Genomic DNA, 144,179 nt, shown 5'->3' with positions numbered 1-144,179 from the left:
ATATGGCAGTTAAGTGATATCTGTACTTAATAATGTTGTGTGCCACATGACTTGCTCTCACATATTTTGTTTAATTGTCTTCCAGGGCTATGGCTCATCAATGCATCTGTCCTATACAGCTGTGGAGGAACAGGAAATACATAATAGCCTGGTGCAGCACTATATACTGCTGTTTTCCAGGGCCAGCCAACACCAGCATGAGAGTACTGCACTGTGGAAAGATCTTGTTCTTTGGGTAAATGACATAGGCATGCATAACCGGACATATGAGCAGGTACGCCATCACTGTAGTGATTTAATTAGACATGTCTGGTGGCGTGCGTCTGATATCCATAGACAACAGCTTGCCACAGGTGGTGGGGTGGCCATACATCCCCCCTAACCAGAGTTGAGGAGCTGCTCCTAAGCGTGGTGGCTCCTGGCCTACAGCAGCAACAGCATCACACATGTGTCATCATGGAGGCCGGAGCCACCCAGCATGATGACATGGATCATGCAGGTAATATGCCCTAGCTGTAGACTACTGTTACCTGTATTGTTAGGATATGCATATGTTAGATGTGTATTGTGTGTTCAGCAGTTGTGCTGCCTATTGTGTGCAATACTGATATTTGGAATAGTATCTGTACACCTGTGACTGTTGACTGTTGTTCTACTGTAGTTTAGCACACTCACAGTAGCAATGCCACAGTTGTGGCCACTGACAAACTGTGTCATATTCTTGTAGGTCCCTCTGGTGTGACAGCAGGGCAGACGATACATGCTGGTGAGTGTGTTAACACTTTAATATTGGTAATGACATGTGCATGTCATAGGTGAGGTGTAGGCCATGTACACGTAACACAGCTACTCATAATGCCTGCTGTGCATGTTTGCTGTGAGACATTAAACATCTCAGTAAAGTCAGTAGCTGCCTCAATCACATGCAATGCACAGAGCAGCAGACACATTTGTGGCAACACTGTACTGCACATTGGATATGCATAGTTGCTACAGCTGTAGACAACAGAACACGTTTATCATATGCAGGACATGAAAACATGCTGCATGACACTGTACTCAGACATGGAAATCTATGTGTCACACAGATAACACATGCAGCCATGGCATGTATACTTGTGAGTGATGGTGCACAGAGCATTACAGAGCTGATAATACTGTTACAGCAATATTGTGTCCAGGTACACATTGTGTTCCAGGGTGTAGCCAATCACTGAACAGTTACACAGTTGCATCAAAGCCATGTACACTGCCATGAAATAGGGGTGCCTACACTTGCACTGCATGGTCTTGTGCAACACATATTCTGCATGCTGACATGTGTGTGGTGACTGTTTGCCTTGTGATACTGGCACCCACCTTCACCCACTATAGATTATGTGTTGGATTGCTGGTGTGTGTGTGTATGTGCTGTAGTGAGGAGTGTATATGTGTGCATGTGTGCATGTGTTCATGTGTGCATGTGTTCATGTGTTCATGTGGCATGTGTGCATGTGTGCATGTGTGCATGTGTGCATGTGTGCATGTGTTCATGTGTTCATGTGGCATGTGTGCATGTGTGCATGTGTGCATGTGTTCATGTGTGCATGTGTGCATGCATCATGTGCAGACTGTAAAGTGTGTTTCCTGTCTTGCTCTCACAGGTGCTGAGTTAGGGGTGGCCGAAAGCAGCAGGGAACCTGAAGCCACTGCCACGAATAGTGGTGATGATGAGACATGTATTCTGGCACAGGAAGGTTTGACAGGGTCTGTCGTTGGTCCGTCAATCGAGAGTACACAGTGTTCAACCCCATCTATGCGCACACTCATACTGCCAATACATCCCTCATCACCAATGGCCATAGACGAGGGACAGCATACAGTTGGCATTGACCAGGAGAGTGTGGTACCCATGGCACTTGCATCCCCTCACAGCAGCCATAGCTGGATTCCTGGAATGGTACCACATCGGCGGAGGTCCAGGGGTTCTCAGGGGTGCACTGCTGGTCGTATTGCCCCTGGAAGATGTGCCCTCACATGTCTTACAACATCCAGTATGTTCCGGGCTGTAATGCTGGCTCAGGCACGTATGGAACGGTGCACCAGACAGGGACGTAGGGCACAGAGGGCCCATTACGTTGCTATCAATGACAGCATCCGTGACCTTGCCGGTGCCATCCACAATTACACCAAGGTCATTGATAGATGTTGAGGGGAGACAGTAGATGACCTCCACAATATGTCTTCCATGAGCCAGGACCGTGCGGGATGGTTGCGATGTCGAAGCGGACACATGACAGCAACAGCAACAGCTGGCAGTGGTCACGGATGGCCCACAGTTCACAGCCACTCCCATAGTGGCAGTTCCAATCCCAGCCATGCTGGGGCTGGCCTGTCCATTGACCATCCCAGTAGACCACATGCACGTGGCTCTGGCCAGTCCCAGCAGGGACTTGGGTCCAGTCATCATACCTCTGCCTCTGATGACAGTACCCAGTCGGGGTTGGTACCCGATACTGTCTGTAGCACCCCTGCCAGGCAAAGGTACTGTGTCCATGGCCGGAGACAGTGATCTGTACAGCCTAGCAGGTACAGTCTGTGGCTGTCCCACAAACTACCGTATATGGCAGTCACATGGTGGAGCTGTGTGCATGCAGACACACACACATTAACCAAACAACTAGGGCTCACACATACACACACACATTACATCAACATTGGACCATGCTGTACTGCTGTCCCACACACACACACACACACACACACACACACACACACACACACACACACACACACACACACACACACACACAGACATGTCGATTGAATGGGTCAATGTCAGGCTCTGGCAAACAACAACACACACTGTGCATATGATGATACCTGTGTTGCCTCCTGTCATCTGTAACATTGATGCAGGAACAGGCTAACATGGTGCTGATGCACAGGGTGACATTATAGCAGTGTAGCAATATTAGCAAGTTGTCAACAGGAAAATGTAATGACATCCTTGTTGGTATGTCTGAGCAGGCATTATGCATCAAAGCTCTGATTGTCAGTGTAGCATTATTTACACCACTGTTAGGTCTGAGTATGCATTGTCCACTCATGTGCCACTTGGCTGAAGTGTAATGTATTGCCAGCATGTGTTAGTGAGTGGACAGTATGTGTGATGTGTGCAGTACAGATTAGCAGGTGTACATCTGTGAACATGGTGGGTGCATTGTGGACACATGGGATGTGTGGCATACCCTGTTGTACACATTGTTAACATCTCATAGTAACTTTCAATGGCCAATATGCATTCTACTACAGTTATGAACTAACATGGGTCCACATGTGTGTATGTCATGGGTGACACTATGTTGTGGGTGATACTGTTAATATCTGTCAATGATTTGCGGTCTGGTAGTATACAATACCTCAACAGCATGACTATAAGCAATCATTGGATGATGTCTTGACAAATGACACACAGTTGCAGGGAACTCAGCAACAGTTGGATTCTTCCAGTACTATACTCTAATACTAACCAGTGGTATTGACCGCCACCCATTCCTGGGACCACACCTGTTTGGCATATAGCCCCCCTAGTTACATGCAAACACACTAGGGATGTGTCCATCCACATCTGGAAATGCATACATTGGCCTAAAATGCATTCCCTGGATGAGACGCATATCCTACACAAGGGTATCATACAGACAGACACCTGTTGTCTGATACATGCTGTATAGCAGTAAGCCAGCTATGGCATAGTTATCCACATTTACTATGCATACTATCCCGTCAGTACCACATTGATGGTAGACCTCAACATGTATGTTGGGTACCAATGTGTACATACAGCCTCTTGTTATGTCATGTGTCCTTTGGTATCCACATATCCATAGGTATTGTGGAGTCCCTAGGTGTATCACATAAGACATTAGAGGCCTGAATGCATATCCATAAGGCAGTTGTACACCTATACAGACTGTCCATTATTGCCAGTCATTGTTGTGTATGAACATGTCTGACATATACCTCAGGCATATACCCTCACCCACACTACTCTTTAGTAACTGTCATGGGTGTGTGTGGCACAGATGACTTTGGCCACAGATCACAACAGTGGACGGCCATGTCACATACATACATATATGACCTACGATCTAAGAAGCAGCGGCACAGCCTGTCAATGGAAACAGATGTATTTATGTAGTATGCAGGCTTCACACCTATGTACTGATTGAGGGGACATGTACTGATATATATTTGCCATGCAGATACCTGATGTGTGCAATGCACTTACTGTTTTAATCATAATATGTCCTACCATAGTAAAACCAAAACCCACACCACATTGACCAATAGTGACACACACACTGTCAGTGTTTGTAGGATTCAAACCCCTACTTAACTAGGTTATGAAACTAGTGAGAAAAACATTAACACGGTGCGCTATTTACTTGACTGGCTGGCTTCCCTTCTCCGTCTGTATTTGTAGGATGGTGACATCATCAGACTTTCCAAAGAGGAATGTACCTCTTTTAGTGAGTTTCCCCAGTCTCCAAAAAGGGCACTCCTCTCAAAGGAAACTGCATACATACAGTCAGTGTTTGCAGGATTCAAACCCCTACCTAACTATGTTATGATAGTAAATAGAGAGACACATTAACACAGCGTGCTATTTGCTTTACTGGCTGGTTTCCCTTCTCCTGCTGTAGTTGTAGGATGGTGACATCATCAGACTTTCAAAAGAGGAATGTACCTCTTTTAGTGAGTCTTCCCAGTCTCCAAAAAGGGCACTCCCTTCAAAAGGGTCTGCCTACATACACCTTTCCCACACACAGTCAGTGTTTGCAGGATTCAAACCCCTACTTAACTATGCTATGAAACTAGAGAAAGATGCATTAACACGGTGCGTTATTTGCTTTACTAGCTGGTTTCCCTTCTCCTGCAGTATTTGTAGAATGGTGACATCATCAGACTTTCCAAAGAGGAATGTACCTCTTTTAGTGAGTCTTCCCAGTCTCCAAAAAGGGCACTTCTCTCAAAGAAAACTGCATACATACACACCCCCCCCCACACACAGTCAGTGTTTGCAAAATTCAAACCCCTATCTAACAATGCTATGATACCTGAAAGAGACGCATTAACATGGTGTGCTATTTGCTGTACTGGCTGATTTTTCTTCTTCTGCTGTATTTGTAGGATGGTGACATCATAAGACTTTACAAAGAGGAATGTACCTCTTTTAGTATGTCTTCCCAGTCTCCAAACAGGGCACTCCTCTCAAAGGAAACTGCATACATACACACAGCCCCACCACACACACACACAGTCAGCATTTGAAGGATTCAAACCCCTACCTACCTATGCTATGATATCAGAGATAGACACATTAACACGGCACACTATTTGCGTTATTGGCTGGTTTCCTTTCTCCTGCTGTATTTGTAGGATGGTGACATCATCAGACTTTCCAAAGAGGAATGTACCTCTTTTAGTGAGTCTTCCCAGTCTCCAAAAAGGGCACTCCTCTCAAAGGAAACTGCACACATGCATACACACGCAGTCAGTGTTTGCAGGATTCAAACTCCTACCTAACTACGTTATGATACTAGAGAGCGACACATTAACACGGCACGCTATTTTGCTTTTCTGGCTGATTTCCCTTCTCCTGCTGTATTTGTAGGATGGTGACATCATTAGACTTTCCAAAGAGGAATATACCTCTTTTAGTGAGTCTTCCCAGTCTCCAAAAAGGGCACTCCTCCCAAAGGAAACGGCACCCCCCCCCACGCACAGAATGCTTGCAGAATTCAAACCCCTACCTAACTATGTTATGATACTAGAGAGAGATGCATTAACACAGCACGCTATTTGCTTTACTGGCTGGTTTTCCTTCTCCTGCTGTATGTATAGGATGGTGACATCATCAGACTGGACATGGTGATGTGTGTACACTTTGTTTTATGCCATTCCAGGAATGGTCCATGTGGGTCAGCAGGTGTCAACAGCTTGAACAGGACCTCATAATTCTTACCTTGTGTGATCTATCTGTGGACACATTGACATTCCTTCATATGTCAACACATATTTATGCACAGCGTATTGGTTTTGTGGATACTACATGTGTCTGGGATGTTGATAAAGGGCTATTCAAAGTCTATGTGAGACATGTGTAGATGTGTTCAGTGATGTATGTCCTGGTTGGCTGCCTTGCAAACAGTCCAGCATGTTTGGGAACCATGATCTGCACATGAACATACCACAGTTGGTAGGGTTGTGTGTATGTCAGCTTCCATTAGCTCTATTTATGACTTCAAACATGATGGACTCCATGACCTTGCAGATCAGACTTCATAGGCATACTGGACTGTACTTCCCATGGTGTTTTGTGCACCAACACTTGTGGGGAGTGCCATATGTTGCTGTAACACATTCAATGGTTCCACATCCTGTGTAGGGGGTGAGGCTCAGCTGACTGTTCAGGTGCAGGATCTGTTTTTTCTGTAGTTTATGCATGACACATATTGGGAATCAATGTATTCCACTTGCTGCCATGCTTTTGGCATTGGGGGTAGCTTCTCATCCATTCTACATGTGATATCTCCTGGTATGATGATATAGACTATCGTCAGTGGGAGGTGGGTATGTATATATGGGCCTGTCTTTCAGGATGTCGGCATTGTCAGTTTGGTACAGTTGGCCCTGACTCAGGTCATATATGGGTGTACATTGCTATTTATGACATAGCTGAAGGTGGTGTCATGATTCAGTCTGGACTCCTTCTCAGCTACTCTTTACAAAACACCAACAAACCTGAGCACTAATCCCTGTTATACTATTTTACACACTTAACACCCTACTGATCATTTGTGATCAGGCTACAGAGTATCCCCCAAAGGAGAGATATCTATACCAAGCGATTGCAGCCCCCCAAACATCTCCAACGCCCAAGTGAGAACTGCTCTCTCCAAAGCAAAAAACACAGCATCCATGGGACCTGATGGTGTCCCCGGCTGTGTGCTCCACGAACTCAACGAGGAATTAAATCCACAGCTAGGACAGCTGTTTAATCATAGTCTTGCCTCTGGATACGTACCCAGGGAGTGGCGCACTGCAACTGTGGTCCCACTTCACAAAGGCGGTGCCTCCACCGACCCTGGAAATTACCGGCCCATTAGCTTGACAAGCCTTATCTGCAAAGCCATGGAGAGGATCATAATGGACCTCATAAATAAAGACATAGGGAATTTGCAGACTTTGGATCCATCCCAGTTTGGCTTTGTCAAAGGCAGATCATGCCTTCTAAACTTGGTTGACTTTTTCGAAACAGTCACCAAAGCCATTGATGAGGGAAAGGCAGTCCATACAGCCTACCTCGATCTGGCGAAGGCCTTCGATACAATACCCCACTCGGGTATCATTGAAAACTCATCAGCTTAAATGTTAACCCATACATCACAAGATGGGTTGCAAACTGGCTGAGTGACAGAACCCAGAGGGTCAGAGTTGCTGGCGCCATGTCAGACTCAAAGCCTGTCACAAGTGGTGTACCACAGGGCTCAGTCCTGGGCCCACTCTTGTTTGGCATCTACTTTTCCGAAGTACAAGCAAACACAGGAGGGTTATGGCTGACAAAGTTTGCAGATGACTGCAAACTGGGCGCCATAGTAGAAAACACATCTGACACAGATATCCTTCAGAAGGGTCTCACAGAAACGGATAACTGGTGCCAGAGCCATGGCCTAAAGTTAAATGCCAAAAAATCCATAGTCATACCCTTTCGGAAAAACAAGGTTACCCCTAGCTACCAAATAGGTGGAAATCCACTGAGCACAGAAGAAGTTATCAGGGACCTGGGGACCCAGGTTGATAGTAGTCTGTCATTCGACACCCATGTAGCTAAAGTAGTTAGGAAGACCTTCTACATTGCCCACCTTATCATGAAGGGATTCTCATCTAGATCAAGGGAGGTCATAGTCTCCTATACTCATCACTCATCAGACCAATGATTGAGTACAATGCCCCATTCGAATGTATCTGACCCGACACTTGCAGCAGCTGGAGAGGCCACAAAGTTCCTCACCAAAAGGATAAAGGGTCTCAAACATCTGTCCTATGCTGCCCGACTGAAAGAACTCCAGCTCTATTCAGTCGCCACGCTTGCTCAGAGGTGACCTTTGCCTAACATACAAGGCCATGTCAAACCCAGATTTGATGAATATGCTTCACCTCAAAAAATCTAGATCCGTCAGAGCCACAAGGGCGGGAGACTTAAACCTCGACACGGCTATTAATAGGACGTGCTGGAGGGATAGATTCGTCACCCAAAGACTCCCTATGCTGTGGAATAAAATCCCGGTATATGTGAGGCAGAGCACCTCGCTGGCCTTGTTCAAGAGAAATCTTGACCAATGGATGGGAGATCGCAGATATACCCCAGGGATTACCTCAGTGTCACTGCTCAACAGAGGCACAGCAAAATAATGGGTATAGTTCCCCATACTAAAGGGGTGGCGTAAGCCACAAAACTATGGGCTAGGCTTGTAAATGCCCTCGGGCAGATAGCCTAGTATGAACCTATGAACCTATGAACCTATGTCATCATAATATCCTGACATGTCCAGGGGTCAGTTTCGTGTGTACTCTCCAGTCCAGCTGGTGAATATTGTGATGTTGACACAATGTCACATCTGCCTGATGTACACAGACAACCCTCTCCACCTCCCGACAAACTCAGATATATGTGTGAGATGCAGCTATATAGACATACAGGGTGCTGAACTCTCTAGACCCATGACTGGCACAGTCTATCAGGTGGTGAAGGTAACCACACACACCACATATCAGTCTCACATATCCTCTAGCGACAGCATTCAAACCACATTATCACACATAGACATACTCGGATGCTGTAAATGAACTCTGCCTAAGCAGCAGAGACCTCCAAAGCAGACACACACAACTGCTACCCCATTACAATACCCACATATGACATAGTTCACAATGTCAGTGTGCCACACAGTCACTGCCCTTCGGGCTAAACAACACACCTAATACACTTGTAATAGGTGACACTTATTGTCAGACACACTAATGTACCACTCACCAGCCCAAACAAGGGAATAGTCACTTTGGGCTGTCTGTCGGGTGCCAGAATCTGCCACATAACACATGCAGTCAGGTCACGCCAAAGCAAGTACAGGACTGGCACCATCATTGCCCATGCTGGTGCGTAAATCCTCAGACGTTACTCCCTGGACCACATGACATGATACATGGAGGACAACTCTGACCATGTAGCCCAGGCCAGTATGACCCTGACCTTGTCTAGCATCTTGCACCCACCAATTATGATGTCACAGTATACAGACAAACATATCACATTTAACAGTTGGCTAACAAACTGGTGTCATTCATAGGGGATACAGTGTCTGTCAGCCTGTGGTGACATGCTCGACATACCACGTAGCTTCACTATGGACAGCTTGCACCTGTCACCCTTGGACTTTCAAATGCTGGCTAAGACTCTTGCTACCACCATAGTGCTTTTCTTAAGCAAGGCTCAAAAGACAAACCCACCTCCATAGACATTACAGGTTAAATGAAACTAAGGGTAATGCTGCTCAACACCAGATGTGTTACCCTCATATTGCGGACACTCAGGACTCTCCTCAGTATGGAGGATAGCGATATCTGTGCACTAACAGATGCCTGGTTCGGGCTTACTTATGCACAACAGCACTACCAGGTTATGTTTCATACCATGCTTTCTGACCACAAGACTTGGAACAGACAACACAACTAGGGGGAGTATCCATATACATCACAGATACACACACCTCTGGGTTAGTAGCACTGCACAAAGCATCACAGACCATACATATACAACTACCATTGTGCAAAACTGCCTTTCAGTTTGTTGTCTGCTACAGACCACCCTCCCAAACTCAGGAACCACACTCGGCTTTCATGGGAACTATGGAGAATATGAAGGTCTCCACAAACACCATTATATTGGGTGACTTCAAATACACAAATATTGACTGGGGATACTACTCAAGCCCCAACAGCCTCGCCCACCAGTCGCTACAATTTGTAGACTCATATTTTATGGCACAACCAGTCAGCACAGCCACAAGGGGGAATACATATTGGACCTGATCATCACCAACATGGGGACTCTATGTTCCACACCAGCGATATACCCCTCATTGGTAAGGTCAGAACATACATGTATCTCACTGGACATACATATACCCTCCACACACCCATCCCGGGTAATCTTGGTGAACTTCTCATGAGCCAACGTCTCACTTCACCAAAGCAAGGTGGTATCCTTCAGAGACACTGATACAGTAGCAAATATGGCTCAGACTGCTGAATCCTTTACATACACATTCTATGGACACCTAGTGGACTGCATGGATTGTGCTAACCCAAATAACAACAGGACTCACTCCTCCAATGGCAGGGGACCTGTCTGGTAGACCCCAGCCATTAATAAGCTGTACAACGTCAGGAGGAAGATACTACATGATAGAGCACAATCCCAGATAGGGAAGGCATCTGTGATCTGTACTAGCAGACAGCTATGATCACTTATGAACTCTTCTAAGGGCCGCTTCTACCAGACAATTGCACCAGACACATAGGACTATCACACGGCCTTCTTCAGTTATGTCAGGAACCTGGGTGGGCACTCACTGATATGCTGTGAGTTACTGCATACTGACTAAACTTACCCTGAACCCACTGGCATTGCCAACATCCTGGCAAACAGGTTCAGTGCAGATGTCTCCCCCCATCCCCTCTATGGAGCAACTATCCATCCCAACAGAGTGTAAACTCCCTGACATCACACAGTAATGGGTGAGTGCTGCCCTCCCCAAAGCGTACATCACAGCATCAATGGGACCAGATAGTGTCCCGTCCTGCATCTTACACGAGCTTCATGACAGACGTAACCCTTACATTACAGCACTGTTCAATATCGGAGTTACTACAGGATATGTACCTAAGGAATGGCGTACAGTGACAGTGGTCCCACTCCACAGAGTTGGTGCCACAACAGACCACAGACAATATTGCCCTATAAGCCTAACTAGCCTGTTCTGCAAAGCAATGGAGCGTATTGTCATGGGACTCATACACATAGACATCGGGAACCTACAGACACTGTGTCCTACACATTTCAGCATTGTTGTGGGCAGATCTTGCCTCTTAAACCTGTTTGTATTCTTTAAACGGTTAACAGGTCCATCGACATAGGGACAGTTGTCCACACAGCCTACCTGAACCTTGCAAGACCCTTCTACACAATAACCCACTGGACCATTATGCATAGGCTCACCAACGTCAATATGGACACATATCTCACACGATGGATTGCTACCTGGATCAGGGATAACACACACATGGTCAGAATTGCAGGTGCCATGTCTGACTATACACCAGTTACACATGGCATCCCACACGGCTCAGTCCTGGGACCTCTCTTGTTCAGTATATATTTGTCTGACATACAGGCTACCACAGGGGGACTATGGCTGACCATGTTCACACTTGACTGCAAACTGGGTGCCATAATCAACTCTCCAGCTGCCACATGCATACTCAAACAGGGTATCACAGAGATGGATGACTTGTGCCTGAGTCATGGCCTACAGATAAATGCCATTAGTTGCATAGTCATCCTCTTTGGGAATAACAACATGCCCACACATTACCACATATGTAGTACTCCATTACATACGGTAGGAGTTGTTAGGGGTTTGGGGACATGACTTGTTCGTACTGTCACCTTTGACAATCATGTTGCCAAAGTGGTTGGACAGACCTTCTATATAGGCCACCTTATCCCATATGGTTTCACATCTAGATCGAGTGAGGTCATTGTGCCCATATACTCATCACAACCATGCTTGGTTACAATGCCACATTTGGGGTGTACCTTACCCAACACCTGCAGCAACTGTACTGGCTACAGAAGTTCCTCACCAAGCAGATCTAGGGACTCACACGGATGCCCTGCACAGTTCGGATGCAGTAACTCCAGCACTACTCAGTCGCTTACCACCTACTCGGATATGATGTGTGCCTGTTGTTTACAGATATACCCAACCCAGAATTACTGGACATGCTCCACCTCAGGATATCCGACTCCCTGGGAGCTACACACTCCAGGGACATATACCTCAGCACAGATGTTAATAGGACATGCTGGAGGGACAGATTCTTATCCCAGAGGCTCCACCCACTCCAGATTGTAATCCCAGTTTCACATAGGCAGAGCCACCCACTGACCACCTACAGGAGACATCTTGATGACTGTATGGGTGATCGTATGTTTACCCATGGGATATCTTCTGTGTCCCTGCTAGACACAGGCACACCAGCCTAAATGTACATGGGCTATCTTGTGTTACCTACTATTCACACGCACAGTGTAGTAATCTGACAGGGTTGCGAATGGCAAACACACTCTGGCTAGGCTTGTACATGCCCTAGGGCAGATAGCCTAGTATTGACCTCTGAACCTATGCTAATGTTCTGGATGCACAATGTTTATTGCTGATACTGTTTGCAGGTCTTTATCGTCTTTGCTTTACCAGTTTCTATGAACAACTTAGGTATCTGCAGAACATATTTGATTATGACAGGGTTCCACTATATTATATATGTGTCTGTTGTCATATAACTGTGTACACAGGGCAGATTGCTGGATAGTGAGAGGTTCCTGGGTTAACACATGCAACTGCCAGATATGTGTGACCCACTGCTGTACTCAGACATGGCCAAAGTGTGTGAGCATGCCCAGTTCAGGCTTTCTGTGTTTTGTTGCCTGACATTTGTCTCATTTATTCAAGTGTGTGAGCATGCCCAGTGTGACCTTTCAGTATGTTGCAATCTGAGGTCCACTACATTTGTTGATGTGTGTGAACATGACCAATATTAACATTTATACTGTGTGTGTTGGAAGTCGGGTTCTATTCTTACTGCAGGACTCATCTTTGTGTCATAACTCGACAGGGATTATGCTGTGCCTGCAGGGTTTCCATGAGATACTTTGCATAGACTTATCAACATTCCTTCATGAAGGCTAACCACCACAATACTGGCATGGTTTAGTGATTCAGTACTTTACCTGTAGTGCACAGTATCCTGGGTTCGAGTCCCATTTCTGCTTTATATTTTCATACTGAGCAGACCCGGCTGCTTAAGGGCCAGTTAAGCAAATATGGGCATGTTGGCTTTTGTTCAGCTATGCCCTACTTAGACCAGGCTTGTCCAACATTGCTCAATATTCACCAACATTGCTGTTCGTTGCCCAATATTACTCAACATTGTCCACAGTTGTGCTAGTTGGTGTATGCAATTTTGTTTGCATATACTACATGGTGTTAAATGCTGTTTAGCACTGCTTTATATTGCTTAACACATGGCAATCATGCCTCAGGTGGTGCTGCAGGGCTGCCTATGTCGGATGCACATACTACACTCCCTGTACATGTTTGAAAGCAGGTAGTGTCAACTTAGGCATCCCTTTTACTATATGTGCAAGTCAGAGAGAGGTATAATTTCCAGAGTTCCTACTGAGCCAGTGTACGTGCTATGCGTTGCCTCTTTGCCAAGGCCAAAACATACTGGGCATGCCTCCTTCTGCTTACTGGGCCAGGCTCAGGTTGTACCTTCTCCAAGTCACGCTCTGCTGTGATGGCCTTGGCAATGGTGGGGGGCTGTTTGGCCCAGGCCTATGCTGGTCCTGCTGCAGCTGTTTTTGCAGGATCATATTATGTAGCATAGCACATGCCATGACAATTTGGGTACATGTAGTTGGTGAGTACCGCAAGGCTCTACTAGATGTGTCCAGGCACCGGAACCATGACTTGAGCAGCCCAAACACATGCTTGATTACATTACATGTTTGTGCGTGTGCCTCATTATGGCGCTCCTGTTCAGGTGTGTGTGCGTTTCTGATGGTTGTCATCAGCCACGGCTCCAGTGCATAGCCACATCCCCCACTAGGTGACCATGTGAGATGTCCCCATTGGCAAATGTCTGGTACAGCTGCATCAGATGCCAGATATGGGAATCATGGTAGCTTCCAGGGCAGCCAGCACACACATTTAGTATTATGCCCTGGGCATTACAAACGACCTGGCAGTTGATGGAGGGGAAGCCCTTGCAGTTGAAGTAGACCCTACCCCACTCACCAGCTGGTGCTTTGATGCGTATGTGCGTGCAGTCTATTGCACCCACTACCACAGGTTATTCCGCTATTTTCTGGAAGAGACGCATATTGCTGGCCAATACCTCATGGGAATTGGGGAAATATACATGATCACGGACATGTGCTGACATGGCATCCAGGAACTGGTGCAGTACCCTGGATGCTGATGCCTGTGGTATTCCCATCATATCACCGGTTGGTCTCTGGAAGGAACCTGTTGCTAATATTCTTAGGCAAACACATACCTTGGTTTCCACTGGGATGGGTTCCCCTCTGTTGGTTCTGTGTGTGATGTGTGGCCTGCACAGCTCAACAATTTGCTGCAGGAGGTTTCTGACCACTCTATAGCTCTCCACTATCTCCAGCTCATGTAGCCCCTGGTAGGTTACCCTGGGCCTGTACACTGTTCTCCGACTCCTCACTGTGGGTTGTCCAGCAGCATTTCCATTGTCACCACCCTCAGCATGTTGCATATGTCACCTTATAACAGCAATGGCAGCCCCTAACATTTCTTTGTCTCAGTAAATCTTTTTCAGTTTTCACTTCTATTAGCTTACTGCAGTGTCTGTTGTGAGAAACATAATGGACTGTTGTTTGCAGAGTTTTAAGTGCTAGGCTGGGCTGGGCTAGTGTACTGCCTGTGTAATTGCCTGATTCTGATTGTTTTCACCTGCTAGCTCTGCTAGTACTCCCTGGTAGCTTCCTACTATTTGTTGTGCTTCCTTTTTCCTTTCTGTTTCCTCGGGGGGGGGGGCGGCAGCACCGCACACACAAGCGCAAACATGCTCACAGTAGCTCATGTGCGCACACATGCTTACACGGACTAAAACTTGCTTATTCAGGTTAAAACGCGCGCATACCAGCGCAAATGCACTTACATCTCTTTAAACAGCCTTATACATGCTTACTCCGGCTTAAACACGCACACTCATGCTTACACGCGTGCACTCTGTCTTACTCGGGTTTACAGGCATGCACATGCACGCATACCCACTCAGCAAGAAACTTTGGTGTTATCCACGACATACACCTTCCATTTCTTGCCTTTACCTAGCCTACCTGTTGACACACCTCTTTCCATGATGTGTCAATGACAGCTAACATATGCCACTCTGCTCCAATGAGCTTCACTTCTTTCATACATACCCCACTCGTGATGTCACTTGTCTTCTACTCTGTTACTCCCCTTATCCTACTCCTACACTCCATTGACTGTGCTCATTTGCTATGTAAACTTGCGATTCACTATCCTAACCCTCCTTTGCATAGGATTGCCTACTAATGCTTGGTTACATCTCTTAGACTGAGCTTCCCCCCTTAGCAACCTCTAGCTGGTGGCCATTTTGTCTTCAGCCTGCCATTCTCTTGCATTGTACATTAACAATTTAAATAAGATCCACATTTGTGGGTTTTAATTTTTAGTTTTCTGTTTTTTTAGAGCGCAGCCCGTTTACGCTGCGCTGTGTTATGCTTAAACATCGGAAATCGGAGAAAAAAAATAATTATTTTTTTTCATATTGCATCAAGAAACATTGCCAATGGCCGTATATTTGGCCATTGGCATGCTTCCTCCACTGGATGCAACCTTTAGTTGGAGCTGTCATGGCTCCGTTTTGCTATTTGCAGAAGGGTACTCAGTTGTCAACTGAGTACATTTCTGAAAATAACACTGCTCTTACTCGGACAGGTTCGGGTTTGCTGAATCACAAATCTACCTTATTTGCATGTGTTTTGCATGCAATTGAGGTAATTTGCATATCCCAGACCTGTCCGTGTAAGAGACGTTTTAGCAGCTCTCTTGCACGCCCCTCCAGGCTGTTCCTGGATCGCGCGTTGGACATGATGGCTGCATGGAGTCTTACTCTACTCTTAGACTTCGTGCAAGCCATTGTGAATCTGGCCCATTATGTTTCATAATTGGTTAGTTTATGTTTGAGTCATAATATTTTTGAATTTAATGAAGAGTTATATAAACAATTAAAGGGAACTGCTATGGGGGCTTGTTTTGCCCCTACGTATGCTCACCACTTTATGGGGATGTTCAAAAATAAATGTAACTATAATATATTTTTTTAAAAAAGTATGTTTGACAATATTGTAGATACATTGATGATTTGATTTTTATATGAGAAGGGGGGGTGGGATGAGGTGGAGACTTTTATTCAAGAATAGAAAGCAATCATTATAATATTAAATGTGATGGAATTCAAAGAGGAATGAAAGTCCACTTCTTGGATATAACATTAAAAGTTACCATAAATAATAAAATTCAAATGGCTATATATAGAAAGTTTAAGGAAAGTGGTCATATGTAACATGGTGATAGTTGTCACCCCCCCCCATACAATCAAATCTATCCCCTATGGAGAGTTTTTAAGAACTAAGAGGTTATGCAGTGAAAAGCAGGACAGTGATTGGGAAATAAGTAAAGCAGTAAAATTGTTTATAGTCAGGGGTTATGATGTAAAGTTAGTGGAAGAAAGTAAAGAAAAAGTAAAAATGGGCAAAAAGGTTTGGAAGAACCCAAATAGATTTGGTAAAAAATTGTGAAATACGATAATTAATTTTTGTGATGAAATACACAGTCTGTTCTGAAAAAATATTCAGTTGATGAAATACCACTGGGAAATTTTGGAAAGAAGTTAACATCTTAATATAAAAGAAAATGGGTTCCCTATGTTTTCATATACCAAAGGAAGGAGAATAAAAGATTTGATAGTCCATGGAAGGTTCCAGTTCCCTACAATGAATATAGTTTTAGAGGTATCAATGCAGGGCACCTTCCCTTGTGAAAGGTGCTGTTGCTGTAAGTACATTGCACAAGGTTTTGATAAAATCAATGGGAAAAAAATGTTAGTAAGGGTGTATATTCCTGTGATAGTACAGGAATAGTATACGGACTTAGATGTCCTTGTGATAAAGTGTATACAGGGGAGAGTAAAAGAAGTTTTGAGGATAGATTAAAGGAGCATTTAAGAGATATTAGAAAAAATAGGGAGGAAAGCCCAGTGGCATCACGTTTTAAGGAGTTCCACAATGTTGAAACAGGTTTAGAAGCAACAATTTTAGGACAAGTTAAGCCAATTCATGGTATAAATATAAAGAGAAATTTGTGGCGAATAGAGTCTGTTATGATTTTAAAATTTAATACTTTATTTCCAATTGTGTTAAATAGGAAATGCCACTGGAAATGCCTTCTTTCATAAAGGGTGGGATTAATTATATTTAATTGAATACTTGTTTGTTAAATTTAGTATATAAGGTAAAGAATGGTGAACAGAAGTATACTTTGTAAAGGCTGCAAAGCTGAGGCACTAGAGAGGACTATTTATTGTGTGCTGCTATAAGGTGTCTTTTTTTATTTTTAATGTTACACTACTTGTGTTTTAATAACGTGGCAGAGAATATTGGTGAATTTCATCATTTTTTATTGGAGTACAGGTTGTGTCTTTTTGGACATGATTTTCATTAAATACAACAAAAGGTAATCACTGGCACTTCGTTTTTGATTGTGGTTATACATCTGTGTTTCTTGGTGAACTGGGGGTTGAAAAAATAGCTGTTTGTACTTCAGTATTCCTTTTAGCAATGATTTTTTTTCTTTCTATTAGCATACAAAGCAGAAGCATCTCTTCAGCTGAGGCAAATTCTGAATCTGTCATCTAGCTCCTCATATCTAATAAAAGGTACTGAGATCTTGATGTCTTATCATAATGACTCCCAACATTTCAAAAATAGCAACCTGACAGTCACCCCTTATTAATGTACTTTCTTATTTCTGCAATTACATAACTAGCATTGTTTCTGGTTTGCTTTAACGCTGCTTAAACTTTTTCTGTAAATATTAAGTTTGCCCTTAAAGTAATTTAAAGTACATTTTTAACATTTTAGTACTCTAGATAATCTTACAGATATCTTACTTTATGCATGCACAACTTTGACCAAAAGCAGAAGAGCTAAATTCCTCAGCCATTTTCCCAGTGATGATTGAACACCTGTCAAATGTGCAAGTAAAACTGTTAATTCCATCTCCATAAGAACCAAAAACTGAATAACCAACTGAAAAAAAACAAAGACGAATGGACGCTAACCACAGTAATCAACACTTAAGTTACAAGTTAAGTGTTTTCGTTCCAAAATTACTAAGGACTTCTTAAGATCTGTTACATCAAACCAAACCACCACTTAAATACCATTTGACAAACCAATATAAATAAAACAATTAAAACTTTAATAAATTGACTGTCATTAGCTATTTATTAAAACCTTCCTATAGCATATATACTAAATAATATAAAAACATTTATTTCACAACCCCACCAAATTTTTCATTTTTAACACACAGTTAATACTAACATTCTCATTAATACCTGGGTACTTAGTGGCACTCAACTGTAGCTGCTATTTTAATTCACATATATCCAAATGTTCAGCTACCATTCTACTCTGTAGATCATTAGTGATTTGTGGTATAACTAAGTAACCAAATGTACGCTCATTATATGATTGCATGTTCCTGTTTAAAGCATTAGTCATTTTTCCATTTTTGATATCTTGTAAATGCGCATTCATTCTCTCTTCATCTACAAGTCTTTCCGATATAAAACATGGAGCATTTCAAACATTTTGCAATATAAACCACATTTTTAGTTATTAATTATAATGCCCATTAATGAATATATCTTGACCATTTAACTTAAAATTTTCACATGTAGTTATCACACAGGGGCATCGGTGACACATTCCACACTTGTAATTACCCCTATTCCTATTTATTACACCTACATCAGTCCTACTACCAGACTCTAAAATCTCCTTAAAAGACTGATCTCTTCTAAAGACAAATTTAGGTTCTTCCCCCAATTTATCAACTACATTCTAATCCATACACAATAAATTCCAATTCTTTTTTACAATCTGACATAACCTAGCAGAATTTTGTTGCATGTCAATATAAAACTCAAATGTCTGCCAACGTTTTCCTGATTGGCTATGGGAACCTGCTTTACTATTATTTCCGAATCCCAAGATGGGTTGATAAACCACTTCTCTTTTTTGCAGCACTTCTTCCTTTATACTACTTAGCAACCCCATCGAGTAACCCCTCCTTTTAAATATTTCCAAAATGTTATTAATTTCTTCTAAAAACTCATTCTCATATATCGTCATCTTTGCTGCCCTTTAACTATTGATCTTTTTTTATGGGAGGGGTGCAACTAGCATAATCCAAATATGAATTTGAAAAAGTTGGCTTTCTGTATATCTTGAATGCCAATTTTTTTTTATTTTCCTTGTCCACCCTTAAATCTACATTCAAATATGTAATCTTATCATGGCTATACTCATGGGTGAACTTAAAAAATTCCACTGTCGCACTTATATACACCAAAATTTCTTCCATTTTTTCCACTGTACCAGTCTCTATCAAAAACATAACACTCAGGTATCTCATAAAGTATTTTATGCTGTTTTTTAGATACTTTTAAAAATATATTCATTTTCCCAAAAGGACATTACATAATATGCAAATATGGGGGCACATGCATCCCTCATGGGCACACCTGTTACTTGTTTAAAATATTGTCCCTCAAAAAATACATAATTATTTTTTAGTACTCTTTCCATTAAGGTCACTATTACATTAATTTGGTCATGGTCCTATTCACCAGAAACAAACAATTGTTTTCTAAACATACCAATCCTTCTTCTTGTGGTATGACTGAAAATAAATACATCTATGGTGACCAATATCATACTGTCTGTATATTCTATCTGATTCAAGTTGGCCAAAAATTGTCAAGAGTCCTTGCATATATACTGAAAGGACCTCAAACCTTTTTTCATATGAAAATCCAAATATTTTGCAATGAAACAAATTTTAACTCTTTTTCCATCAACAATAGGCTTGAATGAAGGACTATTTAGACCCTTATGTATCTTAGGGATTTCAAAAATATTAGATATAACTAGGTGTTCATTTTCCCTATATGTATGGTCACTTTCATTAATCTGTCCTTGATATAACATATTATCTAATAACATATCCAACTTCTTATAAGAATTAGTTATTTAATTCCTTGAATGCTCTTGGTATGTGCCATCCATAAATAGCATATTTATATTATTGGAATAATCTGTTGTATCCATTACAACAACTCCATTACCCGTATCGGGTTTCATGACACATATATTTTTATCTGTAGATATATCAAGTATTATCTTTTTTTCTATACTAGTAAGATTGTCTTTTTTAATAAAACAAGTCGTTTTTAAAGTTTCCCTAAAATCCAATTTGCATGCCTTTTCAAACGTGCAGTCAATTAATTAAAGTTTTAATTGTTTTATTGATATCAGTTTATCAAATGGTATTTAAGTGCTGGGTTGGTTTGATGTAACAGTTCTGAAGATGCCCTAGTAATTTTGTGACAAAAACACTTAACTTGTGAATAAACTGTGGATTACTGTGGCTTGTGTCCGTCCATCTTAATCCCCCCCCCTGGTTATACTGAGAGAAAAATTTTGTACTGACTTTGGCTTCTAGGGCTGGGTTTTCACTTATACAAATCTGCATTTGGTAAAGGTTGAATATCTTTTCTAATGTTGATGCTGCTTTTATGTCTTCACCACTTTTCCATTTTTTGCACCAAGACTAATGTTTCCTTTCCTTTTCTGTGGTTTCACACTATTTCAATATCTCTGTTTATTTTTTTACAAGCATTTCATCTTTAGTTGCTGTTTCTATAGTTCATGTTACTATTTAAGACACTTTTGTGAGGTATGACCTCACCCAGCTGCCATATGCTTCACACCTACAGCTCCTTCCAGGCTGTCCATACTTTTATTGGACTAACCTTTGACCACAGAAAAGGTAACTGTCAACTCATTTTTGGTAAGACCAGTATTTGAAAGTTCTTTTGATATACCCTCCTTAAGAATTTTTACTACTGACACATTAGTACATTTTCCAGATCTTGTTTCATTTTGTTCTTTACTATGCTATTTAAAAAATAAAAAATATTGCTGTGCAATGTTTATTGTACTATAGATGCATTGTGAATGTAGGGGGATGCATACATATCTACTTTTTGTTGAAAAAAATTATGCAGGCTATTTAAGTCCAGATAACAGTATATGCATAGAACTCCAGCTGAATATATCACAAAATGGGCCTAAAATCATAGCAAATGCAGCAATTAATATGCCATGATGCAGGTTTTAACAATTTCTACTGCTGACACCAATTGCTGTGTGACAGTCAGGAGCTCTAGTACCTTAGCTGCACCACTAATTAGCAGATCATATTAGAGGTAATTGACCTTAACATTTTATGACCAATACCACCTTGCACACCTAGCCTGACACCCCAGGGGAATACAGTGGCTCACAGCCTAGGACTGTAAGAGTGACAGAATGGACTGGCCTGTTACAGATGGGCTGCATCACTACCAAATGCCCTACAGTCCTCTGTCAAAGGCCTGTGTCTTACCTCTACTGCTTTTTTTTCTCCAAGTCTTTTTGGTTTCTAATATCATGACGGGAATGGACCTCATTCCTAAGTCAAAGTACGATTAAAGTTCATAAAATTAGTATTGTCTTACTCTTTGATGTTAGCCAAAAGTGCTCTTCACAGCACCCGCAATGTTCCCAGTAATGACTCCTTCTGTAATTCGTATGGTGTTACATGAATTGGTAACATATCTAAATACGACTGTAAATTATTTTTTATTAGACCAGTTGCTCCTACTACTATTGGAACTGTCTGGATATCTTTCTTCCACATGGCTCTCATTTCTGCCTGCAGATCTAGGTATTTTATGACTTTGTGTCTCTCTGTACGCAAGACACTATAGTCACTAGGTGTGGCGATTTCAATGATCAATGCTACTTTTGTCTTCTTTTCTTGGGCCACTATATCTGGTTTTCTAGCATCTGTCTTTTGGACTGTTGCTATTTGGTGATCCCATGTGATGTAAACTTTATCATTTTCTATGACTCTCTGTGGCTCATGTTTCCAGTGTTTTTCAACCACTTTGAAACCATAATGTTTGCACAATCTCCAGTGTAACAATCTCTCCACATTATTATGCCTTTCAGTATACAGTCCCTCTGCCATTAGAGAGTCACAACCAGCAATAAGGTGTGTGACTGTTTCCAATTTGGTTCCACAAAACCTACATATGTCTGTTTCTCCCACATGTTTAATGGACTTAGTAAACCAATGTGCATGTAACTCACTATCTTGGGCTGCCAATATTAACCTTTCATTTCTTGATGTAAATTTACCTCTCTTTAACCATTCCTGCATTCATTCTTGATCAACATGAGACTCTTCCAGAAGTTTTCTATACTTGCAACTATATGTTTTTTTCCTCATTTCTTGCCTTCACTCCTAGTCCTTGACCTTATATTCTTTCTTTTCTTTTTTAGCACATTCAGTTGCTGCCTGTTTTTTATCCACTTCTGGTTTGATTTCCATTCCTGCTTGAAGTCAATATGCTTCTGCTAAATTAAGCTGAGATGTCATCTTTGATTTATTCTCATGTTTCAAAACTTTCACCACATTTGGATCTTGTGAGGTCAGTAGATATGGGTGGAGTCCCACGATTGCATATCTATACATGTAATTAATTTCAAGGAGGCCCATCCCTCCTTCAGAACGGGGAATATATAATCTTGCTATACAGTGATTTTTGTAAATCATTTGGTGAGCATGAAACACCCTTCTTGTTTTAATATCCAATCTATCCAACACTTTTTGGGGCCAGTCAGTCACTCCAAAACTAAAAGTTAGGACTGGAAGAGCAAACTGATTTATAGCTTGGATCTTATTCCTAGGTGTCAATACTGTTTTCAGGATTAATTTAAGTCTTCTAAAGTACTCCTTACTAAGCTTTATTCACATTTGTTCATGTTGTATTGCTGATCCTTCATCAATTCCTAAGTATTTATACACCCCCCTCTTGCTCAAGTTCTTTTATATCATATTCTTGCCCCAAACTGATATTTTCCTGGTGCTGCAATTTTCATTTTTTAAAGGTTGCTTTCGCACATTTATCAAGACCATATGACATTCCAATATCTTCTGAAAAAGTTTTGACAACCTGCAACTGTGCTTTCAGTTCCTCATCTGATGAGCTATACAATTTTAAATCATTGACAAAGAGAAGATAAGAAGACATTAGACTTTTTTGTTTTCTAGAAGTCATATTATAGCCATGACCTAAGCTGTTAAGTAAACAGCTTAATGGATTAATGGCAAGGCAAAATAGCAACGGTGACAGGGAGTCACCCTGGAATATCCCCCTTTGGATTTTTATCCCTGGGATAATAATCTGTCCTTTATCATGGCTTAATTGCAAAATGGTCTGACACTGTTTCATGGTTACTGTAATGTAATCAATCAGTGTAAGATGTACCTTATACATTTTTAAGCACTCTTTTATCCACAAATGTGGGATGCTATCAAATCCTTTTTTATAGTCAATCCATGCCATACTTAGATTCTTCCCTTTCTTACAGTTCTCCACTATAACTTTATTTAACAACAAATGATCCTTTGTTCCATATGACTTTCTTTTATTGCCCTTTTGTTCTACTGCCATAATTGAGTTTTCTTCTAAATGACTATAAACTCTGTCGGTGTCAATCCCAGTGTATAGTTTATACGTTGTCGGAAGACAAGTTATTGGTCTATAGATTTTAGGGTAGCTTGCAGGTTCACTCTTGAGTAAGAGCATTGTTTTTCCTGTTGTTAACCAGTGTGGTGTTTGTTTCAGTGTGTGCATATAAATAGTTCTTACTCATGGCTAGATCCTCATATAAAGAAATTAATACTTTAAGCCAAAGGTTAGGTACTGCATCTGGGCCTGGGGTTTGCCAATTAGAGGCTTTTCTCAACTTTGTTTCAATCTCTCTGGCTGTTATTTCATACCATTTCATGTCCTGTACCTTTAAACTTCTTATTCTTTCTTTCACTTCTTCTATCCATTTAGCATATTTGGTATGTTCTGCAGGATCTTCATAGATACTTCTCCAAAATGTATCTACTTCCTCTTTTTTCGACGGTCTATCAATTCCTTTTACCTTATTTCCCAATTCTCTATTAAACATTTTTGGGTCATTAGTAAATTGCTTATTTTTTGCTTTTCCCTTATATTTATCTTCATATCTTCTGAGTTTTTCCGCTTGTTTTGAGATATTTAGTTTGTTATCCCCAATAGTGCATAATAGATCCTGGTCTGTTCTAATACTGTGCATTGCTTTTATCACATCTATCTTTCTTAATATTTTTGTTGATCTGTTCCCTTTTCTATAATCTTCTAACAATAACACTTCTTGTCTTAGCTGCTTTATAGTTTTCTCTATTCGATATTTCCATTATGGTATTCGCTTGCACCCCCCCCCCTTTCCACTTGCTACCCTATGTTCCTGTGGTAGAATTTTATCAGTTATTAATTTAGCAGCACAGTAATATATTCTGTTTACTTCTGTTATATCACATGGATCTCTACGGACAGTCCTAATTACTGTGTTCATTTGTTTTATCAAGCTTCTGACTTTTGGGGTTTTATTAACCTTCTGCAGTCCATTTCTTTCAATGATCTTGATATATCTGTCTTTGTCTATTAAATCAAGCAACTCTTCTCTTAACTCCTTTTCTTCCATACTGAGGGCACATCCCTTGTTTTCCATTTCCTGCGGGCATTCTATAGAAAGTTCTATAACATCTTCTTGTGGCAAATTCTCTTCAATTTCAACCTGTGTCATCTGTTGTTTTGTCATATGGAAATTCACTGGCCTATCACTCCTCAACATTGACTGCATCAGAATTTCCACAGTTTCCTGTTCCTTTCTTTCTTGTCTAACTTCAAGTGAACTTTTATACTGGTTTCCTATGGAAGGCTCCAAAATATCTTGATATGGCACCTGACCTATTCCACTAGTTTCCCCTTAATTTGGATATCGTTTGCTCTATCCTGTTGTGGTGCTTTCTGCATTTGATTTTCTACTCTGAATCCTTCTCTTTGCAGCTGTTCCATTACTTCAATTTCTATTTCTTTGACTTCTCCATTACTAATCTATTTTTCTACTTTTCTTCTTAGTCTTCTTATTTTTTGTATTGTAAAGTTTTCCATATCCAGATTCCTTTGCCTATATTTTTCTTCAAATATCTTTGGTGCTGCTCTTTTTGTATTAGTTAGTTTTGCTTTCTCCTTTGCATAACTATTACACCATATTAAATCTCTTTTCCTTTCCCATGTCCATATTTCTTCTTCACATGTCTCCTGATCTTCTTGCTTTTCCTTATTCTGGGGACTCACTCCATCATGCTGTGATATAGTCTGTTTTAGACCTTCTACATTAAATCCTTCACTTTGCAGGCACTCCATAACTTCTACTTCTATTTCTTTAACTTCTACTTTACTAATTGTCTTTTCTACATTAAATCTTTGTGCTTTTAGTCTTTTTATTGTGAAATGTTCCATATCTGGATGCCTTTGCCTGCATTTTTCTTTGAATATATTTGAAACTGCCTTCTGTATATTAGTTAACTTGGCTTTCTCCTTTGCATAAATATTGCACCATATCAAATCTCTCTTTCTTTCCCATGTTCATATTTCTTTTTTATATTTTTCAAATATCTCTAGGTTTTGTTGTTTATATTTTCTCACTTCCTCAGAGGCTTCTTTTTCCAAAGAGATCAAAGTTTCTTGATCTATATACTGTTTTTCAAAAATCTGTTGTATTAATGAAAGCAATTTTTTATTTGAAGCTTGTGACAATTTTTCCTGCGGAAGTATTTTTCTTTCCTCTAATTTCTCTGTTAATCGTTTTGTATATCTTATGTCTGGAAATTCTGGACTTTTTACATAATAGTAACAATACATAATTTCTTTCTTATCCTCAGTAGTCCACTCTGTCATCTTTATGGCTCTTCTTTGGCCGATCAATTTTTGTCCTTTCTGCGGACTACTACTTCCCTCTACAACAGAGGGGCCATCATCCCCCTGACCCTGGCCTGGCCACATTGTAGGATTGTTTCTGTATTTTCAAGATTTTACACTGTCATTTTTTCCAGTCCTGGCAACAGTGTGCCTACCAGGATTGGGCACTTTTTTATCCTGGGTCTTGTGCACCCAGCTATCTTTTTTATTTTTGATTTACTTCTGTCCATGATATATGCTATATAAATACAGTCTGTATATCAGTGTCGCCTTGGTGAGATTTTGTGAAAAACAGGGTCCACCTCGCGAAGCTACTCACCAAGACTTGAGGATGAATTCAGTTTCAGCACTATTACACTCCTTTGCTTGCTGACTTTTCATCTCTCCATCAGGACCCCTGCCAATGTATGTTATCTTATGGAGTCCCAAATAAAGACTTAACACAGTCCACTGAACACAAATGCAAGGCCATTTTGACAATTTCCAGTAGCATGTTCACCATGTCCTACTGCATGAACGGTGGACCAACCCCTAAATACTGCTGGGATGAAGTGATAACTATAGGGATACTTATCAGATATCCCTTGCATAATGTTAGAAAGAGGATAGAATAATGGGGGGGGGGGTAGAAACATGGACGCCATGGAGTGTGGGAAGTCTGAAACTCTGATGTGCGTCCATACTATTCCTGCCTCCAAATCCAGGAATGGGTGGCTACAAACCTGCTCATAAACCATAATGTAAAGGGGAAATGACCAGATATATGAGGCCTGCCTCTGGGTAACCTTTGTGAATCTGTACAGCTGAGAGGTATGGCCCACAGCAGGATATGGACATTCTGTCACATTGATAGATGTACAAGCATAGGATCCTCAGGCACCACAGTACCAAGGTGATGGATCATTTACACAGACCCATCAGCAAGTGTCTCAGCTCCCCCTCTAGAATGGCATGATTGTGCAATAATATGTAGTCTGCAGACCACAATAGTGGACACAACTTCATTCATCTTGTATTCCCCAGAAAATTACTGTGAGCAAATACGTATATCTGTCAGTAGTTGATGGCATAATACATCACAGTATAAAACAGTACATATGTCTGAATATCTCTGGTAACACCAAAACGATGTACCAGAAGCAGCACAGACACACTTAGTACAAGTATCCCACTATCCCTTGCCCATTGTGAATTCATATTGTCAGCCTATCTACAGATATCCTGAAGAAGCAGGTTGCTAGCTGTAGGTGTAGAACACAAATGCCTGCACTGGAGTACAACCTACCTGGAATGGATTCACACATTCAGTACAGAAAGTCATACTGGGCATGCTCTAACACTTACAGAAATGAAGCCCATGTCTGGCAACAACAGTGGACTATACAAGTCAGTCGCAGATATCTGTGCACACTCTGCACATTGCACACCAGTCAAGCTTTACACACACATTGGTTAGGAATATACACATATATCCAAGGACAACACATTATAATAGGTCAAACATACACAAACAGAGATGTGGGGAAGAGAGAGACAGACAGTGACAAAGAGCTTCCCATCCTGAGGCCTGTCCCACCCACCACACATCCAATTGGCCAATATACCATGATGTGTCAATGTCTATTGGGATCCTATCAGATAGTCAAATTTCTGCAAGTTCAAACCACATATGGTCGAGAACATAAGTTCAAATTTGCAGAAGTTCGAGCATTTCAGCAGAAATCTCCATAAGGGGAGGTTTCCATTTTGTTCAATGTGGTGCAATCTCGGAGTTGGTATATTTAAGTAGAGGGGGTGTGAGGGGCGCAGCCCCCTAAGGTGGGAATTGTAGGGGTGCTTGCCCCCTTGCTTAAAGCAGTTTATTTTGTTTTCTTTTCTTTTTTTTTTTGTTTTTTATCAATAGTTGAAGATTTTTAACTTCGAACAGGATAGTTCAAACATTCCGTGTTCGAAGTTATTAAACGCTGATTATGTAATATAGACCCTGTCTATCACTGTAGACATTTGAGTTTGGTAGCCCCCGGCACTATAGTGTGTGTGGTGCTTGTGATAACTGTGTAACATGACAGAAAAAGTCATTATTCAGCTAGCAGTCGTATACACAGTCCTGTCAAATGTAAAGTTGTGTGTGACTGAGTGTTGTGGTGTGTTTCCAGAGGAATAGTTTATGGCCCATTCACACACTCTGCACTCCCCACTGCCCTACTTTAGCAAGCCTGCTGATGTCAGTCACCATGAAATACCTCCTTGGACAAACTGCCTCCCTGTAAGCTCTCTGGTGCATACAATAACTGCATAATTCTATAGTGCAATGTATTTGTTAGGTAGGAGTTCGATTCCCAAACATGGTAACTGTGTATAACTGTTTGTGTGTGTAGGGATCAATGAATTTGAGGCCATTCATAGATGCTACACCTTCAATTGCCCTACTTTAGCAAGGCTGCTGATGTCATTCACCTTGAAAGGCACCTTTGGAGAAGGACTAGCCCTATAAGCTCCTTGGCATGTGCGATAACTGCATAATGCTATAGGGTGATGGACTAGTTAGATAGGAGTTCTAATCTCAGATATGGCAACTGTGGAACTTTGTGTGTGTGTGTGTGTGTGTGTGTGTGTGTGTGTGTGTGTGTGTGTGTGTGTGTGTAGAGAGTAATGCTTGTGAGGCCATTCACAGTCACTGGACCTTCCATTGCCCTACTTTAGCAAGCCTGCTGCTGTAATCTACTTTGAAATATATATATTTGGAAAAGGGTTAGCCTTATAAGCTCTGTGGTGCATGTCATAAATGCGGCTCAATGTACTAGTAGTATTTACACAGCTATGGGTTTGAATCTCATCTGTGGCAAGTGTTTGTGTGTGTACCTCAAAATGTTTGTCCCTATTTACAGCCAGCACATATCTTAGATCCTGAACTTAGCAGTCCTGCAGATATCATCCACCTTACAAGTATCTGTTGCAAAGCTTATAGCATGTCAGGTCAGTGGTGCATGTAATAAATGTGTAACATAGTGGTCCATAAAGGTTGTTAGATGGAGGTTTGAACATCCCACCTGGCAAATGTAAATGTGTGATTAGTGTAAAATTATTTTTGGGATCTCTCACTCACTACATCACCCAATGCCAGTATTTACAAGGGCTGGTCATATTCCTCACCTTAGAAGTACCTGGGGACAACATCCATTTAATAATCTCTGTGATGCATGTGATAAATGTGGTACACTGTAGTAGCAATACCATAACTAGGTAGGGGTTTGAATCTCAGTTCTGGCAAGTGCGTGTGTGTTTGTCATCAGTATCCTGTGTGGAAGTTGCTGAGATTGTGTAATGACAGGATTCACTGTGGGGTGGGTTTTGCTAAATTATTATATTGAGGACCTACTATATGTCACAATGTCCACCTTAAAAGGACAACTGACATCAGCCAGCATAGAAGCTGGTGTAGATAATCCATAGCCCTACATGTGATATTATGGATCGATGAACAACTTAGGCAACACTTGTATTACCCAGAGAACACTTTCCACCCATGTCTCACACACAAACACACTTGACTAGGCAACAACCACTATATTGGTAGTTCCCTGCATATTGCCACGCAGATAGTAACCACAGTGTGATTGCAGTGGACTACATGCCTGTTGACCACAACAGTGCCACTGACATCAGAATGCACTGTGATGTGTAACATCTCCTGACTGTGTGTTATCCAGCAAGTAAAAGGACATGGCACCCTGTTCCATCTCTACAATAGGCAAATAATTGGTTACAATGGTCCTTTGCTATGATTCCCAATGGACGCCTACAACAACTGTAGAGTGTTTAAATATAACCCACAAAGGGAAAACCATGCCTTATACACATGCCCTGTATGGACAGATGCCACTATCTCCACTGAATACCTGCATCATGCTGTCAATGTAGGTGCAGGTACAACCTCAGTTACATAGCCAGGTCTCACCACATGAGGTCAAGAATGCAACATCAGATGATAACAATCTGTCCACACAATATGCCCTAGAGACCCAGGTACACTTCCACACATCACAAAACTTGCATGTGGGACATGTACATAACCCAGTCACTGTCCATGTTATGGAATATAGATCACATACATGGCAAGCATTACACAGCACTGGCCACCCACAATAGTAACCCAGATGAGTGGATGGTGAATACAATACCCACCTGTGTGGGCCAATCCAGGGAATACACCCATGAGCCACACTGGAGACCATTGTCATTTGGCCTGATGCCAAGGTATTCCCTTTGCCTAGCCTTGCACAGCCTTCTGGTACAGTCAACTACTACACACCTGTGAAACAATGAACCTATGCATGTCAGTACTGGCAAATGTGTGTGTGCATGTGTGTGTGTGTGTGTGTGTGTGTGTGTGTGTGTGTGTGTGTGTGTGTGTGTGTGTGTGTGTGTGTGTGTGTGTGTGTGTGTGGGTGGAGATTAATGATTTTGAAGTCATTCACACTCACTACACTCTCCATTTCCCTACTGTAGCACACCTTCTGATGTCAGTCACCTTGAAATAACCCGTTGGCCATGTATCAGCCTGATACGTTTTCTGACGCATGTGATAACTGCGTAATACTGTAGTGTAGCAAACTAGTAATTTAGGAGTTCTAATCTTCAGCCTGCCAACTGTGATAATGTGTGTGATTCCCTGAGAGAATGTGGTTGTGTCTTCCTTGACACCTGCCTTTGTAGACAGTCACATGTACTACACTTCCCTTATCCCTCCTTTATCACTGTTGCTGATGTCACACACCTTCAAAAATACCTTTGGACAATTCTCCATGTAAGCTCTGTGGTGTGTGCAATAACTGCATAACAATGTAATAGCAATACAAAGTCAGGTAGGGATTTGAAACTCAGTACTAAGTGTGTGTAATCAGTGTCCTGTTGGTGTGATTGTGGAATGATGGGATCCATTGCAGAGTGGGTTTTTCCACAACATTATATCCAGGAGCTGCATGTCCCATTGTCAACATTACAAGGCCAACATTTTCCAAACACAGTAGAGATACTACTCAACAATCCTCAGCCATAAATGTGTACAGCCATGTGCAATTAGCATGTGACAGCATGGATTAGTACACAATATTAGCAACCATCATAATGCCCAGATACCACTCTCCACCCATGGATCATACACAAACATGCTTGGCTCTTACTCCCTTCCTTTCTTACTTTGTCTCTGCATGTCTCTCTTACCCCCTCTCTGGTGGAGGTGGAAAAGTTCACCTGCTTTTCTCAGGCAGCAGCTTGGGTTTTGTAAGTGATGCACATGATCAGCTGATGGCCTGTGCACGAATTGCAGTCCCCCACTAGCTGGTTGCATGTGGAACAGCTGTGGTATCATTCCTATAGCCAATTGCATGGAAACACACTCCTATAACTAAGCACTTCATGTGGATGTTGGCCCTTTTCCTTCACTGTGAGCAGGACTTCATGTGGGTGTTTGACAAACAGCATCACAGAGGATAGTTGGATATACCTCTTGCAACATACTCTGTGGAGACAGGCCGACAAACAGGAGGAGGATGTTCCAGACATAAGGACAGAATGTAAGTATTGCTCTTCTACATTTGAAGTAATGTTGGTTTAACAGGGTTTATGTGCATATGGCAGTTCTACATGATTTAATATATGTCATGACTGTGTTATGTGGTTGGGGAAACACTCACCTGTAGGTCTATCTGCAGACTGGCCAGTGTTTGGAGTCTTACATGTGTTGTGTTACTCACTCATTTCCTATCCTTAGAAATGCAGTAGCATACTCTGAGGATTGCAGTCAGTACATGATGACAGCCATGTGAGTTACTGACTTCATATCTCTCAGTAGACATATGTCACAACAAACCTTGTTACACCAGTAAATGTATGGGTTTATCAGAGCAACATGTCAATATCGGCCCTGTGTTTGTGCCTCCAGCCAGAACTCTGTCAACCTTTGTACATATGTCATGCAGTAAGAGGTGTATATGTTCAGTACATCATTATTTACTGACATCATACCTGAGAACAAGCCAGTGAGATATCAGACTACTAAACATGTTATGTATAGTATGCCTTATATTTGAGGACAAAACCTGGACTTTCTGTTGTAGTGTGTACAGTAGTGAGGTCTGTGTACTTATGCTGATTGTTGACAGAGTGTGTATTGTGACTATGTACCTTGGCCTGTGTACGGATTGTGGTAGATGTCATTGTTCTTGGTCCTGTTCTATGTGATGTTGCATGCTGCTCCAGTGTATGGTACCCTACTGGCATACATGTTTGTAGGACCAGACCGACACATGTCCCATACCACAGACAGGCATTGGAATATACTGTGTATTGTCCCAGTATTTGTAGGATTAGTGTGTGAGTGGCACATACGAGGATGGTGTTGTTCACACAGTCCATATACTGTAATATTAAGTATGGTTACCATATGTGACTGCGACTGTGTTCAGATTGGTTGTGTGTATGCACTTTCATGCAAGTGTCTGTTACTCCATGCTGCTACATGCCTGTAGATTCTGCTATATTTGCAGGTACATGTGTATTCCCCCATAAGAAATGTAGGCCAGTGTTGTGGCAGTTTGCCTGTAGTTTGCTCAGTGCTTTGTGACATGCCTAGTATCTCAGTGTATTTGCCCAGTGTGATGTTATGGCCAGATATTTGTTAGATGTACTGTTGCTGGGCCACCATAACTGTTGTGTATTTCTGATAAAGTAGTAGGAAGCTGTACAGATGTATGTCACTAACTAGTGGGTAGTATGTGGGCTTGTGACCTCTGCTCCTCTGGTTATTATGTGTCAGGACAAACAGGAGTGTGTGAATGCATAAACTCTGTGAGCTTATCTATTTCAGTATTTTTATGATATCCCCATTTACATGGCTGTAAACATCCACTTTGTCTGGCTTGGTCCACAAGTCTTGCACTAAGGGGTGCTGTGTATACCTCTGGACTGACCAGAGTGTGTCAGACTCTCCAAATTTATTGGTTATATCTCTGCTGTATTCCACAGGATCATTACTGTGATTTGTGTGGTACTGTACTATGTTGTACATGTCAATATTAGATGTGACTTCCCACACACTATTTCTGTTAAGACAACCCCTGTTACAGTAGCAAAAGTCTATATTTTTACCTGTAATACTTACATGACATCCACTTGCACTAAGAGCTTGTCACTACTGGTGCTGAGGTATGACTCCACTACATGTCATGGACATGTGTTATACATATATGTATATATATATATATATATATAGATATACATATATATATATATATATATATATATATATATATATATATATATATATATATATATATATATATATATATATATATATATATATATATGAGTTGCATATATGTTTCACATACCTGTTGTAGTATTGTTCACTCTTCTCACTCTTCTAGGTACACTTTTATGTGTCCCTTGTGTTATATACTTTTTTTGGTTTGGTTTGTAGTTTTAGTTATTTTGTTCTCTCTCTCTCTCTCTCTCTCTGTCTCTTTCTCTCATCTCTCTCTCTCTCCACTACAGGGATTGAGCTGCATTGAATAGGTTGCAGCGTGGATTTTGTAGGTGATGCTTATGATCAGGTGATGGCCTCTGCACCAATCAGTATTGACCACTTGCTAATTGCATGCAGCCAGCTGTGTAGTACTTCCAATTACCACTGTCACGGTAACCCACTATTATAAATCACTACATCATGTGGGTGTTGTCCCTTTACCTTTCCTGTATGGAAGACATCCTTCCTGTGTGTGGGCAGCTGTGTTACAGACAGCAGGTAGCAATACCTCTTACAACAGGACTTGCAGACACAGGCCAACTACATATCTATATAAGGTTCCAGACCTACGGACAGTGTGAGTATTGTTGTTATATGCATTTTATACTGCTAGTTTTACAGGATTTTGTCTGTTCATCACACAGGTCTTGTCTCTGATATATCAGTGGCATTCTCTCTGTTGAGTGCTATCAGTACATGGCTACATCCATTTGTGTTTCTGACTTCATATTCCTGAGTAAGGGTGTGTTGCAACCAATCCTGTAACACCAACAGCAGCAAGTGTCAGCCAATACAAAGGTTTATTTTAAAAAAAATCACCACAAGGGCTTTCACGCTGACAACAATACAGGGCTTTTTCAAGTGTGAGTAAAAATATAAAATCCAATCAATATATACTCCCATTCATAAAAAAGGCGCTAAAAAAATGTAAAGAGACACTCTAAAAACAAAACAAATATTACACAACAACCCACTAAAGAATGTAATCAAAACCACATTTTACAGTCATGCCTGTACATTACACAGCATATTATGAATTTGTTACAAATATTTAATCATACAGTATTTCAAATGGATGTGTGTTAAGCATAAAAAGCTTTTTTTAAGGAAACCTTTTGGCAGTTGAAACTGAATGCATCCACCCCCCCCCAGGGTTAAATGACCATATTTCCATTAAGCCCTTTTTAAAAAAAGAAAAGTGAAAAACTGTAATTTTTCAAAATAGCATACATTTCCTGTGCTTTGTGTTGGGATTTTTTTAAAAGAGCTGTGATATTGTGGACTCCCACACATATTGTGGGGTAGGGTCCATATATATGAGGGCTTTAGCTGGACAAAACATGTGTGACCTTGTACAGTCCAGAGGTCAGTGTATGTAACACTGTTATATGCCCTTGTAAGTCATTCTATAAAGGAGGGGTATGCATCATTTTTAACCTAGGCTGTTACAGCATGTGAGTGATATCAGTAGTATGACACATGAAGGTATATGGCTGTACATTTTCATAAATTTCACCATGGGAACTGTGGTGGGCTAGTGCTTACTGTCTTACAGACAGTTCTGTTTGTAAGTGTGATAGTGATGGTTTAAGTTAAACGTTGTTATGTAACAGATACATTTTCACTGTGACAACTTAATTATTTCCCCCCTAGGGGTTGTGTACAGAGTGTAATTGGAGGCTACTGAACTACATCTGTAATGAATTAATGTGGATTGATTCTTATCTTTCAGGCCAGTGTTTCTTTACCATTGTACTAATTGAAGGCTTTGGCCTGGACAGCAACATATGTTATGCTTTCAGATTACATTATCAAATGTTTTGTTTGAGAGTTGCATTACTCAGTTATTATGTATTTCAAAGAACTAACTGCTATTATAAATGGCATATACAACTGAAATAGTACACAAATAAGCATTTCTATGTATGCAAACCTGTGTGTGGTGTCATATCCTTTGACTTGTCTGTGTGTATATGTTTCATGCAATAATTGTCTTTTGTATGAAAGAATCAAACACTGGCCATTTTAAGAGATGGCAACTGTAGGAATACCGGCTGTTCGATATGCTGTGCAATATATATCTTCTTTTACATATCTATAAGTTGTAATACATGTATATGTGTATGTATGTGTATATACATATATATCTATATATATGTATATATAGCTATATATATATATATATATATATATATATATATATATATATATATATGTGTGTGTGTGTGTGTGTGTGTGTGTGTGTGTATGTATTATTGGAATGTTTACCGCTTCCACATTATTCATTCCTTATGGTACACAAACTGTTCTGCATGATATGTTATTGCTATCATCCTGACACCATACAGCTGAAATGGATTACTGTTGACTTGTGGTGGCTATGTTGTGTAGGGTCCTGGGTATGAGACTTATAAGTATTGGTTACTGTGTTGCAAGGCAGATCTGTTCCGCTGTGGAGGAGGAGATGATATCAATAATTAAAAGAGGTACTTATTTTGAGCACCCTCACCCCCCATTAATGGTGCCTTTGGTCAGATATGTATTTGTGTTTATATATATATATATATATATATATATATATATATATATATATATATATATATATATATATATCTTTATAACTATCCGTGACATTGTGACACTTAAGGGGCTTGTCTGGGCCAGACTGCAGAGAGTGGATGTCTAGCTTGCATCTGTTTGTAGGAATGGGGCTGATCAAAACAGCAGTTGTACACCTTTCATAGTTATACACATTATACTAGTATTTCTATTCAGATTTCTTTACCTGTGTGCCCTGTATGGAAAATGTATGTATTGCAGTATATTCTTTTTTCTATTCAGATTGCAGTTTACAACTGTAGAACCAGCCTGTGATGTTAGTGGCGGTCCCTGGATTTGAACCGTGCTGTGTGTGCAAAATTGAACTGCAGGCCTAGACTTTATTAGACTGAGCTACTGGGGAGGTGTTTTGTGTTGCTTGTGACATTTCTATCTAGTACAAATTTTTGTGAACAGTACTTTTATTATGACATGTTGCATTATTTGTTTTCCATTTTCAGTGCAAATTATGCATACATGACAGGCACATGTGCACATTAGCTGGATTGCATATTTGACTGTTTTACAACTACATACTGCAATTTAGATTTCCGAGTACACAGTGTAGGTTTTAAATCTGCACCTGTTAGCCTTGTACATTTCTCAGTACATTCACAGCTACATATGTATCAAATTGAAAGGTTAACACAGGACAATGCTGGCAGACCAAGTAAAACACATTCTGATGGAAATATGTACTGTTGCTTTTTTCCAGTTATTTGACATGCCCATTCTAAAGTATGCAGACAAGCAGTGCTAAATCAGTTCACCTCAGTTAATGCATTCTGCAGGACATACACATTTCTATTCATCAGGTACAAGTGAAGATGACACACACCAGTGTTTGGGATCACCTTTATTAGTTTTGGCATACATATCTGTGTATGACTCAGAAATCCACAATTAGTATTCCTGCATGATCTGCACAGGGAAATGCTTTTCATTTCTAACTGTTACAGTAGCCCTGACATGGCACCCTCTTAGCAGGTTCACTCAGACACTCTAAGACATATTCTAATATTCCTCTCCTGCATATTGCACCTTGTTTGCTACTGATATCTGTATTACACAGCAGCTGGGAATACTCCATTGTAATACTGGCAGCATGACACAGGCATTTATTCCTGACTTTTACAGCACAATTATATATACAGGCAGTTCTACCATTACTGTAATTTTGATTTCTTACTGCTAATAGTAGAGGGTATTCTGTACTCATCATACTGCCGATGCAGCTGGGTCAGTCACTGGGCATGAGCCTCCACATTCTGGGATCTCTCCGCAGCAGCTGTATGGGGAGACATCACACATTAATCACAGCTGCACAGTCACAAGTTGAACCTTCTCCATACTTAGAGATACATACGACTGCATACTTACAGACAGGTGGGACATCCTGTGTTTGGGCTTCTTGAATCCACTGTTCCAAGAGTGTACCCCTCCTCCACTTCAGGTCTTTATGGTGATGATGAACTTGCTCATCAGTCTAGGGTATGCCATTGGCACTGGTGATATCACATGCAAGCTAGCCCCAGACCTCCACTTTGTACTGTGAGCCCTGGTACTGGCCCTGCAGCAACCTGCCATCATGGTTTTTAACTAGGAGCCCAACCATGACCCTGAACTCCTGGATGCCCCAACTTTGCTTTTGGAAGTGAACACCTTCAGCAATGTCAGACATTTTGGTCCTGCTGTTTGCAATCCCAAATGTTTATGGCTGTATTCCCACCTGTGCAGTTTAAATACAGCAGTTTTCCCAGACTTTTTCTTGATTAGCCAGTTTTAATATGCTGCACTATGCTTAGCTCCACGCAAATCCACATAGCAATGCTTACACCAGCTAAGCAGAGCTGACAGCAGGTAAGCAATGCTTAAACTACAAAGCATTGCTTAATCTATTTTTTTCATTACATTTATAAATTATTTTTTTACATATTCCCACCCCTACTGTGCTATACGTGAGCCATATGATTGACATCTATCATTCAAATTCCTTAAAAGTTTATTAAGTAATTTGGTCGATGGGGATTCAAACCAAGCATATTTTATATGTTATACCATGGCAGTACTACTATGCTACAGCAGCTTGCTGATGTTTTCTATTACAGTAGCACTTGTCTATCATTTTCAGGATTTTAGCCAGGCTAAGGATAATGGCGTGCCACGCAAACAAGCTGCGTAGCACTTAAACGTAGCATTTATTTCATGAAAAAAAATATTATTACTTTTTTTATTTTCTATTCCTTTCCTCTTGCCCGACTGCTTCCATGCATGTAGGGCAAGAATGCATACATTTGTGGGTGTGCGCTTGAAGGCTGCTGCCTTCTAGGTGTTTGTGTTTTTTTATTTTTTTTTCAGTGTCCATGGATACTGAAATGTTTGATATTTACATTTCAGTGTCTGCAGACACTTGTTTACCATATAATATTAAAGCCAGGCTCTAATATTATATGATTTGACACTCATCTGTGTCAGAAAGTGCTGTATGGCACTTTCAGAGTGAAGGGGGCATCTTTCAGGTGCAGGCACTGCTGACACACCCCCCCTGTGCTCGTTCCTGGTTCGTGTCCATTTAGATAGCAACAAGCCTTCATGCATATGCAAGGTGCACTGCTATCCTAAATGGAAATGAACCACTCCATGCAAGAATAGACTTATTCTTGCATGGATCATAGTGAATCCAGGGGTATATTTTGCAAAACATTTAATTTATTTTTTTCTGATGAGAAATAATTTCAGTTATTTTTGCTTAGTGAAGCTTTTCTACATTTCACTTTTTTGCAGCAACTTTACTAAGAGAAAGCTTGTAAGTTTCGCTTAGCTTGTTACAAGGGGATCAGATTAATTTAATGTCATAAACATTTTCAATAGCTGTGTGTGATTATCCCTGTCAAATGTACTCAAGTAGTCTATATAAATAACATGTGCCTTCAGACCTTGATCAATTACTATAACAATGTCACAATAAAACTTTACATTGCAAGGATTATTATAGCTGCATTTTATCTGTGTTGAAATATGTTAAGAAAATGATTTAATTTTTTTCATCCTTTTAACAGTTATGTTAGGCCTAACCATTCTACAAACTTTACCATACTGGAGTAGACTTTATTTTTTTACATCATACCAGTTGTCATCATTCAGAAATACTGGTATGACAATTGATAATTTCCAGTAATTTGGAGGTTCATAGTTCTCATAGTCTGTTTCAAGGATCTTAGTTAGGGATCCCCAAAAAGTATATGTATTTATTTATGTAAGTATGCATGTATATGTACATATATAGATATAGATATATTATAGATACAGATATTGTGTTTGTTTTTGTTTGTCTGCATACTTTCTTTTTTATATTTCTTATTTCTCATGATGATAGAGCATTAGACCAGAAAGACCATTTTGGCAGGGATCACTGTCAGATGTTTTAAATCTGCTTTATTTATTTTGTCCTGCCCAAATTCTTAATTCGACCTCAGTGATATACGTAACTTCTTTAAATCATGTCAAGATTTATGTTATTTGAATGGGATATGCAGCCTGACATTGCTTTCGATGGGCTTTACCTCTCTCCACAAAGAATACAAGTGTTGAACATGACATTTTCACATCCCAATAGTATATATTTTAGATTGATTCAAATTACAAGATGAAAAGAAATAAAAAATATGCAAGATTAAAAAATGGAGGTGAAGATAGGTTTGATACTTTTGGGAACCCTCAGTAATAAAATTAGAAATGTAGAAGCTGTTCTCTACTTGAAGAACTTTTGTATATGTTTGATTACTGAAACACAATAACATGATCTAAAAGATGTAGTCCAAATTCTATTGTATACATCTTTTCAGTGCTTGAGATCTAAGGGGCTACATGACTATTTCTTGATCTCTGTAAAAAACACTTAAAAGCCAAAAAACAAAAATAATCTCAGCAGGGGGATTCAAAGCTTACACAATATTTTTTTACTTTGTGTGCATTGCGGCAAAATGTTTTAGATTCAGTAAAGTCTTCATAGTGGTGCACAGCGGAGTTCATTCATGCGCAAATACAAAAACTTTCATGGCACACAAATTTCAGCACAAATAACTTAATTATATGCTAATGAAGCAGATCAATGCAGTGGAGTGATTCAACAATCTGTAAAGCAGCTGTGTATATTATGTCTGTGTTGACCATGTATTTCAAAACTTTCTAATACAGCCGTGCAAAAGAGTTTACATGGAAACAAGAGCAAGTAAAAGTTCTTACATTTGTACAGAATGCCCTTAACATGTAACACCATACTTATTCGGACCTAATTAAACAGGATGGATGCTAGAATGATCAGTATAACAATCATAATAATGTCATTTTTAGTGCCATGACATAAATGTAGCTTTGATCCCCTGCCACCAAATGAAGAATATACTTGTAAGTAATGCAGGCTGTTAAATGTATAAACCTACATGAAACAGAGTATTATACTGCAATGTAAGCATATGCAGGCTGTAGCTGATGGATTAAAGTATTCCTCTGTTACAGCATTGGGCTCCTGTGCAGTTTTCCTGCCTACACAGTTACTGACCATGTAGATTCCAGACTGTCAGCATGGTGAAGATGTAAATAAGGTCAAAACTCATTATAATTGTTGAATCTCAAAAAATAGTCACTGCATAGGGCTGTTCACTTCATTTAAGCACTTCTACAGTGTTCATGTTAAATGCATGGCAACAGTGAATGCTGACAACAGGGGGGTGTCAGGTTACTCTTGCAGAGGTGAACATTCAGGCCTGCAAAGGGTAAAAGTGCATGTAAGCAGTGCACAATTCTTAGGTTCTGTGTCATCCTCATTATTGGTTTGTTAAAATGTATGGTATTTGTCTGTTTTACCCTTTTTTCCACTTTTGCCATTGTTTCTGCAATGTGTCACTTAGCAAAACCACAAGAAACAGAGGAATGAATGGCAGGTTTCTCTGTGTTGTTATATAACTAGTCCTGTGGTAACACATGCATGTGTTAGGGCTGGAATACAGAATGTCCAGGGTGTGCAACCTGTCTTCCACTTTTTATGGTCCATGTTTGCGTGATATCCCAAAAACGGAGGAAATATCAGTTTTGCCTGTACTTACCTTATTTATACAAAGATGAGCAGAGATGCATGAAAGTACACATAGCTGCACAAAGGGCACTAATGAGCAAGTACCAGGTGTGTTTAATAGATGCAAGTTATAGCATAAACAGGTGAATTGTATGTTAATCAACCAAGCCAACATGGTGGAGCTATTCAACAACGTATTAAGTATCCGTGTAGTCTACATTCTGTTTATCCCTTTATCCCTCAATACCATTGGAGTAGAGACAATGAAATTTTAACTGACACAATGCTAGGGGCTGCTGCAGCTATTCTACATTTTAACTGACACAATGCTGCTGACTCTGCTGACAATAGGCCTTGGCCGAGAAGGTGAAGAGTGTTCAGACCCAGAGTAACTTTCCAGGTGGTACATGAGCTGAAGATTGTAAAGTGCTACAAGATCGACAGGGACACGCTGCAAGAACTCTGTGAGTTCTGCCATCCTCAACTTAGAGCCAGAGCCAACAGAGGGGACCCCATTCCAGTGGAAACTAAGGTATGCGTAGCACTTAGAATGAAAGTTACTGATACCTTTCAAAGACCATCTGGGGATATGATTGGTGTGTCACAAGCATCAGCCTCCAGGATCCTCCACCAATTTCTGGATGCTATGCTCATACATGCCAGTGAGCATCTATGTATCCCCCTTACTTCTGAAGAGAAAACCAGCAATATGGAACTGTTTTACTGTGTAGCACAATATCCTGAAGTACTGGGTGCCATATATTGTACATATGCACAAATTAAGGCACCAATTGGGGAGCAGGGTAGAATCTACATTAACCTAAAGGGATACCTCTCTTTCAACTGCCAAGTCATATGTAATGCTCAGGGAATTATCTGGAATGCGTGTGCTGACAATCCTGGCAGTTATCAGCACTTCCCTGTCTGACACATATCACACCTGTACCAGATGTTTGCTAGGGGACACACCCACAAGGCCATTTAATGGGGATGCTGGCTATGCTCTGGAACTATGGCTGATGACACCTATCACAAGTGCACCCACACCGATGGAAGAATGTCGTAATGAGGTACACACTAAAACTAGAAACATCATAGAGTATGCATTTAGGCTTCTGAAGTCACGGTTCCGGTGCTTAGATAAATCTGATGGAGACCTGCAGTATAATCCACACAAATGTACAAAAATATTCACAGTATGTGCTATGTTCCACAATCTGATCCTGCAGAAACAGATGCAGCAGGATCAGCATGGGGAAGGGGCATGCATCCCCTCACCAATGCCTAAGTCACCACAGCAATAGACTGAGGAGGACTTAGAGGAGGAACCCCCAGCTGCTGTCCCTGAAGGCAGACATAGGCATGCTCAGTTTGCCATTGCTTTGGCTAAGAGACAAGACATAGCACATTTACTGACCACCTATGGACCTAATAGCTTTCTCCTACTCACATACATATAGTAAAATTGATGCCAGGTAACTGGTACAACCTCTATTTACCCATGTTTTGGCTGTGTATTGCTTGCATCAGACAAAGCCAGCTCTGAACTAAAGGTGTGTCAATTGTTGCATTTGCAAAGTATGTCCTGAACCTAGAGTGTATTCTTTAATAATATTATGACATATCCTTGTATTTCCTAACATGGTAAGTAAGCAAGTAAACAGTGGTAGATCTGTACAGGGAGTACCTTAACATGTTAAACCAGACACTTATTTTACTTATATTTATCCATTAGTAATTAGTAGGCCTCTGAAGAATTCTGATGTTCCCTGCATGGTCTCAGTTTAGTACCATACCTTTGTACTGATAAATCATTAAATACAGAAGTTACAAAGTGATGATACACATTGCAGTTTCAGACTTCAGACTTGTTTGTGTCATAACAGTAACTGAGCTGCCCCCCCCAAAAAAAGAAGAGGAGTGTACCCTTGTTCCTGCCATAACAGTAACTCAGCTATGCTACCCCCAAAAGAACAGTACATGTGTGTTTGTGCATCCAACCAGGACTTTGTTGGCAAATGGACATCATATTTTCCCAGTTAATATCCTCTCAGATGTTAAGGCCAATGATATAAAATGGTTTACACACTGCATGTGTTAGCTAACTGATGAATGATCAAGAAAGACAGAAAGTTAACACAGAGCTATACATTTGTAAGCATAATTATGACAGGTTGCTTGATCACTAACTGCTCTATGTCCAAATATAGTAAAGGGAATTAAATATACAAATCACAACTGCTGGTTTGATAGCAGTGTACATTCTGATGCAGTTGGTTATGTGAAGAATGACTTTTCATTTCACTGATGCAAAGCTGTTTGTGTGGGTAAGAGGACTAATGTGTCCCTCCTGTTTTCTGAAGCTGTATTGGTGTGAGTTCAATTCCTGACATATATAGAAATCTGTGATGTGTACTATCAGGTTTTACTGTGCTTTTACAGATGTTGAGCATGTGTTCCTTAGTGCTTGTTCATTTTCCTATTTGTCTGCTTTTAATTCCAGTTTTGCGTGATGCCCCACATCCCAATAAAACATTTGGCTAAGCTTATCTTATTTGTGTGATGCGCAACATTGCAGAAATAGGAGAAAAACAGATTTCCTAGAAAGCAGACACCCAAAAATTGAAAATGGATACATTCAATTAATGCTCTTAGCCATCATGAAAAGCTGGCCTGGAGTACAGATGGGGCCGGGAAATAGTAGCAAACATTAGTAATGCACTTCACGTTTGTGCACTGTCGCTCATCTGGTCAGGATAAAACAGACAGACTTCTGTGGGTTCTGTTCAAGCAGCTTTATGTACGAACACATCGGAATTGAGGCTTAAATAACTTTAACTTAAATAAACTTGTAAACAAACTAGCTATTACTCTCATATATGCTCATTCTCTGGCTGCACTCTCAAAATGGCACCGAAGCTAGCAAGTGTTTGCTATTTACAAGCATGTGCTGTCCTTAAAATGCTTCTTAAAGGTGCAACACACACACACTATTCTACATCCTCCCTCTTTGAGAAATGAGTCATGCAATATTGATGAAATTAATTGACATCAATTGATACAAATAATTCTTTGGCATGCAATTATACAGGACTAAATAGATATAGACAATTATGTCCAGGTTGCTGTGTATTTCACACTAGGTCTCAAAATACCAACCAAATTGTGTGACATAAAAATTAGAATTAGGTCTAGCAATGGGGACTGTCTCAACTGAATGTTCAACCTTAGGGATATTAGAAACATCATCCAGAACAGAAGTAGAAGTTAAGACATGTTCTGCAACAAGAAAATTGTCTGGATTGCTCTGAGATCTAGAGTCTCTCACAGGTGCAATGCTGCAAGTTCATTTCTGATACAGGAAGATGTCTCCGATTTCTCCTGTACTCCACACCCTCAGATTCTACAAAGTAAGATCTCAGCTGAGCAAATATATATGTTACTTGACCAATCTGGTCAAAACCTTTCACCGTTTGTATCTTCACTGTCTCTCCTTTCAATGGATGGATAAATCTTCTTGATTTGTCATAGCTGGACTTCTAGAAAGAAAGCTTTCTGGATAGTTGGGCTCTGATTGTTCTGTTGTTCTTTGCTTTAGGCCCTCAGCACTACTGGAAATGATAGGTAATGTTGTTCTGGCTTTCCTAGATAGAAGTCTCTGAGCAGGTGAGCCAAGAATATCATCACAGGGTATGTTTCTGAGATTGAATAAATTCAAAAAGATATCAGTATTATCATGCTTTGACTTCTCTAGTAATTGCTTTGCACTCTGTACTGCATGTTCAGCTAGTTTATATATAATGTGTGCTCACTCAGGGATCGAGTCACTTGGTGGTGCACACAGCCTTGCTCTGCAAAACTCAAACAGCCAAGTATGCTCAGTCGGGGGACTTGTGTTGTTACACAGCTAGGCTTCCAAATAACCTACTGCTATTAGGCTACTAGCTTCAGATGACATTATGAAGCAATGTACACTTGCAGGCCTCCCAACCTCTTGTCTCCCACATGGCCTGTCAATGTCATCTACTATAAATTCACTTTCAGTCCTGTTAAAATCAGACTTTTGTAATGGTGTGCATGATACGTACTGTGTTCTGTAGTCTGTGTCCTTAGGTAAGGGTTCTATTCTCTCTGCAGTCAATTGTGTGTGTGTATGCTTGTGTGAGCGTGTGTGTGTGTGTGTGTGTGTGTGTGTGTGTGTGTGTGTGTGTGTGTGTGTGTGTGTGTGTGTCTACAAAGAAGAGCAGAAGTAGGTGTTCCACAGTTACCTCTCCAATGGCATGACTTGACATTTTTTTGAGACTTGGACAAGCCTACACATCCATTTCATGCAGGCCTCCAAACCTCTTTTCTCCCACATGACCTGTAAATATCATCTACTGTAAGTTCATCTGCAATCCTAAAAAAAATCAGATTTGTACAGTGATGCATACAATGAGTACTGTGTTCTCTAGTCTGTGTCCTTAGATAGTTAAGGGCTCTATTCTCCCTACAGTCAAGTGTGTGTGTGTGTGTGTGTGTGTGTGTGTGTGAGTGTGTGTGTGTGCTGAAGTGCAGAAGTGTGAATTCCACAGCTACCACTCCAATGGCATGGCTTGTCAGTTTTTTGAGACTTGCACAAGCCTACACCTCCATTTCATGCAGGCCTCCCAACCTCTTGTCTCCCACATGGCCTGCCAATGTCATCTACTATATGTTCACCTGCAGTCTTGTTAAAATCAGACTGGTGCCGTGGTGCATGTGATAAGTACTGTGTTCTGTAGTCTGTGTCCTTAAATAGGGAGGGGTTCAATTCTCCCTCCAGCCAACTGGGTGGTTGTGTATCTATACAAAAAAGCAGAAGTGTGCATCCCACAATTACCTCTCCAATGGCATGGTTTACCAGATTTTTGAGAGATGCACAAGCCTAAGCATCCATTTCATGCAGGCCTCCCAAACTCTTGTCTCCCACATGGCATGCCAATGGTGTCTACTATAAGTTCACCTGAAAAATCAGACTTGTGCCATGGCACATGTAATAAGTATTGTGTTCTGTAGTCTGTGTACTCAGGTAGACAGTCTTTTCTCAACGCAGGCAAATGTCAGGAGGGTGGTTTGTGTGTGTGTGTGAGCTGTTGCTGGACTTTACAATGAACCTTTTATAGCAGTCTGTGGAAGACTGTTATCTTGTCCTCAACAGACACTGCTAATGTCATCATCTATAAAGTGTTGCCTGACACACTGCAAGTCAGACTTGAGCTGTGGCCCTTGCATTAAGTACTTTGTTCTGTAGTCTGTGTACTTAGATAGGTAGGAGTTATATTCTCATTGCAGTCAAATGGGGGGGGGTTGTTACATGTGTTTGTGTGTGTGTGTGTGTGTGTGTGTGTGTGTGTGTGTGTGTGTGTGTGTGTGTGTGTGTGCTATTGTTGGACTTTACAGAGAACCTTTTACACCAGCCTGTGGGACACTGTTATCTTGTCCTGGGCAGACACACCTCTGTCATTACTAGGTTATACAATAAACAAAATAAGCTGCTGTCTACAAATACAAAAGTGAGAACCAAGAACTGGAAGATCACCCTCCTTTGCATAAACAAGCAAATAAGACAACTTGTGCAATCTCTAACCCCAACCATTATTTTCTTATTTTAATTGTTTATTTCTCCCACAGCACAGTAGAGTAGGCCTGGCCCAGGGGATCCACCTGCCCCCACTTGACTGGCTATGGCACCAAAGCCCAGCATCTCTGAGCCACAACGTGGTACCATCCCTTGTGCTGCCCCTGCACTACCTGGCCCCTCAGGTACTTTGGCATCAGAGGACAGGTCTGTGGTTCCCACTGGAAGCATTGGCAGAGGGGGAATTTTATCACCCAAAAAGAACTGCCAGGTATGGTGCATAGGATTGTGTGCCACACTGTGGTTGCATGCCTATGCCAGATGAAGACACTGGTTTCCATCATTGTACTGAATAACCAAAGGAGATGCAGATGTCAGAAACTGCAACCATTGGTGTAATGAAGGGACAGTGATGATAGTCCAGTGGGTGAGGACTCAGTTCTCACTGTCACCTAGCTTGACATCCATTGATTGCAGGGTCCACACCCTTACCCCAACCATGGTGTTCACCCACCTCTTGTGTTCTTCACTGTCCCTGTCTCTTGCATTGTAAGTCTTGTCTGTCAGCAATTTCTTCCACACCTTTGCAACTTACCTGCCTCAGGCATACCTATGTATCAATGTGCCTAAGCAGGCATCACAAACTATTGTCGCCCACTTGGCCTGTTGATGTCGTCTGCCATAAGTTCACCTGTAGTGATGTAAAAGACAGATTTGTGCCAAGGTGTTGCATAAAGTACTGTGTTCAATAGTCTGTATACTTAGGTAGGGGTACTGTTCTCACTGCTGTCAACTGGGTGTGTGTCTCTACTTAGCAGAGTCAATATGCTATTCTACAGTTACTTCTCCAATGACATGGCTTGGTAGTCTTTTCATACTTGCAGAAGTCTACACATCCATTTCATCCAACCCTCCCAAACTCTTGTGTCCCACATGGCCTGCTGATGTCATCAACTATAAGTTGACCTGCAGACTTGTAAAAATCAGACATGTGCTGTGGTGCCTGTGTACAGTACTGTGTTCTATAGTAACTGAACATAGATAAATAGGGGTTCTGTTCTCACTGCAGTCAATTCTGTGTATGTAAGACAGATGTTACTTGACATTACAGAGATCCTTTTACACCAGCATGATGGACACTGTTATCATCATATGCTCAACAAACAATACTGATGTAATCAGCAATAGCAGATTATTGCATATAACACCATCCCACCAGGCCACAATCAGACACTGACCTGGAGCCCAGGCAGATGACACCTTTGGTTTATAAGAAACTACTAGATAGAGCAACTGATGAAACTACACAGGATGGAAGGGGTGGCCCTGCGTCACTTTTATTAGAGAGACTAGACTAGAGTTATTAGGGTTCCTATTACCTTATCGAAGTTCTGAAACGTCAAACACCATAACATCGAAACTTTATGTTCAAAGTTGCAGAACCTCGATAATGTAAAAAAATAAAAGAAAAAGAAAAGAAACAAAATAAACTATTGCAAGCAGGGAGGCAAGCCCGCCATGCACCCCCACATCCCCTGCTCTTTAGAAATACTAACTCCGTGATCGCACTACAGTGCGGTAAAGGGAAATCTTCCCTTGCAATAGTTAGATAGCTGTTAGGGTTTTTATTATTTTTTTTTATGTTCGAATTCCTGGAACTTCTAACATCTGAGTTTGATGTTCTCAGCTTCGAAGTTTCAGGAATTCGACAATGTAATAGGAACCCGAGTTATTATGACAACTAAGACTGAACACAGGAGTACACCCGGGTTTTAATGAAATGTCCTCGATTTTGTGTATTTTGAAACTGAAAAGTTAAACTAGATATTTTTCAATTAATATTTTTAATTCCTTGTTAAAAGCTTTTCATATATTACATTTTTATCATATTAGTTAGGTTAGAACAGTCAGTTCTTGTCAGTCATTTTTGTGAGCAATTTTTAAATGAGCAATAGGTTGTGAGTGATGTAAAATAGAGCCTTTTTAGGTATTCAAATGGTTAATATGTCAGTGGAGGAATTAATATTTGTGGAATAATCACATGACATGTTTTTATTGCATTTAAGTGGAGTCAAATGTGTGAATACTTTATCTGATGAAGTTCTAATACCTGATGGAATGAAAAGCACTTAATAAATACTTCTGTTTGTGGATCACTTTGTTGCCTTGGTCTATTTCCTTCTGCATCTGTCATTTTTTGTGGGACATTTTTTACAGTTTGTGCTAGTACAAGTTTGAGTTATTTTATATGCCACCATCCTACCAGGCCAGAATCAGACACTGGCCTAGAGCCCAGGCAGATGACACCTTGGTTTTACAAGAAATTACTATGTAGAGGGGTGGTGACAGGTATGCTTTGGGGTATGTCTGGTGGGGACAGGGTGTGAGGTTTGCCCCAAACTGTCTGATAGCAGGTTGGTGATGTCTTCAGGGTCAGTATGAGTGGTACCATCCACTACTAGCTGGGGACAAAGCTGGGCCTTCACTTTTAGAAGTCTGATGTAGCTAAATAATTCATCCTGATTATCTTTTGCTAGGGATGCTACTTTATGTTTATATGTGGCTTTATAGGACTTTTAAAGATAGCCAATTACAGTGAGGAAGCTGTGGAGGGTGTCCTTCCTCTGTCGAGTCAGTTCCCTCTTGTTCTTAGATATTATTTTCTTCTACTTGTTTTCTAACCTATATGCTTGATGCCCACTAGGATGGCTTGTTTTCTCTGAGGAACCTGTTTTGATCCATTCATGTTTAGTTGACTCTATACATTTGTATAGCTGTTTATACAGGCCATTTGTGTACACCTCTGTATAGCAGTCATTGACAGTGGTAGCAGGGGTTTTTCAACTCTTTAAGGTATCAATTAGGAGCCTATAGTTTGCTTTGGAGAAATGTTTCATCCTTTCTGCTCTTCAGGTGTGTTGGGTTTGATTGTGAATGTGAATGAGACTGAATTGTGAGCTGACCTGACCAGGCGAGCCAACACACAGGGGTTAACGCAGAGAACCACTATGTTATTGAAAATTAAGTCTAGGACATTCAAGCCCCTTGTGGGGGTGGAAACTATCTGTTACATAGCATGTGTATAAACAAAGTCTAGAAACCATAGGGTGAGTGCATTTGTACATATACATGACTCCAATTTGATGGAAGGATAGTTGAAATCACACATCACAAAGGTGTTTGGCTGTCTAGTGAGTGACTCCATTAGGTCTTAGTAGGCAGAGTGGTCCTTGTGGTTCATGGTAGCAGACATGTATCTATCAATGATATAGAATGGGATTTTACATGCAATTAGGTGGACCTGGAGTAGCGCTACATAGTTGTAATCTTTCACCAGTCTTGCCGTGTATTTGTCCTTAATGAAGATGTATACAACTCCACTTTTGGTTCTTTCATCCTTGTTTTGATGTGTGAATGTGTGGAAAGCATTGTACCCCTGCATGGCCAGGGTGCTCTCTGTGACCTTGAACCATGTCTGTGCAATTGCACAGACATGGGCATCTTCCAAGGTAAGGAGATCTTTGAGTGACTGCAGTTTCTTATTTACATTCCTTGAATTAAGCAGCATAACTCAGTTTGTCTGTGGTGGATTATTTTACATTGGGACTTTACTTCTGATATTGCCTGAAAAGGCCACAGAGGGAGAGGCAAGCACCTTCCTATAGTACAGTGAGGTAGGTCTCCTGTCATTCACTGCAACATGGGCTATGACAGAGTCATAATGGTACTTATTTTGAGAGGCTTGAGTGAGTGCATGATCTGATGGACCATGGCACATCCCAGGCAGATGACTGTGATCTTATCCTTGTCCAGCCTGCTGAGGGGAACATCTACATGTCTTACTATGGAGTCACTTATGAACAAGACCTTTGGGTTTGAGCTGTTTTGCCTGAGAGGCTTATTGGCTGAGACACTGGTGTGTGTATTATTTTGTGTAGTGGATTCTGTTGGGTCTGTGCTGTATACTATAGTTTTGTGCTTGGGAGGTCTAGTTAGATTTCTAGTAAGTACTTACATGTATGTGGGTTTAAGTGTTGTGAGCTTATACACAACAGGTGAATTATATGTGCTGACAACATGTTTGATATCTGGTTTGTTGTTATGTGAGAGAATTGATTCCAAATTCATAGCATAGATACCGCTCTCATATGTTGTATTAGTTTGTTTTACAAGTAACTGGTTGCCAATATACATGAGGCAATTGCACCATTGCCTTGGGGTGCCTATGTAAATCAGGCTGCCAGGAGACATGGTGGGAAACTGTCCATCCATTATGGAAAGTATATACTGTAGTTACTAGTGGGGAGTGGGCTAGATGGATTAGTTTCTGATGTAAGACTAACAAACTATATCTATTCTGTAGAAATCTAGGGTTACAAAATTGTGTCAATGTTTCACAATGCACACTTCAGTTGCTTGTAGGACAGCAGTGCAGGCTCTGAGCAGCTATGGTAAACTGAGTGCAAATACTCCAAAACACAATGGTGGAATACAAATGAAGTTAAACTACTTAAAATAAGTAAAACAAAGGAAAGGTCAACAGTGAGCCTTATTCTAGCAATTCTCAAGTCAGATGGGTTCTTGGCTGCACAATTCTGCCACAAGGGTGCAGGGGGGGGGGCTTCTTAATATAAGAGGGCTGGTTTTAGTGCTCTAATGATGCCAAACAGTCTAGATTCAGCGAGCCTGAACTGAAACTATGCTATAAAATACAGAAGTCCTAGAAATCCAAAGTGCAGAAAATTGCAATCATAACAGAAGAACAAACATTTTGAATGAAGCAGCAATCCAATAGAATACTCCAACAAGAGTGTAGAAAACAAACCTTCTTATTGTGAAATAAGTGGTCTGGAGTACAAGTGTTTAAACCAGAACTAAGAGACTTTCAGAATAACAGACACAATAAGCCTTCAACCAGCAATTTCCAGCTTAGAAGAGTGTAGGCTATCCTCCCATGCAACAAGAATCTACACCAAAAACCTTCCTAATGAAAAATAACTGGTTTGCAGACTAGGTGTTTAAACCATAACAAAGAGACTAAGAACAACAGCCACAATAAATGTTCAACCAGAAATTTCCAGATAGCTCAGAAGGGCAGATGCTACTCTCTCCTCCAACCAGAGTGTATACTACAAACCTTTGTAAAGTAAGACAAATGTCCTGAAGCCCAAGTGCTTAAAGCAAAAATAAGATGCTTAGAATAACAGTTACAATGTAATGCATTACCAGACAGATGACAGTGACATGTCTTTCAATCTACCCATATATATCATGTCAGATTAGTAGGCCTTGTGTTATCTTGATGAGAAAGCTCTGTGGTCTGTCCAGCTCCTGCAAGCATCTGATGAGGTTCTCGCAATAGAGATCATTATACTGTATTACTGTTCTGATGAGTTTGACTACAGTGCTGCCATACAATCATGAGATCTGCATGTGATGGTGTATTTTATGATGTGCATCATATGTATTTAATGGAAAACATTTAAGAGAAAGGTTATAAAGTAATGACACACGTTGCATTTCCTGACTTCACAACCCTTACATGAGAATACAGTAGAACGTACTGTCATGCTGATGCTATCCATTATATCATTTGGCAAGGCAAATATAACTGGCAGGTACAAATATCAGTTCAACAACACAAATACAGATATACTAAGCACTAATGTAGCTATGCACCTTTTGCACCAGACAGAAAGCTTTTGTATCCTTGAATCCAAAAGAGAAAAAACAAGGGTATGGCATAGTTATCATCACTTGCACAGGGTGCCCGGGGGGGGGTGCAGGAGCCTGGGCTGACACAAAAGGTCAGTGAGTGTGTATGAAGGAGAAAGGGAAGCAGACAGGCTGTGTGTGTGTCTGTAGGGGTCCTCCATGTGAAAGTGGCGAGCGAGAGTCTGCATGATCACAACCAAGCTCAGTGCTAACTCTACATCTTAGTATGTTGGACAGGAGAGAGCAGTGCATGGTAGAGATGACAGTACATCTTTGTTGCCCCCAACCATGGGAACTGGCACTACCAGGAGTTTCACTGGCACCTTCATGCCCAAGATCAAATGGAGTGTTACTAGCTGAGCATGACCAGTGTCTGCTGGATGTTCTCCCTTCATGGGAACACCTGGGATCATGACCCTATGGCCTGCCAAATCTGGGTGTGGACAGCGGACTCCCTGGTGGACTAGCGATAGTATTGACAGCATGGGAGTGTGATCAGGAATTGCCACATTGGCTCTCAGTATAGGCCGACCTATGCCCATGAGGATGACAGTCCCATCTTAGCAGACATTCCACCACAGACACTGCTCGTTTCAATACAAAGAAGCAGGTCTTCAGTAAATCAAAGGACTTGGATGAAAAGCAGTCAGAACTCCAGGAAAAAACAGTCCAAATCCACCATTTGAAAAATAGTTTAATAGCTGAGGACATAAACAGCATAAATAGCAGAACAAAGCTTTATAAAAATAGGTTTTATACTATTATTCACATTCAAACCTGGCATATGGTCAGCTCTAAAAAAATAATCCATTTATTTTCGGCCAACTCCGTGCATAAATTCCAGTTTAGAATTTTGCAAGTTGTGTTTAAAAATAAAAATGGGGGTGATTTGATAAACAAAATGGAGTTGGCCAAATATAAATGGATTAATTTTTTAGAGCTGACCATATACCAGGTTTGAATGTGAATAATAGTATAAAACCTATTTTAAAAAATAGACATGACAGAATATAAGCCCCAATGAGGCTCAGTTTTAAGGGAACTTTTATAAGATGTGGGGCACTTTAAGGATGCAATTGCTGCTATTATTAAGTTTGTACTTTGATTGGCTGTGTTGTATATATACTTGTGCTATGGTAGGACAATTTTTTAAACACTGAAGAAGAGTCTTTACTCGAAAGCTTTGTTCTGCTATTTATGCTGTTTGTGTTCTGAGCTATTAAACTATTTATTGAATGGTGGATTTGGACTGTTTTTTCCTGGAATTCACACTGCTCTTTCCATGACAAACACCCCTCAGTTCAAGAAAGACATTCTTAATTCCAGTGTGTCATTCATCCAATCCTGGAAATCAGTGACATGTTGGAGGCAATCACGCATGCCAGATTATGCCAGATCCAAAACACTGAGAATTTGTCTAGAGTGCCTTCCTGAAAGTGCTTGTGCCTCCATGACAGTCCTAAACATATGTTGAGTGACACAGGAAGAGAAACCTGCAGCAGGTGAAGGAGAGATAGCAGACCCCCTTCAAGCACCCCTATCAACCATCCTGCATGGTACCTCACCAGCACTTTGGCTGTGGCCAGACTCAACAGGCATCGAAGCTGAAGAAGCCATGCTTCCCAGCTTAGTGTCATCACCCTCCACCTGTCCTATATCTGTGGACTCAGTGGACTGGGTAGGCATAGGCCTACTGGCTGTGTCTCCAGAAAAAGAAGGAGATGGCTGGATCTCAACCTCTGTGTCAGATTCAACCTGTGTACCCTCAACTGTGCCTCAGTTTTGACACCATCATCATCATCATCATCAGTTTCTGATGAGACACTGACATCAGGTGGCACAGGGCCAACAGTCCCACTGTCATGATCTCCTGTGATAAAAATGGAGAAACACAGGCATACATTAATACCTGCCCTACTATGGTGCAATATATGCTAAACAACATGCTACCACTATTGCAGACAGTACAGCAATGCATACAATAGGCCTACAATGACACATTAGATTACTAGAAATTGATCTGCAGTACTAAAATAACTTGATTTGGCTTATCACCTGCAGGATGCCTATGTTGCTGAATTCCTGATGGTCCTGAAAGAAGTTAAGCAAGAAGTAAGTGCAAGATCATCACATTTAGCAGTAAGACAGGAGGTACTACATGTACTTCTCTCAATCAGCATGAAGTGCTACTTTAACAAGAATGTGACTGACAACTGCAAACTGAGCTTGTCACTGTACTAATATTCAACACACAAAACAAAATACATGTGACACAGAAGTAACTTTTATTTCAATTGTTTTACTATACAGCAGTACTGAACCGGTCATATAATAAAAGCCTATCTGGAAGTTCTTCCTTGTACTGCGAAGGAGTTGCACCCACATCAAAGACATATTGTGGGCCACTCTGCTGAGAGTTGTCCTGTGTCAGAAAATTCATCAGGAATTCCTCTTTGGGGGTAAGAGATGGTTCTGCAGCAGACCAACCCCTGGTTCCCCTCTGATATTGGGCAACAGCAGCTGCATACCTCCATGCAGATATGAGCATGTCAGTGGCCTTATGGCACAACTGCTCATAAGTACAGACATGACAGCCCATGGCATTTAGGTATTTAAGAATTTGCTGCCATATCTTCAGCTTTTCTGGCATATTGGGCAACCCTTTCCAAGAAGGAATGTGCCATGTTGACATAGTGAGTCTACTATTATCATGTTGTCTGCCTCACTGAATGGGGGGATTCTGCACCTCAATGACATTTTTGGTCCTAAAACATAACAGAATGATAATACACATAAATAACACATAACTGCAAAGTAACTGTTACCAGATAAAACAGTTAAGGTAGGAAATCAGTATTACACACTGGAAAAATATAACGCATATGACAGATGTGAAATGCTAACAACAGGCAGGATGAAAACCAAGGATAGTAGCAAGGGCAACATATCCTTGTACCATAGCAGTGACTCAACTGAGCCCCCCACCACCACCAAAAGAACAGTCCATTCTAGTTTGTGACATAACATTGACTTTTCTTTTCCTCCCCCACACTCCAAAGAACAGGCACATGAACCATTTTGCTAATCAAACATTGGAAATGCTAAGCATGCATTCAAAGGACCTGCCGCTGAAACACTATTTTCATGTATTGTCAATCATTGCACCTCTGGAATGGCTTGACAAACATGGCCATGCCATCAGTACACTTCTAACTAATGCATACAGATAAAACTGTAGAAGGCTTAGCTTCACATTATTCATTATTATATTCCAGTATATGCATTATGTAGATACAAAAAAGACAGCATACCTGCTGGAGCTCTGTACTCTTCTGTAACGAAAGCCTGGGGAATAGTTTGCTTTGCTGAACATGTAGCAAGTATCCTCACCATCAGTTTGGCTAGCTACACATTTGCCTTTTTATAATGGACTCGATTAGTAATGGACTGCATCTGTTTAGGCTATGTTTCAGAGATGCTAATTGCAGCCTTAGCAGCTGAATTTTAATAAATCAATCTGGTGGAGCTGTTCATGAAGTTATAAAATGACCATTTCTACTCCATGCTAGTTTTTCCTGTGGATTTCAAAAGTAGCGGAGTACAGACACAGAAAGTCTACACAGACAGAATGTTAAGAGTTGCTGCTGCTGCTGAACTCCATTTATATGTGCTACAGGCTACAGCCAGTGGTGGTGCTGCTGCTGCCAATAGGCCTAGGATGAGACAGAGAAGAGTTTTCAGGCCACATTTAGCTTATCAACTGTAAACATTTTCCACAAACCAGATAAAATTACAGTGAAATGGATGTCCAAAAAGTATTTATTAGCAGCAAAGCAAGTAAAACTAATTAAAATAAACTCTGTTAACCCAGGTTTCATCCTTACGTTATGGACTTCTGAACAATGAACAAACCCAACTTGTTAGTTTATAAATGCATCCCTAATTACAATTATTCAATTAATTCACTAAAACCTATTACTAATTCAATTAAAACATACATTTATAAAAAAGACACTAAAATAAAAACCTCTAAAAGGAAGCCACAAAGTAATGTCACAATAAAATGCAATAAATTAATTGTTATCTGGGTATTCCTGATATACCATACAGTGTATAAACAAACTGTTATATTGAAATATTATTGTTGTAAGTTAATTATAAAAGATAAATCCTATCATATAACTATAGATGTCCTAACCATTTCTATAAAATGCATAAAATAAATAAAATACTTTATATAATAAATAACCAATGTTAACCAATGTAAAATATAAAAATAATAATAAATTATCCTAAAATATGTTTTAACTTAAGAATAGGTGCTATACTGATGCTTTCGTTGACGTTACTGAATACTTTTTGGACATCCATTTCACCATAATTTTATAGGGTTTGTGGAAAAAGTTTACAGTTGGTTCGTTCGTGGTGTTTATGGAGGATATGGAGTCCAATGCAAGTATTTTGGAACTTCTGCAACAGATTAATGAACAATTACAGAAGTATACTACCCAAATAAAATCGTTGGCAGACAAGCAACAGCAATCAGGGCAATGGAATGCTATGTATGGTAGTTTGGGTGTACCTCTCACCCAACCTACTCAAAACATTCAAAATTCAGGTAACAACCAAGAAGCCGCAATGAATAATGCAGAATGTAATGTTAGAGTTGGAAGAGATGGAAATTGCACAAGTAATGACAATACATTGCGTTGGAAGCAATTTAATTACAACTTTCAACAGGGTGAAAACAATAACAAACAGCATACAGAAGCAACACATTCATCTTTAAATGATCAATTAAAGGTATTTGAAAACAAATTATATTGCTTAAAGAAAGCACAACTTGAAAACAATTATTTAACAAGGAACATCGAACTAAAAATAGTCCCAAAAGGTTTGCGAGCATGGAGGTACCCAAATGGAGTGGAAAATGAAACAGAAATGTTAAAAGTTCATTCACTGTATGATAAAATGGGGCTTGCTCTGATGGAAATCATGGTAAAATACAACAACTGCAAGATCAAAAAACTTACAGCAGAATTATAAGTAGTGAATGAAAAAATAGTTAATGATCTTCTCTTTGAACATTATATTACAAATTATGGCAACATCCTAGATAAAGTCAAGGAGAACTGTCGGGTGATTTTTTTCATATAAAATGAACAAGATCAAAAGGGATACCAAAATATATGCTACTGACACAGTGTATCCACTATCGGAAGTTAACCGGGATCATCACAGAACTAATGAGGGCTCAACCAATAGGGGAACAGTTGAGTATGACACAACGAACGCACAGGAAGGTACTTCAAAACAATCTTGGCAGGCTGCGAGCCCTTTAGAGGAAGGACCGCAATGGTCAGAAAGAATAAAGAACAAGGAATACATCACTGAAAAGACCATATCAGAAACAAGGAGCTCACCCAAAGGCATGATATACCAACAAGGCTGGCAGTTCAAACCACAAATGGCAACGTTAAGAGTAGGGTCCAACAGCGAACCAGTAAGTTCAAATTTTGTACAAACATTTGAACACCTTGAAATTATACCAACTGACAATTTAAATGCTATGACTGTTGATTTAAACGCAGGTAGTAATGAACACAATGGTATAGGTTTGGCTTATACAAACATACAATATAACAATGTATTTAGTAACAGGTCATCTATGACTGACAATACAGTGAATGGTGATGTTGTACAACGTAAACAAGGGCCAATTTGTTTTACTACAAACAACTTGCACCATCAGGTACCAAAAGGAGTGTTGACCATAGAAACAGAAAATCCGGTAAAAAAAACACACTTATCAGTTTTAGAAATACAAGGTGGAGGAGTTTTAGCGTGTGGTAAAATTGTTCATGGTAATACAAGTAAAGGTGATTGTATTTTAATTGGCAATGACAACAAACAAAACGAACAACAAAAGCAACCAGTAGCTGGGGCTACTGACAGTAGTGCATACAAAGAGCAGTTGGAAGTAGCGAACAATATGGACATGGTGGGTGCCTTTTCAATGGTTGAAACATTTACTGTTTTGGATGTTAACATCATGGATGATGGAGTTGTCAATGATGTGAACAATACGGGGGGGGGGATTGTGGTTGTTTGTCATGTGAGCGTACTGAAGAAACCCAGGTTGTTAACATGGAAAATAGCTGTCATAGTGATATGCAACAGGAAGATACGAAATAATTGACTTTTGATAACAACACGGTTAACACCAGTTTTGAAGGAATGAATATTGAAGTTATAGATGGAAATGCGGGATTGGTTAGTCAAAGTAGTCATCATGAAACAACTGTTTTTAACAATATCCACGATATTTTGATGGATTTAAGCGTGTATTCAACCAATGGTACTAATGATAATATGTTTTTGGATGGTAATAATATACATGCTGTGTTTGAATATAGTAATGGTAACAATTACATTGAGCAATTTACCAACAAAGAAATGCATTTTTTTAATAAAAAAAACGATGTAAACGCAATAGTCGAATTAATGTGTAATCAGTTGGAAGGAATGGTAAATTTAAAGGCACTTACTTGACCCTATAGTTATATCTAATGCATATGATGATTTCAAAGTGTACAATTATTCTAAATATGAATTTAGTATGGAGTATGCTAATTTATTATCCAAAGGGTTCACTTTTGTTCCCTGTAGGAAAGATAACATCATTGACATGATTCAAAAATCTTTACTCGGAAAATGAATTTAAAAATGTGGTTTCCGGATAGGAAGGAAAATACCGGACATGGGGGATTAGTTAAACAGAGCATATTCAACCCCCCCCCCACTAATCAGACAGTTGCATTATTCAAAAAAGCATGTGAAATGGATATTAGAGCATACATGAATAAGTCTGGCAGACAGGGACACAACAACTTGACCAAGAAGGAGAGTGATTTGTTGGGTACACTAATTAGTAACAGAGAAATACGTATAATGAAACCCGACAAAGGGAACTGAGTGGTAATAGTGGAAAGAAACAATTACGTTAATGTTATGTTGGAAATGCTAATGGAAGATAGTTACACTGAGAGTAGTATAAACGAAATCAACATTAATTATAAAAAAAATGATATGCTTTTGGACGATATGTTGTACCAAGGACAGCTTAATGAAAAAGAACATGAGTATATAAAGAATTCCTTCCCAGTAGTTAGTAGTATATTTGGGATTCCAAAAATCCACAAAGGCCTTAATAACATCAAATTTAGGATGATAGTGGATGGAAAAAGAAGTAACATGATTCATCAATCAATATTTAGACTATCAGTTGAAAAGGGGGTTGACTTCCTACAATTACATCATAAGAGATTCATGGAATTTTTTAGAAAAATTAAAAACAGTTAACATTAATGATAATATTATATTTCTTACGATTGATGTTTGTAATTTATTTACTGTTATTCCCCATGACATGGGTCTTAGTTGGTTGGAAACACAACTGTTAAAAACAGGAATTTACGATCAAGATCAAATTAATGTATACATACCACTCATGGAAGCTGTCCTGTACAATAATTACATACATTTTGAAGGCCAATTTTTTAAACAGCTAACAGGACTGACCATGGGGGCAGCATGTGCCCCCATATATGCAAATTATATAATGGCGTTCTGGAAGCAAGAATTTGTGTTTCTGACCATCTATTTTAAACACATAAGGAAATATACAAGTTAATTTGGATGATATTTTTATTATATGGGACGGCAGTAGCTTGGGAAGTTCATTAAATATATAAATAACACTGTCAATTTTTTAATATTTACTCATCAATTTAGTAAGGAAATAATATCTTATTTAGATGTACAATTAACCATAGACAAGATTAATAAATGCATAAAATCAGATATATTTAGAAAAAGTACTTTTTCAAATTCTTATTTGGATTTTAATAGCTGGCATCCTCACCATCAAAAAAGAGCAATAATTAAGGGGCAAATGGTAAGAACAGCAAGAATGGTGAGTGATGATGATGCATTTATACGGGAATTGGATTTCATGATAACCATGTTCCAAAGACGGGGTTATCCCGAGGATTTATGTAATAATGTAAAGAAAGAAGTGGTGCATAAAAGACTAACAGGCTTCTACCTAGCCATAATAAAGATGAATGATAGCACTGATGTAAACAACAGTTTGAGAAAAAATAATCAAGACATCAGTATGAATTTAATTTATATAACCACCTATAACCAGGATATGGAATGGTATATAGAGATGGTCAAGAAAAATTGGGGTTTCCTACAATTAGACAAGCAAGTAATAAGAAAACTAGAGGGGGTCCCGAAGCTTGTGTTTCGGAAAGGCCAATCCTTCAAAGAACTTTTACAGAAGAGTGGTTGTTTAAACAAAAGTAAAATGGGAAGGAGGTGTGGAAACTATAAATGTGGTAGATGTTCCACTTGTAAATATGTTATGACAACATGGGAATGTATTAGGCTTAATCACAATAAAATTCCCATTGTAGGACATTATGACTGTTACACACAGAGCGTAGTTTATATCGCACAATGTCAAAAATGCCCCATTTTTTACGTGGGAAAAACAGCTAGACAATTCAAAGAAAGAATAAGGGAACATATATTGGACATAAAACACAGTAAAACCACCAATGCTTTAGCCAGACATTTAATGGCTAACTCTGATCATGAGTTTAGGTTTTGTGTGATACAGCATATTAAAAAAGATGTACAAGGGAAAATTTTAGACATCCACCTGGATATTAGTGAGTTAAAATGGCAATTATGGTTAGATGCCCATAACTACCCAGGCGTCAACAAAAGCATCAGTATAGCATCTGTTCTTAAGTTAAAACATATTTTAGGATAATTTATTATTATTTTTATATTTTACATTGGTTAACATTGGTTATTTATTATATAAAGTATTTTATTTATTTTATGCATTTTATAGAAACGGTTAGGACATCTATAGTTATATGATAGGATTTCTCTTTTATAATTAACTTACAACAATAATATTTCAATATAAGAGTTTGTTTATACACTGTATAGTATATTAGGAATAACCAGATAACAATTCATGTATTGCATTTTATTGTGACATTACTTTTGACTTCCTTTTAGCGGTTTTTATTTTAGTGTCCTTTTTATAAATGTATGTTTTAATTGAATTAGTAATAGGTTTTAGTGAATTAATTGAATAATTGTAATTAGGGATGCATTTATAAACTAACAAATTGGGTTTGTTCATTGATCCGAAGAAGTCCGTATTGCAAGGACGAAACCTGGGTTAAAAGAGTTTATTGTAATTAGTTTTACTTGCTTTGCTGCTAATAAATACTTTTTGGACATCCATTTCACCACATTTAGCTTATCACAACATTCATGACATGGACATTGTAGACTGTTACAGGGTGGACAGGGATAGAGTACTGGAACTCTGCAACCTCTGCCAGCCTCAACTCTGAGCTATAACCTGTACCTCCCCATATATTGGCTATGTACTGCTTACAGCACAGTCAGCCCTGAACTAAAACTCTGTCAACTGTTGCATTTAGAAGGTAAGTCCTGAATATGTACTGTATTGTATAATAATATTATGACATGCCTTTGTATTTCACCACTTGGTACAGTAAACAACTACAACGTCATAGATTTGTACAGAAATTAATGTCACATGTGACAGCAGAGACTTGTTTGACTTGTATATGTCCATTAGCAAGTAGTAGTCCTCAGGCCTCAAAGATTCACACATTGATACCTCCCTAAAGTATTGATTATCATAGCTTGTCCTCAGTTTAGCAACACACATTTGAAATTGGAAGACATAACAGAGATGTTTGAAAGTAATGAGACACATAGTTTCTGGCTTCACCATCCTCACAAGATCAAACCAGCAGGAAGCAAAATAAGTAGAGTTACAAGAGCAACATAGCCTTGTTTGTACCTTAACAGTAGCTCAGCTTGGCCCTGCCTTGAAAGAATATTATAGCCTTGCATGTTCCATAACAGGAACCCACCTTTGCTCTGCACCCCCAAAACAGCAGTCTATGCTTGTTTGCGACATCTGACCCTCCAAAAATTTGATGGCAAATGCATATCATATTGTTCCTAGTGAATATCCTCACACATTTTAAGGTAAATTATATAGACTGGATTATACACTGCATGTCTCTGAGTACTGGTCAGACAACTGATGAATGACCAAGAAACACAAAAAGGGCAGACATAGCTGTATATTTGCAAGGAATAATCATAGCAGGTTGTGTGATCAGTAAGTGCACTACATACAAATATATAACATAGAATGCATTTACAAATAACAGGATGTGACAAAAGGAGATACTGCCAGTCCAGCTAGGTGGAATTTTGTAAATAATTATATATAAATCACTGGTGAATATCAAAATGTCTTATACAAAATGTTTGTGTTATAGATGTATTAGAACTCTATGTCATGTGTATATCAAACTTTTTGTACAGACGCGTGTGTTGAAAAGGGTATTTGCAGAGTGCTGTTTGAAGTGTAACCACTGTGTGCTCTAGTGGAAGACAACAGAAATGTTCATGCACTATTATAACTTTTTAAATGTACATAGTTTAACAGTGGAAACTGGAATACAGGAGGTTAACTTCAAAACAATAACTGAAATTAAATTGCTTTATGGCTAGGCCATAAACAATGATATCTTTCAGTTTTCAATACAGCAAGATATACAATGTCTGTACTAGGAAACTTTCTATATTGTCTTTAGGTTGAATTAATTACTAGTCTTGAAAAGCATGAAGAAATGCAATTGTTTTATGACTTCCAGCATTTGCCAGAGATCTGACAAGAAGCCCTTGTCTGTATATTTTTACAGGTAGATGCTAAATACTCCTAGCTTCATCAATGGTTGTTTGGCCTGGGAACTAGAAGTCAGATGGCAAGAAATTATGTCATTCTGCAGGTTATCCCAGCAGTAATATTTGAGATATTAATTTGAAAAGTCTTTTAGTGAGACAGAGCATTCTGTATTCCATCTTAGACCTGACAACAGCTAGAAGATCCATTCACCACATCTGCCTTGCTCTATTAGTAAGTTCTTAGATTTTAGTATAATTTTCTTAAATTCAGTCAGGAATATAATAAAGTTTAGTTTAAATATTTTTCTTTATCTATTTGAGACTGTCATGCAATTTTGTTTTATTTATTTATTTATTTATTTATTTATTTATTGCAGTTTGATGACTGGGGAAGTTCACTGGGCCAAGAAGAGCCCATTTTCAGTGATGGCCCAGGGAGAAAAGCTCCGTATAACAATAACAACAAGCATAACAAACAGAGTAAATTACATATGCTGCATTTTGCATTCTGTCTTGGACCTGGCAACAGGTTTTTCCTGTGGTTTTGAACTCTGATGTCACTGTGAATATACATTTAGTATTGTCTTATTCTTTAATTATTTGTTATTAAATATATTTAAACCTTTCATTGTGGCTGATCTGTGCAGAGATCTTTAAGTTTTGAGAGTACTTACATATTTATTTTGTGACACTCTGTAGGCCACTCCTAATAGCCTTGCTCATGGCAAACTACCAGTTAATATTAATATTACACAGTAAGATTGAACACCCTTTGCCAAGGGCCTTAAAGGAGCTGGCAGGAGTGAATGGTGGCAGTAAAAACTACCTTATAGTCTTGGCAGAAGGGGCATAGCTAGTAAACCTGTGCCAGCCTTTCTCAGGTGGTGTGTGTGTGTGTGTGTGTGTGTGTGTGTGTGTGTGTGTGTGTGTGTGTGTGTGTGTGCATGCGTGCATGCGTGTGTGTGTGTGTGTGCGTGTGTGTGTGTGTGTGTGTGTGCGCATGTGTGTGTGTGTGTGTGTGTGTGTGTGTGTGTGTGTGTGTGTGTGTGTGTGTGTGTGTGTGTGTGTGTACAAATCAGTCCTCAAAGAGTGTGTGCGTCACCTACTTGGGCAAGGACATGAAGCAGTGGTTGGACAGAGAGGGTGTTGGAGGTCTTGGAATGGTCACTCAGCTGAGATCGCAACTCTATAATTGTGCCAGTTGGTAGTCTTATTAGGGATCTGTAGAAACAGGGAGAAACCAGCCCCGGACTGATTGTGGTCTCTGTGTGCTCTTAAGGAAAAGTGCAGTTGATGCACAGAGCTGCATCTGGAAATACGGTGTGTGTACTTCTCCTCCCAGTGAACATCCCCCATTGTTGCCAATGATGAGGATTGAGGCTCCTTGATTACTTGTCCAGTGGTGGGGCATCACACAGGTCATACCTCAATATCAGTGTACATTCAGTTGCACTTGCTGGTGTGAGGAATTATGTTATGTATTTGGTTCAAAGATTTTGTGGGGCAAAGATGGATAAGTCCCCTCTCCTGTTTTAAAACAATGTATTGCAGTGAGACTCACAATCCAGGCCTATGTAGTCATATCTCATGTATACTAACAGTTTCTTTACTGTGCGTGTCATAGATTGATTTTTCCACATTTCAATTAATTCTCCATTTTTATACTTTTTTTTTTGGGGGGGGCACTGTTTGCTCAATGCACCCCTTAGCACAAACAGATTTGCCTGTGCACATTTTGTTTGCATGGAGAGCAGCAGTGCACAAACTGGACAAATGGGCCACCCAATTAGCAGACAGAACCTAGACAGCCACACAGATACACTGGATACATTCAATTAATACTATTGCCTATCATGCAAACACATTTCTAGGCAGTGCTTACTCTCGCTCAACATGCTTGCATGATGCTTAGTGATGTGCAACACTTTCAAATGTAGTAAATCCAGAAAGTGTGCACTCCCAGTAAGCGAGATATCTGCAATTGGCAGGAAAACATCATTTGACATTGGTCTTGATCTCTGATAGACATGGCTGTCATTTCTGCAGAATATTTCAGCTTCCTTGCTCAAAGATGGGGTGTCCAGGAGTCCAAAGTGTTTGTCGGACTCCATGTCAATGAACAAGGACCCAGGCTGTTGCTGAGAGACTATCATGTTTGAAATTACAAGGCAGAGTCATGGAATAGTCTGGCCCAGGCTCTGACCAGTGCTATCCACAGCACTGGTAAACAATGTAGAAACAGTGACAGAGACTTCAGGATGAGGAAGAGAGATACCCCTGACCATTGGATTGAAGAATGTAGGACGGGGACACCCCGCAGATGTGTAAGTATCACTTGCAGACACTACTTGTCAGAGTTAAAAGCTGGATATAGTCAGGAGAGGTATTCCTAATGGTATTCTGTTGTGTTCTGCCTTATCCACAGCTGTCACAGACTGAGAACTGAATGTGTAAACACATGTCGCTAGACTGGCATGGATCTGGATGTGAAACACATGTGGTATGTATGCATCCAAACAGTGGGGGTACTTTAGCATTAAAAGTTACAATGCTTTTACTTGTTACATATACAGTTGAATCAAATTGAGGATTAATTTCTTAATTGTACTAGGGAGGTATGTTGTGCCTTTAAAATCCACACTTCCCAAATATATATACATATATATATATATATATATATATATATATATATATATATATATATATATATATATATATATATATATATATTATGTTAATGCTTCATCAGTGTTGCACTGTAACATCAGAGTTGTAAAGCAGTGCCACCACTGGCTTTCTGTAAACTGTGATCAGTATATTTGAACCACACATATGTGCAATGTGTGCATACATTAACGATTGCTTACTGCAATCTGTAGTATATTATGCATCTGTTAGAAGCTGGGTAATCATAACAGCAAATACAGGTATTTGTTAGGTGTTTGTAGTATTAAAAGTAAAGGTAACAGGATAGAGTAAAATTATTGTATCAATGCTTTGTATGTCGCATATGAAGTTACTAATGTTTAACCTTTTTTCTCTCACCCCAACCCTTTTCTCTCTTTTTTGGGAGGGTTATTTTTATTTTTTATGTGTTTACTTTTTATTTATTGTTTTTCTAGAGCACAGTGGGTTAGGGCTGTCTCACAGGATCCACCGTCCCCCATTCCACATGCTACAGCACTGCTGTCCAGCACATCTGGTGCGAAACCTGGTAGCACCCCCTCTGCCACCCCTGTACTACTCAGACCCTCAGGTAGTTCTGTCCTGGAGGATAGGTCTGTGGCTCTCCCTGGAAGCAGTGGCAGAGGGGATAAGTTTATCATCCATGGTGAACTGCCCAAAATGGTGCATATAATTGTGCACTGCACTGTTGGTACATGCTTTTGCCAGCTGGAGACACTGCTCTCCATCTTTGTATTAAATAATATAAGGAAACACAGATGTCAGACTGTAGCCATTGGCACAATGAAGTCACAGTGATGACAGTCCCCTGGGTGAGAACTTGATTCTCACTGTCACCCAACTTGATATCCATGGGTTTGCGATATCCCACTCTAACCCACAATCATGGTGTTCACTTAACTCATGTGTCCTTCACCCTTCCTGTCTCTTGTCTTGTTTGTCTTGTCTATCAGCAATTGTTTCCTCAACTGCCTAATGTACCTCCATGGGCACCACAACCATAGAGCGGGCGGAAGGTGCACTCCCCACTATTGCAGCCGACTTACTTTTACTTACGCAGACTCTAGCGACTCCAAGATTGTGGCCTTTCCATCATCATGTGCTTGATGATTTTCGTTGGTTTGCCCTAAGTGCATCATGCATGACTGTCTCTTAGCTAATCACTTAACCAGGCAGAAGTACATGTCCCTCGGTGTCACTGATCAGTGCTCCTCCCCAGTTGGCAGTTAACAAACACAAATAATAGTAATAAAAATAAAGCAGCAGGGAGAAACTGTTGTGCTCTGCCTCTGCTGCTGTCAGCCTGCTGGCTTCCTTGACTGACTCCACTTGTGTGGGGTCCGGGGTTCCATTCATCTTCAAATTCCGGGACTCTGGGACTGGGGGTGGAAAACTTAAATTTAATAAACTCCGTTGACTCACTCCGAGATCACCTACCCATCATCATATGCTTCGTGCTTGCTCAATGATTTTCCCAGTCTTATTTGCCTAAGTGCATGACTCTAAGAAAATTACTTAAGAGTCATGCAGTTAGGCAAATAAGACTAGGAAAATCATCAAGCAAGCACATGCACAAGGACAAGTAAATCACTAACCAGACAGAAATCCCAACTCAGGCTGAAACAGAACATCCACAGTGATTGCTCTGCGCTCTGCTTCAGCACCTCCTCCTCAGTTAACAAACACAAGTAATTAAGAAAGAAAATAAAAAAAAAAAACATGGAGAAAATAGCATTTTCATAGTGACAAAGTTATGGAGATAGCTAGTACAGAAACTGGAGAAAGTCATGGAAAAGTTATATAAATCAAGATGAGAATGCACATCTCACTACAGTGAAGGAAAGGGTAAATAGGTGCATTGGTCTGCCTCCCCCCTGCCTGACTAACTTAATAGTACATTCTGGTCAAGCCAGGTTCAGTGGCAGGTCACAGGTGTAAAATAAAAAAATGCCATTTAAAAGCTATTGCTGGGCTCCCGCTCTTTTTCTACTGGTATATAATCCAGATCTCCTTCCCTCCCAAATAAGTTGAGACCAAAGTGAGTGAACTGAACTTTGTTGTTTGTTTGTTTTAAAGTCTAGAGTTTGTGAATTGAAGTCCAAGTTCATTCCTGTCAGTCCCCAGGTGGTGGTATGTTAATTAATTATATTAATGTAATGTATTTGTCTTATTGTAGGCAGTTGCAACCAGTATTTTATTTATTAATTTTATCTTCTGTTTTTTTTTTTTTTGGACTTTGGTAACTGGTGGGAAAGGCACTGGGTGAGGGTCTTTGGTCTAAGGCTGCCAATGTGAAGAGGTCATTGGGGATAGGAAACTTTTTTTCATTGCAGTGCTTGTGCATACTTTGAAAAGTACTGAAGGGGTGAAGGGGTCATTGGGGAAAATGTTTAATTTTTGTGCTTGTGCAGACTATACATGGACAAAGTACATAAGGGATCCTTGGGAGAAAGTATTCATTTTGATGTAATTTTGTTTTTACTTATAATGAAAAATACATTGGGGAAAATGCTTTATTTTTGTGCTTGTGTATACATTGAAAATTAATTAAGGGAACCTTGGGGGAAATGTTTCATTTTGATGTAATTTTGTTTTTACTCATACAAACACACTACTGAAGAAGTCATTGGGGAACATGCTTTATTTTTGTGCTTGTGCATACATGGAAAAGCAATTAAGGGAACCTTGGTAAAAATTATTCATTTTGATGTCATTTGCTAGTGTTTGTGCAGACATGGACAGAGGGTTCTTAGGGGAAATGTTTCATTTTTGGTGCTTGTGCATACATGGACAAACCTGACTGAAGGGGTCATTGGAAAAAAATGTTTCATTGTGGTGATTGTGCATACATGGGCAAACCTGACTGAGGGGGCATTGGAGAAAATATTTCATGTTACTACTTGTGCTTACATAAAGTAATTAAGGGGTCATTGGGAAAAATGTTTCATTTTTGTTCTTGTGCATACGTGGACAAAGTACACAAGGGATCCTTGGGGGAAATGGTTCATGTTTATGTTATTTGGTGCTTACTATGCATACAAACACACTACTGATGAAGTCATCGGGGAAAATGCTTTATTTTTGTGCTTGTGCATGCATGAAAAAGTAATTAAGAGAACCTTGTAGGAAATTATTTATTTTGATGTCATTTACTAGTGCTTGTGCATACATGGACAGACTTCTGTGAGGGTTGTTAGGGGGAATGCTTCAGTTTTGGTGCTTGTGCATACATGGACAAACATGACTGAAGGGGTTATTGGAGAAAATATTTCATTATATTGCTTGTGCATGTGTAGACAAAGTAATGAATGTGTCATTGGGGAAAATGCTTTATTTTTGTGTTTGTGGATACATGGAAAAGCAATTAATGGAACCTTGAGGGGAAATTATTCATTTTGATGTAATTTGCTAGCACTTATGTATACATGGACAGACTTCTAAGAGGGTTGTTAGGGAAATGTTTCATTTTTGGTGCTTGTGCATATATGGACAAACCTGACTGAAGGAGTCAATGTTACTGCATGCCATGTAAAATATAAGACGGGACTTTATGTTTGTCTGTTTCTGACCACAGTCCTGGCAACCCACTGTAAACTTTATTATGAAGTAGGAAACACACAAGCTTTAGCAGTACTACAGCTTGCATATTTACAGGTGCACAATATAAAGTGTATGGTATGTTATCAGTACTATGGTCAGAAATAGATCCATTGCATCCTTGCTTAAAAAGCTATTGCAGTTCTCTCTGTGCAGGTCAAGTACTGCATCAAGTACTTTTGTCAGCTAATTCCTGGTCCACTGATAAGTTGCACAGAAAAGAGTAACCTAGTTCAGAATGGCATGCTTGATTTAACAGTACTGCCATTGCTTCTTTAACATACACCAACTCATATCAACATAGGTTGGCTTAATTTCTAATTATGTAAGAAATGTATGTGCAATTATCCTTAATGAACCATAGCTTGCAGTATGATGATGTGACTGTAATGGTAGTAAACACCTTTAAAAAAAACTGCTGTTTTTAAATCACTAAGTGCCCATCTTGCCCTCTGCCCCCCCCCCAGTCTTCAACAGCTTCTGGCACCTATGCATACCTCACCCAGACATTCCTACAGCCCTTCCCCAACATTATTCTCTCTCTCTCTCTCTCTCTCAAAAAAGTGCACCTGTCCCACAAAAAAACGATGCCATACATAGCTCTCCATTTTGCACGTGTGTTCATGACACACATGGTTGTTCCAGATTCTCTATACAGTTCTTTGTACAAAAGACTGTGTTGTGGTCACCCCTCTCTCTGGGGGTGACAGTCCAAATTCAGCCAAATTTGTATGTTTTATTCTGGAAGAAATGGATAGCTATTGTTCTTTCCAATATTTTTCCTGCACATTCCTGCCTTGTTTTCACTTTGTGCATTTACCTGTGTGTTCCCAATCTCACCATGTTTTACAGTTTGCAAATGTATGCCTACTAACAGTTATTGTAATTTAAGTAATCCCAAAAGATCTGTACAAACTTTGCAATAGTTCAGATTTGCACTTTATGCATACAGACAAAGGTGGGGCTAAATATGAAACTGTTACTATGTTACAAATCAAGACTAGATTTTGTTTTATTCATGATGTGTTATGTGATTTACTTATGAATGGATTGATATCTCATGACATTTTTTTCAGTTTCTACATGTAGAGCATCCAAAAGCTGTTTTATTTGGGATGCCCAAGTTACACAGTGGAACATTTCCTATAGCTTTCAAGCCTATTGTTGCTGCAAAAGACAGTAACACAGGGCATATATCTATTTTTTGGATTTTTTTTTCTTAACCCATTAGTTTAAAATTTAAAGAGCTATATCAAAGATTCTTGCCATTTTTAGAATGTCTGAATAAGACATTGTTGGAAACTGAAATAGTGACTGTGTTTACCTTAGATGTAAGAGCTTTATACACTTGTACACCTATAGAACAAGGCTTGGAATTCCTGCAGTTATTCTTAGCTAAGTTCAGTGAATACAATTCCAACACCATCAGTATGATTTGCCAATTAATGGAGCTAATGTTGGAAAATATTTTGATTTATGTTTAATAGATGTTTTTTTTTCATCAAAACAGGGTGTTGCTATGGGTGCTACTGTTGCCCCTTTCTTTGTCAATCTGGTTATGGGATGGTGAGAGACCCAGTGTTTACAAAGTTTTCCTTTTTTATACAGCATGTGAAAATATACAAAAGATTTGTGGATGATCTATTTTTTATAACATACTGTGGAAGAAGATGTGCTGGAATTTATAATAGATGATAATATAATTAGTGATTTTCTAGCTTTCACTTTAGGTAGCATAGGCACTAAAATACATTTTTTAATGTTTCTATTTGTTGGAATAACACAAATAGAACCTTTAGTAGTAAGATTTTCAGGAAATAATGTTTTTTAAGAATTATTTGCATAAGACTAGTGCACATCCATCCTTTATGAAAAAGAACATACCAACAGGGCAAATGATTGGAATGTCTCAACTTACAACTAGTCAGGTAGATTTTCTTGAAGGTCTTGAACACATTGTTAGGTTATTTGCAGATAGAGGCTATGACAAGAGTGAACAGCAAAGATCAGCAGAAGAGATTACATCTAAAAGAGAAACTGTCTTTTCTCCTATATTGTATGCAGGGCTGACTAGCAAGAATGTTTCAGATAAGAATGATAGTATATATTACACAAACAGTTTTTGTTTACGTATGACAGTTGATGACAATGACATCAGGAAAATATTGGTGCTGTGGTAGCAGTGTCGCCTCACAGCAAGACATTGTCCTGTTCGATTTTCAGCTAAAGCGTCTTCTGTGTGGAGACATGCGTGAATGGGCGTACTTTCGTTGAAGGTTGTACATCAGGTCTGGCAACTCAGTACGTAAAAATCTGCTGCCAATCATTAGCGGACCAGAGTTCTGCTGTGGCAACCCCTAACCAGGAAAAGCTGAAAGATACAACAACTGGAATATTCTTAAAGAGAATTTTAAACTAAATCAGAAAATAGGTGAACAACTAAACTTTTATGTTAAGAAAGCTAGTCCATTAAGCAGTTTCTAGAGACAGATTATACATGTGTTTTTTTATTCATACTGATAAAAATCTTGGAATGTTTAAATGTGGGTTTTGAACAAGTTGCAGTTACATTTGGGAAGGTCCTTCCATTATCTTGCCCCATATGGATATTTATTTTTTATTTATTTAACATTTGTTGACTGGGAAAGTTCAACTAAGACATAGCCTATTTTATTTTCTCTATGTACTCTACAAAGCATTAACATGGGACAATAGTATTTAAGATGAGAGGTAAACAAACCTACTCCTGTAGAACCTATGTGATTATTATCAGAGGTAAGATTTGTCTTTTTAGTTTCCACTGCTGGTATATGGATCTTTTCTTTTACAATTATCTTTCAGAGCACTTAGTTGACTTGGAATATACACACATCTCTCTCTCTCTCTCTCTCTCTATATATATATATATATATATATATATATATATATATATATATATATATATATATATATATATAAAGGAATACATTCATTTGATCGAGCTAACATTGCTCGATCAGGTATAACACCGAGTGTTATTATCAAATTTCTCAGTGGCAAACAGTTGGAATGTTGTACAAAACACTGAATGTGACATTTCCAAATGCTCTACCACCTAAACAAGTGCTACCATGGGTAAAAAAAGGGGGATATTTTGCGATTCGCAACAATTTCATTCACATTTTTGAGGTTTTGTCACATTACTTTCGACTGTACTCTGCTCGACCTTCCACCAGCCAATCAAATGAATGTATACCATATATATATATATATATATATATATATATATATATATATATACACACACACACACACACACACACACACACACACACACACACACACACATACACACACACACACACAGACACACACATATGGAATGGAGTATAAAAATGTGTCTTACCTGTTTGATGTACTCACCCATCACTGTAATCACAATCTGCAGAATTCCACGTCTGATTAACTACTACATTAACCTTTGCAATTCCTATCAAAACAGCTCCAAGCTCTTTGAAGCATAGTTCAACCAACTACTAAACCCTGGTAAAATAGGACAATTAGATCCATCGCCAAATGATACACAAGCACAGGTCGCCAATAAATTCAATGAACATTTTGTACAATCCATAGCCTTCCTAATTAAACCAGACTTATCAGATGAACCACAATAATATATACATGGTAATTCTAACATAACCCATTTACACTTAAACCCATCCATATGCATACCTTAAAGAAATATACACTCAAACTGAAACCCACTACCCTGGTTGAGACTGCTCCTCCCACCCAAGCACCGACTGTTTTCTGAAAATATTTCCTGATTAGACTCCAGGATGTACACGTCAATGAAAATAAAAGCCTTATGATGAACTTTAACTACCCAGTCATTGACTGAGTAAACTTAACATCAAATACATAGTACAAAGTATTAATGCCGTATGCTAATCAAAGCACTGCAGTACAACAAGGAATGACAATATCTTGTCAGACTAACAAACATATTATTTCTGTACTTCCAACACATTTTTATCCTCTGTGATTAAGACAGATCATGATACCATTGTGCTTTATCCTAAGGACAAAAATCAGTCATTCACACATAAGTCATCAATTCTAGAATCTACCCCAGTAAATTATGTTACACTAAATTATGTACTTATGAAAAAGGATTGGGTTATTATCTTCAGCAATTAAAATAAGTCTGTTCAGGATGCTGTTTTATGATGTTAATAACTTGCATTGATAAGACAAAAATATGCATATAACAAAAAAACTCTGCCTGAATCATACAATTAATAAGATAAGGCATCAGAAAACTCCAATTCAGAAACTACAATAGTTATTTATTTTATGTATTTATTTTATTTTTATTTTACATTTGTTGACTGGGCTAGTCTAACTGGATACATGTCCATTTTCAGTAGAGGCCCGGGGAGATAAGCTCTACCTTAAACTAAATAAATCAAGACAGAAAAAAGTCCAAAAAATATCTAAATACATATAAGTGAAGATTTTCTTCAAGAACTTAATTATACAGAACTAAATTATACAGAATGTGACTACTGAGTTTAACAAAGCAAATACAGTACTATTTCCATGGGAAAGTGTTTGACATTTACCATAAAGTATGTTGGGTAGGAATGTACATTTACAATGAAGTATACAGGTTATAAAATATTTAAGTAAAGTGCAAAAACTGCTTACATTTATTTTCAAATCTTTCAGAGCTAACTGAATTCTGCTTGGTCTCAAGGGCTGAAAGCAATAACAAAGTATTCTTTAATTGCACCAGAAAATAGTAAGGAAGCTATCATAACTGTAGAATGTTATCTATAAATAATGAAGTGATTAACTTGCCAAAGTACATAACAGGTGTGCTTCCAAATATTTGTGCTAAGTTCACACTAACCATATAAATATTTTATTGTTTAATAGAGGCAAGTAGCTCCATCCATTAGATAACTGCCAACATGATAGCTACTGCTACAACTAAAATTAAAAAGTCAGGTTCCATGGGACCCACTAACTTACCCAGAGGCTTCTTCCAAAGAGTCAGGAAACATCTAAACACCTATTAATCATATTATATGAAATGTTGGCATATATGCACACCCCTGATCTATGATGCTGGTCTGCAATGATACCAATTCATCAAGGGAAGAGGACATATTGGACCCAAATAACACTATACCTACTAGTCTGACCAGTTTTCTGTGTACAGTCAAGGTGCTCATCCAGAATGACATAATGGACTTACTTCTTTTATATATAACTTTGTAGTTTTTTGTTAAAACAAAAAGTCTTCTGAATCTTGTGGCATTTGGGAAGCGGTAACAGTGGCACTTGATGAAGGTATGACAGCGCACACTGTAATTTTCTTAACATAGCTAAGGCCTTCAACACAATCACACATAAAGGAATAATTGATAAATGGTGTTAAATATAATTTCATAGAAAATTCAGAGGGTAAAATATGAAGTAAGCTATTGGATACAAAAATTCAAAGCAAAGGTGTTGTAGGACTGCCCCATTAAACATTAAACATTAAACATTACACATTACCATTAGTATCGTCTAGGGAGCTTTCCTTCAGACATAGAAGTAGGAACTGGACTATAGATCAGCATATATGTCAATGACTGTAAACTGTGTAGTGTGATCACGTCAGAAAAACAAAAGTCCTGCAAGATACTACTACTAGTGCAGTAGGAATAACATCATCTCTAACGTCAGAGCATTATTATGAGACTGGCAGAAAACATAAAGTGTGATTACAAAATAAAAGGCCAAATCTGAAAACTGATGCCAGCATTACAAATCTTCTAAGACCAGTGGTCAACAACAGTTCAAACTTTGACCCGTATGTGTCTACCAAGATTCATACACAATAATGTGAAGCTCATGTAATTTTAAAGGGGGTGTATAGTCACACTAGGAAGTTCATTGTATAACTTTGTACCTCACAGATTGACTCTTTATTAAATATAACAGAAGTCCTTCAACAAACTATTTATAAAACTTGAAATGTACAATGATTCCTTATTAGAAAGGACATTGGGCTAGAAAAGTTTTATTATAAATGAAGACTTCAGGAACTGTCATTATATTCTTTTTTATATTCTACTTGAATGTGATCTGTGACCAGTGTATAAGGTAAAATTTGTTCCACTTCCATTCAAAACATTATGCTAAGAAATCCCTGTTGTTGCACTAATACCTCTCAACTCACCAGATTTTTGAGGGATATCTTTAGCTTTTTCTCAAACATTTTCTCCACTCTTAATAAAATTGGAAGGTATTTTGACATGTTCTCAGTTAATAATACCAGAATTTAAAAAGTGTCCCTAATTCTGGGCATGGTATTGAGTTATTCCCAGAGAAGAGAACTTAACTCTTAAGTTAAATATCAATAATACAAGAAGTGTTATATTACCCATCAATTTTTTGGAATAAGCTAACACTATCAGGAGAAGTCAGTCATTAATTTTCTTTAAAAAAACTGAACCTGTAAATCTGCCCACATTGCTTTCCTCCCACAACTTCTCCCTATTACTGGATATGTCTTTCACATAATACTGCACTGGTTACAGACAGCTAAGTGCCAGTGACTAATTATGCTGTCCCCATTCAGTTGCCTGGCTTTTAGTATTAGCAGCCATTTTTCCTGATTGCAAAAGAAGATACTCAGTGATTTTTTTTTATAACTGAGATGACATTAAACTGAGGTAAGTTGTGAAATAAGGAATACATGACTGTCTCCAGGAATATCACTTTCTTAATACCATCTTAATTTTTGAGCATATGCTAATCACACACACACACACACACACACACACACACACACACACACACACACACACACATACACACACACACACACACACACACACTTAATTCATTTTGCTTATGTTCTTATGTAAGAAACAAGTCTACTTTTCTTTATGGGGGTAACAAGACACAAGGCATACTAAATGATTACTAATGAAATAGGAGCAGTCAGTGAGACATTATAAAAAGATTTACAATTGTTGCATGTTCTATCTCAGTGTTTCTACACCAAATATTTAATTTTAAGCAGATAACCCCAACAGCACAGTGGAACTGAATTCATTTTAAGGCACCGTATAGTCAGTAAAAACAGTCAATCTCATTGTAATATGGAAATGGGCTTGCAAATGGAAAACCAGTGTGTGTGTTACTGGCAGATACTACTATCCATCTGGCTAGTATATCAGTAGTCCATGCATCATTTTGGGAATTGTCAAAATGTATATAACTTTATAGAAAAAGGAGCTTATACTTATATTAAATTATGATCATTTTTTTCTTAAAATAGATGTGCTGTTACAAATAGAATAGATTAGATTTACAACAGGAGCACGTCATGGTGGTGTATTATGTTTGATAAAAGTGCAGCATAAATCTATTAACTCTTTTCAAACATTGTAAATTATGGATACAAAAACTTGTTTGTGTTTTAATGCCATTCTGGGTGCTGTCTAAATGAATGAACAGGTTTAACAAATTAAGATAAATTATAAAGAGGAATACAATGAATACAGATGAGAAAAGTGTTAACTGTCCATCAGTGTAAGGAGGTTTAATATGATTGCTGGAAAATATACTAAGGGAGCAATAAAATGAAATAGCTGTGTGCACTGGACAGGTGGCCGATGTATTTAGAAACCATAAAATTAGCAGAACAGCTGGAAATCACCTTTAAATGTCAATTTAGTTTCCCACTGCTGTCTGTCAAGGTCATTTCAAATCGCCTGCCTACATTAAAATTAGAATATGTAAGTCTTGGTTCACCTTTTTAGATTCTGCACAGTATGATAGACATGATCATTTATTTTCTGCTGTCTGCAGGATATAGCACAGCAGAATGACTAGAGAAGATACATTTTAAAGAACTAGCTTATCTTTAAGGAGTATGCTGCAGACTTAAGGTCCTATGTAATAACTTATCTTACAGGAGGCTGTAGAAAAGCAGAAAAAAGCTGGTTTTACTGATTACATCTGAAATCACTCTGGAGTTAAAATACTTCCAGCTTCTCTTGTCAAGCTGTGCATCTTCATTTGCAGAGTGTATATAAATCTACATACTTATGTTCACTAACGTGGTCTTTGGATGCGTAGTGCTACAGAAAATGTTAACCAGAGCAATGTTTATATGGTAGCACTGAAGTTTGTTGAGGAATAATAATTTATCAGCTGCCTTCAATTCTTCTTTTTCACATGCATGAGGCTTATAGATATTCTTCACTAAATACAAGCTTAGTTAAACAAAGCCTAATTAAAACTCTGATGCAAATATGACTGATGTACCATCTCACTTAAATAATAACGAACACTATAATTTGTTGCAGGGCCAATATACAAAGAGGACACAGTCATTTATGGTAGTTAGTCAAACAGATACAAAGTTTTAAAAAAAGATATTAGCAGCAAAACTGATATTTCTTCATAATTCAGATTTTTACTTTAGGTTGTAATTTCAAACTTGACTTTACTAAAAAACTACAAGCTGCCATGAAAATAAAATGAAATACAGTATTCTGAAATCTAATATACAGCAGAAATTTGCAAATTTACTCTTCTGGCATTTATCAGGCAGTTATGCTAATGTGTTTATACTTACAAGTGTGATTTCTAAAGCCAGTTTTATGACTGTGGCACATACACTCAGTACATATGTAGGTCTACATATTGTTAATGGGAAATAAAAGAAACTGCTTAGCATTCTGTTGTGATAGAAGGCCGAATTTTGCTAAATAATTAGATGCAAGTTTTATTTGCTCTTCTTGTATTATGTTCTAATATCTCATATGCAAATAAAGCATTACCAAATATCATTAAACACAGAAGCTAAGTTTCTCAGAAGAGCTAGTACAGTTTAGTTTTGTTTCTTTAGCCATACATTCGAAGATGGGGAGGGGTTGTCAAAGGGATTTTTACCTGGAATTGCATATTTTCACTTGGAATTTTCCTGCAATGATAACATGAAATTTGTCTGACCAAAAATATGTAAAAATGTCCCACTTAATTTTAACTGATGGGAAGATGAAATGTTTGTGTGTGTGTGTGTGTGTGTGTGTGTGTGTGTGTGTGTGTGTGTGTGTGTGTGTGTGTGTGTGTGTGTGTGTGTGTGTGTGTGTTTGAGATTATCCTTTTTGATTTTTTATTTCTGGATGTCTGTACCTTGAATGATGCTATAGGCAACAACAAACAGGTTAAGAGAACACATCACAAGTGTTTGATCCACATTTGATTGATAAAATCATGTGGTATTTCCTTCACAGGACAAAAGAAAGAGTTTAATTCCTAGAACACCAACACACAGAAACAACAGAATATGCAAAGATAAGATGCACCATGGTTTTTGAATATCTTGATGAAAAGAGCTACTTTCAATAAAATAGAATATGCTTGCAGATATGGGATGTCTGAAATGTGCAACAATGAAATCTGCAAAGTTTAGAGGAAGACAAAGTATGCAATTAAATACCCAACTTGTTAAAATGAAACAATTATCAGTGTTAATTCATTCATGACCTGTAAAATAACTGGATAGTTCTAGAATGTGTGCTAGAAAAGTACAGTTGTGCAATTTGAACATACCATAACAGCAGATGTTCAAATGATCACTGCTGCAGTAGCCTTAGCTATACAGTTTGTAGTCTGGCAAAGATATAATAGCCAGCCAGCTTCCAAAGCTTCAGGTCACCTTCCACATGTCCAAACTGTTGAGTAGCTTGAGATGGGCTGACTAAAAGACGCATTTGGAGGAAAGCCATTCAGAGCTTTCTCTCTCTCTGCATAGAGATGGAGGCTGAGCCTTGAAAGGACAATAGTAGAAAGATAAAAAAAAATAGATGTCAACTCCCAGGCATAAAAAAATGCACCGAGTCAAAATAGGGGAAGCTACCTCAAGCAGTAGACCCATAACAATGGTCTACCATAGGGATCACAGTCTTGGAGCCTCTGCTGCTGGTGATATACTTTTCTGAGGTGCAGGCTAAAAACAGTGGGATATGGCTGACCAAGTTTGTAGATGACTACAAGCTGAGTGCTGTCATCAATTCCCCTAGTGATGTGGACATCCTCCAAGTGGGTCTCACTCAAACAAATGACTGGTGCCAGAAACATGGCCTCAAACTGAATGCCAAAAAATGCATCATTATCCCCTTTGGGGAGAGTGATGTCCCAAAAAATTATCACATTGATAATAAGGTCCTAAGCACATAATCAGGCGTGAGGGATTTGGGTACCCAGGTTGACAGCAAACTGAATTTTGACCACCATATTGCCTCTGTTGTACAGAAAGCTTTCTATATGGCCTACCACATGAGTAACGGTATCTCATTCAGGGACAAGGTGGTCATAACATCTCTGTATTCTTCCCTTATAAGACCCATTATTGAGTACAATGCCCCTTTCAGCATGTACCTCACAAAGCACATGCAGCAGCTAGAGAGACCACAAAGGTTCCTCACCAGGAGAATCCAGGGCTTCAAACATCTACCCTACACAAATAGGGTAAAGGCCTTGTCTGTCTACTCAGTCTTCTACAGACTCCTCAGAGGTGACCTCTGTCTAGCATACAAAGCAATCTCAAACCCTACCCCGATGGGACTGCTGCCTAACCACAAGTCAAGCTCCACTCAAGTAACCCGCACACATGACTTCAACATGGTCTGTGCAATCAGACCTCTGCATGTAGGATTACTGCACAGCTTAAAGGCATCAAGGAATTACAAAAACATGGTAGAGCCAACAAACAGTGGAACAAAATCCATTTATTGAAGGAAGGAGGAAAAAAAACATACCAGTTTCGGCCCTTAGGCCTTCCTCAGTGTTTGTGACTACTACAAAATTCACAACATATATATATAGAGTGGTCCAGTGCCACCTGCAGTCCAAAAGCAGAATTGCATACATTTAAACATTAATTTTTATTTTTATATGTATTCATTCAACCCAGGGGAAAAGAGTGCACCTAATTTAATAATCCATTTATTTTCCATTTTGTTTAATATTGCATGCCAACCAGATTTATTAACTGCATTCCGTCGTATAATATCAATCACAGTAAATCTGAGCTTGGCATTTGGGTGTTTAGTTGTATGTTTGTACAGTGTATTCGTAGGTTTACAAGTCCTAATATCACTAAGATGTTCTGAGATCCTAAATTTGACACAGCATGAAGTTTGTCCTACATAAAATGCTGAACAATTGCATGATGCCAAATAAATCACCCAGTTTGACTGACAATTTGCAAAGAATCTAATAGAAAAAAAACTTCACCCGTGTTCCTACTAGTAAATTCCTTTGTTTTGCTCATATTAATGCAATGTGTACAGTGGCCACATGGGAAACAGCCCAATTGAGGGCCCCCTTGTAAGGTTATTTGTTTAGATGAATTCACATCTAACTCACAAATTAGATTGGTTACTACATATGGGAGAAATACGGACACTCTTATCAACTGTGTGTGGAGACATTGGAATATATTGCTAGCAGATAAACTTAGGGCAATATTGGTTGACAGATGTCAATTTTCATATAGACGGGGTCAGAACAAGGGTTCCTTTTTCAACCACTATAGACATAGCAACAAGAATGCTATTTAATCCTATTTAACACAATACCCCACTTGAGCATTGTTGACAAACTCAAGAGGTTAGTTATAAACCATTATGTCACCTGGTAGATAGACAGCTGGCTCACCAACAGGACCCAGGAAGTTAGAACTGAGGAGTCCACCTTTATAAAGAGGCCAGTCACAAGCAGACTCCCTCTGGGACTGGTCCTGGTACAGCTCCTTTCTGGTATTCACTTCTCTGAAGTCAAGACCGATGTCAAGGGCTTCTGTCTGACTAAATTTGCAGATGATCACAAATTAGCAGCAGTTATAGAATCCCCCACCTTCTCAGTGCTTTCCAGGAATGGCTGATATAGACAAATAAAAAACGAAAACGAAGCTCCGTTCAAACCAACAAAAAGGTCTTTAATGATGCATAAAATCCACCAAGTTGAGCGCTTTCGTCTGCCCTAAGCAGACTTCATCAGAATAATGAATCAACAGTGCCTCACATTTTTATACAATTCTATTACTTCAATAATTATTCAATAATTAACAAATTAATTAATTAAAACAATCAAGTAGGACCATTCAAATAAAACCATTTAATATACAAATTGGGTTCTCAGACTGAGTTAACCCCTTAATATTTTTCTATTACTTAATCCACTAACCAAAGTGCAACTGTGCTAGTAAATACTTAAAAATATATATTGTCTTTGTATATTGTGTATTTTATATGTTTTTGATAGTATGCATTTAAGTATATGTTTAAAAGTTAATCGTTTGAATTACAATATGTGTTTCAATGTGTTTCTTTATAAAAATAGATAGTTTGACTTGGTAAAAAATATATATATGTTGTATATATATATATATGAGAACTATATAGGTGTATTTTTTAAAAAACAAGTAAATGAACATATAAATAAACATGTAAATAAACTATGTTTCAAAAATAGAAATACAACAAGAAAATTTAATAATTATGGTAATAGGACACTTTAGATGTGGTAAAATAAATGTTAAGTGTCTTGAGTTTCAAGACAATGTATACTCTTAGAATAAAATAAAAATCACAATGTTAAAATAATCTTATGTGATTAATAATAATAATGATAGAAAATAAATTTAAATATTAACTTTAAAACCTTTTAAGGTTAAATGTTAACCAGGTTATATATAGTTGTTAGGACATGTTAAAAAGTTTATAACTTTTTATTTTAAAACATCTTTTTTTATTATTGTTATAGAAAAATCTTTTGTTATTGTTAAATATTGTATATTAAATTTTATATATTAAATATAAATGTCTAAAAATTATCTTAAAAGCAATTCTCCCTTGGTCCAATAAAACATGTTATGTTAAGTTTAAACAAGGATCAAACTGAGGCAGCTTTATCAATTAATATAGCCTTTATGTTAATATATTCGTTAAGACCAGGAAAGTAATTTGACTTTAGTCTCAACTGCCACTTAATCTCTCTTTGTAGTAGGATGTTCTTGAAATCACCTCCCCTAGTGTCTGTTTTTATTAATTCTAAAATAGCAAACTTAAAATCCGTAAAACCTTCACAATATACAGAATGTTTATAGAGGGCACTAGTCTCTTTCTTCACCTTAATATCATTTGTATGTTCATAAATTCTCTCTCTAAGTGCCCTCTCGGTTTTACCCACATAGAAGGAGGTGCATTTAGTACATGTAGCTAAATAAACTAACATCCTACTACGACAGTTGCCTTTACAGAACGAAACCTTGCTATTGAGACCATTTTTAAGTGTTATATCTTCAACCTGGTTAATATATGTACATTGTCTGCAACTCCCACACCTAGTTGTTCCTTTCTTTATACTCTTATCAAATGAAATTCTATCTCTTTCAAACACTCTTTTAAAGTTCATGCCAGTCTTGTATGTCAGTACAGGCTTGTTTCCAACAACTTCATAAATTTCTTTGTTGGTCTTCATTATAGACCAATTGTTTTCTAAAATTTTAGTAAAACAATCTGAAAACTTGTTGTACTCTACAATACATGCCCTCGAAAAATCTTTTGTGTTGTCCCCTTTGTGTTCATTATATATCAATTTTTGACCTAACAGGGGTTTGTACTTGGTCCCCCACCCTAAATATACTTCGTCCAAAATTTCGCCAACTAAATCTTATTAGTATCCTTCCAGAAGTCATCCGCCCCTGGAAACTATCATAATGACAATGCACCCCTTAGAGATGACCCAGTAGTCAGGCACTTGGGGACAACCTAGCCCTTGACCATCATGTGTCTACAGTAGTGAGGAAATCATTCTATGTTGTGCAACTTATAAACATAGGTATGGCATCCATTTCCAAGGAACTCATAGTTCCACTGTATTTAGCATTCATTAGACCTATCACTGAATAAAATGCCCCCTTTGGTATATACCTAAGCAGGCACATCCAGCAAATGGAATGTGCATCGACGTTCTTCACTAAAAGAATACAGGGCATAAGTAACATGTCCTATGCAGAACACCTCAAGGTCCTATCCCTGTGTTCTGCTCCTACAAGCTATTGGCATATAGACGTTCTTCACTAAAAGAATACAGGGCATAAGTAACATGTCCTATGCAAAACACCTCAAGGTCCTATTCCTGTGTTTTGCTCCTACAAGCTACTGGTGAGAAATCTATGTATGGCATAGAAGATATTGTCAGATCCTGCCCTGTTGGCCATCCTGCATATCCACAAAACAAAAGACACCAGAATTACCCATTCTAAAGAACAGGTATGACATGTGAGATATGAGGAAGCGGTATAAAGCTGAGCTGGGATCAAGATAAATAAGGAAGGTGAGTTTAGAGTAAAGCTAGGGGGAATATAAATGTTTGTGGTAGGTTATGTATATGAAGTAGAAGAGGGGAGAGAAAAAGTGTGTGAAGAGAGGAGTGAAGGATTTACGTGGTTGTATCAGCCAGTGGTAGAACTGTCATGCTTGATAGCCAGGAGTAGACCAGGAGCATATCCAGGTATTATTTAGATGTTATTTTCAAGAAGGATTTGAAGAAAGCCAGATTAGTAATTATTCTTGTGTTTAGGGGGAGACAGTTCCAGACTCTGGCTGCTAACTGCAGTGGTTAACATTGTTGCCTTACAGCAAGAGGTTCTCCGGTTTGATTCTCAGCTGGGATGCCTTCTGTGCGGTGTCTACATGTCCTTCCTGTGTTCACATGGGTTTCCTTCGGGTACTCCAGTTTCCTCCTACTTTGCAAAGATATGCTTCTGAGCCATTTCTCCCCAGACCTCCATTGAAAGTAGGCTCTGGCCTAGTTGGTCTTTTCCAGTCAGCAAATGTTAACTAAAGTAAATAAATAAATAAGCTTTGTCTCTGGTATTTTTGAAGGATTTCAGGATTAGAAAGGACAAGGAGTTTTTTGTCTTCAGACCTCAGAGTTCTACTGGGGACATATGGATTCACTATAAGACTAAGGGCTTGGCGTGCCAATGGTTTATAAAAGATGTTGTGTAATGTTGAGAGCTGGATGTAATAGAGGTGGTTAGGGGGTTCAAGCCATTGCAGAATATGCATTGTTTTGCAGTGATGTGTGCTTGTCTTTGTGTTATTGGCAAACATGGTCACTTTGTTGTACCGACATTCTATTTTAGATCTGATGATTGACTGTAGGTTAGTGAGAATTATGGAGCTATATAGTAGGGAGGGCAGTAGGCAGGATTTGGCAAGAGTGACTCTGGTCGATGTATTCAGGAAGTGTTTGTTCCTATGCAGGACACTTGGTTTTTGGTGGGTTTTCTTAATATTATGGTGGATATGGAGATCAAACTTAAGTTGATTGTCTATAATAATTCCTAGTAGTTTAGTGTGGGGGACTATTTCAATAACGGTATTCTCCACAAAAAGGCTCTTGAAGTGATTTATGTTGAGTGAGTGAATATTTTGCCATGACGAGAGGGAGTTTGGCTTTTTAGAGTTAAGAAAGAGTTGAGAGTTAGTGAGCCAGATGTTAATAGTGCTAAAAGTTTGCTGAGTGATAGAATGCAGTTGAAAAAGTGTGGGAAAGGTGCAGATGATAGTAGAGTCATCTGCGTATTGTATGAGTCTTCCTAGGGATGAGGAAGTGCATAGGTTGTTAGTAAAAATATTAAAGAGTAAAGGGCCAAGGATGAAACCCTGTGGGACTCCTGTGGGGATGTGAAGAAAGGGAAAGATGGTGTTTAACCATTTTACAACTTGTTTTCAATTGTTTAGGTAACTATGAAACCACTGTATAGAGGGAGATGTTAGTCCTAGGTTGGAGAGCCTAGCAAGGAGTATGGAGTGTGACACTGTATTGAAAGCTTTTGATATGTCGAAAATAATGCAGTTACCAGTGTCTCTAGCCCTATTTGCAGTGTCAGTGAAGGATAGGAGGGCAGTACAGGTGCTGTGGCCTGGATGGAAACCATGCTGGATGTGGTAAGTAGGTCATTATTGTAATAAAAATTGCACAAGTTGCTGGTGAATGCATTTTTTTCAATATTTTGGAGGTCGGAGATAGGATGGCTATTGATCAAAAGTTAGCTAGCTCAGTAGAGTTTCCCACTTTGTGAACAGGAATAATATGTTACATTTTCCAGATGTTGGGAACTTTAGATTGAGAGATAGATCTGTTGAAAATAATTCTGATGGGGGTATGCACTGGAATCAGCAGCTAAGTTAAGGTACTGTGATGAGAAGTTATCTGCTGAGGTAGAGCAAGGTTTAAGTTTACCTAATAATTTTTTTATGAAACTTGTAGGGACGGGATACAAAGAGAATTTGGCTGAGTTATGGGAATGGGAAATTGAGGGGTTATAATGGTGCTGGTCAGGGGAGTAGATGAAGCAGGACTGATGGCAGCTGTGGAAGAAGAGGAGCAGGGGTTGGGGGAATTTGAGATTAGAGAAGCTATATATTGCATAAAATGAGTGTTGAAGTCATTAGCTATTTGTAGCATTGGGGCATCAGGGCATGGGCAGTGGTCTTTTTTTGGTACCATAGTTAAGCAGAAATGAAATAAAGGACCAGGATTTTTTTGGGTTAGATCTATGCTCATGTTAGATATGGGTATAATATAATTGTTTCTCTCAGTTAACTTGTTTCTTTACTTGGTTGCGGATTTGCCTGAATACTTGTAGATTTGCATCATTTTTATTTTGTTTCCAGTGACTCCAGGCTATGTCCTTTTTATGAGATTTTTTACATGCTTTGGTTAACCAAGGAGCAGAATTATTTCTGATTATTTTAGTGACCACTGGGGCAAGGGCATTAAGTATACTTAGAAAAGTAGTGCTAAAATATTGGACTGGTGCATCGAGAGAGAGAGAGATGTTTCAGAACTGCCCAGTTTGTATTAATCAGCAGTTTATTAAACTTATATTGAGAAAAGTTACTTAGGTTGTGGACAGTTTTCAGAGTGTGTTTCTTAAGTAGGTGAGTGGAGGTTCTGAGGGCATAGTTGGGTAAGTGATCACTTAGGGTATTGGGAAGTTTGCATGTAGTAGTAATATTAGCAGGATACAATACAAGAATCCAGACTGGTGTGGATTGCTGGGTATAGTTTGTCTGTACTGAGTAGGGCAATTGATGATTTGTGTAAAACCATAGAGGTTAATACTATTAATTGCATTTTAAGAAAAGATGTTTAGCCAATCGATGTTGACATCACCTCAGATAACTGTCTCCTGGTTAATTGTTTGTGAGATTCAAGACAGAATATCTTTGAGTATGGGTATATTCTGACTTGGGGGAATATATAGTACAATGACACAGATGCATTTGGTGTTATTAAGATTTGGAAAAGATATAAGTATCTCTTCATTCACAAATGTGGGAATGCTGTTAGTAAAAGTAGTGATATTAAAGTTATCAGGGTAAAGTAGGGCTACTGCTCCACCTTTCTTATGAGTTCTATCAAAGTCTAGCTATGCTAAAGTCAGCGGGTAAGACTTCTGAGTCTTTTACATGCAAACTGAGCCATGTTTCAGTTAGGGCTAGCATATCAGGTTTGTACTGATTAATCCAATCATGGAAGAGGGTTATTTTGTTACGCAGGCTTCTAAGGTTTAATGTTATTATATTTAGGCTTTTGGGACATGTTCTAGGATGTATATTAGGGAAGGGTCCAGGATTTGAGTGGATGTCTCTGCATTTTTGTAACATGGAGATAGGATAGCAGTTTATTGTATTATATTTTTGAAGCAGCAGTTGTAAGTGGTTTAAAGTGTGGTTTAATATGGGGAGTGCTAAGGATTTTAGGAGTCGAGTAGTATATTAGAGAATCACAAAAAAGCTGAGGGGAAATATCAGAGAAACTGTTGGGCTAAGATATATGTGGGAGTGGAGGTAACTGTGAAGGAATAATATGTTGGAATTTGAGCTGGTAGTGATGTAGCATGTGTCAGAAGAATTAGTAATGTGATGAGACAGGATACTACAAGCATTATTAGTTAAGTGAATATGTATGTGAGGGATTGGTGCAGAAAAGATTCTAGGATTAGTCTTTGGGAAGATATAGTATTACTTGGCTGGGTTGGATGTTTGTCTAAAGGGAGTAAGTAGATAGTGGGAGGAGTTGAAAGGAGGTGATTTACTAGAAAAGTAATACGTTGGAGATCCTGATTGGATAGCGAGTGTGGGGTGAAGTTATGTAGGTATAAGTTTAGATGTATTGTGGGGTAAGTTGGATTTGGGGTTGGGTAGAGGAGCAGAGTGATGCCCTAGTTTAACAAGGGTGGAACAGAGCTGACCCATGATAGTGGGGTAACAAAGAAAAACAATCAGTAAGTAACTTAAGGAACGTATGTATTTTCAATAAAGGTGATGCTTTAAATGTTGTCCCTGTTAAGAGTCACTTTTTTTGTTGTTTAAAGTTTAAACTTAGTTCTATGGGATCCTTCTAGTTTGTGGGGTAGGAGGATGGCATAATGGTTAAGTTGTTTACCTTATGAACACAAAGTGCAGGGTGTGATTCTCATATGGGGTAACTGTCTAGGCGTAAAAATGGCTCACAAGGGCAGTTAGTCTAGTACTAATCTATGAACCTATTAGATAAAATTGTGTAACATTGTAACCTTTTACAGAGAAAATAAAAAAGGTTTCTTCTAAATGTATTAAATATGAAAATGAAATGTAAAGCATAACTTACTGCAACTACTGAAAATGCCTACTTACTTGCATTTTATTAAGTCATAAATGAGGTTGAGTCAGGAAGCTGAAGAGTCATAAGAAATCCCAGCTGAAAGGCTTCAAACAGGTACAGTTCTTAGCATGAAAATGCATTAGTTAATGGTGGTCAAAGAACTTATGTGTGAAAAAAAAAACTGATGAATCAGATATAACCTCTCCTTGTTTCTTAAGAAACAGAAGTGGTACACTATCTAGATAGATTAGTAGATAGATAGATAGATAGATAGATAGATAGATAGATAGATAGATAGATAGCTAGCTAGATAGATAGATAGATAGATTTGTATTAATGTAAAACAGTTAGGGGATTTGTTCTTAAAGGTTGTGTAATTTGGCTATGGAGCTATGTCTAATTTTCCTTTTTCTTTCGTTTTAGTTAGATTACATTTTAATTATTTCTGTCTGGTACAACCGATTGGTATTCTTCAGGTACAAAACTGTTCACCAAAGCAGATATCATTCTGTATGACACTCATTGAAACAATGAGTTTCAAACCATCTGTATTCTCCCCATTTCCTTATTATTCTGTGGTAGAGAGCTATTTTGCATAGGTAAGGTGGGATATAGCCACCAGAAGACCCAGAGCAGGAGTTTTTATTCTATTAGGAAATAGTGGAAAACTCATTGATTTGAGGAGTTTCATCCTAAGTGAGTTTTTTCACAGTCAAGTGACAAGTAACCATGTTATTCACATGTGTGTACAGATGTCTTGACCTCTGAATATTTAATCTGTATCTGCACTGTTGTAACATATTTTGTTGTTTAAGTGAACATTTTATTTATTCACTTTTGAGATCTCATGGCTGGTATTTTTATTTAGGTATTATTTGTTGTCTGAGGAGAAGGTATTATTTATCTTTGTCAGTTGCCAAACCATGGCATCCATATGCAAAATATAGGAAACTTAAAAGCACATTACTATTTTTATTTATTATTGTTTTATTTTACTATAAATGAAGAGTGGTGTTATAAGTGCTATGTTTGATCCCTAGCAATATCTAATTTAGTGGTAGTTCTACCCTGACTGCAAGAAAGGTATTGGGAAAAGAAGCATTTTACCAGTCTTCTGTGGGAATGTTGTGTGTCTAATGAGCATCCATGTGTATGTGAGTGTGTTTATGTGTGTGTTAATAAAAATAATATAACTTTGGGAAAGTTAGTTGCCACAGGTAAGGGACAGCAGAAGACAAGTGGTTCACAGAGACAGTGGTGAGAAAGGGGCTTGGGGTAATTGCGAAAGTTCAAGTGGTGATTGTATAGTCCTAGTCTGGGTGAAGCATGTTTCTTCAACTCCAACTACCCAGTCATACTAGTGATGATAGAATCTTCAATAAAATATAGCACACCATCCGTAAACTATTCACTAGTAAATTGTAACTATTTCCTTTCTTTAAAAAGCTTTTTTTTTAATGTGTGACTGGTGTTATGATGATTTGAGATAATGAGTAGATATGCAGCATTCAAATGATTTATTTCATTTAAATTGTGGTTTTGGTGCCATTTTGTTTGTGAAATATTTCTAACAGGAATTTTTCTTAAGTTTATATTTAATTCATTGTCTAAGGCCATTTTAAGCTGTTTCAGTGTTTGTGGGGCTGAAACTACCCTTTACGTATTAAATTTTGGAATCTTTATGACATAGTTGATGCTTTGCGCTGGGCTACTGAAATTGCCTACTGTGTTTTCTCTCAGTGCTTGGTTCATTTTAGTGTCCATGTTGAAACAGACTTTAGATTGCTATTTAAAGGAAGAATTGTGTGATTTTTTTTTCTGTTTTGTACTAGGTTGACTGTAAAACCAGTGTTTGCTGTTGATTTAGCTGCTGTTTTTTTTCTCTCGGACTCAATAGGCTCAGAGACTGTGGATCCCCACACACTATCTACTCCCTGTGCATTTAATAAACATAAGAATAAATCTAAAATATGCTTCCTCCATCAGATAGTGACACTGCAGTAGTTTCAGTCTTAGGCAGGATATCAGACCCCTAAACTTCTGTTACTTCCAGGCCCCTGGTGCAGTCTTAGTACCACAACTTTGCATAATACTAGGGGTACAGAACCACTGGACAATCATTTAAGAATCCTGATTTTGAAGGCAATCTGATGTCTGAGGCTCAGTAATCCAAACAGTTTTCTTTTACCTAAATGCTGGCTTGATTTAGGAATGTAATTATTTGGGAGTAATCATCAACTGCTCATGAGGTCAGTAGGGTTTATGCTCTTTTGCAGGATGAGGCCTTGGACGTGATGGCCTTTTTAAGAAAGCTTGTATTTCTCATCTGCTCATTGTGGATGTGCACATAACAGTGTTTAAGAAATTTGAGTTATGCTCATTCATGCCTGGATTTCGTTCCTCCTTGTCTGAAGACCCTGCTTCGGTGTCTCCAGCAACTTCTTCTAATAAAAGGAATTTGTCTTCTTCAAATAGTGTTCCTTCAGGTAAGTTAGTCAAATGGTTAGAATCTCAGAGAAAGAAGCTGTCTCATTCCAGCTTGGTAGCTTTTAAAGTCTTTAACTACCAATATTTTATGTTGAAGTTTGTATTGAGATGTATGTATAGATTAGACAAGTTTGATGCATTGTTACTTGCTAAGCAAAAGATCCTGTCAACGCTGTCATTTCCAATGTTTCTCATGTGTCAAAACAAGCTTTAATGAGTGGCTTGGAGGGGGCTGATAGTACATTTAGAAATGTGGGGTCATCAGTGGTGACAAGGAGGTATGCTTGGTTGCATAGATAGACATTTTCTAATGAGTTAAAAATAAGATTTTAAATTAATCTACTTGAGTCTGGTTGCATGTTTGGTACAGCAGCTAATGAGATATTCATACTATATTCAATTTTAATTAAAAAATTAAAAATAATTCTTACTTTTCTTCTTTAAGGATGCACTCTGTATCTGTGGTCTATGTGTGCATCTTAAGTATGATGCATGCACAGCAACATGTAGAATATAATTACTTAAACATGTGTTGGAACTTCTACTTTCCTTTTAGGTTTGCCATGAACAAGAGAACTTGGAATTGCTGCCCTTTACTTTCTATGAACCAGACAGGATTGTTACTTCAGCAGGTGCTTAAGCATAGTTAGGTTTGTGTAAGTATGTATAAGTGAAGTGTAATGGCCTAGTTAGGGATGGGAGGTTAGTTAATTAGCTTCCTCAAGCTCAAGTCCTGTACCTCAGCTATAGGAGACAAGAACCTTAGTCCTCTACACAACTACCAGACTGATTTAGCAAACAGAGTTGATTGAAATGTTCTCAAATGGATAATTGTGTCTGTTAATGTTTCATACATTTTGTTTCACTTTTTAATGGAAAAAATCTTCAAAACAACAAGGGTGCATTTTCATTGAATGTGAGTTTGAATTAATGTGAGTTTCAGTGCATTTTCAATGAATATGAGTTTAAACGCATTTTCAAGGAATGTGAGCTTCAAGGGAAGAGTAGCTTACTGTTTATAATGCTGTCTGTTTTCATTGTGCAACTGCTTTGCTTAGCAAGTGGCTATCAATGCGTGTGCTAATAAAAGCAGTGTTAGTAGCGCAGCAGGTTGCATTTTAGCTGTGGGTGCAGAAGGTAGTGAGTTCTAATCCCACCCCCTGTAGAAGGATTGCTAATACTGCAGTGGTCTTTAAGGAGGAATGGAGGTTGCTACATTCCAGTGTGTGTTATCCTTTCATTGAGATGTCAGACAAGACTCCAGCTGTCTGTGTTATTGGCAGGTGCTGTGAGATCTTTTATATACACCTGTGCTATTGAAAAGAGTAGTGGGAGTTCTCCAATGCTCTGGCCAAATTTCCCGTAGTAGCATAAATACCACCAAGGGTCTCCCTTGAAAATATACTACAAGCCTTGTGGAACAAACCTGATCAAGAAAGGTTATTTATATTAAAAGTTTTAAATTAAATCTATATCTCTGCCTTCATTTCTAAACTAAAGAAAAAACATTGCAAGCATAATAGTAAGCATGCTGACAATTTTGTGCAGTGTTTAAGGTAACTGGGGGGAGAAAGAGACAAGTAATGAGACACCAGAATAGCTGCAAGGGGGGGGGGGGGCTTGACCATTCCCCTGTCTAGGGCCCCATTTGACCATAATCTTATGCTGGGATTAGATCTCAGCAAGATGACCTAGAAATCATTGGTTTATGACAAGTGGGTGCTCATTAATGCTGGTAAGAGCTAGAGATGGCAATGGAAAGAACACCTGCCTGTGTTCAAAGAGCTCACCCTCTTCTGCCAGACCAGACTTCATTATTTACCCATATTCTCCAGCAGATGCTGGTCTCAATGGTCATAGAACTGGTCCCCCTTCATATATAATGAGAAAATTCTACTCCAGAATTTTCCTGGTTCCTACAAAAAGATCTGTCATGAAGACCAATGTTGGACCATTCCTTTCTGAATGCATTTGTCAAGGCCTCCAACTTCAAGATGCTTGCAATGCAGATAGTGTTTCACCTGTTGATAGACCACTGCTTTAAGGTGACCCTGGACTTAAAGGACACATATCAACATATTCCCACTGATTATTGCTTCAGGAGATTTCTAAGATTTTGTTGTGTCTGGTTCACACTATTGGTTTTCTGTATTGCCCTTTGGGGTAGCTACTGCACTGCAAGTGTTTATCAAATCCCTTGCAGTGATAGGGTCTTACTGTTGGAAAATTGGTCATTCATATTTTTAAACAAAGTGCATACACAAAAAAATGAGCATTAAATAAGAATGTTTTGTATTCAAGCTCAATTTTAATGTTATGTATCATTAACTATATTGTGTGGTGGGACCTTTAACAGTGGTTAGTTTGATTATCAAATTAAAGTCCTTGAATTTTGAATATGATAAAAGCACTTGGTGGATGACTGCTATTAAAGTCACCTTTTCATTCCTTACTTGGACGACTTGTTAATCTGTGCAGAGTCTATCTCCGGATGTTTTGATTTTGTAGAGAAAGTTTCAGCCTAACTCTCCTAGCTGGGGTTTAAGTTGTTCCTTAGAACATAATGTCTGTCACCCTTGCAAACATTAGTATTTTGGGGTTGATTAATTGACTCTCACAATAAAATGGTCTTTCCTCCAGATGACAAGATCCCATCTTATAAAGATTGTGTTTCTGGAATTCCCAAAGGAGAACTTCTCCTCTGCAAGAGAATTCCTAAAAGATCTTGGACTGATAGCATTTGTGATTCTGATAATAGCATTGGTCCATCTTTCTGTGAGAAAAATGTAATGGTATTTTCAAAACTATTGGATCCAGCACCTTCATTCTGTGGAATTCCAGTTGCTGGTGCTGGTCTTCATCAATTGATAGTTACAGTGGTGAACACAACAGTTGAATATCAATCCAGGACTTTCTCCCCCACCCCCAGTGCCAATACAATTTGTCCAGCTATAGTCATCCAACCTCAGCTGGGGAGCTATAGAGGTGCAAGTGTAAGCCACTTGAAAGCACATAAATATCAAGGAGATGCTGGTGGTGATTCAAGCATTGAAAGTTCCTCAACACCTTTGGACACCAAGTCCTCTCTTGGTTACAAACAATACCACAGTGATGTAGTACCACAACAAATAAGTGGGTACAAGATCATACACTCTGTGCCAGTTGGAAATTATTGCCTGAGAGCTGGTGGTACAGCATTATCTGACTCTTCAGGCATCATACACCCTGTCAGTGTAGAACATTGCAAGATCTACATAAATGTCAGCTTAAAGCAGAGGTGTTCAAAGATCTAGTCCAGATGTGGAGAATACAATAAGAAAGTCTGTTCACATCTTTTCAAAACAGACGATTGGAGAAATTCTGTTCCAGACATCCTTGCAGCCATGCTTGAAGGACAAATGTATTCCTGTTCCCTTGGATGGGGATGTCTGTTTTTACCCTTTCCACTGAGTCACAATGTACTTCTAAGGTTCAGAAAGAAATGCCAGCATTATTGTGTGTGACCCCCTATTGGCCAGGGCAACCTTGGTTCAGTGTTTTAGTGATATTGGCTAAGGGCAATTACATTGGACTTCCTCACAATCTGAAACTGCTCATACAGTTTCATTTGGGACTGTTACACCCAATTTGGAGAAACTTCAACTGACCTGGATGATTCATTCTTGACTGTTTAGGCACATGTCTCATTGGGATGTGCAGCAGGTGTTAAAGTAGACCAGAAAATCTGCTACTAGAAAATCATATATTTGTAAATGGATGAAGTTTCCTAAGTGGTGCCTAAATGAAAAGAGAGAGTCCACTGAGGTTAATATTCATCAGGTATTGAAATATTTGTGTGAGATACTTCAGAATTGCTTATCATATGTAACCCATAAGATGTATTTAGCAGCCATCTCTGCTTGTCAACTTATGGACCCCCCCTTTCTTCTTTGCTCTTGGTAAAACAATTTATGAAAGGAGTTTTGCATATGAAATTCCCTGTCGAGCAAAATCCTCCTTCATGGGATCTCAACTATGTTCTTGAAAAATTAGCCTTACTGCCTTTTCAACATGCAGCTCAAGCTGGTCTCAAGTTCCTAATGTGAAAAGCTGCTTTGCTTATTGCTCCAATATCTGCAAACTGTCATGGTGGGACAGTCTTACCTGATTTTCCAAAGGGATTAGGTTGTGTTATGCACTAAACCTTCTTTCATTCCAAAAGTCATCTCTGAATTCACACTTAACCAATCTATTAGTCTCCCTGTGTTCTTTCCAGAACTTAATAACAAGGGGACAGGTATCTGTTGTAAAATCTAAATGACTTTTTATAAGTGCCATTCAGCACAAATTATTTCTACCACCTAATCATTACAATGTTGGCAAATAATGCACCGACATTGGACCCCATGGCTACTGTGTTAAATTGGAGATGTTAATAAAGGGTACTGAGTATGGGTTGGCAGTTAGGTTTCTGCAGAAGTTTATCTGATTGATGGTGCATAAGTATGATTATTTTATATATATCTTTATGTATCTTGTGGTTGAGATATATCTATATTTTTATTTTTTATTTGTAACAGCAATGTTCATAGAACATACACTGCATTACTGACAGTACCCTCTTATAATCCACCTTTGTTGGATGTATATAGTTTGCGGTTGTTATCATTGCCTCTGAGTTTCCTTAGCAGACATATCGGTGTGTGTGAGTGTGTGTGTGTGTGTGTGTGTGCGTGTGTGCGTGTGCGTGTGTGTGTGTGTGTGTGTGTGTGTGTGTGTGTGTGTGTGTGTGTGTGTGTGTGTGTGTGTGTGTGTGTGTGTGTGTGTTTAGGGATTTTGATTTGGGACAGTAGGTGTCCTCAAAGCTTGCATGTCCATCTGCTCTTTCTGCTGGACTCTAGAAAACTGAAGGAATCTCTTTTGTGGATTTGAAGGGAAGCCCTGGTCCTGCCAGGAGATTGGTCTTTCAAACCAGAGACAGGCAGTAGGAGGAGCTCTGAGGTTTGATAGACTTCCAGAGTGAGGATAGCAGGGCACTACTACCCATACGCCAGTAAGGTACTGTGCTCTATGAACATCTACTGCTGCAGGTAAGTAATACTTACACATCTGTATTCTTTTCTTTTACATCTTCTGAAGGACTTAATCTTGAGTCATACTGTGTGATTATGCTGGATTTGTTTAGTTTATGACCATTTCATTTAAACAATGTGTTATTCTCAAAATATTCTCAATTGCATTAAGTAATCTGCAGAAGCAGCTATAAGATAACTACTTTCCATGAGTCAATAGGCTCTCAAAAGTAAAAATAAGCATTTAGCTCACCACAGATCACAAACCATTCTTTAATGTAAGAGCAGATTATTGCTCTCCTTGGCAACCATCAAAACTTAGTTCTGAATAAAACAGATTCATACAGCTCACAAGCATAATGAAGAAGACAATCAGACATCACAAAATCATTGCAGTAAAATAAAAAAAAAGCATAAAATATTAAATCCCATGAATTTTGGAAACAGGTTATTCTAATAAGCAATTGGCATTATAAGTCCAATGTCCTCTATTCAGACCTAATCCTCATAAAAATGGTTACCCTTCTAACAAAAAACATTTACTCTATAAAACAATGAAAACATCCATACTTGCGTAATCTTCCCAACTACACACTGTGACAAATAATATGCCACCCTTTATTATATACCAACATTCTAGTTTCACCACATAAAAAGTATATGTATTGAATAGCTATCAGACTATATTTCTTCAAATGCACCCATGGGAGATGATAGTCTACATCCTTGGTTTATTTCTGTCTGCAAGGACCATCTAGTTGGCCTAACCACATCTTTAAGTTCACTGTAACACAAATATATGTGCATAATTTTTAAACCAGCAGTAGTAAAGCAATACCCTAAAATATCTACTCCAACAGCATTGTCTGATTTTAGGCCGGTATCAGTTCTATCAATGCAAGTTAAAATCCTATAAAAAATTAGTCTTTAGCCAAATCTGTACCTCCATAAACAAGTATAGAGTTCTCATCTGCCATCAGCATGCTTTTGGACTGGTAGAAACACAATGGCACTTAGTTGGATTTTGGCACAGTATGTATTGAGCTTCCTAAGGCCTTCTTTAATTTAAAAAATCACAACTACTCTCACAATCCATCATAGAAACAGACAAAGCAAAAAAGCATCATGTTGCTCAACTGTTGTTCAACTACTTTTTAACTAACAGAACATTGCAAGTGAAGCTTGACTTCTCCTTCAGTTCCATAGCAATCACTCTGGTACTAACCCAAGGGTTAGGTCTAGCACCATTTTTTCTACTATTATAAATAATCCCTGTCCTTTCACCCTACTAGTTCTGCTTTATACAAGCAAAGTGGTAATTTCAAAATGGTCTGCTGCATAGTAGTAAACGCTATGCAAACATCTACTATCAAAACACCTAGCTAACAAGCCATCAATTCATCTGAAATACCACCAAAAAAGGAAGCCATACTATCCAGGACATTACAAAGTCTTCCTGAAGTCACTAGTTACTGTCTAATACAAACAAGTCCAAGTCTTCCCATGGAAACAGTCTTAACTTTCCTTTACCAAGGGATTTAGTTAGATCAAAGGTCAGACTTACTGCAAGATTCTCCAATTAAACAAACAGATTTTAAAAAAAATGATTTGGTGTTAGAAAATTCCTCAAAACATAGCTACAGGAAACAGAACATCTTTATTCAATGGTGAATGTATGCCCCAGCTGGAATATTGCCTCCCTCTAAGAGCAGTAACAGCATCCTTAAAAATGTGCAAAACTCTGCAAGTGACAACTGGCAACACCTGCAAATTCATAAATTTCTACCCTGCAGCTGAGTATTACTGTCATCTCTTATCAAAAGTCAAATGCCTCACAATACAATAACATGAAGAATAACTCCTTAAATCACTCCTATACCAACTCATAAAAAGAGAGACATTTAACCATTTCACTAGCCATTCCCTCATAAAACTACCGAAGCATGATCTCTACTCTTGAAATCTAGCAGCTTTCTCACTTCAAAGCCCCCCAAGCTAAGCTCTCAAACTTTGACCATAGCCTGTAGATCCTTGTCCACAAACTGCAGGATCAGTGTCTCTCCTCACATTTTCACTGGAAAATATTTCAAACAAAACACTCTGATGACCACTATATACAAATACTTTCTCAGTGGTCATCCACTCATCTTTCTCTTTAAAACTTGCCCATTCAAGTCTTGATACTATATTATATTTAATTTATATATTTTATTGCCTCCATGCCTGATAACAATTGAGCCTTCTCTATCAGAAATGTAATTTTGTAGATCATCCCCAGATCTGCTAGGGTGATACCTGTCCAGGTGACATCATTTGAGCAGCCATTAGGCTTGCTTATGCAATTTTAGCATCCTGGCTATGAGGACAATTTTCCCTTAATCTATCCACTCCCCTTAGTGGTGGGGGTAGTGCAAGACCTACATCTTTGTGGGGGCCACAGTACCTTCCCCTTCCACAAGGGCATGTTCCCATGCACTTACTCTATAAAGGCTAATGTATATTATATTGTTAATAAAGTAGGTAAGGAGTTGCTCCATAACAAGCATCACAGTGTATCACAGTACCTACATACATCCCCTCCTCATTTGAGATGAATTAACATCCCCATCATCCTCTACACTTCTTGAAAACATTGAATATAAACTAAGATTATTTTTTATTCTCCAAATTAAACAAATCATATTTGAATATGTAATATCGACTTTAACTTCTTTTCCTGATTTTTTTTTTATCTTCATTACATGTCCATGCCTATTTCTGCCAGTACTGTAAATGCTGTCAGTTTATCTTGTAAATACTATCAAGTTAAACTTTTGGTTTTGTTTGTTGTAATAACTGTACTCCATGGGTGAACATAAAAATGAACTATTGAATTAATGTTCTATCCTAGTTAACCGATGCAAATAAATAAATAACTAAATAAATAAATAAGAGTCTTAGCTTTCAAGACCAGTACCAAAACTTTGAGGGAAGGTGATTGTAATAGAGTGGTATCAAAATATTCTACAACAGACAGAGTGAACGAAAAACAAAACCAGGAAAACACAGAGTGAGACAGACAAAAAGAACTATATAGGTCACTCTAATATGTGATAATATATAAAGGTTTATGTAAAAGTAAACACCATGAATCTTCAAGATAATTGGGAAGAGTGATATTCCATTAGTACTAAAAGTATTCTTAATAATTCAAACTGTAGCATTCCAGATCCTCATTTTACCTATAAGTTGGAACACATTTCTTTAACTATTTCTCAAGGTAAAGTACTAGAAAACCCAAATCTCATCAGACTGTGTAGTCTGAAAACATCAGACTTTAATGCAGTGTGGCATTTTATGCCAGTGCACTCATTTAGAATAAGTTGCATTAATTCTCAAATATACTTCTGGTAATGCTGTCAGTTTGCTTTACTGAGTGTTCCATACTTAAATTATGTTTTGATTTTGGATTTACATGCAGTAAAAATTATAATGGAGTCACAATAATAACTAGATGATGCACTTAAAAACCTGTATATAATTTCAGGAGTTCATCTTTAGAGAAATTATTTTTTGTATACTTTAAATCAATATTCCTGGTGTATGGATTCTACTTGTAATCTATAGTATTACCAGATTAGTAAGATAACATGATATCTTGACACTTATTTTCTGTAAAGAATATGAATGTATCTGCATGCTAGTCATTTTGGACCCCGCTTAGCACTGAATTAATGCATGTGATAAATACTACAAAATTCCATTTCAGTATGGAAGCAACATAGCATCAGATGTATCTGTGATATATGCATATGTTACACTAAAGGAATGATATTGTAATATGTCATATGTCTATGTTCAGTTTTCTTTGCTTTCCAGTACATACATGCTGCCTTATGTTCACATTAAAGGAATTATTTGCAATCTGCAAACCATTTTTATCTCAGATCTTAAAAAAAAAAAACAGTTCATGCTGGGTAACAGATATACCCTCACATGAGTTGCATATTCAGAAGGAGAACTAGAAGCTTAGACATATTATATCATTTTTAGCCTATCTTATGCATAGAAGCAGGCAGAAGTAGGAGAAGGTTAGATAAACATTTACAGGTGAGCTTTAAGATGTTTATATAACACAAAAATTGCTAAATATCAGAGTCTGCATATTATGATTTTTTGAGATGGTAACAATACTTTAGTGTATTGTTTTATAGGGTACTATTTTGTATGGCACTTCAAGAATAATGTTGATGATGTTGTCAGATGAGCTGACATGTCAGAGCTCACATTTTGGAAAAGCAGGCTTTCATTGTTTTCTCTTCATTTTGAAATATATTACCACAGTTGCTGGGTGCTGACATAGTATTTTACTAATATAATTGTGATTTTTGCTAAGTACAGAGCATATTGTTTTTTGTATGGATCAGACAATGTGAGAATGTTGGGGTGTTTACGTTTGGGCAATAGAATTTAGTCCTGGTCAAAATAGTCATGCTGAAGTGCCATTCAGCTGTATTTAATAACAACTGCACATGGTCCATTGAAAATTGAAGACCTACCTATATTTGTATTTCTTTTTGTTTTGGAGTGCAATTTGCCACCATTGAAAATTGCACTCTTAAGTTTGTTGATACACACTTCAGCCATGACAGTTTTATAGCTTCATGTCATGGAGGCGAACAAGAAAAAAAATGAACTTCTCCAAAAGAGACTGTCATACATTAAGTAGTTACTTTTTTATGCTAGAAATTAGCAGCCATTGATATACACTGCAGTAGTACAGCGGAGAGTCTACCCTGAAGGAGTCCTTGTGACCGCGCAATGACTGAGTCAAGTGCATTTTCCTGGGGTCTGAAATCTAAATTAAAGCACTAATGACTACTGTTATTCAGTCTTTCTTGGTAATTTATGCATCTTATACAACTGGCAGATTTTGTTAACTGGACTGCATAAATGAATCATTAAATGAATAAATCTATTGAATTTCTGTGCTCCAGAGAGAAACAGTAACATTACAGATTAAAGTCTAATCATTTATTTTGGCCACATGCAAGACAATCAAATAAAGGATGCGCACTCAGTGACTGTTATAATATCCTCCATCTCTGCATTATAAAAGCCCTACACTTATTCAGTGTTTAGATCAATACTGCTTTTCATTATTTTCCAAAAATATTTGTTAACATCTTTTCAGTCCTTCAGCCTAACAGCAAAATTACTAATATATTTTTCTCAGCGTGCTTCATTATGTAATATTTATATCTGCACCCTACAAAGTATGCCATATTTTGAAAACTAAAAAGAAAAGCTGTCTGTATTCTAAGATTAGTGAGAAATAGATTCATATATCTAGAACACATTGCAAAAAAAAGGTTCAGTGACTTAGCTGTCATGTTCACTTTAACAATATCTGCAATATGAAGCTTAGAAAACACCAGAGAAGAAACAGATAAAATCAGCCATGGCAACAACTACCTTCTGTAAGCCTCAAAGTCAAAGCACCCAACCCCTCTACCAGAACAAAATGACAGTAGACAAATCTGGATATGAAAAATTAAACTGAATACTATGAAAAAAGGCAGTAATCTGCAATAGTTTTAGCACAGCTGATTAAGGTTATGAACTGTTAATAAGACACTTTCTGTTGTTCAGAGACTGATTCTTTCAGTCACCTTTAGCTTTCAGTGTGACAGCTAGTATATCTTTTAACCAGATAATGCTACAAAACCATGCCTGAGAATGGTCCAAAGCCCGGGTGGACAAACTAGATAACAAGATTTGTAAATAAATAAAATAAAATGAGACCAGAGTTTGAAGAGAAAAGAAGGGTTTGCTATAGCAGCCGTTTTGTAAAATTAAATACCAAGGCTCAGTTTTGAATATTGTCTGTCCTTCCAGTGAAACAAAGAGTATACATATTACTAAAACCAACACTCGAAGTAGTCACAAAGCCAAAACAAGTATTAAGTAACAAGAATTGATACTGCAAGCTACAAAAAAAAAATCAGATAAGCATTGTTGAAATGCTCCTCAACCACTTCCTAACAGTTTTAAACAAGGAAAAAAATGCTTGGCAAACTCCAGAAATTTTTCTAAGATGGTCTCTTCTGAACTGGCATAGGATGTCCAACAATTGTCTATATATTAGTAGATGGGCAAATTAGTAAATTCACATTACCAGCAGTTTCAGAGGATAAACTAAACTCTTATCACCATGCCATAATGTAAAACCTAGGATGCACACAACTACATGCCTGCTTTCATCTTTGCTTGCTATATCAGCTGAACACATCCTAAGCAGAAGTCTGTCTAGTTCATGAAGCTGTCAATACTAATTGGGAGCAATCTCTTTACTGATTAGAACTGCAGATCATTTCAGTTCCTTTGCATTATTAATATGTGTGAACCAATATCAGTTGTATGCTACACATTCCATTACTCTATTTGATATTGTACACACACATACATAGTCATGCTGTTAGGACTAACTAATATCAACATATCAGTTGTATGAATATCCAGATATGTCTGTACTGCACTGCACTGTACTTTGTTTGCAGCACTCACGAAATACTAGAACAGGCCAGACATTTCTGTAACTTATCTTTCATTCTGGTAATAAGCTCTGCATCATATGCATGTTTGTCTGCAGGATTTCCTTTCTAAATTTCTGTGATTTTGCAGGATATTATGACTTTTGAGGAAGAGTTGTCCTCCTGAGCCTAACTATCCATGAGACTACAGCAATGCATCATAACCCTAGCATCTGATGCTGTCAGTTTTCATTTGTTAATCAAATAATGGGTTTGGATCCGATCTTTGGATCTGACTTGGCTGTTACACTACCTTGCTTGCACCAAAAAACTCTTGAGCTCCTTCCCTACTCATAATGCACCAATCCCTAACATCCCTCTGATCTTGTTTGCCACTTTCCCATCTAGAAGGGTTCGCCTTCATGTGTAGAGTGGGATATAAGTCTTTTTTAGCATATTTCTTACAAAAAAATAGTTACTTAATCTTTAATTTTATTTTCATGTTACTACTGCTGATATTCTTATATTTTGTATACCTTAGGGTATACCTTTTTCCTACCATAGTTGGTATTTTTCTCACCCTCTTTACAAGTTAATTGTATATCTTCACTTACCATTGTTGGTATTTAACTTTTTCTCTTCTTTTTAGTGAAAAAAAAAAGAAAAAAAAGTTTAGTTATATTGTTATTATTGTAATTTTTTTTCTTTTTTCAGAATGTCCAAAAAAGCAGGGTTTAAAAAATGTGATTAGTGTGGGCACAAGTTGTTTTATTCTGATGCCCATAATCTGTGTGTATATTGCTTGGGCCCAGATAATTTACAACAGGATTACAGCATCTGTCATGGGTTTAATCCCTGAGCACTGGCTGACAGGAAAAATAAATTGATTTTGAAAGGCGTTCTGACAACTTCCTTCTCTGAAGCTGTTACTAGTCTCAATCCCCCAAACACAAAACTAGAGACCCTAGAAAAAGATCTAAACCTTCTGAGTCTTCAGCCTCTTCTTCCTCAAAATCTAAAAAGAAAAAAGAGAAATCGGATCCAAAATTGTTCACAGCCTGACCCTAATTGGATTTGATCAAGCCTATACTGGATCCTACACCCTTGGATCCAAAACACTCACTGAAGACAACTTATTCTCCTCATCTGGTTCCAGTCCCATCCAGAGTGCCTTCTCCCTTTTTAGAGAGTTGTTCCAAATCTCCAGCCCTAGCACCTTCTTCCTCCTCTAGGTGTCTCATGGAAGCAGATGTGGAGAGGATGATAAGGAAATTCTTCACAGCGCAAATTCATATGGGAATTCTTACAGCTCCTACCCATTCAGGTCAGGAGGTCCGATCATCTACTTCTCCACTCATTACAGCTCCTTCTCTAATCCACCTGTTGTTTCTGAGTCCTCAGATCTGAGCATTCTGGATCCATCTGGTTTGGATCTGAAGAAAGCACTTTCTTCGGATCCAAATACTTCCCTGAGTGCATCAGTTCTGATGTGCTCAGGGCTGAATGAGTCTTGGAGCTGAAGCATCCCTGTCAGATTTGGGAAGTTAGAGTCGACTCAGAGGTTATTGGAGCTGTCTCTTCCTCTTGGAGCCTTGGCACTGGACAGCTCAGCTCTGACTTCCACCTTGGGTGGGTTGTTCTCATAGTGGAAGGAGGTGATGGGCCAAAAACTTGTTTTTTGGCTCTGTTGTGTTCCTTTTATCTGGAGCAATCTGCCTTTGACATTGGAAAAGAGTGCTATCTGCTCTGACAGAATAGATGGGTCCACTCTCTACTTCTCAGATGACTTTGCATTGTGAACCTCAACTTTCAACCCCACAATGGCAGCCACCTTAAAGCTTCCAGAATACCAAGGGGGGGGTATCCAAATTTCTTTTGATACTTCACCAGACCACCCTGCTGAGGATGTCCCTAGGAAGAGAAAGTTCAAAAGGAGACACTTGGACTCTCCTTAAGAGTTAGTCACTGAGGATATTGATTTCAATGAATGAGAGGGGTCCCCAAAATCACAACCTAATGACATCTCATTGGGAGACATTATTGAGATCCCTAAGCAGAAAAATGGCTGGTCTTCCCAAGATGATTCTCCAGAGGAATCAGTATTTATGGAAGTCTTTATAGCTGAATTTTCTACCTCCTGGGTTACTTTGCCCACAGATGAGCTCATTGATTTGGTCTCTAAATGGGCATGGAAGGAACCTGATATGGTTGAGCCAATTCCCAAGAGACCAGACCAGATTCTGGATCCACCAGTTGGAAGGGAATTTAGGGTAAAGGGGTGCCAATAGACGCCATGGTCATGGCAGCAGCTACAAAAAAGAACTTGTGGAACAGACTTCCACTGCACCTCCTCTTAACAGAGTCTAGGGTGATTGACAGATATGGGAAGTGTTTTTATGCTTCAGTGACTACTGCACTCAAATCACTGGTCTACCTGGCACATTTTATGAGACTTCAAAGAGATCTCATTAAAGAACTATCAAAATCTCTTTCTGGAACCAAAAATGTTGAGAGTCAATCTTCAGCACCCTCTCAGTTGAGTACTTTGCAAGCTATATCTAATTCACCTATGATGTTTATCTTGCACACTGTAGAAGTGGCTCAAGGGCTATGGGTTCAAGTATTTCCATCAGGAGGCATACATGGATGCACCTGTGATTTTTGTGGAGCCCTTCAATTCCACTTTCGTCAATCCTCCTTTTGACATCACTTCTTTGTTTGGCCCCACAATGAAGGGCACACTCTCTGAGTGTGAAAAAGATGGAATGACCCTCACTGCAGTGAGTACATGTATTTTGACCCCTCAAAAGACCTCTTCCAAGAATCAATGGGGAGGTTGAAAATGTGGTTCAGAAAGTCCCAGGGTCTTTTCAAGGACACACATCGAGATAATTCCCCAAGAGACAATGGGGGAGCTATAATGGAAGGTGACACCCGAGTGGCAGAGGAGGCTCACAAAACCAGAGATCTAGACATTCCTTTTCTGACAGACCATTTCAGTGCTCCTGAAAGGAGGCCTGATCGGCCACCTCTGGAGGCAGTCAGTGGCCACTTATCTCTGCACCAGAGATCCAGGCTAGATATAACAAACACAATTGGCTGCACATAATTATTTCCAGAAGTTATATAATTCCCTTTTCCCTACCTTCTCCATTGTTAAGAAAATTTCCTGATGTTCCACCCAATCAATGGAAAGCAGCAGCACTAGAAATCCAAACGCTGTTAAGAAAAATAGTCATCCAAGAGGTCCCACCAGAACAAGACTGCTTTTAGTGTCAAAGAAAATGAGACTGGAGACCAGATTTGAATCTTAGTTTATTGAACAAGTCAGTCCGACACACAAAGTTTTGAATGGTCTCTGTTCAGTTCATTCTGCCCTTTCTGGGCAAGGATAATTGGATGTGCTAGATAGACCTTCAGAATCCATACTATCACATAAAGATGAACAGACAATCCAGAAGGTACATATGCTTCCAGCTGTGAAGCAGTCACTGTCTGTTCAGAGCACTGCCCATGGGGCCTCACCACAGCTCACAGGGTGTTCATCAAGGGCATGGCAGTGGTAGCAGTTCAATTGAGACTGCAAGGATTCTGAGTGGTTCCATATTAAGAAAACTGTCTCATTACCACCTGACCAGGCATCAATTGGAAGCACGAGATCAGGTGATACAGACTTGTTCATATCTCGGAATAACCATAAATTAAAATAAATTTCACTTACAACCAACCCAGACATTAGAATTTATAGTAACAGTGTTCAGCACATTGTCTAGGTAGCTTCTCTTCCACTATCAAGAGTGCAAACAATAAGAATGAAGGTTAGGAAAATAATTTGCACTACCAGAATTTCAGTCTGATTGATTCTGCAAGCCCTGGGGTCAATGACAGTAGCAATAGTTTTAGTTCCTGTAGCGAGATTCCACACGAGAATTCTACAATGGATGGTAACAATACAGTGGTCAATACTTTCTCAACCATGTTAGCGAAGATAAGAATAACTCAAGTATGCAAGAGATACCTTTGCTAGTGGATGCAATCACAACAGGTATTACAAGGCTGTCCTTTCATCCTCCTTCAACCCAAGGCCATAGTGATATACACTTGCTAGTTTGGGGGGGGGGTATTTACTGGGGAAAACAGTCCAAGGTACTTGGTCCCCCAAAGCGATCAACTTACATATCAATATTCTGGAGAAGAGAGTGGTGCTTTTGGCATTGCAGTCACTCCAAAACACTCTCCCTCTCAAAACAATTGCAATCCAGACAGACAACATGTCAGTGGTTTGGTACATCAACAAACAAGGGGAACCAGATCTTATCCCCTGTGACGAGAAGCCCTCAGAGTGTGGCAATGGGTGATATCTTCCAACCGCTTTCTAATAGCAACTCATATTCCAGGGAAGTCTAACGTGATAGCAGACAAACTGAGCAGGTCCATCTTACTACCTCACGAGTGGTCTCTCAACAACAAAGGGACAAAAATGATTTTCAGTCAGCGGGGCCAGACTTCCTGTGATCGTTTTGCCTCTCCCCTAAACAACAAGTGCAACAGCTCTTTTGCCCTTATCCTCCCATCATGGAAATCACAGGGGGATGCTCTATTCCATGAATGGCCCCCGGTCCTCTGCATCCTTACCCTCCAACTCTCCTAATTCCCAAATTCCATCAAAAAGCAGCAGGTTGAAGAGCAAAGTCATCCTTATTGCACCTTACTAGCCTGGAAAGATTTGATTTTCCTTCCTTTGGCCTCATCTACAGTATTTTCCTGGATTCTGAATACAACTCCAGACATTCTGTTCCACCTGATAGGCATGGTTCACTGGGATATCTCAAACCTCAAACTAACAGTGTGGTTTCTCCAATTCCTTTAATAGCCAGACAAGCAATGCTCTCTTCCCCTGTCTGATCCATACTTCTATCTTTCCATATACCTTCTACTAGGAAACTCTACAGGAGTAAATGGAAAAGATTTGTTTGTTGGACAGAGCAATATCAAATTGACCATTGTCAGCTCCAGTTCAATTGATTCTGGAATTTTTGGTGAGTCTATTTAATGGAGGATCTACTTCATCAACTATAAAAGTCCAACTTGTAGCAATATTTAACTTTCCTGCTGGAGTTCAAAATTCTTCACTGGCTTCCTCTAAACTGTGCCAAGCCTTTTTAAATGGCACTTTCCTGCTTAAACCCTCTTATAAAGACCCCACTCAACCATGGGATTTAAATTTGGTACTGTAAGCCTTAATTCATTCGCCCTTTGAACCAGCAGCTGAATGTGATCTTAAATTCCTGACCTAGAAAAATATCTTTCCAGTTACAATTACATCTCCTAGAACAATTTCAGAACTTCAAGCTTTAGTTTCTAAACCTCCATATTTATTTTTTCATAAGGATAGGGTCACATTATGTTCTAATGTTTCCTTTCCTCTTAAGGTGGTGTCAGAATCTAACATCAACCAATCCATTAACTTGTCAGTATTCTTTCCAAAATCTGAAAATAAAGGGGACTATATGCTGCATTTACTGGATGTCCATAGGCAATAACAGTTCTACCTGCACAGAACAAAAGAAATTAGAAAGACAGATCAGCTATTTATCTCCTTTGCACATAATAAATTGAGTGGATCAGTTACAAAGGTACCTCTACCTAGATGGTTGACATATTGCATTTCATTTGTCTATAATGAGTTGAATCTACCCTCATTCAATCAGATCTATGACAACTTCTTCTGTGTTCCAGTCTAGAGCTTCTATGGATGCTATATGTGCAGCTGCAACTTGACCAAATCATCATACTTGTGTCACTCATTACAAAGTACATCTTGTCTCAAGGGGAAGAGCAGCCCTTGGCTCAACCATACTCAGGAATATCCTTTCTTAGAGTCCATCCAGGATTTTAGGTAGCTGGTGACTCTGTCCAATTAGTTTGAGGAATGAATGAAAATTGACATCAGGTGTTCTATGGTAGCGGAAAAAGGATTGGTTGTTTTTCATGGGCCCAAATGGTAATCTTTTCCACTTAATGGAGTATAGTTTTCAAGTGGAAGGTTTATGAGCTGACAAAAGGATGTGGCATACTTGAGAGTAAATATTAGGAGCCTGGCAATTAATAGAATTGGAAGATCCACACAGTTAGCTAGAGGTTCAAAATGTTTGGGTGAACAAGATCGTCTGGATGGGACAGAAGATCTGGCACTGGGTCCAAAATCCAAGGTTGTTGAATCAGATAAGGCCAAAGAAAGGGGAATCATATCTGTTGAGGCCAAAAAGGTGCAATGAAGATCACTGTGCTCTTCAATATGAGTGCTTTCTGTAAAAAATTTGGGAATTAGTGGTATCAGGGGAAAGGCATACAGGAGACTGGGAGACCAGTTGTGAAGGACAGCATGTCTGGATGACTTTTCCGGATGGGGAATCAGAGCAAAGTAATTGCTGCACTTGTTTAGAGGATAAGCGAACAGGTTGCAAGCAAGGTTGACCCCATTGAAAGAATATAATTTTCACCACTTCTATATTGAGGGTCCACTCATGAGACAGAAGAATGCATCTGCTCAGCTTGTCTTCAATCACATTAGAACTCCCCAGAATGTGCGTTGCTACTAGAAAGTGATTGGATGAGGTTGCCTGCTGCCACACTCTGAGCACTTCTTGACAAAGGGAGTAAGACTTGGTTTCTCCCTGCTTGTTGAGGTACCAAACCACTGACATATTGTCCATTTGAATTACTGAGGAAGAGCTGCCTGAAAGGTCTGCAATGCAATAAGCACTGCTATTATCTACAGGACATTGATGTGCAAGCTGACCCCTAATGGGAACCAAGTGCCTTGGACCATCTTTCCCAGATCATGCTCCTCCACCCCATCTGGGAAGCATCTGTGGTCACTATGGCTGTGGGGTTCAGAAAAATAAATAGATGTCTGTGAAGAATTTGTTTGGAATATATCCACCAACAAATTTCCATTTTACAATGACTGATGATCAGTACTTGGTCTGACAGTGGGTGGTGAAGGATAGACCACTGGGAGGCTAGTAGCCATAGCAAAAGTTTCATATGTAACCTGGCTAGAGGTACTGGAGTTATAGAAGTTGCTGTGGATCCTTGAGCTTGAAAGACTAATTGTGCCAGAACCTTCTTTCTGTGAATTAACTTTTGAACCTGAAACCACAATTTGATGTAATTCTGGAGGAAGAGATGCTATTGATGTTTGAGTATTCAGTATTATCCCTATAAATTCTAAATTTTGTGTCGTGGATAAATGTAACTTTTCTAGATTTACCGTAACCCCCATTTGGGCACAGATGTTGAAGGTGTAATCTCTGGGTACTATTAACTGAAGCTTAGTCAAAGAAGTTATAAGCCAGTCATCCAAGTACAAAAATGCTCAGAATCCTTGCAGTCTCAAATGAGCTGCTACTACTGTCATGCATTTGGTGAACAACTTGGGGGCTATGATGAGTAGCAAAGGACATTACTCAGATCTGGTAATGACTGACTCCCAGTCAAAAGCGGAGGAACTTTCTGGAGCATTTGTCCATTTTTACATGGTAATACACATGCTGAAGGTCTATTGAGGGGAGAATAGATTATACCATAACCATGCAGAACTTTGTTTGCCAAACAGATTTGTTGAGTAAACTGAGATCCAAAATTGGACTCCAGTCCCCTGTCTTTTTTGGCACTAAAAAGAATCTTGAGTAGGATCCAAATCCTTCTTGGTCTGTTGGGACTTGTTGGATAATTCATTTGTCCATTAGTTTCTGGATGCCTTGCACTGCTAAATCCCTCTGATTGGGTGGGACATCAGAAATGTTCTTGTGAATGGGGGGAGGTTGAGAAAAGGGAATGATATAGCCTGTGGATATGATCCGTTGCACCAAGGATTATTTTAAGTTTAATCAGGCATTTAGGTGCAAGGATAAGTGTGCCCAGACTTCTTCCAGAGGATAACAATTGGGCTTCCCTTCAGGAACAGTGAATGTGCTTGCCTGGGAAGGAGTCCTTGAAGCCCTGGTTTTGTAAACCACTTCTGCCATGAGGGCAGCATCTTCCGTTTTGGTACCCCCCTCTGCTCCTGGGGGGAACTCCTTCCAACTGGGTCTTGGAAAGGCCTGTAATGCCCCACAACTGGCCCAGTAATCAAGGATCCTCAATCCTCACCACTGGCAACAGTGGGACACACACACACTGGGAGGATGACAAGTACACAAGCAGTAAACTGCAATTTCCCTTAAGAGCACACAGAGATGACAGTCAGTCTGAGTCTGGTTTCTCCCTCTTTGTCCCAGTCTCCAATAAGACTCCCCACTGGCAAAGCTATAGAGTTGAGATCTCAGCTGAGTAGCCAAGCCAAGACCTCCAGCATCCTCTCTTTCCAACTAGTGCTTTGTGTCCCTGCCCAAGTAGCAGACACTCACAATCTTTGAGATTTGATTTATACACACACACACACACACACACACACACACACACACACACACACACACACACACACACACACACACACACACACATGCACACACACACACACACACACACACACACACACACACACACACACACACACACACACACACACACACACACACACACACATGGGAAAGCCTGGCACCAGTTTACTAGCTATACCCCTTTTGCCCAGAATATAAGGTAATTATTAGTGCCACCAGCCATCTCTTTATCAGCTACTTTAAGGTCCTTAACAAAGAGTGTCCAATCTTACTGTGTAATGTTACTATTAATCTAAATGGCAGTTCGACTAAGAGCAAGGCTGTTAGGCGTGGCCCACACAGTGTGACCAAATAAACATGTAAGTAATATAACAGCTTAAATATGTCTCACAAATATCAGCCACAATTAAATGTTTAAATATATTTAATAATAAATAATAAAAGAACAAGGAAATACTCAGTATATAATTACAATTACATCATAGTGTAAAATCACAGGAAATATTTAAAACAACATTGCAGGATAGTCTGAAATGAATAAAAAAACATATAAGTTATACTTCATCATATTCCTGTCTGAATCTAAGAGAAATTACTGTACCTTAGTTAACTTAATTCCATAGATGTCAAGTGTGGTGAATGGATCTTCTAGCTGATGTTGCTGGTTCCAAGTCAGAATACAGAATACACTACCTCTCTCAGAGACTCCTCAAATTAATATCTCAAATACTGCTGCTGAGTTAGCTTGCAGGATGACATCACTTCTTGTCATCTGACTGTAGTTCCCAAGCTAAACCCCCATTGCTAGAAACCGCCAGACTTTAGCATCTACTTGTAAAAAATACTTAGCCCTCAGATCTTCGCAGCTACTGGAAGACATAAAAAATTAAAACATTTGCAAGACAATGCAGAAGGCCCCCTAGTTTTAGACATCCTGTCTCCTTGCTGCATTGAAACCATCTTTTATGGTGCACTTATAAAATAATTTAATTTCAGCTATTTTTCTGAAGTTTTGCAAGTTAACCTCCTATGTTCCAGTTCCCACTGTTAAAATACATACATGTACACAGTTTCAATAGTGTATATACATTTCTGTTCTTTTCCAGTTGGGTGCACTGTGGATACATCTTTAGGCTCAGTACTTTACAAGGCCTTTCAACACACACTTCTATACTAGCAGTGTGATATACAGACAACATACAGTTCTAATACATTTGTAACACAGGCATATGAATCATGTTGATATTCACAAATGACATATGATTATTTACAAAATTCCAGCTAGCTGTGCTGGCAGTATCTCTTTTTGTCACAAAGCCCTTGGGATTTCTTGAACCACATTTTACCACAACTCCTCTGGTTCCTATTAAATTACCTTTAGGAGGTGAAAAAATGTATGCCCACAGCAGAAAGAGTTTTACCCTATTTCTCACATGTGGATAAAGTCTCTTTCACTGTCAGGCAAAACAAGGATGTTCTGTCAAATGGAGCATTGATAAAAGAAGTCTAGTTTTGCAAAATCACACAGGCACATCCAAGCATGTCTCCTTATTGATACAACTGCACCCACTGGTCTAGACATCCCTTTGGCTGTGTGGGCAATGAGCTGAATTGGACACAGACTTCAGGGTGGCCAAGTGGGAAGCCACTTTCTCTTGGACTCCCTTAGCTACAGCTTTCACCAGGGTGTCTAACAACTCCTTAATCAGATCCTGTTGGAGTCTGGTGAAATGTGCCAAATAAAATTCAAGGACCATATAGCAAAGATCGATGAAGTGTAGACTCATTTCCCAAATCTGTCCATAGACAAAGTCTCCTTGTTGGGTGGATGGAAAAAGGAACTCTCCTCAGCAAAATCTTTTTTTTTAGTGGCAGCCACTATGACCATAGCATCTGCAACTAACCATTTGCCACAAAACTGTTTATATTTGGGGGTGGATAGTATCTTATCTGATCTTTTGGGATGGGCTTGATGGTGTCTGGAGCCTTCTGCACCCACTGTGAAATCAACTGACTGAATTCATCAGTGGGTATAGTCACCAAAGAGGTAGACTGGCAGGTACCAAAAGCCTGTAAGAAAACAGATTCCTCAGAGGAAGGGTTTTCGGGCTTCCAGGCACCCCTCTGTTTTAAAATTTCCAAGATGTCTCCAAATGAGACATCTTCAGGGGGTGACCATGAGAACTCTTTCCCCTCATTGAAATCTGTGTCTTCAGTGACTGATTCCTGGGAAGAATGCAAGTTGTATCTCTTGCACTTCTTTCTCTGAGGAACCTCCTCAGTGGGATAATCTGGGGAGGTATCAGAAGATGATAGTACCTGTGCCTGTGACACCTGAGGCTTCAACACCCACTGTCCCAGTGGAGAGGCAGGAGGAAAGACTGAACTAGAGGGAGGTACCTGTTTCAATGGGGAAGGTACTGACTGAGTCTCTGCAAGAGAAAGGGCCCTCTGCATAGCCTCAAAGGCCAACCCCCCTGAAGAGGGATGGGAGCCCAGAACTGAGAATGACTGCCTCAGAACCAGGGTCATTCCCTGTTCCAAAGAAATTAACCCTCACGACCAAAGCAAGAGCCAAACAAACTTGAGTCAAAGCTCCAAGGAACAGGGATGGCTCCAACAAACTTGGAGTCAAGACCTGTCCCCTGGAAGTGGCAGGTTAGCCATGGCTCCAAGAGTTGTCTGGTTCAGAAGTAACTGAAAAGCTCAAGGTAGCTACCTGCTTCGAAGAAGTGAACAACTCCAGAGCCAGAACAGCTGGCACCAGGAGATTTGGAACACAGGACTCTAAGACCTCCAAGAAGGTTAGTGGAGAAGTAGTTAATGACATGAAAGACGTTTTGGTACCAAGACTCGAAGAGGTTGGTAACTAAGCGAGCCTGAAAGCCCTGTAGCCAACAAAATTGTATTGACTAGCCTCTCCATGTTGAGCTCTGAAAAACATTTGGTTGAGTGGAGAGATGACATGGAAAGGGACTTAGGTCTCTGCAAGAAGACTTCTGGAAACTCCCCAGCAAAGGGATCAATTGATGAAAAGTACGTACTTCTAGGCAATGTGATCTTAGCAGGTGAAGTAGTAGTCCATTTATGTATCGAGGTCTTCAACGTCAAAGGGCTCAAAATTGCAATCAGTGCTGGAATGGACGTTGGGACCAGAATGTCTGCAGAAAAAGCCTGTGGTTCCATGGGAACCTTTGGAACTGAGGTCTTCAATTTCTTGGCTTTTGGAACCGATGGGGAGATTGGGACCAAAATACTTATTTTCTTAGTTTTTTTACATAAAAGATGAGGATGAAGATGATGAAACATCTGTTTTTGCTTTATCTATAGCAGATAAGGCTTTGTCAAAAGCTGAAGGAAGAAGTCCTTTTAAAATAAGCTTATTATATCTTTCAACAAGAGTCTGGTGGTTGAAGGCATGACAAATGCTGCAGTCTTCATGTAAGTCGTGGGGGCCAAGATAATACACACATAAAGAGTGAACATCTGACAATGGAATTTTATGGGCACACTTCTGGCATTTTTTGAAACCAGAGGGGTCCTTACTCTTTTCAGCCATGTCAAGGTGAGGAAAGCAGCAAAAGAAAAATATCACTTCACAAAGAAAGTTAAAGGGAAAGCAGAAAGGAGATTTTACTATCTTTTACTTTTATAAAGGGAAAAGGGACTATCAGTGATAATAGTCGTAGAAATACACAAGCATGTACAGGGCTGGTAAAAGACTACATGGGGGGATAGTGGGAAATGCACAAAAGTGTAAAAGGAAAAAGTATCATAGATGATACTTGGAATACACTAAGTGCAAAAAAAAAAAAAAGATGGAAAGGGAAAGAGGCAGAAACTGTAGATAAAAGACAAAAGTTTACCTAAATCCATTAGCACTTGAGAGCAGTAGCTAGACGTGACTGTTTTCAGAAAGAGGCAAATGGGATCTGAAGAAATTGAGAGAGAGGGATTTTGGGTGGAGGAGAAGCTCAAGAGTTTTTGGCTGACATGAGATGTAGTAACAGCCGAGTCAGTTCTGATCTCAAAACCAAACCCATCTGTGAAGATAGGTGAAGGCTCCCAACCTAGCCAGATAGAATTTTGTAGATAATTCTGTCATTTGTAAATATTAATATAAGCCATAGGCTTGTTCTCTTAAATGGGAAAAATGGTGTGTGGAACTGCAAAAATGTAACAACAGTGCACTCTATTGTTACAAAGCTATCAATTCATTGATGTCAGGGCTTGGAGCCTATATGTCTGGATGAAAGAATTCTGGCTATTGTCTTGAGACTAGAGTTAATTGTTAGAATTTACATGTATAAATTATTTTATTGTTCTGACTACCTGACCAGCTGCAAGATCAAGGGGTATTAACCTCTGAGAATCTGTTAGCCTGGGAACCAGAAAGAAATGATGTAATCTGAAATGAATCAGTGGTACTGTGTTATCAGCGTAAGGGCAGAAAGAATGAGAGCATTAGAGCATTTGTCTTAAGAACATCCAACTGACCTGATCTCTGCCTGTGTCTAGATGTAAGTAGGATTTTAGAACTGTGTTTTCTCTTAGATATAGTTAGGAAATAGGAAGATTAGACTAGTCTGTTTTTTCTGTGATGTCAGAACTTTTGCTACTGTATTATTTAAAATATTTCTCTGTGATCTCTGAACTCCTGACTAGCACTGTGTAGTAATAAGTATTGTCTTCTGGTTTTATTATTTATTATTACATATTTTTAAACCTTTCAACTGTGGCTGTTTTGTGTAGCGATAATTTAACCTCTAAGTGTACATTGCATGCATATCGTGATACTGTATCAAGTCACTCCAAATAAGTCCTGACTGTATGGTTGCACTTACCATTTGGATAATAATATTGCACAGTATTAATTGGACACCTTTCATAAGGGCCTTTGAGTAGCTGCTAAATATTAGCTAGGTGGTGGCAGTGATTTCTACTGTATAGTCTGGGTAAAAGGGGCACAACTGGAGAACCTGTTCCAGCTTTCCCCAGGAGTCTCTGTGTGGTTGTATAAACTCTTATTTCAAAGTGTGTGTGTGTGTTTGCAACTTGGGCAGGGACACTAAGCACTGGTTGGACAGAGAGGGTGCTGGAGGATTTAGCTTGCTCACTAGGCTGAGATCTGGACCCTATATTTGTGCCAGTGGGGAGTCTTATTGGGGACCTGGAGAGAAAGGGAGAAACCAACCCCAGACTGACTGTAATCTCTGTGTGCTCTTAAGGGAAATTGTATTTTACTGTGTGTGTATTTATTATCCTTCCCTATATGGACGCCCCTCACTGGTGTTAGTGGTGAGGATTGAGTCTCCTTGATTGTTGGGCCAGTGCACGGGCATCACACCATCTGTCAAGGATAAAATGAAGATTGATATCAAATCTTATTATTCTAGTGGCTGTCTAAGTTTATAAGAACAAAATTTAAAATATGTCCCTATTTTGGAGTCTTTGTCCACCTACTATTTGTACATTTGTCCAGATTTGTTACACTCGGCAGAAGAGAGGTATGGACAAAATCTTGAGTACACAGTATGAATTGCAAGTGCCACAGGACAAGTCTTTGTTTAAGTGTATGCTAGAGCACATTTGATAGGATGACTTCATCAATGTGTAGCAGAACAATTGTTATTGATGGCAAAATAGCACATGCATAGTGCTTTTTTGAGGTTTTGAACTTAGAATTGGAATTAACATTGGGTTTACAGTACTCTATGGCAACATTCATGCAAATAAGGTGTACAGACATACAAACAGTTCAGATTCTGATCAAATGCATGCAATGTTGTTTCTTTCTCATGAGTTACACATTTGTTATGAATAATTGCAATAAAGTGTTCAATATATTGTCCATAGGTATGAGATTGTTATTCCATAAATCCTTGTTTTGATCAAATGTATTGCACTTTTTGCTGGAAATGTATGAGCAGGTTTGGGATTACTATGAACCACATAATGGACCATGCTGATTACTGCTGCTGGAATAACATAAGCAGCCATAATTTTACAGAACAATATTTAACGAGAAATGATAACATTCATATTTTAAAATGTGATGCTGGATTCAAATACCTTCCAATCTGTATCAACAGCTGATAAACATGATCACTGGGTGATCAAATCTGACATCAGACCAGTGACAAGTGGAGCACCACAGGGTTCAGTCCTGGGTCCTCTCCTGTTTGGTATCTACTTCTCTGAAGTGCAGGCCAAAACAGAAGGTCTTTGGCTAACAAAGTTTGCAGATGACTGCAAACTAGGAGCCATAATCGAAACTCCTAAAGATGTGGACAAACTACAAAAGGGCCTCACTGAGACAGATACCTGGCATCAAAGCCATGGCCTGAAGCTCAATGTCAAAAAGTGTATTGTCATCCCCTTTGGTACAAACTCTGTACCCATGAACTACCACATAGCTGGTAGTCTACTTAATGCCGAAAATGTGATAAGAGACCTTGGGACACAGGTGGACAGTAGTCTCTCCTTTGATAATCACATTGCCACAGTGGTCAGGAAATCCTTCTACGTGGCTCATCTCATCACAAAAGGATTCTCATCCAGAAAAAAAGAGGTCATTGTTCCCTTCTACTTATCACTCATTAGACCCATTATAGAGTACAACGCCCCTTTTGGTATGTACCTCACAAGACATCTACAACAACTGGAAAGATCACAGAAATACCTCACAAAGAGGATTACTGGCCTCAAACAGATGCCCTATGCAGACCGTCTCAAAAAACTACAGCTTTACTCCATCGCATATCACCTACTCAGGGGCGATCTCTGCCTAACATATAAAGCTATGTCAAACCCAGAGCTGTTGGACATGCTCCACTTAAAGAAATCCCAATCCCTCTGAGCTACACGCTCTAGGGACCTAAACCTTGTCACCACAATAAACAGAACATGCTGGAGGGATAGATTCCTATCTCAGAGACTTCCCATACTCTGGAACAAACTACCTATCTATGTCAAACAGAGCTCCTCATTAGCACTCTTCAAAAAAAATCTCGATGTTTGGATGGGAAATGGGAAATTCACCCCGGGGATCACTTCTGTGGCTCTGCTCAATAGGGGCACAGGAAAATAATTTTCTTGGGTGGCGAAAGCCAGGGTACATTTTTTGGCTAGGCTTGTATGGGCCCTAGGGCCAATAGCCTAGTACCTACCTATGAACCTATGAATCACAACACAAAGAAAGTCAAATGTGAGGTGTTAAAAACACATTTGAAGGGACTATGCAAACAGTATAAATGAAGGAATTTTTTGTGCAGCATACTTCATAGCAGTAATGACAATCGACACATCCCATATGATGCACATTAAACCATACAGCCTTTTCATTTCAGCATATGATAACTGTCTCATCATATTACTATCAGTCTGGCTTTGCATACAGCAGAAAAAATAAGCGCAGTAGCATGAAAGGCAGTGCACTAATGCTGCTGACTGCAAACTCTCCTCAGTTTTTGCTATAAAACTTGCCATTTACTGTGAGTTACCAATAGTGCTTCATGCCAGGCATCATGCAAATGTTGATGGAAATGAGTGCTGAGACAGAAGGGGAGAATAGAGTTACACAGGAAGAGAGGCATAAAAACATGTCGTTTAGGGGCCATTTCTGAATAAGTTGCAATATTTTTAATCTAAGGTTGTCATCAAAATAATTATGTCATGTTCTTTACAATAAAATGTTTCCAGTGCAGAGCAAGCAGAGCTAGGCGAGTAGAAACATAATTAAGATATAAGGATAATGATGGGTTAACAACACATGTAGCCAATCATTGCACACACACACACACACACACACACACACACACACACACACACACACACACACCACACACACACAGTTAATATGACAAAGCATTGCATAATGTTTGACATACTTCTAGATTCTATCCATCGACAATATGCAAAATGCAGTCTACAGACCTGAATATCATGACAGTGACAAAAGATTGATACCTTATCACAGTAATGACATCAGAACTCATCACAGTAATGACAATTGCAACATCCCATAAAATGTATGTTATATTCCTCAGCCTAATAAACATATAAGAGTAAATGTCTATTCTTAGAACTACAAGTCAGTATTTCTGTAGCACAGTAGGGCTAAGCAAATTTGCATGAAGATAACCACACTAGTGCAGTCATTGGTGAAATATTCAGTTTTTGCTATGTGATGTGAAATGCCCTTTACCAACACTCAGCACTGGAGTTCAATGCCAAATGCCACTGAAATGTTAATGACAAAAAAATTATAATTTTTTTTTTAATGACCATCTCTGGTCATGTGAATTTTGTGTGATTTTATTTTTTGACCTGATTAATCATGTGAAAAAGGAGTGGAAAGTACAGTGGTAAGAATAGGGGGTGAGGCAAACAGAGTGCAGGACACAGGGGAAGAATAAAGGAATGTACAGGATTGTTGTGAAAGAACACCATCACTATTCACATATTCACAAGAGAAATGTACACTTGTAACAAAAATGTCATGAGTTTGGATAGCAACCACATCAGGGATATTTAATAACAACTGAATACTGTTGTTATGACCAATTGGACCAAATTCATCTTATCAAGCAGACACATAGGTAAAGTGGAGAATTAAGTATGGGGTGTGATTTCTTGTGAGATAGTTGCGCATTTATTTCTTTTTTTGTAGAGAGAGTACTGTTCGGGAAGGTGGTTAGGAATAAGAGGGTTAGGTAGGAAGAGTGGGCTTGGTAGCAGCTGCAGACATACAAGAAAGACAGGGATGGTGACAGACACAAACAACAGGTGGGGGACATTAGAGGTGTATGCATGTCCATCATGAGCGCAGTGAAAATCTAGTCTTCACCCTCAGAGCTGTCATCATTCTCTCATGTTGCAGATCCCTGGGTCAGTTCTGGACAGGGCATCAACTCTAAATTTAATGTAGAACTTTCAGGCACCTCTCCACAATGTGCTCTTGAATGGTAAAGAAATCACCTCCTCCACCAGTACTACTTCTAGAAGATAGAACTGTACCAGCACCCATGGCAGAGCTACTTGGGGCAGTTGGAGCAGGTAGTGCAGGAGTTGTGGGGTCAGTGCTGACAGGTTGTGACCCAGATGTTCTTGGTGCCTGTGTTGCCTGTAGTGGTGCAGCCGCAGCCACCTGACTTTCATTTGTGTTGCAGCAGCAATTTCCACAAAGAAAAAAAATAGATATAGGTTTGGCAAAAGAAAACATATATAATAACATCAATGCCATGTCATTTTAATATTTCAAAATATAAACAACTAGACACATGTACATGGTAAACTTTGATACATCTAGATATGATGTGAAGTCAATAATTTGTCAAAAATGCATCACTTCCACTGCTATTATACCTGTTAGGCAAACAGTGAGTTGCCTAAGCATAATTGATATATGCATTTCAAGTAAAGACATTCATTCAAAACAAAATGGAAAGCTTTATGCTATTTAATATCACAGAATATATATTTTATATACTATTCTGTATTTAGCACTAATTGCTGCTGGGAATTAACTCATTACATCCGAGTGATGCCTCCAGGAATGACGCCGCCAGGTGCATCTGCAATTAACTCCTACGGACCCCTCTAGGGTTCAAATATTGCTTCTTCATATCTACATTAATAACTCCAAAACCATGCTATGTACAAGGTATTAAAAGAATTCATCTTAAAGCTTACACAATGACAAACGCAACTACATTAATATTTGACCACAGTCTAGTGCAAGTAAATAGATATTGATTATTGTTTTATGATATCAATTTATATAGATATAATTTTCACATTTTTCTAAATATCTCAATGACCAAATAACACAGACAGAACTCCTTAGCCTCATATGAAAGCTCTCAGCTAGATGAATAAAATGCTGCTGATAGTATGTGTATAACTTGAGTGGTTGCTGAGATACTGTACGGTGTTTACAAAATATTACAAATGTAAAAGTTACTCCCCAGGATTCATGAAGCTTGGCACACGGACGGTGTTAGCCTTGCGCTGAGCGGGTGGTGTACAGATGGCACAGCAGAACCGTATGCATATTAATGAAGGTGTGCTGCTGCACCATCCACATGCACAGGAAATGTGCGCGAGTGCAGGGGGTGTGTTTAAGTGCTGCACAGAGGCGTGAACATGTCCGCTACAGTCGCGCAACCTAAAATACTGACTAGTACAGCCTACCTCTAACAGTAATCAATCCTATCAGTGTCCATGGATACTAAAATGTATGCAAAGCATACAAGAGAGTTCTGCGAACACCAAAATAAAATCACAGGAGTAAACACACAAGCACGTAGCTGCATGTTTAGCCCCCATCCCTAGAACTATCACATTTAAAACCCCGTGTCTGTATTTCATTGTTTTGTTGATTTTTATACCAAGTGGAAGTGAAATGCAGCGTGATTGTCTGCCGCTGCCCTTTGCTAAGTCTAGCCCAATGGTCAGAGCATTTGCTTAATATCTGCCCATCCGTGGTCTGAGTAGTCCTTGTCTGGATGGCCCAAAAATGAATGGGTATAACCTGGGTCAACCTACCATGTCATGAAAGATAAGTATTTGTATGTACCTATGTGCATAAAGTACAGCATGTGGAAGACCAATTATGCAACGGTCAACCACACAACCATAATGGTATCAGATATATGTAGAGTAGGCAATGTGTACTGCTGTCTGTGCCATGGGCCAACAACCAGAGAAGGGATGGATGGTGTGCATGTGGATTGTGGGGGGGGGGGTGATGGGTAATGTAATAATTTGCCAAGGGGAGACTGGGTCGGATGTACAATAGGTGAACTGGAGGTGTATGAGGGAGCAGTGGGAGAATCAAAAAGGAAACTAAAGAACATACATTCACATCCCTAATACACCCTGTCAGGTCATATTGCAGAACACAATCCCACAAACATACGAACATTAAAATGTACGATACTCATGTACAGAAACGGTACCGGCTCACACCACATAATGGTTTGGCCTGAACTGAGCCATCCAACCCCTACACACCTGGATACATAATTGAATACCCATTATCCCCTCCACAGCACACCTCCCCCTATGCTGAACATCCACTAAAACCACCCATACTCGGGCTGCTAGCATGGGCCAGCCATATTTGCACATAGTGCCCACTACCCACATCTAGTAGGCAGTCTCACCCTAAGCAGTCTCAGGCCTGCAAACGAGGTATCCCATGCATATATAACCCTCCTTCATTTTCATATAACCAAAAGAATGGGAGTCATCGGCACCAATCATTTTTGAACATCCCTCATGGGATGTGCCTGTTCTCAAGATTAGACTTGGTGGCACAACACGATATCCATCCCAGTTGACAGCCGGACACAACTTGGATTAGCAGTACTTGTCTACAACCCTGCTCAGCCTCCACCTGGTCCTGCAGAACCTACAACCCGGGATTAAACACCTGACCGTGATGCACATCTCCCTATGTGCATTATCAGGAATGTATACCTTTCACATGTTCCCAAGAAGCTTCCCCATAGCCATCTTCCAAATAGTACACGTCCACAAATCGTATACCCTGTCCAGGTTCCACTTCATAATAATGCACACAACCCCTGTATACAAATGGTACAGGTCCCTCGCGGATGCGGGTGTTCATATACATGGCCATGTATAACACCAGGTATGTAGTTATATATCTATAAATGTACATACTTATATTCGCATAACTACACATCACACATACATGCATATAAGTAGTTGTCAAGTATGTGTCCTATTCATAAATATGTATTCTTGCAAATGTATACATATGTCTCTCAGAAACATATGAACATTAACATGTACTATACATATGTACACCGACCGACTGTCACATTTGTTGCCAGTAGTGTGGAATGCCTGTAGTGAAGTCATATATCCTAACTACCATCCATGCAGAATGTATCACGGATGGTTTAGTGGTAAAACCAGTGACTATGATGTTTCTGTTCCTGGATCCAAGCCATGCAAGGGCTGCTAATTTTATATGATGCCCAGAATAATGGCTGTCGGATATAGGGTGATTAAGGCACTTTCAAGCAGACATCAGCGGGTATGCACGGCAATAAGTGACAGTCATTTAATAGTATGGGAAATGTAAATAAGTATGTAGGTGTATATGCATGTGTATGTACAGACATGTATATATATATATATATATATATATATATATATATATATATATATATCCATCCAAGAAGAATGAACATGGTCACAATACAGCATTCATAACGACTGAGAAGGAAAACAGCAGCAGAACCCCCGAGCTGGCCAGAGGTGAGAAAAAACCCCTGCATCTCCAACCACAGGTAGGGTGCTAACAGTGGGACTATCTTTGTCCACGTGCTAAGTCTGACTTTCAAACAGGTACAGAGCAGTCCCAGTCACCAGCCAGATGAGCCAAAAACAAGAAACCTATTTGAACACCCTGACTATTATATGAACATATGTTCCAGGACTATAAGCTCGGGACGTCTGAATATACTTGGAGTGAGTCAACATGCGGGATGGATCTAGAGTGGTAGGGAGTGGCGTGTGTGTAGTGGTGTGGTTTTTTGCAACTGGAGAATGGATGACTGCTGTGTTAGTGAAGTATTGCGGTGAGTGTTTGGGCAACTATGAACCGTGGGTATACATCAAAATGAAGCAGCACACCAATAGTGTAGTGGTTAGAGTATCTGCTTAATGAACAGGCATTCACAGTTCAAGTTCAACTATAGCACATATCATTTTACATGTGGAATGAATGTCATTCTGCTGTAAAAGTGAACTTGAGTATCGCATGGGACTTTTAACCAAATCCATTCAATCAAAGTGGTACTGTCATAATGAAGAAGGCACAAGTAAGCACACATAAGCAGCAGTAAACATATATAACAAACAGTATGCAAATCTGAATGCGCTTACGCGGGTGTAAGCAGCACCCAGCACAGGAAATGTATATAAGTATGTACAGATGTAATATACACATATATATATATATATATATATATATATATATATATATATATATATATATATATACATACATACATACATACATACACACACACACACACACACACACACACACACACACACACACACACACACACACACACACACACATATATATATATATATATATATATATATATATGTATATATTCATAAAACTTATCCCTTTGTTAAAGGAAGCAGCAACTACCACAAAGTAATAAATGCAAATATCAAACCCTAACATATTAAAACAATATAAATACTTTAATAGAACGAAGAAAAAAACGTAAGCGCTTTCATGGAACTTATTCTCCGCTTCATCAGATGTCTGATGAAGCGGAGAATAAGTCGCTATTTTCATTAAAGTATTTATATTGTTTTAATATGTTAGAGTTCGATATTTGCATTTATTTCTTTGTTAGTTGCTGCTTTAACATAGGGATAGGGACTTACGTAATTGGATCTATTGGGACTTTGCCTTGGGGTTGTTTGTTTAATATATATATATATATATATATATATATATATATATATATATATATATATATATATATATATATATATGAAGAATGAATGTCATAACAATAAAGCATAGAAAAGGAATGAGAAGAGAATCAATAGCAACTATAGTACTATATAGTGCTGTGAGCGTATGTCATATCAACCAGGCCAGGAGTGAGCAAAGCACTGCTACCCACACCACAGGCAGGGTTTTACCAGTGGGAGTAACATTGTTGATCTGCTAAGTCTACCTTACAAACAATCAGATAGTAGTCCCCAGTGGGACTACCAAAAATCAACAGCTTATTTGGATCTCCATCCATTACACAAGCAAGGGCAAGTATGTTCAAGGACTAAATGGTTGGAGAGCATGATAATACATGTGTTGGGACAACATATGTGTAGAGCACCTAACGCTGGGGGGATGGCAATTTGTGAAGTTGTGTCAAGGCCGTGAAAGCAACTGGAGAATGGATAGATTGCATGTATGTCGAACTTGGGTGGGGTCGAGGAACCATGGGTATGTGATTATGGATCCAGGTGTGTCATGGTTGGATGGCCTGGTTTTAATTGGACCACCTCATGGAGGCCAGCGAGTTAGTTATAAATATGTATGCATACACACATGCATACATCTATATGTAGAAGTACATTCTCTGTAACTTATCCATTCCATTTGCAGACATAAACACATGAATGTGCCCTTAGAAACCTCGACAGTAGATAGAATAATAGGTAGTGCATAAGAGGGAAGGGACAAAACTGCTAAAACACAGAAGTGTGTACAATGTCCGAAGTCAGTGCTGTGCTGAATGAATCAAATGTGAGGACTGCCTCACACAGGGAATTATCCCTGTGATCTGCCTGCTATGGCAACGCCAAATACTAAACCGGTCTATTTGTAAAAGAATCACACCGAACACATACATAATTAGTTCTCATGTGTAACGTGTACATTACCATATAGTCAGACTACTTAATTCATTGTAGTGTCATGTTAATGGGAGTAAGTATGTAAGGAAGTAAGAGTCTAATCTTGACATAAAGACAAGTGTGTCCCATGTGGGATAATACAAAAATTGTGAATAGTGTCCTATTTGTCACTCATGTCACCAATGTTTGTGGACTAAACGTTGGGGATTCCTGAGGATACGTGTAGTGAGTCAACGGATGGGATGGGTCTACAGAGGTAGGGAGTGGCCAGTGTGTACTGGTGTGGATACACCGCAAATCCAACTGGAGATTGGATGACTACAGTGTTAGTGAAGTGTTGGGGTGGGTTTTTGGGGAACTAGGGGACATGGGTATATGGGTATATATGCAACTGAAGCAGCACCGCAATAGTGTATTGGTCAGAGCATTTGCCTAACAAACAGGCATTCACGGTCTGAGTCACACACTAGCACATATCATTTTCCATGTGGAATGTGTATATAAACATATTTATACATCGTATCGCTGTACAACCTACATAAGAACATGTACATGCGAACTGGAGTCCTGCATGAAATGTTTAATTAATGTCATTCAATCTCAGTGTTAGTGACATAATGAATATGTTGCTATTAAGCAGGTGTAAGCACAAATATGCAGTAGTAAACATATATAAGCACCAGTAAGCATGTTTGTGTGTTTTTGTGGGGGTACTTTTCCGTTAACAGGGCAACACTGTTAATTCAGTTGCTGCCTTCCGAATCCAATGTCAAACCATGTATTTGTGTTAGTCTTAACATGTGTTTAAAATGTAGAAGTTACAGTTGTTTTCATTTTGTTTTTACATTTTATCCATTTAACTGATTTACACACAACTGTTAACATTAACATCCAAACAACATGGCTTGAGGTTGGAGTCGGAGCTCAGCACCCGCATTGAAAGTGTTTGTCCAAAAGCAGAATAGTGCAAAAACAAAGACAAAGGCCTACTTTTACAGTAGTCTATCCATTATAGGGAAAGCAGGCATTGTAGAAAACTTTTTCATTGTCAAATACCCATCCTCAACATCTCTAATTATACTTACTTGGCTTCTTTAAGCCATGAGGATGTGATCAGTAAACAGTGATTGTTTGTTTTTAAGAGTGTCAGGCATGGATTTGGGAAGGCATCTCTGAGCCTGGAAATAACTGTTTACGATGTATACATCTGTTGCTATTGTACAAGGCTTTTACATAATTAATCCAAGATGAAGCCTAATCTTAACAACTTGTGTCTTGTTAGCCCTTCATGGCAAACATATACATAGCAATTTCACTGCCTTTTAATCATCATTTCACATGCCTCACAGAGGACTGAAAACTGTCTGATTACAAATGGTCAGCATAACTACGTCTTTGTAAACTGTAGGTACAGGCAGTTACTTCATGTTATGCATTTCATGCAGTGTACATATCACCATGTCATGACTAATTAACAGAAGAAAGGAATGTCATGTTATTTGCAAGTGTTTCCTTATTACTGATTTCCTGTCTGTGTAACTTACTGGGGCGACACTTTAAAGTGATCGCTCCACTGTAATGCAGTACCTTAAGACATCTGTCAGATAGACGTGTGTAAAATTTGAATAGTCACTTGGTTAAACATGTAATTATTAACACAAGCATTTTATACAGACATGTTCTCAACAGGCATGTTAATGAGCTGCATTACACCTGAATGATTGCATTAACAGTGTTGCCCCGATAATGGAAATGTACCCATTCAACAGTATAGGACGTATTCAATTATGTAGATGTATGTGTGTTAATGTCGACAGATATATATATATATATATATATATATATATAGATATATATACATAGATATAGATTATATATCCCAAGAACAAACCTCGTGACACCAAAGCATTAGAAAAGAATGAAAAGGAAAACACCTGCAACTCCTGTATTATGTACTGGTGTTAATTCCAAGGCAAGTGTGTGTCTGTCTGACACATGGGTTCAGACTGTAGTCTGGGTAATAATAGAGTTGCTGATGTTACTCACCAGGCCAATTGCCAAATGTATGAGTATGTCTCGCCAACCCAGTCACTTGGCTGATTGTGACATATATGGCCACTATATAGGTAAACTACAAAACACTCTTCCCAACACATCCAGTGGCTAGACACTCACAGCCACCAACACACAGGATATGACTGTCAAACACACACACCTGCTATGCCTTGGAATAGAACACCTACCTAACTACTTTAATACACTATAGCATTATGCAGTTACAGAATGTGCTACCGAGATTACTGGATTTCAGCACTCCGAGAGGTGTATTTCTAGGTGGGTGACATCAGCAGGACTGCCAAAGTTGAGTATATGAATTGTACGGAGTGTGAGTACTCTAAAAGCATTTGTCTGTCCTCAGGCAGATGGACACACACACACACTTGGCATGCCTGGGATTAGAACACTGACCTAACTACTTTATCACACTACAGCAATACGCAGTTACAGAATGCACTACAGAGACTACTGTGCTACAACTTTCCCAGAGGTGTATTTGTAGGTTAGTGACATCAGCAGCCTTACCAAAGTCGAGCATTTGAATTTTACTGACTGTGAGTAGCCGAAAACACATGTCTCTCTACACAGTCTGAGACAGACACTCACACAATCACACACATAGTTGGCAAGTCTGGCGTTATAACTACTACCTAACTAGTTTATCACTACAGCAATATGCAGTTATGGATGCGCCTTGGAGATTACTGAGCTACAGCTTTCCCAAAGGTGTATTCCACATTGGATGACCTCAGCAGGCTTGTAATAATACTGCTATCAGGAGGGCAGTGCATGAATGGGCCATAACCCATTCATGTAGGGGTTGACATGCCACATGTGGGCACACATGGGGTCATATGTCACAGGTACGTGTATACAGCTACTAGATGACTACTACCTTGTACAGTCATTTTGCACAGCTGGCACGTGCACCACATAGTCTGTCATGCTGACAGATACTGGTGGCTAGTATCTGCAGTGAATGATATCTGCACATCATGTGTTTGGGGCCCTTTGGCTGTGTGCTGGGTGGGACAGGCTCAGATGGCTCCTTGTCACGGTCACCCTCTTCCACACATCTATGTCGGTCTACCTGTGGCTTATTATAGTTTGTTGTCCTTACATATATGCCTGTATTCCTATCCACTGTGTGTGCAAGATAGGAGTGGTGCATACTGACATGTATCTGCGCTAAGAACTGTGACTGCAAGATATGTCTGGACCACTGGTGTTTGCAGACATGACCTTCATGTGTTTAGGTGTGTGAGCATGCCCAGTATGACCTTTCAGTATGTTGTTGACTGACATTGCCTTCATAACTTCAAGTGTGTGAGCATGCCCAGTATGGCCATCTGTATCGCATGTGTGGATCAAGTCCAGGTAGTTTGCACTGTGGTGCTGACCTTTGTGTTGTACACCAACAGATAGCATGCTGTGTCTGCAGGGGATCCATCGGTCATTTGGCATTGACTGTTGCTACATGTCTGCATAGCTGGGGTGGGACTCCTGAATATACCTACATTCCTACACAGGAGCGGGGGGGGGCACACCTGACTGTTGCTATAAGTGGATGTTGGATGGGGGGCACATCTGACACTTGTACACATTTGCTAAGACTGTACTGGTGTGTCAGGTACTCCATTTCAGCATGTAGGCTTACCTATTGTGCTGGCTAGAGGCATACCAGTGTACTACACATCATAGCTTTAATTATCAACATAATAGTTTCTGACTTCCTAGTCTTCATGACTTACATCCAACTGCCTGGCCTGCTGTTGTCTGTCTGTGTAGGTCTGAGGGAGGGGTTACCCATAGGGCACATTCAGAGGCCATAGTACAGCATTTGTTTGTGTCTGCCTACACCTGTCCTGCTGGCTGAGACTTGTGTGGGTCGTATGGACACACATGTTGCTCAGCCCATTACCTGTAGTGGGTTTTGTCACCCTGCGTAGTACTGACTACTATGATGACTCCAGTATGTGTTGTAGATTTCATGATGCCACTATTGGTGTCTACTGTCTGCTGCCTTAACATTCTGCCACCCAATTCCCTTGAATGCTCACATCCATACCATAGCTACAGGTAACAACACATTTTACTCCATTTGGCAATTGGAAGGTTTGATCGACTTACCTTGAGGGTGTGCCAGACTTGAGGATGGTGCTGGAGGGCTGCCTATGTCGGAAGCACATAGTACACTCCCTATACATGGTTGAGCACAGGTAGTGTCATATTTGGCATCCCTTTTACTGTCTGTGTGAGTCAGAGAGGGTGTCATCCCCTGGGTCCCTACTGTGTCAGTGCATATGCTATGCGTTGCCTCTTTGCCAAGTCCAGGTCATACTGGGCATGCCTCCTTCTGCCTACTGGGTCAGGCGCAGGTTGTTCCCCCTACGAGTCACTCTGTGCCTGTACAGGTCTTGGCATTGGTGGGGTGCTGTGTGGTCCTGCCCGATGCTGTTCCTACTGCAGCTTTTTCTGCAGTATCATATTGTGTAGCATAGCGCATACCATAACAATTTGGGTGCATGTAGCTGGTCAATACTGCAAGGCTCCACTGGATGTGTCCAGGCACCGGAACCGTGTCCTGAGCATCCCAAACACACGCTATATTATATGTCTGACCTGTCCATGTGCCTCATTATGGCATTGTTGTTCAGGTGTGTGTGCATTTCTGATGGGTGTCATCAGCCATGGCTCCAGTGGGTGCCCAGCATCTCCCACTAGGTGACCATGGGGGATGCCCATATTGGCAAATCTGTAGTACAGCTGCGTCAGATGCCATATTTCTGAATCATCATAGCTTCCAGGGCAGTCAGCACACACATTCATTATAATGCCTTGGGCATCACATATGGCCTGGCAGTTGATGGAGGGGATGTCCCTGTGGTTGATGTAGGCCCTACCCTGCTCACCAGGTGGTACTTTGATGTGTAAGTGCGTGCAGTCTATAGCACCCACTACCCCAGGGTATTCTGCTATTTGGTGGAAGAGATGCATATTGCTGGTCAACACCTAACGCGTGATGAGAAAATAAACATGCTCACTGGCATGTGCTGACATGGCATCCAGGAACTGATGGAATACTCTGGATGCTGATATCTGTGAGATCCCCATGATATCCCCAGTTGTGCTTTGGGAGGTACCTGTGGCTAGTATACTTAGGCCTACACATACCTTGGTATCCACTGGGATGGGTTCCCCTCGGCCAGTTTGATGTGTCAGGTGTGGCCGGAACAGCTCAACAATTTGCTGTAGGAGGTCTCTGTCCACTCTATAGTGCTCCACTATCTCCATCTCATGTAGCCCCTGGTAGATTACCCTGAGTCTGTACACTCTTCTCTGTCTCCTCACTGTGGGTTGTTCGGCAGCATTCACATCCTCACCACCCTCAGCCTCTTGCACATGTTCTATGTTGCCTGCTGCAGCCCTTCTCATTTTGTAGGTATGTTTGTTAAAATTTCCCCGCTTGTATACACCAGTGGTGTAGAGTGTGGAAAAAACAAAGGGGAAGGTGTTTGCTTAGTTTATAGTAGTGTTCTGGGGTGAGCTGGTCTGCTGCCTCTGTAATTGGCTGATCCTGATACAGTTCACTTGTCAGCTCAGCTAATTCTCCTGAATTACTGTCCTACTGCTGTTTTCCCTTCCGATTGCCCTAGGTAGGTTTAGACACATCCCTAGGTTAGCCGTGCTAAGCTAGGAGCAATCCCGAGCCAAAGGGCTCCAATCCACTTACAGTATGCCTGACAAACCCCCAATGGTGTCACCTATATCCAAGTCTTGCACTCGGCTATCTATGCTCTTACACTCTTGGGACCTGCCTCACACCCTGGGGAAAACTGAGATTCACTATCCTTCACCTCATTTGCATAGGAGTGCCTGCTAATGCATAGTTACATGTCCCATACTGAGCCTCCACTAAACTAACCACTGCTTACCGTTGCACAAACCCGCACAAACCCGCTCACAACTACTTAAAAGCGCCTTACTAACTCTGTATCTAACGGCCCTTGTTCTGCTCAGCAACAAAATAACCAGCCTCTGCAAGGCTCGAAACCAGGACTGTACACACCACAACCAATGTGCTTTACCACTAAGCCATGGCAGATATTCAGACATTGGATGTTATCACAAACATATCATCCAGCATAGTCATTCAACAGTATAGGACATGTATTCCATTATGTAGATGTATGTGTGTTGTCTATATATATATATATATATATATATATATATATATATATATATATATATATATATATATATATATATATATATATATATATATATATATATATATATATATATATATATATATATATATATATATATATATATATATATATATATATATATATATATATATATATAAAACACCAGCAGCTCCTGTATTATGTACTAGTGTAAATCCCAAGGCAAGTGTGTTTCTGTCCGACGCATGGGTTCAGACTGTATTCTGGTTAATATTAGGGTTGCTGGCTTTACTCACCAGGCCTGTTGTCAAATGTATGGGTATGTCTTGCCAACCCAGTCTCTTGGCTGATTGTGTCATATATGGCCATTATATAGGGAAACTACAAAACACAATCCTCAACACATCCAGTGGCTAGACACTCACAGCCACCAACACATAGGAAATGACTGACAAATGCACACACCTGCTATGCCTTGAAATAGAGCACCTACCTGCCTACTTTATCACACTACAGCATTACGCAGTTACAGAACATGCTACCAAGATTACAGGATCACAGCAATCCCAGAAGTGTATTCCTACGTGGGTGACACCATCAGCCTTTCCAAAGTTGAGTATAGGAATTGTACGGAGTGTGAGTACTCTATAAAGGATTGTTCTGTCCTCAGGCAGACATACACACACACACACACACACGGCATGTTTGGGATTAGAACACCAACCTAACTACTTTATCACACTACAATATTATGCAGTTACAGAACATGCTACCAAGATTACTGAATCACAGCAGTCACAGAGGTGTATTCCTAGTTGGGTGACATCATCAGCCTTGCCAAAGTTGAGTATAAGTATTGTGCAGAGTGTGAGTACTCTAAAAAGGATTTTGTTCTGTCTTCAGGCAGACAGACACACACACACACACTTGGCATGTCTGTGATTAGAAAACCGACCTAACTATTTTAATGCACTACAGCATTACACAGTTACAGAATGTGCTACCAAAATTACTGGGTCACAATAATCCCAGAGGTGTATTCCTAGGTGGGTGACATCATCAGCATTGTCAAAGTTGAGTATAGGTATTGTACGGAGTGTGAGTCCTCTAAAAAAAGATTGTTCTGTCTTCAGGCAGATGGACACACACAGTTGACACATCGAGGATTAGAACATCAACCTAACTACTTTTGCACAATATAGCGTTAAGCAGTTACAGAACACACTACCAAGATTACTGGATCACAGCAATCCCAGAGGTGTATTCCTAGGTGGGTGACAGCATCAGCCTTGCCAAAGTTGAGTATAGGAATAGTATGGAGTGTGATAAGTCTAAAAAGGGTTGTTCTGTCCGCAGGCAGATGGACACACACACACACTTGGCATGTCTGGGATTAAAACAGCGACCTAACTACTTTATCACACTACAGCATTACGCACTTACAGAACGCGCTACCGAGATTACTGAGTCACAGGAATCCCAGAGGTATATTCATAGGTGGGTGACATCATCAGCCTTGCCAAAGTTGGGTATAGGAATTATATGGAGTGTGAGTACTCTAAAAAGCATTGTTCTGGCCTCAGACAGACGGACACACACACACACACACACACACACACACACACACACACACACACACACACACACACACACACACACACACACACACACACACACACACTTCAGTGGTGGGATCAAAACACCTGCCTATCTACAGATCACTATTACAGTACTACGCAGTCATGAGTCACGCCACAGAGATTGCACATTCCAAGGCAGTCAGCATGACCTTCTAGGATTGTGGACATCAACAGGGATGCTGACAGTTAAGATGTATATAGCTGTGAACCCATGCGTTTAAAGTAGGAGTCCATCCTGAACAGGAGTATGCATATCTGTGGATTGGATGACTACTATCACTATACAGGGTTACAATGGCCATGGTCATACACATACAAGCACATAACTTACACAAGGTGTCAGTGGGCATGCTCACACACTTAGTAGCACAGGGCTGTTTGGTATGCACTCTGATTCTAAACATGGAAGGCCACAGTGGCCATGTTCATACAGTTAGATGTACAGAACATGTTGTAATGGACTCTGTTGTTAGTAGTTGTCATTGTTAGCAGGAATGCTGCACTACATATATCTGACACTGGTCACCTACATGATGTCTGCTGCTATCCATCACCTTAGATGTATCAGTGTATACCAATCACAGTACTACCACCCGCAGTGATGTCATGCTAGGAATGGCAACTGCTTGACCAACACAATGAGCCAATGTCCTGCTATAATTACGAGGTTGTCCAGTGTCTGTCATTCTGGGATGACATGACTGACAGAAGACAAGCCTTTGTCACAGATCACATGCATCCATGATTCAAGGGAGTGGTGTTAATACCTAGGTCACATTTGCCCATATAGCGCCATTCCAAGGCAAATGTCCTAAACACAGGATAACGCCCTAACACAAAGAAGACAATTGCATTGTATGCTTATGCTAACCAGTGCTAGATGTGTTGCTGTTGTAATCACAGCTGCTCACTGTAGAACCTACAATGGAGAATACTGACATCTATGCAGTAAGGAACACCTGGCTGAAGGCTCTGTAGTGCACAATAGCACTATCACCATATAACTCAGAAACTGACATGTGGGCCATAACACTGGTGCAGACCACTCCAGGTGGTGGTGTCCCCACATTCATAATGGCTACTCACATGTGCAGACCAGTACTCCAACATAAGTCATCACAGATGAGCCAGGTGCAGGTCACAGTGTCAAAAGCTGCATTCTAGGTTGTAATCTTCAGACACCACCATGTACTTAGACCACCAACACACATCCATACATGTGGTATGACATATAATGGTACAACATAAAGTAACCTTTGATTGGTGGACTGTACCTAGCCCTACAACAGCTGTGCAGAGTACCCATGTACTGACACAGTTGCATCATGTGTTATGCAATGCAATGATACCACTGTTTGTAACCAGATCAGCTGTACACATACCAGGATCCTCCAGATATTGACAGCATTAACAGATGTCTGTTGCTGTGCACCACTCAGTGTGTACACAGCCTGACATGAAGCTATGATTGTACATGATGTTTATGTGGAGAGCAAATTGTTTTGACATTCATGTAGGATACAACCTGGGATGTGGACAGGTCCCACCCAGCCTATATGTATGGCATTAGAGAGTGCAGCTTGTACCTGCATAGTTGTTATTACAGGGGTTCTGTAATGTACATGGATATATGAATGTGTGCCTGTTGGGGGCGCAGTGTGTTTATGTTATCCAAGACCCTATCTGGATGAACAGGTGTTATTTGCGTAGGTGCAGTACTTCTCATGCCATAGTGTTGTAAAGCACAGCAGGTCTTGTTGTTGCCATTATGTTTCATTACACATTTATGGAATCCTCTGTGTTTGGCCTCATAATATGTGGATGATTAGTTACACAGTAGCTTTGTGTGGCATTATATGGTATATCTGAATCTTACTGAGGCTGACCATGGATCAACTTCCACTCATGTGTGTTGACTCTTGCAACAGTTATTACCTTCTGTGGTACAGTTTAAGGCAGGGTACCACTGATTTGCCTTCATGTTTGTGTTTGGTTGAATCCTGTTTCTGTTTCAATGGCATGTTCACTGCACATATATGACTGCTTAAAGTGCATTTGTGTATGACCCAGCATTTGCACATGCATTGTACATCTGCATGACAGTCACCACTTTGCTCTTAAGGAGCATAACATTGGCTTTGAAGACTGACCATGTGTGACATACTGTTAGCCCTGTTGGTGTGACTACGGTGATCCAGGTCATTGGTGTTGATGAAATCCAACATGCTTTGATCACATGTGTTGGTACATGATGAGTCTTCCCATTTCATAATGGTATAGCTGAGTGGCCATGATTATGGTTTCCTGTCTCAAAACTGGTATTCTCCATTACAGCACAATGACAGTTGGGAATTCTGAGGCATGGTGGATGATCTGTCACAAGGTGCAATTTGGATTTCACTTTGGCACAAAGGTAGTTGCTCAGCATAATGTATCTTACGTTGTGCGAGTGCAACTAGCGTGGGGGTGTACATATCCCTCAGGAAGTTGGACACACCTGCGGCCCATGTGTTCCAATAAAGGATGATGGCCAAGAGGTGAGGTATGTGTCATAACATGGTCATGCAGGGGTGCTCTCCAAAGCACTGAAACATATCTCAGTCACTGCACAGATATGTTCTCCATGTTTCAGATTGTTATACGCGAGTCCATATTGAGTACCTAATTTGTATCATTGAGTAGCAAGACCCACAGTTTATTTCTTGGCTGTCCCTGTTGCACCAGTGGACTTTCACTTGAACCTGGCATGATGAAGGCACTATAGGGAAAGCATGGGCCATTGCCAGTATCCAGATTCTCAGGGATGACAGGTGCAGGCCCTGTCTGGCAAAGCATCATTGTCTGTCAACCGTGTTAACCCAGACAGAAAGATGCTGGATACTCTTTGAACTGCACCAGTACATTACACAATTGTGGAATACAGTCCTTGTCCCTGTACTGCTGCATCATTCTGCACAATGGCAGAATGCTACCCAGGACTTGGGACATACCTGCATGGGCTACAAGACTTGACAGTTCCTACATGTGTTTCCATGCAGTCCAGGCTACTGCATCACAGGTCCTGCACAACAACATATAATATGCCACAGACATGTGTATAGATCTAAAGGTGGTCTGAGTGTATGGGTATGTGGCTAATCATGGCAGACAGGCAGTTGACAGTATGTTTGCCCTCATATAGCTTGGTGTGTAACATAGTGCTAGAGTTTGCTTTCACAAAGGAGTACTATTGGCCATGTTTCTGGCCACATGTTCTGAGGTGTGGCACAATTAAGCAAACTAGCTCGTACAGTCTTTGTATTCTGTTGTCTGTCTATTCCAACTTGGGAGGCCTCTTGCTTGGCCAGATACTTAGAGGCCTCTGTGGATGTGTGTGATATCTGGCGGTGTGTGTGTGTCCTTACTGTGTTCTGGTAAGGGTATGTGTTGGTTGTGGTGATGAGATGCATGTGTTAACCTACACCTCTTAACTGTCTAGTCCAGTCATGGGTGGAGAATGGACTGCCTCCAAGCTCACCCCTGCAGCTGCATCCCAGACAATGTGTGGGGTGTGGTGTTAGGCAGGTTTGGCGGTGTACATGGCATAGAGATTGCATTCCCCCAGGATGGCCACATACATAAAGCTGACATTAGTAAACACCAGTAGCTGGCTAGTGGACATGCCTGTATGAGCATTTAGTACTACAAGTACCATGTACTGTATTACTGTATTTAGTTTACTTACTGCTTATGAAGATGTTTTAGACATTGATGCTCACATGTAAATATCTGTGTTATGGATGTGGTGACACTAGCTATTACAGGAACATGGTAGCTACCTTTAGTAGCAATCCCCTCTGAAGGCCACATCACATCCTGATAGTTGATTACAGATGATGCAAGTGTGAACAGGGCTGTATCCTTGTCTGGGTATATACTCACATATCCAGCAGAACCATGAGCTCTGTTGGGCACAGAAACCCAATCCCCACACAGAGTCAATATCAATAAACTCTGCTGCCACTATCAACATGATCAGGATATAATCAGATAGTGTACGCCATCACCTATGAAGCAGCTATTACACATGGGCAGCAGTTTCCTACATCTTACACTCCTACTGCAGATGTCACACTGGAGTTAAAGATGATATGCACCCTATTTCATTACCAGTACTGTCAACATATTTCCAAGCAGCTGTTAGTCTGGCAATGAGAGGTTAGGCTACACAGATCTAAATGTTCAACCAGTGTGTCTCTACTATCAATATACACTATATGTAGGTGTGCACATAGCCATTTGGCATAGCCCTGTAACAAGGGTCAGCACACACTTGCAGAACATGTACACATGCACAGCTGTCATTGCTTGCAAACAATACTAGAGAGGTGAATATTAGGCAAGGTGGACATTTAGGCAAGGCACAAAAGACAAACCCACCACCGTAAATAGCACAAATAACCAGAAACTGAGGGTACTGCTACTCAATGCCAGAAGTCTAAACCTCAAACTGCACACACTCGAGGCACTCCTCAGTATGGAGAACATCAATATCTGTGCAGTAACAGAAACCTGGTTTAAGGCTCCAGTGAGCACCCCAGAACTACCAGGCTATAACTCATACTACACCTTTCGGCCAGAAAACCCGGACCAGAACACAAAAGGCGGGGGTGTATCCATATTCATCAATGATACTCACACCTCCAGGTTAGTGGCACAGCATGATGCATCAGAGATCATCCACGTGCAACTGGCAATGGGCAAAACTGCAATCCACATTGTAGCTTGCTACAGATCACCCACCATGACTAAGGACCCACATTCCGCATTTCTGGGGACACTGGGAAATATGCAGGTCCTACCATAGACCCTAATACTGGGTGATTTCAACTACCCAAACATTAACTGGTTGAACTACTCAAGTACTAACTCCCTTTCCCAGCGCTTCCTAGAATTTATAAACTCAAATGCCCTGGATCAACTGGTCAACACGCCCACCAGAGGGAGCAACATATTGGACCTGGGTATCACCAACATGGGCGACCGGTGTTCCACACCCGACGTCAACCCCTTGCTGGTTAGATCAGACCATAGACTAATCACTCTGGATATTCGCATTCCGCCCACAACCCCAACCAAGGAATCCACCATGCAAATCTTTTCCAAAGCAGACTTCACATTGCTTAAGACTGAGATGGAAAGGTTCACGGCTCCCACGCCAATGGACAATGCTGTCCAAGATGTTTAAACCTATGCAAAGGCACTCTATCATCATCTGCAGGAATGCATGGCTCGTGCTATCCCAAGTCAAACCTAGACTCACTCCTCCAAGGAAAGGAAACCAGTCTGGTGGACCCCTGCCATAAACAGGCTCTACAATAGAAGGAGGAAACTAGTACATATAAGAGCGAAATCCCTAGAAGGACAGACATCCCTGATCAGTATCAGCAAGAAACTACGATCCCATATGAAATCATCTAAGGCTAGCTTTAAAAGACAAATTTCCACGGACCCTACAGATAACCACAAAGCGTTCTTTAGCTATGTCAAGAACCTAAGTGGAAACTCTCAGATCTGCTCTGAGTTGGTGCAGACTGGCACAAAATATACTGAATCAATTGATATTGCCAACATTTAGGCAGACAGTTTCAGTGCAAACTTCACACCCCACTTACCCCCTAAATGGCCCATAACCATACCAGAAGAATGTACGGCCCCAGCAATCACCAACACACAGGCTAAAACAGCCCTATCCAAAGCCAAAAACACAGCCTCAATGGGACCGGACAGTGTCCCAGGCTGTGTCTTACAAGAGCTCCAAATGAACTAACCCCTCACCTAAACACACTGTTATAATCCAGCCTCTCTACAGTCTACATGCCCACAGAGTGGCACACAGCAACAGTTATCACACTCCACAAAGGTGGCCTCACAACGGACCCCAGAAACTATTGCCCTATAAGCCTGGCTAGCCTGGTCTGCAAGGCTGTGGAGTGCATCATCATGGAACTCATTAACAGAGACATTGGGAACCTCCAGACACTCAACCTAACCCAGATCAGCTTGATTGAGTGCAGATCATGTCTACTGCACCTGTTTGACTTCTTACAGTCACCTAGACTTTAGGTGAGGGATGTGGTAGTTCACACATACTACCTGGACCTCGCCGAGGATATTGACACCTTTCCCCACTTAGGTATTATTTATAAACTCACCAGCCAGTACATACACCCATACATCACAGGTTGGGTTGCCAACAGGCTTGCACACAGAACCCACATGGTAAGCCTAGCAGCCTCCATGTCCAACTCTTAACCAGTCAAACTGGTGTCTCACAGGACTCAGTACTGGGACCCCTACTATTTGCCATATACTTCTCAGAGGTACAGGCAAACACAGGTAGACTACAGAAGACCGTGTTTGGCAATTACTGCAAACTGGGAGCCATAACCGACAGTCCAGCTGTCACAGACTTCCTTCAAGGGGCCTCACATAGACCAACAAAGGGTGTCAAAGTCATAAACTCCAGCTAAAGGCCACAAACTGCATAGTCATTCCATTTTGGGAAAACTAAACGCCCACATATTAACACATGAGTGGCAGCCACTTTAACACAGATGAGGTAATGGGTATATGGGGACTACATTAGATAGTGATCTCTCCTTTGACAATCATATGTCCAAAGTAGTTAGGACATCCTTCTATGTAGGCCATCTGATTACTTAAGGGTTTGCATCAAGATATACTGGGATTATTGTGCCCCTTTACTCATCACTCATCAATCCCATCATCAAGTATGATAACCCATTTGGGATGTACCTCAGAAGACACATCCAACAGCTGGAGGGTCCACGAACGTACCTCGCCAAGAGGATTAGTGGCCTCAGACATGTGTCCTATGCTGCCAGAATGAATGAACTCTTGCATTACTCAATGGCCTCTCGTTTACTCAGAGATGATCTTTACTGGCCAACAAAGCCATGTCCAAGTCAGGCTTAATGGATATGCTCCACCTATGGGAATCCATGTCACAGTGAGCCACACACTGAAATGAGCTATTCCTTGCCACAACCATAACTGGAAGATGCTGGAGTGACAGATTCCTGTCTCAGGTACTCCCCATGCTTTGGGACTACATCCCTGATTACATTATGCGGAGCCTCTCACTAACACTACAGGGAAACCTTGCAGAGTGGATGGGGAACAGTGGCTACACCTCAGGGATACTGCAATTGGCTCTGCTCCACAGAGGAACAGTTAGTTAATCAATGGGGTGGCGACAGCTGACACATTTTGGCTAGGCTTATGAATGACCTCGGGCAGTTAGCCAAGTACCTACCTATGTACCTATGAACCTATACATACAGTATCAGTGCATGCTGATAGCTTAATTTACTGTTCAGGTGTTGACTGACCTTGTTCCAATAGCAGTTGTGTGTGCAATAGTTGAGGGCTGCCTGTGTAGGATGCACACAGTAGACTGCCTACACATGACAATTTACAGGTGGTCTTGTGTGTGTGCCATCCATGTTTAATGTGTGTGCAGGTGGAGAAGGGTGTCAGTCTGTAGGTGCTTACACTGTCAGTGTGTGTGCTATACGTTCCCTCTTTGCCAAGGCATGGGCATACTGGGCATGCCTCTGTCTGCCTACTGGGACTGGCTTAGGGTGTTCATGGTCTGTGTCCCTCTGTGCCTGTGGGGCCCTTGGCAATGGTGGTGGGTTGTGGGGGTCTTCACCATTCTGTCCCTGCTGTAGTTGTTTCCGCAGGATCATATTGTGTAGCATGGCACATACTATGAAGATGCGGGCACATGTGCCTGGAGAATACTGCAGGGCTCCACAAGATATGTCCAAGCAATGGAACCATGATTTCAGCATCCCAAACACACTCTCTATGATGATTCTGGTTTGTGCGTATGCCTCATTATGGCGTTCTTGCATGGGTGTGTGTGCATTTCTAATGGGAGACATCATCCACGGTTCCAGTGCATTGCCAGCATCCCCCACCAGGTGGCCATATGGGATGTCCCCCCTGGCAAATACCTGATACAGCTGTGAGGCATGCCAGATGTGGGAGTCGTGATAGCTTCCAGGGCTGCCAGCACACACATCCATGATAATGCCCTGGGCATTGCACACGACCTGGCAGTTGATAGAGGGGTATCCCTTGCGGTTTATGTATTGCCTACCCTGCTCACCGGGTGGTGACTTGATGTGTATGTGCATGCAGTCTTTTGCACCCAGTACCTCTGGGTATTCTGCCACATGGTGGAAGAGACGCATATTGCTGGCCAACTCCTCCTGCATTTGGGAGAAGTATATGTGCTCATTGGCATGTGGTAACATGGCATACAGGAACTGGTGGAGTACCCTGGATGCTGACGCCTGTGAGATTTCCAGGATATCCCCAGTTGGCCTTTGAAAGGTACCTGTGGTTAGTATTCTCAAGCTTACACATACCTTCTCTGTTATTTCTGGCTCTGAGGTGTGGCTGGCACAGCTCAACAAGTTGCTTTATGGTGTCCCTATCCATCCTGTAATGCTCTACTATCTCCAGATCATTTAGCCCCTGGTAGGTTACCCTGGGCCTGAATACTCTTCTCCTGCTCAGGTGCCTGAGGTGGTTGTCAGCATCATCCTCCACACCACCTTCAATCTCCAACACATGCTGGTGAATCAAAGCTATGGCAGCCCCTAACATGTATATATTTAAAGTTCCCCATCTGTATACACTGATGGTGCAGAGTGTATGGGAATACACATGTGTGTGTGTGTGTGTGAGGTGCTTTCACACTTTATACTATTGTGCTATGAATGCTGCTGATGTCATTGGGTGTGTATGTGCAATTCCAGCTGCAGGGTATCTTAATTATGGGTTTTACAGTGAGTACTGCAATTGTGGGGCCTTTGATGTTGAATTATGCTTGCCTGCCATGATTCATCTGTTGCCCTTTAATTCACTTTTCAACCCGAATCCCCACCCATTGTCAGGCATGCATCCAGCTGGCAGCTTTCTTGTTTTGTACTTTCCCTGCCCAGGACTGTGTTGCGAAATGTGTTGTGTAGCTGATCTACTGCAATTTTGCTTTGTTCTGCTGCGACAGTACTGTTTTCTTTGCAATACGGCACCTCCCCTTTTCTGTTCTGCAGTTAGCTGCTAGCAGCCTTGTTAGCTGTTGTCAATGGCCCACTGTGGGTTCGTAGGTGTTAATTACTCATTTTACTCCAATTTCCATGCTGCAGCATTTCCTTATTTATTTCCCATATCCTTCCTGTTTCCGCTCTGGTGTGAGCTGCAGACAGCCGTTTACCGGGTTGCAGCACGTTTTCATCAATGTTCACATGCACATTCGGTTACCTTGTGTGCTCTCAGCTAAGCAAAGCTATGGTTACTTCAACACATCCCTATCCTGCAGCTTTGCTTAGCAACAGGCAAACCGGATTAGCAATGCTCCAATGTGCTTACAGCAAAGGTGGCACACCCCCCCTCTTGATGTCGTCTTTATCTCCAGGGCACACCTCAGTGTTGTAATGCTACGCTGTGAGGTACACCCTTACACCGGTGGGGAATTTGTGATTCACTATTACTCCTCTCATTTGCATGGCATTGCCTACTAATTCCTAGTTACCACGCAGAACACTGTCACAGCCCCTTAGCAACCCTTGTGCCATGATGTGGTGTAGCATGTGTGCCATTGACTATTATGGGGAAATCATGAAGAGTGTTACATTTCAGTTTTATTCCATATAATTCTATTTTCATTCTGATCCCATTTGTGTACCGATGCCCTGCGCTTTAACTTCGCATTAGTGCTGGCATAACATTAAATGTTCTTTTTTTATATTTTGTGCATTTTTTTATGCCAATGGCCATATATTTAGCCATTGGCATATATTATCAGTATAATATATGTGTTTGTTCTGCTGTCATGGCTCTGATTTTATGTTTGCAAAAATGTAAACCGTTTTTTTTCTGTTTACATTTCTGCATGCTTACACTATGCCTGAACTACTTCCTGAATTGCTATATACTTTCATTTGCATGCCACACTGCTACACATGAAGTGATTAGCATACAGGTGCCGGGAGCTGTGCAGCCATGGCATACGCAGGTAGTGCACATGGAAACAGCTCATACCTGAATCGCTCGGTGGCCATGTTTGGTGTTAGATTGCCGACGCTACGCCTGCACTTGGTGCAAGCTTCATGAATCCTGGGGACTATGTTTATTGTGACTTATAACATTTGGTTTAAGACCAAGAACCTAAAGAATACTACCACTATAACAACAGTCTGTGCTGAACAATTTGCCATTTATGCTTCTTTCGTAACCCTTATGGTTCCAGAGATACGAACATTGGTTTGAAATGTGAGGACATAATTTGATTTTGTCAAAAGGTTTAGGCTCTGCCCATTGGAAGTTACAATGTAAACTTCCTGGGCTCCATTGGAGTGAATGAGTAAAACACCCACACAGCTAAGCTGATTAACACATTGCTAATACAATAATCAAGATCTACTGGAGAAGGCTTGTATGCTTGATATATAGGTTAGGTATGCCTACTCAGCTGTATGTGTCTCAAGCTCATAATGACTGATGCCCTGAATTTTTGAAAATTGTACTACTTTTCAGATGTATTATAATCTTGCTTGCATTCAGATCTGAGCCATACTTAGTGCATGCCTCACTGAGGTGTGCTAACTCTTTCTGATGTGTCTCCTTGTTTCTAAATATGTCTTCAGTAGCTGTACAGAAAACAAAACCAAAAAATAAGAAGCATGACGAATGCATGTATTGCACGGCTAATCCATGGGATTGTATTGGCTTATAATGAGACTGTACTTGCACAACTCAGGGATAGTCACAGTTCTGTATTCTGCCTCCCATTATCTCTCCCATCATCTCAGGAGGTCTGGCTTGCACCTCTTCATGTCACTATAATAGTGATGACATTGTTCACTGGTGGGTGGAATGACAGTTGCACTGGTGGCAGGCTTGACCAAGCCATTCCAAGCCTCAGTCTTGCACTGAGATTCAGTATTGTCCATTGTCCATCTGCAGAAGCCTAGAACTATAGCACATTATGACAAGTACCACACAGATCCTGGAC

This window comes from Protopterus annectens, chromosome 3.part1 (genome assembly GCF_019279795.1).
Source record: "Protopterus annectens isolate FY-2018-M chromosome 3.part1, PAN1.0, whole genome shotgun sequence".
NCBI classification, from domain to species: Eukaryota; Metazoa; Chordata; order Ceratodontiformes; family Protopteridae; genus Protopterus; species Protopterus annectens.
Note: the sequence above shows the minus strand (reverse complement) of the source record.